This window comes from Urocampus carinirostris, chromosome 11 (genome assembly GCF_059441175.1).
Source record: "Urocampus carinirostris isolate Australia breed hairy pipefish chromosome 11, RoL_Ucar_1.0, whole genome shotgun sequence".
Classification (NCBI taxonomy): Eukaryota; Metazoa; Chordata; class Actinopteri; order Syngnathiformes; family Syngnathidae; genus Urocampus; species Urocampus carinirostris.
This window is the reverse complement of record NC_142359.1, coordinates 17,955,768-18,084,702: the sequence shown is the minus strand read 5'-3', so window position 1 is coordinate 18,084,702 and position 128,935 is coordinate 17,955,768. Positions and strand designations below refer to the sequence as shown.

The 128,935-nt window shown below is 40.1% G+C and overlaps 3 protein-coding genes across 3 annotated transcripts; 1 reads left to right on the top strand and 2 right to left on the bottom strand.

Annotated features, from left to right (window-relative positions):
* Positions 1 to 7,386: 7,386 nt before the first annotated feature.
* Positions 7,387 to 33,081, bottom strand: lrrc17 (leucine rich repeat containing 17). The gene is made up of 5 exons (XM_088347113.1): positions 32,869 to 33,081; positions 22,948 to 23,285; positions 21,670 to 22,141; positions 13,697 to 13,852; positions 7,387 to 8,151 (listed from the first exon to the last, which is right to left on the bottom strand). Exons 2-5 carry the CDS (start codon positions 23,224 to 23,226, stop codon positions 7,730 to 7,732), a joined length of 1,329 nt encoding a protein of 442 aa, XP_088203239.1. The 5' UTR covers positions 23,227 to 23,285; positions 32,869 to 33,081; the 3' UTR covers positions 7,387 to 7,729.
* A 20,931-nt stretch (positions 33,082 to 54,012) lies between these two features.
* On the top strand, positions 54,013 to 128,333 carry ccdc146 (coiled-coil domain containing 146). The gene is made up of 23 exons (XM_088347114.1): positions 54,013 to 54,035; positions 55,346 to 55,449; positions 84,075 to 84,157; positions 85,720 to 85,935; positions 88,928 to 88,985; positions 93,013 to 93,104; positions 94,537 to 94,630; positions 94,729 to 94,802; positions 97,220 to 97,447; positions 99,054 to 99,143; positions 99,347 to 99,443; positions 101,267 to 101,359; positions 101,561 to 101,728; positions 103,429 to 103,517; positions 103,736 to 103,900; positions 103,973 to 104,048; positions 104,352 to 104,500; positions 104,577 to 104,805; positions 119,155 to 119,265; positions 119,331 to 119,468; positions 120,847 to 120,972; positions 122,039 to 122,161; positions 128,049 to 128,333. The coding sequence occupies exons 2-23, from the start codon at positions 55,348 to 55,350 to the stop codon at positions 128,277 to 128,279; spliced, it is 2,832 nt and encodes a 943-aa protein (XP_088203240.1). The 5' UTR covers positions 54,013 to 54,035; positions 55,346 to 55,347; the 3' UTR covers positions 128,280 to 128,333.
* On the bottom strand, positions 58,836 to 75,372 carry fgl2a (fibrinogen-like 2a). Its single transcript, XM_088347857.1, has 5 exons — positions 74,635 to 75,372; positions 71,867 to 72,071; positions 63,636 to 63,855; positions 63,258 to 63,428; positions 58,836 to 63,167 (listed from the first exon to the last, which is right to left on the bottom strand). The coding sequence occupies exons 1-5, from the start codon at positions 75,217 to 75,219 to the stop codon at positions 62,852 to 62,854; spliced, it is 1,497 nt and encodes a 498-aa protein (XP_088203983.1). The 5' UTR covers positions 75,220 to 75,372; the 3' UTR covers positions 58,836 to 62,851.
* Positions 128,334 to 128,935: the final 602 nt, after the last annotated feature.

Below are 128,935 nucleotides of genomic sequence, written 5' to 3'. Positions count from 1 at the left end.
TAGGGTCCTGGTACGGTCGGGCCATATGAGGTTTTCCACAAACACAGCGCTGATAAAAACATGCCACAGTGTTTTATTGTGTAGTGGAACCTAATATGAATCCAAGGAAGACTACAAACTACGGAGCCTGAAAATGAGCAAAAAACATCATTTTTCTCCCCATTTTTACCTACCTCTTTCAAAGAAAGACAAAAAGGAAGGGATAACATATATATTCTTAAGAATAATGCAAATAGAGAAGACAATATAAGACACAGAGGGGAAAAAGGAAAACATCACTTAAAAATAAAGCAAAGGTAAGCCAAAAGAAAAACGAAACTAAAATATGGAGAAAAAGAAAGAAATAATATAGGAAAGAAAGGAAACAAGGAGAAAAAGCACACAAAAAAGAAGTAAACGCAATTTTCTCTCTTTTTCCCAACATTTTTTATTCACCCCCTTTCGTCATTTTTCTTTTCGTTTTTTTCTTGAGTGTACTTTTTGTCTTGTTTATTTTTTTAATTTTTCATCCCTTTTTATTATATTCCTTTTAGTTAAAAAACAAAAGGAATTCTCAAGAACAACAACAACAACAAGAACAACAACAAGAAGAACATCAACACCAACCACAACAACAACAAAAACACTCAAAACAAAAAATAAACCTGGATAAATCCCAACAAAGTTGCATGATGACTTAAAAAAAAGAAATATATAATTTTTATGTATTAACACAGCCAGCCCCTTAGATGGCGCTAAATGATCAGGCAAACCGATTTCCTGAAACTGGGCTTTAAGGAAATAATTTTAGTAGTTCTGACAGGGTTCTTGGGACAATGTTTCCCCATTAAGGAACGATACTTTTTTTGTGGTGTATTTAACGGACTTTTGTTATAACTACTCAGCATCAGAATAACTTTATTATTATTTTTTAACGGGAAAATAGTAGTAGATATACAGCATCTTTAATCAGGTCAGAAAAAAATCTCACCTATTATTGAATTTCTATCGATTTATCTAAGACAATAGATGATAGCACAGAGATATTTACCTGGGCGATATTGTCCCACAAGTCAAGTCAAGTCATGTTTATTTTTGATGCCCTTAATCACAAGGAGTCTCAAATGGCTTCACAGATTATTGCAAATTACAGACTATTATTACACTATCCCCTGATCTAAATCCTACATGAGGGCAAGGAAAAACTCAAAAACCTCAACATGAGGAAAATAAGGAAAGCTTGAGAATGGACCGCACACAAAGTAATCCCAAGTCTCATCTCCCTTACGTCACGTCAAACAACTTAAATTTAGATAGCCATAGCCCATTAGTTAACCATAAACCTATGATAGTTACTCACAACCCTCCAAAGTTTTCACTACTAGCACACCTAACTTTAGCAGGTAAACTCACGTTACTTGTTAGCAAAGTTCACTACCTGGCTTCATTATCATTAAAGGAGGGGTATTATTTAGCTACACTAGCACTTGCTAACTTATTGGTAGTTACATTGAGTGTCTTCGACGTGGCTCATACTTATGTAACAGAGTTGAAATTTGATTGTTTTGAATGTTTTTTTGAATTCTCACAAAATCTGTGTTTTTGTTGTATTACTGTCAATATTCCGGTACCTCATTCAGTTGTTAAGTCATGGGCGTCTGCGACTTTTTTTCGTTTGGCACTTTATGGGCTTCAGCGCTTGCCGTAGCTTAAGTGAGTTTGTAAGCGTTGAAGGTAAGATGTGCCCAATATCAGTTGGATAAAAAAAATTCATATTTTGCTAGACATTTGAGCTGCTTTCGAAATTATTTTTGTATATAAAGATATATAAGTTGTTCTAAATGATGTATATTAAAAAAGCACTAAATAAGAAGTTAAGCAATACAGCTTGAAATGAAGATGCAACGTGTTTTGATGCAAACACGCCACGAGGTGCGGCCTGTTGAGTGATGACCCGTTCTTTTGTATCTTTAATATTTTAGATAATTGCAGTCGTGAACAGAGGCCCCTGACTTTTGTATTGTTTTGTTTATTGAATGCAGGTACTTGTGAAAGTTATGTTCATTGTTATTATCGAAGTTTCATTATTAATGTGCTCGCATGTTGTCTGCTTGCCGTAGCTGAAGTGAGTTTGTAAGCGTTGAAGATAATTGCAGTCGTGAACAGAGGCCCCTGACTTTTGTATTGTTTTGTTTATTGAATGCAGGCAATAAACCCAGAGATTGTGAAACCTTGTGTCGTGCATGAAAGAGGGTCGCTACACTTAACTAACATAAAATTCCTCTGAAATACATACCTTGTAAAAATGCTTGCTGCAAATCCTGGAGTAACTTGAATGCTTCCTCAAAGGGATACGATAAAATGCCAAATTGGGCATAGAACCTTGCCTGTTCGCACAGCCCTGCGCAACAGCACAGCAACAAATCTCTGTCGTTAAAAAGTTGCGGTTATGTTCTTCCTTCGTGGTTATTGATATTTGTTTCAACTCAACTGCTTATTCAACTACAATATTTAATCGCTGTCTGCTCAGGTGCTTTTGACTTCCGTTATGGCGCTCATAAGTCCCGTGGATGCAAAATGACAACACGTGCAAGGGGTCTATTGACCCCTTTTCAGGATACGTCATCACAGGATCACAACAGGATGCATGGACATTATTGACCCAAAACAGCAGGAGTAACACTACCAGTTTGAATGGAGCGAGGAAAGATCTATATGTTGAGTTGGGTTTTTAGGGTCGCTATTTACAACATGAACATAGCGTTGTCCTGTGTGTATGGGTGCACGAATTGCAATTTTAAGGACCCCAATATTTTGGAAGGAGGAAACAGGCTTTTCAAAAGCACCATAGGGGCCGTAGGTGGTTGAAAGCCATTGAAACAACTGACTGGACCAAGGACATAATTAGGAATGTCTCTGTACCCTGTTTGTAGTGGCCATTTCATATCTGGGAAGTAATTGTGGCGATCTGGTGTAGATTAACTTGAAGATAGATGGATAGATAGATAGCTAGGTAGCTAGATAGCTAGCTAGATAGATAGATACTTTACTCATCCCCGTAGGGAAATACACTCTTCCAGCAGTATGCTTTTGTTGTTTATTAACAGATATCCAGGATGGGCTCCAGGTGCTGTGTTGTAGTTTAGCAACAGCGGAGTGGATGACGTCACACGCTAGGCCAAAAGTTCGACGTCCCTGCAGCAGATGGAAATCTTTGTGCCCAGGGTTACACCACCTCGTGTTCACGTAGATAGCGAGTCCACATCCTCTCCGCTTCCCGCAGGCTTTTGTGTCTCTGTCTGCTCCACTTTAGCGTCCGGGAGGGATGCTAGACGTGAGCCACGTTTCCGTAAAACACAGCAAACTGCACTCCCTGTACGCTTTGATGTTTTTCACCAGCACAGCCAGTTTGTCGGTCTTATTAGGTAGAGAGTTCACATTTACCTTGATTACGGACGGTACTGAAGGCTTATAACGCCGCTAGCCTTCACCTTAGCTCTGTCTCTGCATCCACGATAGGGCCCCCTCATCACGCCGGCACGAGAATAAATAAATAGGATAAGTGTTGGGGAAATGCTACCAAGTTTTTGCTACCAATGCCTACTATAGTATTAAAGTTTGCTACGACTGCCACCTGAAAAGACAGCGCAGCTATACCAGGATGCTTTTTGGTAATTATATTTTGGCTTTTAATACTATCATACCGGACACACTCATCACAAAACTGGACACCTTGGGCCTCCCTCACATGCAGCTGGATCAAGGACTTTTTGACCAACAAGCCCTAGACTCTGAGACTCGGCCCCCACTTCTAATCTTCCCACACCCTCAGCACTGGGTCACCACAGGGCTATGTGATAACTCCTCACCTGTACTGCCTCTATACCTACGACTGTAGTCCAGCCCATGGGTTGTCCCCACGGAATTTATTTATTGTCAAGTTCGCTGAAAACACCACAGTGGTCGGGCTGATCTCACAAGCCGACAAGGGAGGCCTACAGAGAGGAGGTCCAGAGGCTGAAACCCCCAAAAAAACAAGGAGATCATCGTGGACTTCAGGAAGAACTGGAGTGACTCGCCTCCCTCTACATCAACGGCGAGTGTCTGGAAATGTATCACCCATGCTGTTTGAGGTAAGATGTTAAGCCCAAACACAAGACCTACTTTAGCCCGAACGGAAATTTGGGTCAGGACTAAAATCTCAATCGTTACTTCGGTTTATGTCGGGCCAGGATTCTCTCGCTGACTTTCTATTTAATTATCTAAGCGTGTTGTGCGTCCGTAAATGTTCTACATTTATTTTCCTTCTTTGAGTGTTCAAAATTATTGTACTTTCTTCATGATTATTTTCCAAAATATAACAAATGTACCCAAATAGTAATTCTTCAGTTTATAATTGTTCAATTTTGTTGGATTTTGATTTTTTTGGTAGCAGAAGTGTAGGTGACAAGGACATGTATGAAGGGCAATAACACTTGGTAGCAGTGGTGTGTGGACTGGGGTGTATAACAACAATACATAGGGGTGGGCTGTAAGGCCTTCTCTGCTCACCTAAAAATTATCTTAATTATTTATTGTTATCATATTTTGTCCAAAAATCTAATCTATCCAATCTAAACTGCTTTATTAAGCCCAAATTATGTGTGTGTGTTTCTATTTGACTCAAAGGCTCCGAAAAGGTTCAAAAATTTTCGTGAAACTTTACATGGTAGTACATAAGGCCTCCACGAGACTCATTATCTAGGTTTTGCGTCAAAGCACCCCTAATAAATACCGACTAAATGTATAAACATCTGCTTTTGTGTGGTCTGCCTTCATGGAGTCCCTAACACCCTCTAGCAGCCAAATTGGATACCTCAGCTCCAAACCAAACACAACTCCAAGCAGCTGAATCCAATTTACCATTGGCACAGCACATCTTGGTTGTACTTATTAAATAATTTCAAATATTCTGTTGGCTTCCTTTCAGTGCTTTCCTCCAGGTTGTGCTGGTTCCAGATGTGTGCTTTCATGTTTAAGTATTTAACCAATCACATTTCAGCCATTACTTGTTGCCAGAGACAGTAATCTGCCCAGAGGCCTTCATAAATACTTCTGAAGGCCCTGAGGCATAACATCAGTGTTTGATAAGGCTATTGGTTTAGCCAAATTCGATTCGGAGTTGTCAAATTAGCCCCCGATAGCCGGCCTTGAAAACGTTGCCAGTTTCACAAACTATTATTGGCTAGGAGGCGGTATCGGAAGTATCACAACAAAAAGGTTAAGAAAAAAGATCTGTCAAATGGACATTTTCAGCCCTAAATGAAATACAAACTAATGCCAGAAATACAACCGGACAGGCTTGACTTTTAGCATTACCTTCAATAGCAATAGAAAAGAAGTTCTTGATGGAACTGAGACCCACGGAATCTCTTCGACTGAGTATTTGAAATCTAAATGAGGAAAGAAGGGGGACGGATTCCTGCACAAATAAAAAAGGATTTCCGGTGAGTAAAATGTGGCTATAATCCTAAATATAATGCAGTTTTATGAGGTAATTTTTGATGCTCTTTATATGTGTCACAGCTGGAGCTGCAATAAATATTTTATAGCCATAAAATAGTTATTAATTGTTGGATTCAGTGTATTAAATGCCTAGATGTGAAATGTACGGCTTGCCTCACAATGATGAACACAAATAAATATCTAAAGCAGGGGTGCCCAAACTTTTCAGAATGGGTGACAGATTAGGTAAGCAGGAAATGCGTGAGGGCCGACAATTCATCCTGGCATTCTTTGTAAATAATTTAATAAATTAACCCTCTGTGAAAGGTTTGCAGTGCTTGGCAATCAGCGTCGTGACCTGTTAGCTCGCTATTGTAGCATTTTCATTTGACTCACAAGATCTCATGAAAAACGTGCTGCTGTACAGTTAAAACAGCTACCAGTTGCTCCACCTTTTCACAGCGTTCATCTCCAGTTAGCTTTTTGAAGTCAGCATGTTTTGTCTGATACTAATTTATTTTATACTGCAGGCAACAATACTGGGGGGGCCACATATTATAAATTTTATGACAAAGGCTGCGGACAAGTAAAATTTTTTATCATTGGCCGTAACTGGTCCCTGAGCCAGACTTTGGACATGCCTGGTCTAAAGGTTGGACATGAGAATATGAGAAAAATAATTGACGGGTTCTGCTATCAAGAAATATGGAACAAGAGACATTATTTAATCTCTGATAGACTTGCCACGTTTAATAAGCTACGACAACAACTTTGATTTTTTCCACATGTAACATCTGTTCTAGGCTAATAAATATATGTTAGAAAAGGCTGTCAGATTATTGTGAAAGGGACTGCCAAGATGGTTTGCAGCACTAAGAATGTAAATATACTTTGAAATGCCTTTGAAGGTGGCTTTTCATTTACATTTTTACTATTTAAAACATGACGGCTAATGGACACCACTCTGGACAGCTTTCTCCACTTTTGACTGTTCTGGGCCAACATTTGGGTTGTGTCAGAGTTGCCAATAGTCCATTCCTTGAAGTTGTCGGCCCAGTTCTTTTTTCGGTCTTTCTCTCCTCATGCCCCCTTGGACTGTGCTCTTGAGAATGATCTTGGCCAGTTCTGATGATCTTGTTATGTGACCATACCACTGCAGTTTTTTTCTGAGCACCGTTGACAGGAGTTCTTCGTAGGGTCCAATCAGGGGACCTCTGATTGTATGCACATTGTTTGGGCTATGTAGTCAATGCCTGGATGTTGAGTCCGATCTTTAATTTCACTGCCATGTTCTTGTCCCTCCAGATGGGTTTAAGTCTGGTACATGCGACCAATGTTTGAGCTATCCTGGCCATGATTTCTTGTTCTGAAATGGCAGCTTCAAAGTATTTAAATTTAGTGACAGGTTCAAGCTCTTCGTGGTTGATGGTGATGTTTGTTGTTATACCTTGGGAGTTGTTAGTCTTTTCTTTAGTTTTTTTTCTGTGCTGATTTCCATCCATACAATCGGTTGATTCTTTGTTCAGACATTTGACCAGGTCTACCAAAATCCAGTTCTTCTCTTGCCAGTTTGACAATATCATCAGCAAAAGGTAGGTCACCCCCCCCCCCCCCCCGGAGGAAAACCAAGCCTACTTACAACAAAGTCAGTTAGTTCTGTGTTCCTTTATGTCTTTGTTTCCTTATCCTCACTGTAAATGTGGAACTGGAGTCGTCCAATTTCGTTGTCACAGCATATCCATGTTGTAACAATGACAATAAAGGCATATTCTATTCTATTCTATTCTATTCATATTGGTACCAAAAACCGTTATTCCAACTCGCCCATCTCGAAAACGTATCCTTCCTATTTATTGGTTGCACTTGATTTATATCTCCTTGAACACAAAAATATATTCCCTTTATTGCCAAACAACAACAAAATCCCAGAAAAAATAGACATTTTTATTTCCAAAGATCTTTTCCGAAGTACCGTTCATTCATTCACTGATACAATAAGAAAATCATCAGAGATAAGCACCTGTAGTTCATAGTTTTGAGCAGCAGAGGACATTGTTTGATCTGGGACTACAAACGAATTGAGGAAAAAATCTGCATAAACGAAAGCTAAACAGCAATGTGAAACAGTGGTCTCTTTCAAGAAGCCCCTTAAAAGACGAACCTTTCCTACTTGCATAAATTCAAAGAAAAAAGCGTACCATTCTCTCCTTTGAAAACTAATCATATCCCCCGTACACATAACAAAAACCACTAACCTGCCTCTGGACTAACTCAACCTGATAATCTCGAATTTTTTCAGCTTCCGCTCTTTCAGGGGTTTGGGCAAGACCCCTTCCTCTGTCTCTGCCACCAACTCCTGTGCCTCATTATCACTCCCTCCTTGTCCCCCGTTGAACCCTGTCTGTACATCCTTGGGGCACTCCCCGTTGTAGGTCTTGACATAGTCACCCACGCGCCAGCCCCGGAACTCCCGCGGTTCGGCGCAGATAAGTCCCGTGTGGGCAACGCCTGGATGCAGCTTGAGCCAATAGATTAGGTAGTGGATGTTGTAGTCACAAATCCACGGGTTGTTGCCCAGATTTAGCTTGCGCAGGAAGTAGAGGTCCTCCAATACGCCGTATTGGAAATAGTGAAGGCTGTTGTTCGTCAGATCCAGCTCACGGAGGTACAGCAGTCCTGAGAAGGCACCTGAGAAAGGAATAAAATTATATCATACAATGAAATTGGTTCTAAAAAGGAAAAAGCTTCAATTCAGCATGCTTTTGGCTGAATTACAGACTTTGGGGGTGCAGTTATCCTTTGTTTACTTATAGTGGTTTCGCTACTTCAGAGACTTTTATCGTGCATTGTGTTCTGCATTCTAATTGGCTAAAAAGTTCCCCCTCCCACTTTCTGCTTATCCACCAGCAGTAGGCCCCTTTTTCAGCCCGGGAGTTTTTTACCCAAAGTCAGCCCACTTAGCCTTAGAGGAGGAATTGGAATTAATGGAACAGCAGCAAACTCTTATGATTCATCTTTGTTGGGAAGAAATGCAGGTATACATTGATAAGATAACACTCAACCATTTTAATTTAAGTAAAGTTATATAAAGATACTGCAATAGCTGAAGACAATTTGACCTATGTACTGTATAAGTCATTTGAAATTAAAGTTGCATCCACCTTCCCAACAGTTTGATAGGCTTTACATTAAACTCTTTTAACGTTTATGAATTAGCTGCACTCTACACATCTTAAATGGGCCACTCAAAACATCAAATTACTCTTAAGCAAATCACTGGTCACAACAACTTTGTTGATGACAATGTCATTGTTTATAGACATGAGAATCCCTTTTGAGTGAATTAAGACAGTGAGCTTCTTAGTCTAGTTTTCACGCATTTTAGAGCAGAGAAGCTCCACTCACATGCAAGCTGAGTACAGGAAATGCTCAACAGGAACTTATATGCCAGCCCAACAACATGGTAGTCATCTGTTATACTGTGAGGGGACCTGCTTTTTTTTTAAATTTTTTCCCAAGCTTTGTTCCTTTCTTTTTTTCCTACAATTTCTCCTCTTTTTCTGATTTTTCTACTGCTTATTCGTCTTTTTTTCTCATTCTAATTGTATTCTTTTGAGTCTTCTAGCCTTTAACTTCATTTTTCTGTATATTATTGTTTCTTCTTTTTTCCCTTTTGCCTTTTTTTTTTTTTTTTCTTCTGTTGTTTCTTTTTGTATTGTTGTCTTTTTCTTTTCTTTTTCAGCTTTATTTGTCCCCCAAAAGTAATTTTGTGCAAAATGTTACATAATAATTTTTGATGTATGGATAGATACAACAAAAACAATGTGAAGAGGCTTTTGGGAGCTGAAAAAGTCGTCTCTTTTTATTGTGCTATTGAGACAAGTTAGTCAACTAAAACCGGCAACCTATAATTACCGTAAATTCCGGACAACACAGTGCACCTATTAAACGTTACGCGCTCAAATTTAAGAGCAGAACTCAATTTTGTCAATTTACAAGCCGAACCAGATTAGAAGCTGCAGACTTAGACACCTTTAAAAATGAACTGATTCACACCCATTTCTCACAATTAAGGGCGGGTCCAGACCAGCCCCATCCGTGTGGGGAATTAGGCATTGACGCCTTTGGCTGCAGAACGCCAACGACGGCCTGCCCCCGCACACTTTTTCAGCTGCGTCGTTTTCTGTTCAGCCCGAGTTGTTTACGTTACGTGTTTTCGGATCATGTGACATTTCAAAACAGCGATTTAAAAAACGAGCACATACTCAATACTGCGCCGAAAGAAAATGCGAATGAGGGCTGTTTGACCTAAAACGTGAGTCCTATATTTCTAGATAACAGCGCCAGGGCCACCATACTGTGGAGAGTAGTGCCAGATTGCAAAACAACTGTGTCTTTTTGTGTTGTTGTCATTGTCATTGAGGACTTCAGAATCAGAATTTTCTTTATTATCTTTGTATTTCAACAACAAGCACTCTAGTTGGCAAAAAAATATACGATATAAAGTCTAACAAAGAGAAAAAATATATATATCATGTGTTCACTTCTAACTGAAATGAATTTTTCAAGTCAATGAAGACTTCCCACATTTCCCAATAGCGGCCTTGTATTGCAGCCATGTAAGACGCTAACCTGCTTATTGGGGGTATTAGGGGTTCAGTGTCTTACCCAAGGACACTTCGACATGTAACACGGACGAGCCGGGAATCAAACTGGGATCCCTTGATCCCAAGACCAGTGTTCTACCTCCTGAGCTACTGCTACTTTTTTTGTGGGTGAAAAAGTAGAAATATTGAGAATACTTTGTAAATTTTGAATAAAAGTCAAAACTCCTGTTTTGCATTATATATATATATATATTAGGGTGGTCCTTAATGGGGGTCGAAATTTTTTTTTTTGAAATATTGGGCTCTGACACCCCGCATATGTTCTTATATCGATAAAAACACACTGTGTGCAATTTTGAACAATTTGGATAATATTTAGAGGTAGCTCAACGACTTTGAAATTTCCCAAAATGGTAAAATTTTGGCAATTTTCGAGAAAAAACGGAAATCTTAACCCTATGTGTACGGCGTTTTAGAACATCCAATTTCAGTCCATTGCTTATAATTGTAACACAAGAAAAGTTACAAGTAACTTTGTACACTAGGTCTGATATAATGTGCGAAAAATCCTTATTTTTCATACCAAAATTTCAGAGGCCTTGAGCGACCTCTAAATATCCTTTGATTTTGATGAAACTTTGCCTAATTACGTTTTGTATATATTGGAACATATTCAAGGGGTCAGAGCATGAAATTTTAAAAGTCGAAAAATAAGGACCACCCTAATATATATATATATATATATACTGTTAGCAACAACATTGTTTCTCTCAAAGAGTGTCATAAATGTTTCCAGACGTCACCGCGTTTTTTTTTTTTAAATATTGTGGAAAAAAGCAGCTTGCCGTTTTCCTCAGTGCCGCCATGAAAAAACAAACAAAAGAAGCGCACCATGTTTAAACCCCTAAGGTTTAAAATGTTAAAAAAGTAGCGGCTTGTCGTACGGAATTTACGGTACCAAAGGAGTTGGGGAAGAGGTAAAGTCAGGCTTCTGCATGGTACAGAAGAAATGGCCCTTGTCTAAATCCACCCTCGGATGTTGATGACAAATTAATTCTGATAAAGGTTAAACGAAAACAATACTTGAGGGAATGGGAGTCGAAATGCATCAAACCTTCTCTCTTTCCAATCAAACTGTCATTGAATGGTCTTTTAACCAAAACAGCCTCTATTCGCCCGTTGTGGAGAGTCACACCCTCCTGACAAACATGGCGAGAATAATCCCCTCGCCTTCATTTTCATCAATACAGTACAACGGTACCTCCTTATAGAAACACTTCTAAACACGGGTGTGATGTTAAAGTTCTGTTGGTATTATAGAAAATCATGCATGGACTTGCTCCTTCATATCTTTCAGATTTAATTTCCCCCTATGTTCCGGTCCAGAGCCTTCGCTCTGAAAATGCTGGTCTACTGGTGATCCCAAGAGCCAAGAAGAGATCCGCAGGTTCGAGAGCGTTCTCCATTCGGGTCCTGGTGCTGTGGAATGCTCTTCCTTCTGAGTTTCGATCTGCAACCTCAGTGGAACTGTTTAAATCTAGGCTTAAAACACACTTCCATTCTATAGTTTATGAATAACCCATATTTCATGTTGACAATATCTGTGTCTTATTTGTTATTGCAACATCCATTGTAGCCTGGTCATCCTGGAAGGGGGATTACTTTATATGCGGCCCCTTCACAAAGTTTCTTCATTTTTCTCATGTTGAGGTATTTGAGTTTTTCCTTGCCCTCATGTAGGTTTTAGAATAGGGGACGCTGTAATAATAGTCTGTGGTTTGCAATAATCTGTGGTCTGTGCAGCCCTTTAAGACTCCTTGTTATTAAGGGCATCACAAATAAACATGACTTGATCTGACAATTCGAGTGACAAGCAAGATCCTGGAACAAATTAAGCTCGTAAAAAGAGGCACCACTGTGTTTGGATTTCGGTGCCACCTTGTGGTAAACTGTGAAGTAACTTTGTTACTTTTACTTCTTCGTGTATCACAGGAAATTGAATTGAGTCAAGTGAGTGTCTCATACATTGACTGGAAGGAAACGAGTCATCAGGATGAAGACAGCGCCAAGTGTTTCCTGCCACGCTTCGCTGCCCCCTAGCTTGGCTATTTTCTCCAACCAACTGGGAGGAAAGCAGGAAAGGGGTGCTAACCATATGTTTAAAACATATCCAGTACATAAGGAAATAATTGAAAAGGAAAAGGGAAACGACGTGTTTTATCTCTGGCTGTGACTCTCCGGAACCTTCTTGGGCGTTTTCCTAAATAGTTCTGAAATAGTCGCGTCAAACCTCACATGTTGGAGATAGTCGGAATTGCCGTTTAATGAACCTACTTAACTCAATAAATGCCAGACTTTTTTCTCTAATTGGGAGAGTCTGTGCCAGGCAATTATTGCAATTTTGACTTATTTTTGAAGGCCTGCAGAAAATTTAGCTAGATAGGCATGGGACATATCAAAAGAAAACTTTGACCCTCATCGTTCACTAGAAAATAAGTATGTTTCTAGCTTAACCATTGTTCAGTAAACAACAGTTTAATGTTGCTCAGTTTTTTGAAAATACTTGTTTTCAAGCAAAATTGTAAGAAAAAAATGTTTTTAGTGACAGGCTGCATTTGAAGCAGAACTTTCATTTCTGTGTTTTTTTTTTTTTTTGATTGTCTGTTTTTTCATTTGTGATACCTCCAATATCTAAACAAATCTTTCCATAATCACTAGGGCACTTTGCTCGTAAAATAGAATTTTATTTGAAGAACACTGAACTGATGCATGAACTATGCACGAACTTTGCAAGAACGTTTTAGTGCCCAATGTTTTCGGTGATAACACTATTTCGGTCACCATGCTGATCGCGTTACCTCAGGGAACCGTATTCCTGCAAATGTGCATGAAATGTCATCCCTCTCTGACCAGACAATGACAATGAGACTTTGTAATCTTTTTGAAAGAATATGCCCTGTTGAGGACTTAACTGCATATTACGATTTGTCCGTATCTCGCAACTCTCACCACACTGCTTCACTAAGCCTTCTCGCCATTTGGGGTCCCCTACACTCACTTGTTCGCCGTAAAAAGGAAGCAACATAAAGTTGGGATTCCTCGATGTGTGGACAAAGTTCTGATCAAAGCCACTCTAGCAGTCTAATGGTGATTTATATAAAATCATTTCCAGAGGCTTGATACTTACCAATGAGTAGCGCCAAACTCCATATACAAATAAAACTACAAAAACACAATTTTTACGTTTTGTCACTCAATGACAATGCTTCTGAAAATGTAATTATAAGTTACTGCATTGATTGAGTTAAAAGATATATTGGGGAAATTTGACTTCTCCCTAAAGAGATCAACTTCTCCTTTAGTTGAAAGGTAATTTTTGTACCCAAAACCACACCGGGAGTGTGTGCAGTGATTATTTACACATACACGCTGCCGATTAAGGAGATTCGTTAAGACTTCCCTTGCTATCTGCGTCGTTAGCTTTGAGCCTTTTGGCGCTCAATTAGCGCAATTAAAGACACATGTTGGATGATCGAATTAATTTGTCACACTTTGGTGTGCTTGATTGTTTGAAATGTTTTGTTTTTTCACAATTCGTGCCCTCGGTTGTGTGTTTTTAATGGTACCTTGGTCTATTTGATTCAGGCTGGTGTTGCTGAGATTGAGCAGCTTGAGGTCTTTGGAATGCAGGAACTGCTTGGGTTTAAGATGTTTGATGTTGTTTCCGGATAGATCCATCTTTACGATGTCAGAAGGCAGGTCAGAGGGGACATTGCTCAAACCTGATGGGAGAAAAAGAGAAGTTGTTGAGTTGCAGTAATTGAGCCAGGGAGAGGGCAAACAATCCGCAAATCCAAAAAATGGACTTTGGAGATACTCCACACTTTATAATAGAAATTGTTTCCGGTTTTGTAAGTGGATTCAGATCTACTGGGGTGCAATTATTGTGATGCGTAGCTTTGAAAAGTATTGTGTGGTACATAATGTTAATAGAGTTTTACAGATGCATAACAGTACTATTATAAGTGACTGGAACTCATGACAAAAAGTTACCGGACACCAGGGCAGACAAGTCTGAGAAGTTGCCTGCCCCATTTTTCACAACTTGAAACGCAATAAGACGACTAATCCCCAAAAAACCCGTTGTTGCAAAGAATTAAGGATTGATAATCAGAATATATAACAAAACAACACTTTAAAATTAAGTTTATTATAAATCTACTTATAACATTCATTGCATGTATATGACATCACTGTTTTCCATCTGCCATCAGTATGCACCTGTATTTAGTCATCTTTATTCATGCAATGATTGCGTTGCGTCGTCTGCTACAAGCCACGTGAACTCCTCTTTCCACGATGCTTTTAATGTACATTTACGTTTTGTAGCGTCATAAATTTTGTTAGTTTCTTTCGAATGTATCTTCTGGGGCTGAGGTTTTGGCTTGATTCCTGACCACTTCTCAATTTTTCTTGTGTTCTCTGTGTGTCTACTTTGGAAAACGATATGCAAATGGACGACCTCATAAGGCTTGGGAAAGTCCAGAAGCACAAAGTATTTCGATGCAGGCTTCTGATTGGCTGCCGAGTATGCAAATTGCCTAACGAACGGAAATTCAGAAATTTCCAAACCGAACAAAGATTTCGAAATCAAAATAAAGCAAACGTTTGATTTGAAAAAAAATAATAATAATAATACAATAAAACGAAAATGTATTTTTTTTTTTTTAGAAAAAGTTGTCGGCCACCCGGGCAGACATCGTTGTGTAAGATGTACGCCAGATGTAAAAGATGCACGCCCCGGGCGTCCGGTTCAAACACTGCTATCATGTAATATTACGGTCACAAGTTGATATTTCAAGCATAGAACACATAATATTTTACAGATTTTGTAGTGTTTGGCCTTTTTCCGTAAAAATCCTGCAATATAATCCCTGTGCCATTCCTACATATTTCTACCCATATGTCCTGGGATGTACTTTCCCTTTTACTGTGTCATTGTACATTCTAGTTGTCTTGCTGCACTTGTGCTCAAATATTCATAGTTCTACAGGTTCTTATCATTGAGATGTGGAGAGTAGTTGTGTTATGAACACTACAGCATGTTTTCCCACAGAACGTCTTAGCATCTGTTTTTTTCATCATGTCTGCCTCCCAAAGAACCTAAAGTTCCCACAGGTAACTTTGGAGTCACCAAGAGACTCCAAAGATCTGATTGGTCTGAGTATAGCTATTTTCAAGATGGTGTGTGGGTTGTGTTTCCCCCATTTTTTTCTACAAACAACACAACTTAATGTTTTTTACACACATACACATTTTGATTTGCCTATAATACACAAAACAGTGATTCCCACACACGACATTCTCCCGCTGTCATGCGACTAAGATTTTTGTTGTAAAAATGACTCAAGCAATAAAGCGTTAAACACCACCAGAAGGCTGACATTTTCAGTTGTCAGCCTTTGAATGTTATGATCGAAAATCATGTTCGAGCGATTTTAATCTGTTATTTCTTTGTGTGTGGGTAGGTGTCGCTATTAAGATACTCACAGGTGAGTAGATCATACTGAGGCTATTTGTATGCCTGAAGGTTCATCTTTGTTAAAACGTGGTATCCCAACCCAACGGCGTAATTAGGTTCTACAATTCTTGGGTTCTTTTCCCAGTTCAGATGTTGCTGGCTTTACAGGCTCATTTAACCGACACAGATGTTGTAAGCAGTTTTCAGGGCAACTCAGTGTTGTAAATCTACATCTGGAGATAAAAATGCACCTCGAAGCATCGTTATTATTGCGGCAGCAGAAATTTCAGGTAACATTTTAGCCGACTGCAGACATGCAATCTAAAGGGAGTCCCGCTTTTTCCACTCAGTGTGTGTCTGTAGCCTTTTTGTAGCCTTTTTCAGATGACAGCTGGAAAGAGTTTGGCACAATTCTGGAATTGGCTGTGTGTCATTCGAACAAATCACACAGAATCTTTGCTGTCCAAGAAAGGAGCTGTGTTTGAGGAAAGATAAAATATCCAATGTTGAAAGGAGATTGATGAAAAGCTCCTGTAATAAAAGTTTGGTTTACAGTAAAATCTATGGAAAACGGTTCGACACAATGAATGTTTATCATATACTGTTTATGTTATTGGTCTTGAGCAGGGATTGGGAAAGTATGGCTCGAGAGCCAGATATGACTTTTTTTCCTGAGTACCTTTGGTTTAGGGATAAAAAAACAAAACAATTAATGGGGGGTGAAGGTGGGAGTTTGTATGAGGTATGATCAACGTTAAGTCCAAAATACATAGGTCAAAGTTTTAACAACCGTTTACAATCACGGTGTTACACCAACAGATCCCGTTTAGGATTTATATCCCTATGTAAACAATGCATGTTCAATGTTAAGCGACTTTATTATAAAAAACCCACAGAACAAACCATGAACAACTGAAAGTGCCAGCCGAGCACGCAAAGCAATTTGATTGGGTGAGCAGCAGTGGAGGTCGGATCTCTGCACACAAGGCAAATTCCCCTTAATACATCCATATTCTTTTAGTTTGGAGTATTTTTACAAACTAACTTTGCTTGCACTTTGTTTTGAAACCATTATTTACAACGAAAATGACGGTCAAAATGAGCTTTAACGATCTTGAGTAATTGCGGGAGACAAACTTTCAGTCGTACATTTATTGAAATCAGGCACAGGCTCTAGCAATATTATTATTTCAATGATTTTTTTCAGACCTTCAAACGTCACGCAGTAAGTTTAAATGTTCTGAAGAATGAGCTTTGCCAGGAGAACATGTTTAGTGTTTAAATGAACTGTTTGTTCCCATCTAGTTACAAATTCTATTTCTGGAGATACCTTCATATATAATACCTAACTGTTAGTTTTGGGTGCATGTCTGTTACACAAAGAAAGTAGGACAAGAATGAAGTGTGTGTGGGGATTGCAACGTGATACCCTGGATGTGGGCCAGATTTTAAGACTACCGTATACTCTCTAGACCATCTCATTGTTGTGGCATGGAATATGGGATCCATTCCAGCCTTGTAAGCAGCCAGCAGATCTGATTTCAGTATGAAAACTTTAAAAAAATGACGAAATGCCATCCATTTTCCAGGTTGTAGCTGTAATGTTATACTGACAGTTATTAGTTCATCAGGTTTAGTTCAGGACAGTGAAAGAAAAGCGATTGAATGGACAAACGCTTAACAGTGAGCACTGTTAGGAAACTAAAATACAGTTTTGATTTATCTTGTCGGAAAGGACATGAATCAGCATAGTTTAATGCAGAAAGAATTAATACCATGATCTCAGAGTTTTTATTCCACATAGTTTAAATAGTTAAGCCTTGGATTAAGGCCCAAGTTTATCTAAATTAGAGGTTATCCTTCCAAGACATGTTTGTTTTATAATTTCCACAAGTAGCTGCGCGCAGCAATTGTTTAATGTCAACAATAATTCTATGGGGAACCCTAAACCCCAACAGCCGCACACCTAAATCATATTCTTGCACAAAGTCCAGGTTGGAACAGACCTTTTGCAGAAAATGCTTTATTATCAGACCAGAACCGCATCCTCAGCAGAATCCTGTTTGAGTGCACTTTGTTGTACTGTTTAATATGTTATGGAATAAAAGCCTTAAGAGGACAGAAGAGTGTGTTTCTGCGCTCTTCTGTCTCAGAGCTGGGCATGACGTGGAGTCTGAAATCTGCTGTGGTTTACCACATAGATGCAGCCCTCGAGTTTCATGGGTGGCGCCATTTGGACAGGGAGGAGGAAAATGAAGATGGAGAAAAATCTATAAAAAGTCTTTGCTCTACGATGGGACGTATGTCTTTTATTAGGCCGATAATTATAAGAAAAATAACAGCCAATTATGGGGACACTGTTAGCAAAAAAAATCAATTAGCCAACAATACTTAAAAAGAATCCAAACATTGGTGTTTTTTGTTTTAATACACTGTTATGTTCTATGAAGTCGTAGTAGCATAACTTCTGTCATGTCACTTCTCTACCTTTCGTCATGAGGCATAGTAGAGCTCGGCCAAGATCTGTTGCAGGGCTCAGGATGAGTACAGACTAACCTTAGTTCTTACAATACTTTTTTGTTGTTACCTGTGGTGTTCCGCAGGGTTCAGTGCTTGGCCCCATTCTTTTCAGCATTTACATGCTTCCATTAGGTGATATTATTCGCAAGTATAATATCAGTTTCCATTGCTACGCAGATGACACTCAACTATATCTCCCGATGGAGGAATCTGCCACACTAAACTGTGCAAATTTGGAGGCCTGCCTTACTGAGATAAAAGAGTGGATGACACTCAATTGCTTGCGTCTTAACTCTGAAAAGACTGAAATGTTAGTTATTAGTCCATCTAAATGCCACAACTTATTCTCTAAAACTGCTGTGAACATTGACAAATGTCACATCACACAGAGTGACTCACTTAAAAATTTAGGTGTCACATTTGAACCCGATCTGTCCTTCAAAACACATGTTAAGAAAATTACTAGAACCGCTTTCTTCCATCTTCGTAACATTGCTAAAATTCGTCCTATACTGTCTCAGTCGGATGCGGAGATTATAATTCACGCGTTTGTTACCTCCCGTCTCGATTACTGTAATGCACTACTCTCCGGTCTTCCAATGACCAAACTCAAGAGTCTTCAGCTGGTACAAAATGCCGCAGCGAGGCTTTTAACCAGGACAAAAAAGTCTGATCACATTACCCCAATTTTGGCTAACCTGCATTGGCTCCCTGTTAGCCTAAGATGTGATTTCAAGGTTCTCTTATTATTATACAAAATCATACATGGACTTTCCCCCTCATATCTTTCAGATCTGATTTCCCCATATGTTCCGGCCTGAAGCCTTCGTTCTGAGAGCTCCGGTCTTCTGGTGATCCCAAGAGCCAAGAAGTGTTCCGCAGGTTCGAGAGCGATCCCCATCCGGGCACCGGTGTTTTGGAATGCTCTTCCCCCTGAGATCTGATCTGCAACCTCAGTGGAAATGTTTAAATCTAAGCTTAAAACTCACTTCTACTCTATAGCATATGAATAACCTAAACTGCTTATGTGTAATAACCTGTGAAGCCCTTTGAGACTCTTTGTGATTAAGGGCTATACAAATAAAAATGACTTGACTTGACTTGTTGCACGCCTGCATGTGTGTTTATACTTAAACTCAAATTTAATTAGTATTGACAGCTCTGGTACCCTTGTTGATTGTGATTGACAGCTCTGAGCGGAGGCCTTCAAACGAATGTCTTAATGGAACAAAACTATGTTACTTTACGAACAACTCTTCAAGGTATTCCCAATTTTTAAACGATGCAAAAGGTAAGAAAATAGTAAAGGGGTTTTGCATCAACTCTTAAGATAAATTTAATCTTTAAATTCTATGAATCTATTGAAATAATACATTTTGAAAAGTCTGTCTTGTCCTTTACTTCCTGAGCGGTGACTTTACCATTATTATTTACATGTTAATTTATCAAACAGGGTTGGGCTCCAGCTACTCTACTGAGGACAAGCGGTGCAGATAATGAATTAATTTATCAATCAGGTTACGTGTGTTTTAAGCCGGGTTTTGATAGTTTTGGTGGAGAATGCCTAGGTGTTGTGTCACAGTAATGGTACAACAAGGGCAAGCATCCAAAAAAGGGTTTACTGGGGCTAACCGGGGCAATCAACGAATGGCTGCCGGCGCCTCGGTTGAAAAATGTGATGCTGACCGACCACAAACACGCTGTGAGCTGCCAGGCTAACAGGGAACCAACAAAACACGGCTACGGTGATAAACACGAACCTGCCCTGAAATAAATCAATGAAAACATCAGGCCACCCGGCTAGCCAGCTGCCAATGGGAGCTAACCTGGATAGATCGACAAAAAGCCTCCACAGTTTTGGCAGAAAACGCGAGGCGAGTCAACCAAAAAACAGGCAGTGAGCTTCCAGGCCAACCGGGAACCAAGAATGAAAAACTGCTAAGGCGAAAAACACAAACCTCTGATAAACCAATGGAAACGGCACATTTCTCAAGTCCCCAGCATATGGAATATTTTGCAACATATTTGCATTATTGTGGCGTGGTATAAATTGGGTCATGAAAATGTAATTGTTATTTCTTTAGCACAGAACAGCTGTTCCTGACCCAAAATCCCATGGGCTAGCTTTTCCTGGATAAGGCCTATTTTAAAGATCAGGTATTGAAATAAATAACAACTGGACACTCTTTTAATTCAACTTGTCAACAAATCGCTAACATCTATCTGGGCCTTTTCCCTCAAACATTTAAACTTTAAATAAACAAACTTTGTTCCAAGATAACCCAGACTTGTCGACACAGCCTTTTGTGACAGACCTCAAAGTTCTTGCCAAAGTAGATAAATATCTATGCATTATCAGTGCCTACATCATTCAGGTCTTAAAATTTTAAACAACTACCTATGTTTATTCTACTCAACCACAAATTTACATGACATGTAGTACCAAAACTCAAGTTGCATCATAAACCAGTAAAGATAGAACTGCTGGTAATATGTGTTAAGATCCAGATCACGGCCCCATTTTACAGTGTTAGAAATGCAGAAAAATGCTAAACATTCTTCCTCAGCCACTTGCAAGACAAAGATCCTGCTTTGTGGGATTTTGACTTGTTGATGGCCTCCCAAAAATGATTCAAAAGATTTTTGGGGGCGGGAGGATAATGCCCACAGACAGAAAGAGTGCATTGTTTGGAAGACGACAGTGGGCAGACATGGAGGAGTGATATGTGAAAAAAGCCATATTGCGGGATGGCTGTATGATTCTGTTTGATGTTACTTACAATTCAGTTTTGATAATATGTTTCTGGATAAATAACACAGAAGCAGTTCTGAGGGATAAACGAAGAAAATAACCAGATGTCAACTGGGCGCTTTATTTATTCTCTTTCATATTTATTTTTTTCTCAGTTTTTTTGAGCTTGGTCTTTACTGCTCTGTTATAGCCAAGTGAAGTGTCCAAACAAAGACAGATTTTAGGATGCAATTTATTACTTCCTCTCAGAGTATTCATGTGTTCTTTTTTTAATGAATGGACGGCTGTTTTTAATAGAGTCTTGAGCAGAAAATACACCAATTTGCCATAGTTAAACTTCATGTATTTTCTTCAGCGGGTTTTATATGTTTACGTTCTCCAATACATGTAATTTATATAACCAGTTCATTATTAAGCGCTACAGAAGTCTGATACCGATCCTGAGCTTTTCAATAAGCAATATTTGAAAACATTACTACCAAAAATTTGTAGGACTGCAGCCTTTCATAGACCAGAGTAGGGAAACCTGTTCTATTATCATCATGTTCAAGCATAGGTATTTGCGTTCATCACTCTTGGAAGTGTTTTTGTTTTTCCTTTGACAATTTAGACTGTAGGTGCTGGTATGAAAAACGAATCTGCCCAGGCCTTCAGAATCAGTAATGCAGGCCCATGTACCATAACCTTAAATAATTTTCGTGTTTAATGGTGTTTAACAAATTGCATTTTATTTTATGTGATATAGTATAGAGGCAAGACTGGTGGATTATGTTTGGCATGTGCCAATTGACAAACATTAAACTCACCTTTGTAGCTGCAGTCCAGCAGAGGTTTGGGGAACATGTAGGTGTGGCACATGGATGTGGCCACTGGCTTTTTGATTGGTGGCTTAAGTTGAGTCTCATCCACCTGGTTGTCACCTGCACACAACGAGTCCACGTTCAGCTTCTTCAGCTTCTGGCCCCTCAGCGAAAGGGGCTCCGCACATTTGGCGTAATTGCCCAGGTTGCGGTTACTAGGCACCTGCAAAGTCCTAAGCAGGCTGTCTAATGGGCAGTAACAGTTCCAGGGGTTGTCGTACAGACGGAGGTAGGTAAGGCGGGGCATTGGGAGAAGAACCTCCTCAGAGGCAGTTTTCAATTTGTTATGTTGCAGCAGCAGTGTCCTGAGTTTCGAAAGGCCATTAAATGCTTTGTCTTCCACCATGGAGATGTCGTTTTGTTGGAGGTCCAGGCTCTTTAGTTGGGTAAACTGGGAGAACATATTGTCCCTTAGAACCTAAACAAGAAGAGACAGGATTTGTTGTCAAAAACTGTTGACAATAAGTCCGGCAACAACAAATCAGATGATCCCATTTTTCCGATAATGTAAACAGGGGAGGGATCGGCTCAGGAGGTAAAGCGCTCGTCTTTTGATCAAGAAGTCGCAGGTTCGATTCCTAGCGCCTCCGTGTTACATGTCGAAGTGTCCTTTGGCAAGACACTGAATCCCTAATCCCCCTGATAGCAGGTACTTGCCTTGCATGGCTGACCCTGCTATCGGTTAGTTAGTGTATAAAATGTAAAAGTTTGAAGCACATTATAAAGCACTTTGGGAGGTCTTAATTGACTGGAAAAGTGCTATCTAAATGCAGACCATTTAACTGAAGCCATCTGTGGCGCATTGTTGCCAATCACGTAACAGGCAACAATTGACTTGATGTGTGTAAGTTTGTTTACATGAAGTTTTTTTGCAATAGTACATAATGATCTGACATCATATTTTTTTCTATTCCAAGATGTGCGCATAGATAAAAAGGAATGGATGCTGATTGAATGATTGCAGTTGTGTTAAGCACATGTGGAAAATAACCAGATTTCTATTTGATTTCTGTCCTCCTTCTTGTCCTGGCGCACAGATGGTTTATGCCGCCAAATAACTAGCTGTCATTTGGATCTCTTTGAGAGGTCAGATCCACCTTCAGAGTGGAAATGAACCAGGCATTCTTAATTAGAGACATAAAAGACCAACAGAGAACCTGTGTCTTGTATCAGGTCTGTACCAGGTGTTACGTGTCTTGTATTCTGAGAGCTGCTGGGACTTGCCTGGATTTTATTTCTGGCCAGCAGCAGGTGTTGGATATCTTTGGGCCATTCTTGCATCACGGTGGTCAACTGTCTGTCCTGGCAGTCTAGGTATTTGTCTCCTGCTTCGATGTACTCTTTGCACTCCTGAGTTTGGCGCTTTACAATGCTGGCCCTTCCCCTACCCCTTGTGCTGTCCCAAAGTGTAGTTCCCTTCTCTGCAGCATCCGACCACGGGCTCATGCGTGGCTCGGAGAACCGGAGGAACAGCAGGACGCATAGAGTGGCGTGGAGACGCATGATTGGGAAGGATGGTGGTCCGCTCAACCTTGGAATATGGCCTTATGAGTTTGTCACAACTAGAAAAAAAAACAGGAATTAGAATTAAGTACAAATGTCTTTTTCAAGTTTTTGGTACACACTAAACCACATTTTTCAAAGTCAAGGCCCGCAAAGGATTTCTGCAGCCCCTGAGATGACCTTGACTCAGTATTGTGTCATTCATCAGTAATTGTTGAGTCATATTTCACTGTACATTACTTCTCCTTGAAGAAAGTGTTGTTTATGGCTAGTAGATATTGCTCCTAATTGTATTTAAATCAGATTATATTTCAAAAGATATTCAGTTGAGGAAATCAGAGAAAGTTGCTATTATTTTTTCTTTGATGTAAATGTATCCTAATTTTGATATAGAAACAATAGTCTACTGTTGTGCCTGGATAATACTGGCTTCTTTAATTTCATGTTTATGTTTTAGTGATTTTTATGTTAAGGAAATCTGTCTTTTTGTGCATGAGCAGACACAAAATGAAAGATTACATACAAGGCCATAAGAAAATATTACTTTATTTATCTGATCATATAGGAAGCCAAGGACACTTTCAATTATTGTAAAAGGTCTTGAGGATAAAATCCTGAAGCAACCAACCTAAACTTGACGTTGTCAAACTTGGGTTGAACAGATTGATTGTAGGATTGTATACAGGATGATCCAAAAGCAAATGTGAGGTCCTCAAGACAGTAAAATAAAAGTTGTGCCGTTCACTCAACCCGAAAAGGCGTTTAGTGTTGCTTCAACTTGCAAAAACGGAATAATGGGCTGTTGAGCCCCAACCGAGGAAGCCTATAGTGAGATGGCATGGTAAACACTTTGTTCATGCCCATTTAAAAGAAATGAACGGCCCTCAACTTCAGAAGATGTATTTGAACAGGTTTGAACTGCACCAGCGGTGCCCCCGTAAATCAATCGGAAGACACTGTAGGGAACTTCTGTGTCCTACAACATTTGTTTGGTGTGTCGCAAGAAGACGACTACACATGACGCCTTACAAGCTACAGTTATTCCAACAGTTGAAGAGCACTGATAAACCAGCTCCCCAGGACTTTTAGATTGGAATGCATCAGAAGATGTAAGATGACTGATTTGAGGTCCAGCTTCTTTTTAACGATGAGGCAACTTTCCACGTAAATGGCAAAGTTAACAAGCATACCATTCGAGAATTCACATAAACTTCTTGAGCATCAGAAAAATTCCCCAAAGGTAATGATATTTTGTGCTCTGTATAAGAAAGCTGTCTACGGATCATTATTCTTTCAAAGAGCAACCGTCAATGGTGAGACGTACCTTGACATGCTGGAAAACTGGTTAATGGATAAATTGAGTGAGAAAGAGTCTGGTAACTTCATTTTCAAACAGGATGGTGCACCACCACACTGGAGCATCAGAGTTAAATAGTTTTTCAAGACAACATTACCAGACAGATGGATTTTTTGATGATCTGGGCAGAATGATCACGCTCTCATGTCCTGGCCACACAGATTTCATGATCTCACACCATGTGATTTTATTTTGTGGGGATTTGTGAAAATATTGGTCTATGTGCCCCCTATTCCAAGATATGTGGATAAGCTGAAGGCACACATAACAGAAGCTGTAGTAGCCATTGACAATGCAATGCTAGGACACGATTGGCAAGAATTTGACTATCGGGTTGATGAGTGTCGTGTGGCCAATGGTGCTCACATTGAACATCTTTGAACATTCCATATAAAATTGAGATTACAAGCCTTCTGAAATTACCAGATGTGTTTTGAAGTGTTATATCCTCAATAGTTTTCACTTTCCAAGATATTCAATGTCAAAATGTTCCCAAGACTTTTGGAACACGTTGTACATTTTTTTCACAATTAGATTCACAGTGTCATTTTAAATCACTTACTTCTTTTCTTACAAACTGTGTAGAAGCAGAAACCTCTTCCAAGCATCACATATAAAATCTCAAGCCCACTCAATGAGTCAGAATTAATGGTACCAACCCGCAACTTTCCCTTTGACAGTCTTTCTGCGTCTTGCACAGTGGAACAAACCCGTCAATGCAGAGGATCCTTTTGTGTGGATAGTTGAATGGCAACAGACAGAAACAGCTGAGAATGCATAATTTCTTCCTCAAGGGCCCCCATAGATATGTGGCAACCTCGCATTAAATCCCCATGAGCTCAAATTTGTCACTTGCAATTTCTTCTACTCAGAGGTCGGTAGAGTAGCCAAAAACTGTACTTAAGTAAAAGTACTGTAACTTGAGAATAATATGACTCAAGTAGAAGTAAAAAGTAGTCATCCAAATAGATACTTGAGTAAAAGAAAAAAAGTACTTGGTGAAAAAAATTACTCAAGTATTGAGTAAATTTAGCACAAGTCTCACACTTAAAGCCCCTTTACTCTGCAGACAGAACAACAAGCTAAGACCCGGAACCGTCAACCCAAAATCTTGATGTAGCCATCCATCAATCCATTATCTACACAGCTTATCCTCAGTAGGAGGTGCTGGAGCCCATCCCAGCTGTCTCCAGGCAGTTGGCAGGGGACTCCCTGAACTGGTTTACAGCCAGTTGTAGGGCACACAGAGACAGAATACTCACTCGCTCAGTCACACCTAGGGACAATATGAATTGGCTAATTCACCTGACATGCATGTTTTTAGAATGTAGGAGGAAACTGGAGGGCCCGGAGGAAACCCAGGCAAGCACGAGGAGAACATGCAAACTCCGCACAGGAAGGATGGTAGCTAGAATCGAACCTAAGACCTCAGAACTGTGCCGTAGACGTGCTAACCCCTCAGCTGCTGTGCCGCATACTGGACCAAAAAACAAACTATTCAGGAGCCGCAAAAAAAGCCTCATATAAGCCTAATAATGACCGCGACACATGCTGTATGTATCTTAAAGGGAAGGTCCTAAAATCCGGCATAAAATGTCAAATCTTAACTTGGTCTGGGCTGGGCTTCTTACTCATGTTTATTTTTTCTTCCCTCATGGAGGATCTTCACAGCATGCCCTTACTTTTACTCAAGTGATTATTTGGACGACTATGTTTTACTTCTGCTTGAGTGATATTTTTCTGAATGAACTGTACTTTTACTTGGGTAACACAATTCAGTGCTGCACCTCATCGCCGCGTGTACTTCGGCGCCAAAGTGCACGCTTGATTTGAGGGACCGAGCTCGGAGTCAACCCGAAGTCGCATGTCGGCGCCGCGCATACTTAAGCCAATGTGCGCACTTCAGCGCCGAATTTGTCATGATTGCTGATCCGAGGCACCTGCGACTGCCCCGTTGGCGCCAACAGCCCTGATCGCTGATTAGTTCCCGGACTCTTTTTAACCCCCCCCGTCTTCCAAGAGCTGTTAGACCGTCAGCGAACCTATGCTTTCAGCAAGGCAAGCTTTGTACTATCCGACATTCTCTTGCCCTGTTTTCTCCTGCCTGATACCTGTTGCCGACCCGTTTCTGCCTTGCTATTCCGTCCCGGCCATTGACTTGTTTTACCCTTTGGGTTTACATCGGGCCCAGTCGCTCAATTCAAGGTAATCCGTTTCGGACTTTAACACATATGGGCCGACAGTTTTAAAGGCCCGATCTTACCTCTAATGTGTCTATATTAGCCTACAATTAAAATGACTAAGTTGGATGCAGCACATTCTGTGGAGAAGGATGTGACTACTCTGTTGTATGATACAGCCTCAAGTTAATTTTCGTTACTATATTAATGAATAACGGAATGTATAGTTGTTTTGATAAAGTCAAATGCAATTAAGGAATCTAATTTTTGAGGATTGGGAAAAAAACAACAATAAATTTGCATAATGTGCTCCTTATCGGGTAGCAAAAAGAGTCCGATAAAAAAACGCATGCAGTTATAAAAATAAAATAGCATTCTTTAAAAAAGTTAATGAAATCACATTAATACAGTTAAAGATAGATTTCTGTGCAGTTATTTTTCTCTTTTTACCTTTGAGGTCCATGGTGGATCACAAACATGCACACTCATACACACGTCAGTTTGCTACCTGCGGGGCTCCTGCAAAAGGGGCGGGGCTTGGGCCGCACAGCCTGGTTCTCAGTGAGAGCCTCTCACTCAGGGGAAACGGGAGAGAAAAAAAACAAGCGAAGGAGGAATGTGTATACCTTTTTAAGTAGCAGGTTAATTGTAGCATGATGTAGGGGAGTAAAAGTACAGTTTCTTCTTCACAAATCAACTCAAGTAAAAGTAAAAAGTATAGTGATTCAAAAATACGCCCAAAAGTACAAAATGTCCCAAATCTTACTCGAGTAAATGTCTATCTATATATCTACCCTGGTCATATCTCTCAAGAGGGGTGACCGACAGTAAGACAAACACATACAAAAAAAACAAAGAAAAGATTTTTTGGACCATGGCCAACCCAAATGCCCAAACACCCACAAGTTAAGCACCTCGGCACCCAAGTCGGTCATGCTTTCGTCCCTCCAGATGAAACGGGACACAAGAAAGCGGCCATGTCACTCGGGTCAGGGTGACACAACACACTCTTCTGATCAACAGCAGGGCCCGACAGCTTTCACTGATTTACCCTTGCCGCATCATACGGTGCCCCGCCCATCCCTTAGAATGCGTCCAACATCCTACTATCCTTTCACAACTTCTCTCCACTCATTCCTATCACCAACAAGAGCTCGAGCTTCCATTATATTTAGACCTCAAAAGTAAAAAGCGTAGTGATTTATAAATACTCCCAAAAGTACAAAATGTCCCAAATCTTACTCGGGTAAATGTAACGGATGTCACTCGTTACTATCACTTCTGCTTCTAGTCATTTTCAAACCTGGATTAGGACATAATGTTATTAGCTCTTTGTGATGTTGTGATGGTTTTACATGCATCATACTTGCCCTGGGAAAATATACACCTGATGAGCCCATGCACTAAATGATAATCCTCTTAATGCTGTTTATTAGTCACGCACTCCATTTGTCTGCCTATCGTCTTTCCCAGCAGTGAAACATAATCACTCTTTTAACTCTAATTCTGTTTATAGCCGGTCAAGCTTTTCCAAGCAAGGCAGGTCACTTTGCAACAGCTGCTAACCAGCTACTCCTTTGTAATAGAATGCAGTCCCCACTCAAACCAATGTGGTCTACCACTTTCCTTATATATCCATGGCAGGCTAGCATTATTGTCCCAACCACGCCGCTTATAAAATGTCCTTGCGTTTTTTTTCCAAATGGGTTTTGGTCACTTCCTTTTCCAAGGACGTGTCTTAAAATATCATCCACATGTATATTCTACTGCTGAAGAAGTTGGTGGGAGGGAACCTTGTGTAATAGTTTTTGATTTTCCTGTCCCGGCTACTCATATCGTGATTCTGTTTCTTGTATTGATCCTTGATCCAAGCTGCCGTTCTCCTGTCCCGGCTACTCGTATCCTGATTCTGTTTCCTGTATCGATCCCCGATCCAAGCTCCGTTCTCATGTCCTGAATACCCGTATCCTGATTCTGTTTCCTGTATCGATCCATGGCTTCCCACTCGTCCCGGCTACCCGACTTGTTCCGATCTTCGACCACGCTTCGCTTGTGAGGGCTTCCCGCTCCCCCTGCCCAGTGAGCACCAGATTGTTGTCTTTTTCCTCTCGCCCTGACTTCCCCCACCCCTTAATAAAGCATTGTGTGATACATTACTCATTTGGGTCCCCTCCTTGTGCCGGTCGTGACAAAACTGGCTTTTTTGGTTAAAAAAATCTGTCTGAGAATGGGCTCTACAGACTCTACTCCTCGAATTTATACCTTGTTTACGATTGTATTTCATCAATTTCCGTGAGCATTCATTGTAGGTACAAAATGTGTCTTAATACATGAGAACGGGCTGTAAGGACTCTACTCCTCAAATTACGTAACATGTTTACGATTCTATTTCAACAATTTCTGCAACCATTCATTGTAGTCTAGTACCAAAGTGTATTACCTTCAGGAAACTTAATCCTTAATCTACTTTTTTTGTTGTTTGCTAACTCCATATTTGGCAGTTAATAGAACATGTCAACATGATTACCTTAAACACCTTAGCATGTTTCTGTTAACTGCTTACATTACGTGGAATTCGTAGAGACATTTTTTTGGAAGTGCAACCATTTCTGAAACTGTAGTCTATTGTTGAAAGCAAGTCAGTTAGTGGAACACTGACAGGATGTACTCCTTAACAACGGGAGGATGCTCATGGGTTTATACTCTGGCTAGCATGATTGATAAACCTGGAACCAGAAAATAGGAGGATTCAATCGGCCATAAATTGTACTCAAGGATTTAGAAACCAAGACAACTTAAAGATGCAACCTTAAAACCAAGTTATAAAGCAGATGTGTGGCCATTTACAAATGCTTATTATTTTGCTTCTACTTGTTTGCCGCTTGGAATCATAGATATTTCAAGTACTGGAATGAAAAGAGGGACACACCTGTGACTTGTAAATTGGCTTCTGATCAATGTTCCCTCTAATTTTCCACGGGTCTGAGCATTCACACAAAGTCGGTGAGCAACACTTGAAACAACAGTGAGCAATCCCAAGTGTGGCAACTAAGTCATTATCAAACATGTCCAAAACTTGACATCACGTTACATTTTGCTGAGTTTCCGTCAATGCAAAATTTTTTTTCACTTTTGAATGAATTGACTCATGTATTATTGCAAAGGTTGTACGGCCAACAAACGTCAGTCGTTTTTACAACAATTCTTTCACAAGATTTCCATTTCTTTTTTTCCTGGCATCTTTTGTCACATAATACTAACATTTTTGGGGGCTTATTTAGTCGGTTGCACGATACACAACTGTATTTAATCACATTTTTTAGTGAAAGTTCAATGTTGGCAACAAGATTGACTTGGTATAATTGGAAATTATTTGAATGCAACACAAACTTTTTCTTCTTTTCCCTGTTTTTTTTTTCCAATTTTTTTTTTAAAATTCCTTTAAAAAATATATGATTGTGTTTATTTTTTCCGGGCTGTTACTTTTTTCTTTTTGTTCTCTATTTACTTTGCTTCCTTTGTTTCTTTCTTTTCTTTTTTTCAGTTTTTTTTCTGAATTTTTCCTTCTTTTTTTGTCCTCCCGCAATCTGGTATTTTTTTCTTTTTTGTTCTATTCCCCTTCCTTTAAGTCATTTTGTGCATAATTTTACATAATATTTGATCCCTATATGATGAAAGAAGCAAAAACAACCTAAAGAGGCGTTTAGGACCCGAAAGAGACGGTTCTTTTTAGTGAGCCGAGCCGAAGAAGCCGGTTCTCGAAAAACTCTACTGACTACTCAACTTAGTTCTACTTCGACTTTGACTTCAAAGTACCGCATTTAGAACACAACGTCAGGGGAACCGTTGTATTTTTACCTTCATGCACTGTAACTTTGACTTAATTCACTTCTTAATTAGAAATTTCGAGCCCTGATTTTTGTGAGCTGGCTAGATTTTCTTGTGCGCGGAAAAGCTCTGGGTAGTGCGCAATTGCGCACACACGCAGCTTAGAGGGAACATTGCTTCTGACGGTCATTATATGTCAGAAAACCAAAGACAGAGATTTAGTATATAGCTCTTAAGGCATGTAAACGATGTGGGAAAAGACTGTCTAAAGATCAAGGAAACAGGTGCTCGGTGCTTATGTTTTGAGGAACTTTTTCTCTCCGAATCAAATTAGGGCTTAACATGAGCACTGTTGAGCCATTGCACAGGACAGAACATTTAGTTTTCTTTTGGTGGTAGTGCCTCTCGATTAAACAGTCCCTCATTCAAAGCTTTAAATTGAATCGCTACTTCCTAAAAAAGTTCACCTTATGCACCACTAACTGCAAACACGACACGGATCTCCACCGGGAATCCTCCTGACACAAGGACCACTTTGTTTGACAAAGAAAGTAGAAAACCGAGGTAAAGCGCTAGCATAACAACCAGGGCACATAAACGGCCTTTTTGCTTTTGTCATAGCAAGCATGTGTATGCTTCAGTTGATTACAAATAATAAAAACATTTTTTGTAATGTGTACCATGAGCTGACAATTGAAATACCAAATGTAAGGGTTGACTTAAGGAAATGAAGAGTCTGATTATGAAACAGAGGGTTGACACAGACATATAGTAGAGTGAGTACGCAGACTCTGTAAGTAATAGAAAGGAGCTCGGAGGGCCTAATTGAAGACACATTTGTTGGTTTCTGCAAAGAGGGACAGACGGTTGTTTGTTTCACAAGGGGGCCAACGGGATGAACCACGATATGAATTTTTTCACAAACTTTTATATAGCCCCTTTACTCCTCAACAGACAAAGTTGTTCCCTGTCTTTTCTCTGTGCTAGGGCTGCCAACATATTGTATTTGAGATAGAGCGTCACCCACTCTGAATCCATTCATTTTAAAGGACAGCATTGTAGACCCAATCTGACAAGTCTGTCAGAGTCACTTAAATGTTGCAGTGAGGAGTTGGAATTGCTTGACTGGCTGCAAGGTTGGGTAGGGTTACTTTAACTGGATTACTTTTAATTACTTTTGGATTACTCCAATACCAAATATGCTAATAAAAGACAAAAGAAACTAAATATGAATAAAATTACTAAATTTTGTGCAGGCTTGGGGAGTAACGGAATACATAGAACGGCAAAAATGATGTTGGCAAGCTGTTTGGATTTATTTTCATTTTGTTTCTGTCGCATTTTATGTTAGTTTCTCCGGAGATCAAAGAGATAAAAGCCAGGAGAGAAAGCTTACCCCGTGTTGTGAGTCATCATTTTATTCATATTTAGTTTCTTTTGTCTTTCATTAGCATATTTGGTATTGGAGTAATCCAAAAGAAATTGAAAGTAATCCAGTTAAAGTAACTACCCAACCCTGGGCTGCATATTAGACTGACTAATCAACACACACTTGAAAGTTAAGCCTTTTTCTTTCCCTTTCCTTAACTTGGTCAGGGCAGAATTCCAGGGTGAAACCACATGTGACTGGAATTTTACTCGAGGGGGGAGCATGTGACCCCAAACCCGAATCTCTTTGTCAATTTCAATTGGGCTGCATGCACATGCCACTGAGGCCCGTTAGGATGATGAACAGTTGAGCCTTATATGCCCTTTATAACATATAGCATATTCTATCAGTCATTAAAGGGAGGAATTGTGCACGTCCATTTAAAATTGGCCACACTTAGGCAAACTATCTGGACGGCCACTTGTCACAAGGGACAGAGACAGACTCTTAAATCATGAATGTTCCACGGGGCCACCATGAAATGTTTCTTCTTGGCATTATAGAAAGGGAATGGGCCGATGGTAAGACATGCTTACATCAGCGGAATTGAACACTGGAAAACTGAAGCAGTTATTTGCACTTCAAAACCATTTTTCTTCTGTAGAGTGGCTTTTTGAAACCCCTATTTAGGCGCATTGACAGTAAATGTGGTTATGAACTTCAATCTTTGTACAAAATTCATTGCATATTAAACAAGGAGCATCAAAGAGCAGCAAATGCATCCATTTGATCATAAATGGAACAATTGCAGAGAAAGATCGAATGACATTGAGGGGTTTTAATCACAAACACGTGGCAGGATGTATATCAGACTGGAGCGGAATTCAGCAGTGTCAAGTCAGTCCTACCTGAGCAGGAAGTGAACGTGGCTCGAATGGGTCAATTAGGACCTGCAGATCACCGGCGTGTCCCGCGTCCTCGGCTCCTATTCCTGACATGAGCGTCCATGGGCGTCCAAGTCGAGAAATGCCTGCTGCAAAACTACATGCAGTGAGACAAGAACAACTGGCTGCTCCTCTAAACTCTCTTTCTCTCCTCTTCCCTCTCTCTCCCTCGCTCTCTCTCTCTCTATCACTCTCACTCGCTGTCACTCTCACTCTCTCACTCTCACTCTCTCAGTCTCTCTCTCTCTCTCTCTCTCTTGCTCTGTCACCCTCACTCTCTCAGACTCTCTCTCTCTCTCTGTCACTCTCACTCTCTGTCACTCTCACTCTCTCACTCTCTCAGTCTCTCTCTCTCTCACTCTCTCTCTTGCTCTGTCACCCCCACTCTCTCAGACTCTCTCTCTCTCTCTCTCTCACTTTCTCTCTCTCTCAGTCACTCTCTCTCGCTCTCTCACTCTCACTCTCTCTCTCTCTTTCTCTCTGACTCTCTTTGCAGATCATTTAATGTCATTGTATTTCTCTATGTGTGTCTTCTTTCTTTCTTTCTTTCTTTCTTTCTTTCTTTATTTCTTTCTTTCTCTCACTGTCTCTCTTTCTCTCTTTTTAATGAAGACTTTTTTTCTCACTCTCTGCCTCTTTTTTCTTCTTTGTTTTTCTATCCATATAAAATTATCTCTCTCTCTTTGTTATTCTTTCTATCTCACACTATTTCTCGCTTTTGTTTTGCTCTTTCTTTCTGTCTTTATGTCTTAACATCACTCCTTTTCTCTCCTCCTTACTTTCTCTTTCTCTCTCTCTCTCTTTCTTTCTGCTTGAAATTCTCTCTCTCTTTCTTCCCATTTTTCCTTCCACAATGCATTTTTTTCTCTCTTTCTTTTTACCCTTTCTTTCCGTGTTTCTCTCTCTCTCTCTCTCTCTCTCTCTCTCTCTCTCTCTCTCTCTCTCTCTCTCTCTCTCTCTCTCTCACTCTCAATGTGATCATTCTCTCTCTGACCTTCTAACTCTCCCAATGTATTTTTCTCATTCTCATTGCTCCTCTAATAAGGGTACTGAATGTGATTTGTTGGGTCTAATGTTTTACCATTGTTGGGCAGAGTAATTAGTTACAGTTACTTGTTACTTCATTTTAAAAGTAAATATGTTACACACCAGATTACCAACACCAAAAATTAGCACATTACTCTGAAAATAGTCACAAATTACCATATATATTTGCCAGGAAGCCAAACTCTTAACACTGTTTTAGAACAGCCACATACTAAAATAAATAGAAGAAAACATGTACACAGGCCTATGGAATCAGTGAAGCCTTCATATTTCTTGGCTTGTACAATCTTGAGAGCTTGCAAAACAACAATTAGTCGAGACATTCCATATCTATTTTGTCTCTGGACTTCAAACCACTTGAATATTTCCTTCTTCATTTCTAGGTACTGCTGAATAAGTTTTATTTTTTTCTCCAGGCATGGTGTATTGCAAAAATAATTTCACAAAGAAAAAGACCCAAATTCAGCACACTTTTACCATCAATTCTTTGATTACGCTTGCCCCGTTGATTTCCTGTTGGTTTGTTGTCCCTGTATAAGGCCCTCCCTCTTCAAGCGCTGATTACTATTTGAAATTAGCGACACACAACCAAATACGCGCATACTGTATATAATGACCTTGAGTTTAGTATTTTATAGTTGTAAATTTGGCTTAGATTCAAATAAAAACGGTAGGGGAAACATCTCCATGAGGAACAATTCAACCACCTCATATTCTGTTTTTGACACAGTGCCACCATGATTTAGTTTTACGTTGTAGTTAATACAAGCATGCCCACCCTGCAGAGATTGCTGTTGGCAGATTGAGAGTTGTATGTGACAACGTGGGAAAATGAGGAATGCGGGGGAATTCAGTCATTTACACTTAAAAAGTAGCAGAATAACACAGTAACATAACTTGTAGTCACAACATTAGAGTTACAGACCCTTCCTGTTTATATGTACACATTCGGTTTAATATTTCACAACAACCTTTAACAAACACAACAGAGGGTCGGGCATTGCTTTGCACACTGCAGAACATCTAGTCTGGCCCCTTTAGGATCTAGCCGTGATGCGTGCCTAGACAGAAAGTTAGAGGGAACATCTTTTGCAGACTTTTACAACAGGATGGCAAAGTTATGAGCATTCGACTCCAAAATAGCCACGTTTCCAAACCGCTGTGAAGGATCTTGCTTTGAGTATCAAGGCCAATAAAATAGCTTGTAGTCTCCATATTGCCCAAGTTTCCAATAGAGTCTTACAAAGAATGATTTAGTCTGCAGGCTATTCAGTAATAATGGACCTTTTGCCCGTGTTACGTTTCTTCTCCCCATTGGATCAACAGTGGGTGAAACAGCACCATATTAGGACCACCATTGAGCTTCCTCTGAAATGGATTGTTTATTGCTAAACCCATTCATTGGCTTGAAGGCACTTACAACCGCTCAGGTTGAAGTAAATCGGAGTGTAGGGGAGGACCTGGATACAGCTCACAATAAAACAAATTTGCAGCAGTTGAAGGACGAACGGTAGCCTGCTCCTCAATGGACAGTTGATGAACTGTCATTCCACAAGATAACACTTAAAGACCACACTTTTTATACAATAAAAGCTTCAATTAAATAAAAATGTTATAAAAAGTCTGCATAAATTTGATTTCATGAAAATTCAATAGTTAGTTTTAACTCAAGTCAACACACTATTGCTTTCTATCCTGACGCCTTAGTATCCTTCCGGACCCGACAACAATCTACCGGCCACCCGCTTTTGATCGGCATTTCTTTGCACTCTTCTGACTTTCCACAAAGTCTGATTTAATTTATGAATTTCTTTTCAATGTAACTAGCTGCTAAAATACTAGCTGTCGCCGTGCTTTGTGGTTTGTTTTGGGTGGACCCATTGATTTGAGTGCCCGCCCTGCGGTTTGACTGACAGCATCCACCAGCCTATCACAGTTGCACATACAAAGAGTCACGTCGACCCAACACACACACACTCACACACACAGCCCTCGGCAAACTGTCTCTGGGATAGCATTTGCTTTGTGTTGTCTGCTGCCGAATGCATGATGGGTTTTGTCATGAAACAAAAGTAGATTTCTGAAAATGTTTTTTGCCAGAAGTGTGCATTTTCCAAGAAACTGTATAGACAAAAATGAAGGGAACTCTAAGTAGAGGAAAAGTAACAGTTTTTAAATCCAAGTAAATGTCAAAATGATTCATTGCAAATGTGCTATTTGAAGCACACTCGACAGCGATGTAAACAACAAAACACAGCAGGCCTCTAATTAGCCCTTAAGCTGTCATCTTCTGTCCTCACTCCTCCTTATGTTTTCATTGATGGTTGCAATACTTTCTTTTATCCTGAATGGGAACCAAAACAAATCCTATTGAAGTTGAGAAACATTTGATCATTTTCACAGGAACTCTTGCTACTCCCTATCCGTGTTTGTACCAGCAACCCCTAGGTCATGTTAGTGAACTGTGTTTCTGGCTTTTGTTATCTCTCGGTCCTTTGTTTCTCGACTGTACCTGGTCACAGTCCATCACAGAGTAGAAACTCACGCACATATATGCGCAGCCATGCAGATGCAACCATTTAAGAGAACCGCATGATCCCATAGCACCATCTGCAACACGTATTGTATGACTTCCTTTTTTTATGGCCAGAGGCTGCATTCCCCCCAGCTGAGGTGCAGAAAAAAGTCATTCTTCGCTCATATAAAAAGACCGTGAGCAAGAACTGCGGTTGAGATCATCCCTCCTACGTTTTCCCAGCTTTTCCAACCCTCCTCAATTGTCCAAAAGCTTATCATGGTGGGTCAGCTTGTGTGTCAAGGTGTCAATGATTCAAAGCCATCTTGCAACTGCACTGCAATGCATCTGTGGACAGACAACAGTGAGACAAAACAAACAAGTAAAGCTTTTAGTATATGTAGTGTGTGCACTATACTTTGACTTGAAATATGAGTTTGTCACTGAGATTACTAATGGTGTTAGTGTCATTCGTTTCTCGGTCAAGCAGATTGAAGCATTCCAATTGACAACCGTCTGGCGAAGCGAAGCAAATCGGGGATGAGCCCAGCTGCTCTTCCCACAGGGAGGATAGCTTGAGGTTGAGTGGGACCGGATATTTCCCTTCCCCAAACAAAGTCTGGTGTAACACAGAAAACAGTGCATTAGATCAGCGGTCGGCAACCACCAGGCTGCGGACAGGTACTGGGTTGTTGGTAGTTTGGAACGGGCCGCACAGAAAGAGAAATATGTTATATACATTTTGTTTTTTACTAACAATGCTACGTTTCAGACTGAACTTAAACTGGGGCTTTGGGGTGTTATGCTGCTTCCTGTAGGGTGGTGGAACTGTCACGCTGGAATCAAGGATTTCCGCCTGCCAGAGATACAGTGAAGGATGAACCAAACCAAAATTTTGAGCTTACAGGAATCAGCGTGGAGAACGTCATTCTGGAACGATTGTAAACAAACTTGTCGCTATGGAATAACTTTTGGCAACATAGTTGGAGGTTCCATAAATCCCTAAGTCAAGTACATGACACTGAGACCACATAACACCAACAAGCTTTTTACGGGGTTTTTCTTTTGGAACATTTGTATTTTTAATTAATTGGCATGAGTATCAACATGACGTTTTATGTTATTTGATACCATATTAACCAGAGTGTGTTGCTAGTAGGACATTGGCCTCACAGTTCAGAGGTCCCGGGTTCAATTCAAACTACTGGCTGTTTGGGTCTGACATACCTCTTTTTTCCAGAGGGCCCCTACCGGCTTTGGAACTAGAAACAGGTTTTTTAAATCTCCACACACCTGTGCCCCAACATCCTCGCCCTTTATATACCATTGTCATTGTCATTTTTTAGTTATTTTGTCACTGTAACTTTATTCCACCACGATGCCACGTTTGTTTGTGGTCTGTTTCTCCTTATTTTACTCCTTGCATTTTTCCGGTTCCAGGTTTGTTTTTTGTATCCGTTTTCTTGTTTGGGCATTTTGTTAATAGCTTTGTACCCACTTGTTTTTTTTAATTTTTCGTATAAAACTGTCTTAGTTTTGTAAATAAATACCGTTCTTCTTCCTACCACCAAAAATTAACACTGACCTCCTTGTGTGGAGTTTGGACATTTTCTTCCCCTGTGCCCTATGGCTAACCAGTTTTCTCCCACATTCCAAAACCCTCAATAAGATAAGGGGTTCAGGAAATTAATTAATGCAACTTTAGTGTGATGACTTCATAGTGGATTTACGCTCATTTTTATTAATAATGTTGTTATTATTACATTACATTATTATAATCATTATCATTCATTATTATTTTTTCGAAAATGTTAAATGCCGTTCTTGAGCCAGGCTCTTAATATTTTGTCAGACAATGAACTGATTCTCAGTCAATGATTTGGTCCGTGGTTCAAAAAAGGCTGTGGACTACCTTGTTGAATGGTGGAAAGTAGAGATGCTTTAATCCTCCTTTCAACCTTGACCCCTCGCTAACATACTTCTCAGTCATAAATTCTTTTTTTTCATACACTCGTACCTCTCGAGGGATATGACCAGAGTAGATAGATGGATAGAATTGAATTGAATATAATTTACAAATAGACTCATCACAGAAACATCAAGATCAGTCCGAAACAAGACACTGGGAAAATATAAAGCCCACCAAAGAAGTCTTGCAGCCATCACATTCAGTAATAATACAAAACCATGGTCCTCTCACATCCGTGAGTGTAGTAAATCCAACCGAGTAAAATATTTCCACACTCCAAAACACGCAATAATGCCGACAAATAAAAGAAAAAAAATCTGCCGAGAGGCATATGCATCGATGGAAGTTGCTTGTTGCTAGCTGTCTGTTTAGCACCATAATTCCTGGTTACAAATACAGACTACAGTCAGCAGACCAACCAAACGTGATTCAGATCTTTTTCGGCCAATTGCAGGCTTTGTTTTGCCCTGCTTTAGCCTATGGAAGCCTCTAAATGCTATGAAGGACCCGCCTCATTTACCTCCAAATAACTTTATCCAATAGTGACCGATTCAAATGATGATTGACTCTTTGTTTAGGAAATGAAACCCCAGTATATCTATCCCAGCATACACCGCGGACTACTTCGTCTACGGGGGAAAATCTAGTCGGCGGCTGCTTGCCTCAGTTGCGAGAAGTTGCGACTCAATATTGATCCATATATAAGGCGCACTGTATCATAAGGCACATGGTCAGCTTTTGAAAAAAATAAAGGCTTTTAGGTGCACCTTATAGTCATGAAAATACTGTAAGTTTTTCAAACGTTTAGTTTTATCCCAATGCTTATTGCAGAGTATTTTTTATCAGACAATGATGGACTGTTACAATCAATTCAACAGGACACGGTGTCATGATTACCTAAGTGGAGCCACCTGGGGTAATCATCTGACGCGCTGGAATGTGCTTCCTGATTGGTTTATGTTCCCTTTTTAAGCACGCTACGCCGAGACCTCTTCGTCTGAGGATTACTTCTGTACCCCGAATGACTCTCCCGATTACCTGTGCCTTCTTGACCTGTTTACCTGATTCTGCCTGCCTGCCTCCGATCCGACCTGCTTCCGTCCCACGCTACGATCTTCTCTCCAGTCCAGGTAAACTCGACCTGCTTCTGTCCCACGCTACGATTGGCTACGTGTTCCGAAGTTGTCTTCACGGCTTTGCTGCTGACGTCCGACGGTCATCGCGTCTCCCGCTAACCCTGTACGCTTCCCCAAATAAAGACTTGTAACGAACGCTCTGGGGTCTCCTGCTCTGTTCTGGTCCTCCTGACACACGGCGCATGATGCCATGATATCAAATAATATTCCTGCATGCTCTGACCTGATGATGACATTCCTTCCTGGTGGTAACTAGTTCATGGAACCCTGTCGCTCCAGGGGGAAGTATGTGTCGAACCAAAATTTTCAGTCAATGTTGAAGGTTAACGTCTGTAGATTGGACGCAAAAATACTTCCAGCTGGATGAAGTAATTATATGCATATGTATCTGCAGAGATCAAAGTAACAAAGGAGTCTTGCATTTCAGTTTTTTTCCAAACAGTTTTTACACAGCAGTATTGAAGGGCACTGTAAGTATGTTACCATAAAATATTTGCAATCTCTGAAGGTGATCTCTGAGACGTGTCAAAAAAGATCTTTTTTTGCAAAAAGTAATGGAAACACTTTTCACAATTCAAGCTGTCAGGTGACTCATTCCATTGAATTATATATGTCGAAATTCACAAAGGGCAATCATATTTTGCTGAATACCTTTTTTGAACAATAAAAGGAAAACAACACCCAAAATGTTGCAGTATTTGAACCAAAATGAATGTATAAAAAAACAAATGGATGCACGGTGATGACCTACGTACGAGCTTCCGACTTTGTGTATAACATGTTTTTCTCTAATTGTTTGGACTTCGGCTAATGTTTACATGTTATCATGACAAAGCTGATCATAAGTTTATACTTATGTAGACACTCAAAATAAGGAGAGAAGACATCATGGATTTTGAACTTGCAATGAAGACATAGAGGTAAAGTCAAGTCATGTTTATTTGATCATCACCTGTGTTGGAGCAGAGAGACCTCCAAAACATGCAGGACATGCGGCTCGCAGGGAAAAACTACCATAAAACCTACATGAGGGCAAGGAAAAACTCAAACCTCAGCTTGAGGAAAATAAAGAAACTTTGAGAAGGGACCACACATAAGGTAAACTCCCTTCCAGGATGACCAGACTGCATTTTAAGGGCATCAATAAACAAAACACAGACATCTTCAACAAAAAATATAGGTGATAGCAGAATGTCTGGTTGACAGCTTCCTGTTCCAAAATCTTTACGATGGTTTTGAGATGCTTTTTTCCAGAACCCCGCCCCACTAATAACAAACAGCAAAGTCATTTTTGTTTGTAGAGATGGGATTATTTTCTCCTGCCCAAAATTCTGTGAACAAAACACCCTAGCTAGCCTGGAGTGCAACTTTTTGCTAATCTAATTTGGAAGCTGCTTTTTCCCTGCAAATAAACACTACACAGACTACTCTAGAAAAAAACCTTAAGAAATGCTGCCGTCCTCCCCTTAAATAAGATAATGCAGTATGCCAATTGACGTAAAATTCCATCAATCCCAGCAAAAAGGGGGCAATGCAAACAAAGTCTTGAGCATGGACGGCTCAAGCAGTTCATATATCTCAACAGATGTCCAGTTAAAAGGGTTTGGCCTGCCCGGAAGTTATAAAAGGATTCAGTTAGCTTTAATGATTCATTTTGTTCTTTTTCAAGGTATACAAAAATAAAAACGCGTTAAAAGAGCTAGCTGTGTTGTTGTTGAATTTCGGCTTAGGGTTATACATTTTCGTTTTTCGCCCCCAAATTTCTGTTTGGGTGCATCCTTAATGTGTCCCTCTTAAAATTCCCCTTCTATCCAATGAAGTATCTTATTCATTTATTTTTTTAAGTCTAATGGTTTGTTTTCTATCAAAAACGTGACTTTGACATAATTAACTTCTCCGTGCTTCTGTTTCCTCAGTTGGACGGGCAAAAAAAAGAAAGAATAAATAGAAAAAATGGTCTGAAACCAGGGCTCTCGCTAGCCTACTGAGGATAAGCGCTGCAGATAATGGATGGATGGGATGGATTGGTCTGAAACCTTTCGCTCTGGTGAGGGCGTTACGTTTATTTTCCTTTATTTCTCTGGGCTTAAGTTGTCTTGAGATATGTATTGATCATCTTGCATGGAACAGTGTTGTACTGTCGAAACTTTCCACCACACCAAGTCATTGCTCAACAGCTTATCTCTGTACGTGTTTGCCCGAGGGATCTTGGGACGCTTGTGTGTTTCAGTGGAGAGGTGATTTAGAGACTGATCATTACTTAACACCGCTGGCTATGGGGGGCGGGGTGTGTGGGGTGGCTGGTGTTTAGCCGTGCTAGGGTGGTTCATGGGTCATCCACGATAAGACCCCCTGAGCTGCATATCGTCACTCACCAAGCACTCATCCTTGATCATCTGTAACTAAATACATGTGTCTGGGCTTGTCGGCGTACTCATTAGTTGACTGTTTTTGTAACCGCCAAGCTCCTGCTGCTTCCAGTCATGCGGTCAAGTTGTGGTTGTGCCCATGTGGTACAGTACCACCATTACTTCTGCTGAAGGTTTAAGGACAGGGCTTATTAGGTGGCAATAAAAAGTCAAGTTAGGTGGTTTACAGAATGTGTTGTCACCAGGGGCGAGGGTTTGACCTTGGCGTTGGTAATGATATAGCGCATTTTTTTTAAGTGATCACATAAAATGGGGGCAGTAGCGAGCTGTGCATTTTACACCTAGGCCTTCAGCTCCAGTCTGAAACAGTGATGTGTCCTCTCCTGAAGTGAAACTTCCTATTATATTTTTGAGCAGAGGTGACTTGGGCCGGCCCCCATGGGCGCCCCGTTGCCTGGGTCTGACGGTGCTGGCCGCTGCCAGGTTTGCTTTGGGAGCCGTCAACACCGACTGCGTGAGAGAGCAGGTGTAGTGCAAAGGGCTGGGCTGAAAGTGGCGGATAAAACCTTTTTTCACTTGCGAAAGGCTTGCTCGCTTATGAGTTGTCCGACATTAAGCTGTTAAGTCGACACAACAATATATCTCTTTTGCAGCTCAGTCACTTTGGTGGCTTGCTGACAACCCCACCAGCACACCCACCCACCCCGACCAATCGTAGTTTGTGAAACTGGTGACGTAACCCAAGATCTGTGCTGGGAGGACAAATTAGAATCTGATTTCCTAACACAACAGCTTTTTCTAAGAATGATGTTATGGTACACTGCTTTCAGGATTTATTGTGAAGGCCTCTGGGTAGATTTCTAAACCTCGCAACAACTGATAGCTAAAATGTGTAAATGCTTAAACATAAAAGCACATGGAAACGCAATGAAAGGAAGCTGACAGAACATTTGGAATTTAGATGGATGGATGAATAAGTATTGAGGGACAACATATAATCAACACCACACGATTCAGTTATTCTTTTAGACCAGCAGAGAAGGTCTTGCAGGTCCTGACAGCTCACCACTGATTGGTGGGAACAAAACCTCGATCGCTCAATATTGGGCACACGTCCCTTCCGTCCATGCTAAAACTATGCCTTTGGTTGACACATTTGCATTAAGCAGTGAAGCACGTTTATTTTGAATGAGAAAGCATGTCGAGGTGGAATGGAGGCCAATTACAGTTCTATTTTTGTTCTTTTTTAATTTTGTATAACCATATATTCCATCCCTCTAATTCTGTTCTCTGTCATTATGTTGTGGCCTCTCAAAATACCGAACTGAAAACCTTCCACGTACTCCTTTAAATTTTTTTCCAGCGTTTTACTTACCGCAGACTAGTTGAAAAAATTCTAAATAAAAAATGTGTGTATAGTCGCAAGGATATGGAAATGTGTGAGCTGCAAAAATGCTAGCGGCATCACGGATAATTATACATATTATCTGCCTCTATCTTTGTATTCTTTTCCTCCAAAACCTTAAAATGACACTTTTTTGCTCTGACACTTTATTCCCATCAGAAACATGTTGCCGCTGGCTCTGTAAATCGTAGCAGGGGATGTTTTCTCTTGTTTTTCTTGAGTTAAGTGGGGCTCGGGTGGCCTTTTACACAATTTTCCCTTAGAAGAACAATGGGAACTTTTTGAAAATACTGGAATTGATTCCATTGTTGTTGTAGACAAGACTCAGAATCAGACAGAATGACTAATATTCACACTCACACTGTTTGCAAAGACGGTCATAAAGTCGTCAGAAAAATAGACTTGCAACACACAAAAACAATACCGGTATGTCAAGTGTGTGGCAATGGGATTTTTGTTAATTGTAAAGGGTTGGACTCTTGGTCTCATGCTTTGGTAAGGTGGACCAAAGCGCAGATACACGGTCTGAATGCCAAGCTTTCCCTGGGAGGGAAGCCACTCTGCACACGAGAGAGGGGAAGGAGTAACAAAAAACACAGTCCGGAAAACACCGATGGCTGACAAACTTCAGATTCCATAATTGATCGACAGCTGGTATCAGGGAGACAAAAAGCATAGGCATGCAGGAACATCAATGGTAAACAATGATTCTACACTTTCTGCTGTTGGCACTGACCTTAAAGGGACAGTTTGTAATATGTTGTGCATCTAAATGGTACAAAAACACCTTTATTCAATTAAAAACAAAACATTTATGTAAATAATTGGCAAAAAAATATTGTTACACGTCCCAACGTGCTGCCTACTATTCGCTACTGGTGACACACAACCAGATATGTGCATGAGCTGACTCTTTTATCTAATTTTATTGGTATGAATACAGTTTAGATGTGAGTATAGAGTATAAGAATATCACTAGGAAGAAATTACGTATCCCCATACCCTGTGCTTGATACGGTTCACCGTGAATAGGTTTGGTTGTACGTTGTTGGTACATATAAACATCCCCACTTGTGGTGGTTACTATATTCTGTGCTGTGTTGTTGGCAGATAGAGGTTTGAATGTTACTTCATGTGCTGAGGAAGAACCGATAAAGACCTGAAGGCTTTCAAAATTTTGGTCTGTTTCTAAAAGGTCACAAAGTAACGCACTATGTTGTAATGACAGTTCAGTTATAAAATGTTATCAATAACACGTTACAGTACTCGTTACCCAGAAAAAGTGATTGCGTTACAGGAACGCGTGACGAAGGAACATGTTTATCCCAACACTGGTTATAGGTTTATGGGTTTCAGAATCAATCATTCAAGAGTAGGAATTTTGTTTTGGTTAGAACAAAATGTGGTATTGACCATCCCTAATTAATAGTATTAACATATTTTCTGCACTATAAGGTGCACCGCCGAAAAATAGTCTTTTGTCATATATTTTCCATACACAAGGCGCACCGGACTATAAGAAACTACAGTAGGAACATCAACAAAACAGTCATATAGGTCAGTCAAACTTTATTAAACCTTTATCATCGAGAAGCAAATATCTGTCTCAGATACATTCGATACAATGGCACCAGTCATGCCACTTAATATTGAAAAGCTTAAACTCTTGGGATTCACGATATTCCGACCATATCAAAATATATCCATCACAGAAACATCACGATCAATCTGAAACAAGCTACCCAAAAAACATAAAGCTGGGTTATACCACCATTGACGTCGTCTTGCAGGCATAACATTCGATGATAATACGCAACCAGTGTCTCCTTACATCTGTGAGTGTAGCGAATCCAACTGTGTAAAATATTGACGTACGCCAAAATAAAAAACACAATAATGGCGACAAACTTTTTTAAAAATTGCGCCAAAAGCATCTCAGCATCGATGTACTTTGCGTGTTGCTAGCTGCCTTTTTAGCCCCATAATTCCCGTATACAAATAAACAAACTAGTAAAATTATTTCCTCTAGGCCATGGACCAACCTCAATTGTGATTCACATGTCGTTTTCAGCCAATTGCAGACTTTGTTTTACCCCTCATTAGCCTATATGAGCCTGTAAATGCTAAAAAGGATCCGCCTCCTTTACCTCCGAATAACTTTAGCCAATAGGGGCCGATTCATATGATGATTAACACATTGGTTAGAAAATCAAACGCCGATTTGTATATATCCCATCATGCACCGTGCACTAGTTTTTCCATGCCAGAAAATCAAGTCGGCAGCTGCTTAAAGTAGTTGCGAGACCTGTTACAACTCAATATTGATCCATATATAAGGCGCACCGTAGTATAAGTCGCATGGTCAGCTTTGCAATACATTGAAAGGTTTTATGTGCGCTTAATAGTGCAGAAAATATGGTATTGTTATTAACTTGTCATACACTAATTTCCCCTCTTGTTGGATAATATTGTGTTATTGTTTTGATTTGGATTTGTTTTCTTGAGCAAAGGGATTCAGCCAAGGGGGTTTACAAGTACAGGATCTGTCTAACAAAGACAGTGAGTCAGCGTGTTCCAGTAAACTTACAGTGAGGCTTATTAACCAGTGCTGAGTTTGTAAGTCTCTCAGACGGTACAGACAGTATTAAAGCCTGTTTGGTTTCCAGGTGTTTTCACTTTAGACGGATATTTGCTGACACCTTTCTCCAATGGCCAGTTTTTCCCGAAACATTTGTCCGATGGCCAGTTTTTCCCGAAACATTTGTCGTTACTAATCGACAAAATAAGTCAGGGAAAAGTTGCCTGCCTGTCGTCATGGTGACCTTAAAAACATAGCTCGTTTCATAGTTTTTATATAACACTAAATCACCACTAAGTTTATTTAAAGGAACACACGAAGAAAATATTTTATTGGGATATCCCAATCCGGTCGACATCTGACACAGAAAATTCTCGACCCTCAATAGGTAATGAGTTGTGTATTTCTCCCTGAAAACTCTCCTGAGCCTTTCCTCTCCTTTGTGAATGAAGTTGGATGTGTCAAGGACGGACTAATTAAGTTTAAACGTGTGCAAATGATTCAGTCAAAGACTCCATAAAAAACGGAGTCAGGCTTTTTAAGGCACTTTAGACATCTGTTTATAAAACGATTCCAGAGCCCATCGCACGGACAAAGTCTTTGACCAGAGAAAATCTAATGACATAAAGGGTATGGAAAAACATTTTCAACTATATGTGTTTTTATTTGCAGTTAGTTCTTTGAATAATATATCTAGACACAAATGTCAATTCAAGGCAAGTCATGTTTATTTGTATAGCCCTTGATCACAAAAAAGGAACAAAGGGCTGCATGGACTCACACCATCCCGTGATCTGATCTACATTAAAGCAAGGAAAAACTCAAAAATCTCAGAATGAAGAACATTGAGAAACCTTGAGGTGGGACAATATATGAGGAAATCTCCCTTCCAGGATGACCAAGCTGCAATGGATGTTGCAAAGACATCAACAGCATGAAATATAGGTAATAACAAAAATGTAGCACATTCAACATTCGGTCAGAATTACATTTTGCAATGTCAGCAAAAATGATGAGGCAATGTTGGATCATGTGAACTGAACTGAATACTATGCTTTAATTCATTTATTCACAGTGACTAAGTTATGTGATAACACAGGGGCTTAAGCTTTGTTATCTGGTATGTGGGGTGGTATGGCATTATCTTGCATGTGCGCATTAAAAGAAGACGTAACAACCTGGCAGACCGGAGCCGGGACCCAGGCCAGCTCACACCTCGCAATTCACTTTGAAAGAGGCCAGTGAGCTCACAAGAAGCAAAAAAGAGTTCTCTGGAGCAAGCTAAGCAAGCAGCACAGGAAGTCAAAAAGGTTGACACACTGCAATTTGTGGTTATATTCCTGACCGGGTATTCAGTCTTTGGGATTTTTCACTGTTCTACCATCAAGGACTTCAAGACTGGCCCATCATCTTCATTGAATGAGAACCTGAATTTCAAGGTGGTGGGTATTGGTGTGATATTAAGGGGGAACTTCACTCATAATTATTGAATGTAAGTGTGTCTTAAGCCTAGATTTAAACACTTCCACTGAGGGCAGAGCATTCCACAGCACAGAGGCCCAAATGGAAAACGCGCTCGAACCTGCAGATTTCTTCTTGGCTCTTGTAATCACAAGTAGACTAGCGTTTTCTGAGCGAACCCTCTGAGTAGGGATATAGGGCGAAATTAGATCAGAAATAAAGGAGAGTTCATGCAAACATTTTCTATCATACTAACAGAACCACATCTTTAAATACTCACATCTCAAACTTTCAGAGATCAGTGGAGGTCAGCTAAAATCGGGGTAATGTGATCAGACTTTCTTGTCCTACTTAAAAGCCTTGCTGCAGCATTTTGTACCAGATTCAAACTTTTAATGGTCTCCCTCCCGCAGTTACTTAAGAGTGTTAAGGCTCATTTTGACTGCCACTTTTGTCCTGGATAATGGTTTTAAAACAAGGTGAAAACAAACTTATTGCGTAAAAATGTCACAAAATACTGCATTCATAGATACCAACGTAAATACCTTCAGTGCATAGGGTAAAATATGATTACCCTTTGTGAATTTCGACATATATTATTCAATGGAATGAGTCACCTGACAGCTTGAATTGTGAAAAGTGTTTCCCTTTCTTTTTGCAAAAAAAGATCTTTTTCGACACATCTCAGAGACCACCTTCGGCGATTGCAAATATTTTATGGTAACATACTTACAGTGCCCTTCAATACTGCTGTATAAAAGGAGAAAGAGTGTGCTCGCGCTGTCTATAGCTGCGCCCATTCCTACCATTCACTCAAACAAATTGCTTTACATTCTTTGCTAGAGATTCTCGGTAAAACGTCTGTTTTGGGTTAAACCTTGTTTTGTGGCTTTTCATCATAAAGTGTCTCAACAATGAACATAGATTGTTTAATAAAATTCCATCAAAACGATTATTTAGCAATTTACAGCCACAAAAGGGTCTGTTAGAGTGACACTTTTTCTCTAAACTGTACTTAAAACTGCCCTACGTGTCCTGGACCGAGCCCTTTGTCCTTCAGTATTGAAATGTCCGTTGCATTTGTTGCTGTTGTTTCTGTTCACGCATGGACCCTTTAAGATCGGACGTATCGCGGGGAGGCGACAGATGCTGAGGTTTCTGTGTATGATGTGAGTTACAACCAACAGTCGATCTTGTGTATTGAATGTTTGACCTATGACTCATAATTTTCTTATTAAAGTGCTACGAGACTTGATCAGCAACTGAATGCATCATCGATCACATTGAGGACCAATACAGTAATGTCTCGGCTTGCCTTGTGCATCAATCAGCTCTGTGTGAAGCGATAAATTGAGAAAATGCACAAGTTTGATTTTATCTCCGACCTAAATGTATTCATAAAAACTCCCATATATGGCTCATGAGCCATAGGTTCCTGACCCCTGTGTTAAACGGATCAACAGTGAATACTATGCTGTCATAGTTTTCTTCGCATGTGCCTTTTTCCCCTGTGAGCTTGTGTTAGGAAACCATAACAACAATAGCAGATATATACCGGGTTGTGTGTGTTTGCTTTGCACTTATCTGACTAATTTAGTTTTTTTCATATGTTTGACAGGCAATTAAATGGAGAGGAAATACTGAGTGGCGCACTTTTTCATTAAAAGGCAGACACTAAATCAGAGCAGGGACGGTGGAGGTCAGACTCACAACACTGAAAGCTCCAGGTTTAGCCTGAATGCAGCCAGGGACCATCATGTATAAATCCAGTTGTTTTGATGTGGTTTTGCATCTATTAAAAAAAGGAACATTGTTGTAGAACGATGGCTTTGGACAGTATTAAAAATGCTTAAGAACCAGCACTGGGCTCTGGTTACTTGAAGAATAAATATTGCTCTTTAGTCTATTGGTAGCAGCCTTTTCCAGTTTCTATGAAGAACACTCTTTTTTTTTTGCTGAGCTGTTAAATGACTTAAGATTTTGGAGTACTGTTACTAGTTACTATTGTTCTAGGTTTATTGTTAAATGCATTGAGTGTTGCTTATTGTATTTCATTTAAGAAAACGGTTACTGATGTTCTATTGTTACAACATTGTTACTCTTAATTTTTACCAGATTTACTATTCAAAGTGCAGGGATTTTTCTAGCTCTAATTTTGAAAATCGTTCGGATTGAAACAAATTATTCTTTACTGCAATCATTCAACGAATTTGCCTCTAAGTGTTGCTGGTGCTTCACCATAAGTATGTTTTTCTCTGCAGGATGCCAGAATTTCCTACACTGATTAAAAAATAAAATTACGTTATTACCTTAAGTTCTTTGAGTTTTAATATAAAATTACTAATCACAAGAAAATAGATTCAATGAACGATTAAAATAGGACACACAATTTATTAACACAGAGAATTCATGATAGGAAAAAAAAAGGGAGGGGAAGGCGCCGGAGATTATGGGAGTTTTCGATGGCTGAAAGTCTGGTAGTTACTAGCACAAAACAAAAGATTCCCGTTATATCAAGGCTAAAGTTGGTTGAAGTTTTCACTTTGTTTTGCGTTGGACTAATTTTGTTTTAGACTGATTAGTATACAAAACTATATGATGTTTATGGTTTACAGCTGAGAACTAGTAGCTAAAAGTGAACACTATTATTTATTTTGGGTGTGATAATTGTGACTAAACATTCAAAGAAATGAAAATTGACAAGATTGTAAAATATGCTGTATTTGTACAATAGATTGTCACTTTATTGCCATCTGGATCCGGTTGTTCAACTACCAGTTTTACATTATAGGCAGATGCTGCAGCTGATGATTCTACATTGAACAAGGAAACAAGTCCATCCTAATTTGAATCAGTAGAAAATGAAAAGGGTCGTATACAGCTTTCCTTATCGGTTAAAAAGACAAAAATATGAATAATACTTTGTAAAAACGAGAGGTTGGTATCAGCTTTCATTTTTTCTGATAACTTTTTATTTTAGTCTTCCCCCAAACTATCTGTTGTAACTCCTAGACTTAACTGCAGGGGTGCTGGAGCCAATCCTTGCTGTCTCCAGGCAGTGGGCAGAGGACACCCTCAACTGGTTGCCAGCCAGTCCCAGGGCACCCGGAGACAGACAACTCACTCGCTCATTCACACCTAGGGACAATTTTGGCCGGCCAATTAACCTGGCATGCATGTTTTTTGGAATGTGGGATGAAATCAGTGTGTCCAGAGAAAACCCAGGGGACACAGGGAGAACATGCAAACTCCGCACAGGAAGGCTTGTATGACCTCAGAACTCAGCCGCCATGCTGCCCTCTTTTATAATGTAAAAACAGGTTGCTTTCTATGAGGTTAGTTACAAAGTTTACAAAAATAAAATATTTAGGAATTTATGTCAATTATAATGAGTTAATTGTTGTTTAGTATATTTAAAAAAAAAAAAAAAAAAAGCTTTACTGCTTGTTTAAAGCCCCCTCTTCAGGATAAATCTATCTATATGCTGCCGGCTATTGATACATAGTTGGCGAGTTGCAATGGGCCCCAGGCACTAGTGTGTACACTACTAGTCTGCAGATAGTCCTTAGCACACACACACTCCATCATTAGTATTTATACCACTGTCACACAGATTGATTTTTTCACATATTAAGAGGGTGTTAGATGGAGAGGAAACCATTGACGCTGCACATTTAGCCTCCAATTCAAACACATTGGAGCTATACTCGGTCATTTGTGCAGCTGTGTTAGCAAGAAGCCATGCAAAATCCCTATAGGGGGAGAAGTAGGAAAATAAAGCTGCCAACATTACTACCGAACACACTCTGTAATCCCGCTCTTCGGTCATGCTTGACAGCCCTTCTTGCATCATTTTCATCTGTTGTACATTATGAAACTTCAGTGATAATCTGAGTTAGGAAGAAGTTTTATGCACGAAAAACTTATTTTTTTTTTTAATCATGTGAAAAATAATAAACAGGCAGAGTCTGCTGTGTACAATGAGGAAGCAGAGATTTATAGATTTGTATGCAGCCACATGTTGGGGAAACCTTGATCATTCCCACATGTGTTTACAACCATAATATTTGTTGGTGCCCCAATCATAGTATTTGTTTCTTGTTGGACAGATGGATTTGGAATTGATATAATGTGTGCAGGTATAATTAACGTTTTCACCTAAAATTCACAATCGTTACATATGCCTATAGTAAATATAACTTTGCAAACAAAAGCCGAGCAGTTATTTATAATTTCCTTCCTTTTTTCCTATTCCAATAATCCTTTAACTGGAGCCTCTCCTGGCTCATTTTGGGTGGTCCAATCGTTTGCCCCATATGCTATATTTGACAAATGTTTTCCTTATTAAACCACACCAATGAGTTGGAAGTGATTCAAATCAAAGGATTTTTGCAATTAACTTAAGATATTCTTTAATTTTGATGAGACACATCAGTCATTTTTATTTGTATAGCCCTTAATTGTCATGGTTGCCATGACGCCCAATCGGCCCACCCTTTGGGCGCCAGCTGCGGCTCGTTGACGGATTGGCTTTCCTTCTAAGTTCAGTGTTCTCACTCTCCGTTTGTCAGTCCGTCAACAAACGTCCGCCTGCAAGACATGGGTTCTGACCCGGTCCTGTTGCCTGTTGGTATTTCCTATCCGGTATCGGTTTTTTGTCCTGTTTAATATCGGTTTCCAGTTTTGTTCCCGTCTATTTTTTTCCTGTTCATTATTCTCTCCAGTTTTCATTCCAGTCTAGTTTGTCCTGTTTAATTTCGATATCCTGTTTCTATATCAATCCTGTCTGTCCCGTCCTGTCCGGGATCGACCCATCTGTCTGGGCAATTGGTGTCAATCTTGTCGGTCTCTGGCTTCCTGTCTTTCCACACCAGACCGCTTCCTAACGTGCATGACTCCCCATTTCCCATAAAATAAAAGCTTGCGTGAGAACGTCATGCATTTGGGTCCTGATCCTGTTCCGGTTCATGACATTAATCACAAAGAGTCTCAAAGGGTAGTACAGACCACAGATTATTGCAAACTACAGACTAACATTACACCATCCTCTGATCTAAAACCTACATGAGGGCAAGGAAAAACTCAAAAACCTCAACAAGAGGAAAATGAAGAAACCTTAACAAGGGACAGCACACGATTTTGTTCAAGAAAAGAGTCATTTCATTATTGACATTTTCATCTGTCACTTTCTATTCACATTTAAACAAATAATCCTGTTGTGTCATTATGTCTGATAATATGGAGGACGAACAAAGAACATTCAAAGGGGGCCAAGACAATCACACAGTCCACACATTTGTACAGACACACTCATTTTCTCTTCATTATTAAATGAGGCTGTCCCAAACTATTATTCCTTTTATCTGCTGGCCCTGTGTGCTTCTCTCCGGTGGTTGGATTACAGCCATTTTTGTCACTTCACATCTTGCCATTACTTCAGTTACGTAGGTTTGTCTAATTTCCTGTCGACGTTTCACGTGCGGAGTCATAAAATTCTTTGTGTGAAGGTGTCCTATTTCATTAGTGATACCTGTGTCGAATTTGGGACACTGTGGCCTGAATCATTCTTAGGGGCATTATCAAATCATCTTGTACCAAACTACCATGGGCCAAAGTGAAGTTACCAACCATCTCATCCACAGTATCTACTCCTCCTTTGGTTTGGTTGTAGAGGAGGATCGCTTCTGTTTTCTCTTTTGGATGTTTTCATCCAACATCTGGTTGTGGTACATTGACCAAAGGAGAGCAAAAGCCTTTCCAATTTATCTGCTTTGATTTAAAGTCTAGTTTGGAAAACTAAAATTCAGAATCTCTCTTATACCCTGCATATTGTAATTCTCCAAGCAGTTATTTATCATTTCCTTCCCATTTTTCTCTTCTAATCCTTTGACTGGAGACACTTTGGGTGGTAAAATGTGCTGCTCATATGCTATATCCGACAATTACAGAAATACAAACGTTTTTCCTCCTAAACCACACTAACGAGTCACTTTAAATCAGCAAGTAAGTTTGGCCAACGGATGCTACTCTGAATCATCAGAAATAATTGTACTCTGTCTCCTGCTGGACGTTTTTGGGACATTTCAAGTTCACGACTATTTATATGCCATTTTACACGATTACTAAAACAAACGTTACAAAAGTTAAGTTGGAAATATAATTAAGTAAACGCAACCTTTTTTTTCCATGAAGTGGCATACGTTCGGGAAACAACTTATTTCGTTGTTTTTAAATAGTTTTTTTTACGTTGTCAGGGGCGTATGGCGTCGTTGTCATGACAACCATAGTCCGCACAGACAAAGTTGATCGGGGCGAAAACTGTGATTCCTTTTAGTTTTGTGAACATAGCAAGTTGTTTTATTTTTTCAATCCTTTTTTTTCGTTTTCTTGTTTATTTCCAACTAGTTGAAGGTTTTTCACAAGGTAGGTCAACTTTTTGGGAAACTTAATGCAGTTTGAATATATGCCACAATGTTGTTATTAAAAAGCATTAGATGTAATCACGCACTCTATTCACGAGAAAAACAAAATGTTTCTCCAGAATATTACAAATACAACAATAAAATGTGCTTGTTTGAAACCGGAAAAATAAAAGTTTGAGGCGTTAATTCAAGCACACACAGTCCCGCTTCAAGATCAAGTAGCCGCAGGGTAAAACACTAGTCTTTTTTTGTTGTTGTTTTGTTATTTAGTGTGGGAAAATGTAGATTTTTTTTAATTGGTAGGAGTTATTAAGGGGAAAAAGCAGCAGCTTAATTTATAAAATGGTGTTGTTTGTGTGTAAGCTATTAGCTTAGTTTTAGCTGATTCTACTTGCTAGCTAAAAGTGGGGTGCACCGTTTAAGTGTTCTTTAAAAGTTGAAAGTGAAATATGTTCACGATTAAGTATGCATTAACAAAAAACGTTCATTCAGTAAAAAAAAACGAAATCATCGTTTTGAATTCTAGATAAAAATAATTGAAATTTCGTACCAATGTTAATTAAAAAGGAAAATATGAAAGTTCGAGAAATTAGAATTTTTGCATAGTGGAATCCATACCCGTGTGGAGTTAGCATGTTCTCCCCGTGCTTGTGTGGGTTCTCTCCGGGCACTCCCGTTTCCTCCCACATTCCAAAAACATGCTTGTCAGGTTAATTGGCCGGTCCAAATTGTCCCTAGGAGTGAATGAGCGAATGAGTTGTCTGTCTCTGTGTCCCCTGCCCACTGCCCGAAGATAGCTGGGATGGGCTCCAGCACCCCCGCGACCCTACTAAGGATAAGCGATGCACATAATGGATGGAATCCATACCTTGTAGTCTGCCATGTTTGTCTGGCGACTTTCTGCTGGCTGTGGCTTTGGTTTTCATTCGCATTAGACAACAGTGCTATCTAGTGGTCAAATATTACACACTGGGGCTTTAAGCTTTGTATTCCACTGCCCCTTTCCGTTTGGATCTTACTTTTAGTACAGCTGTTCAGGGCGGAATTGAGCGCAATACTTTCGCTGATTCCTACAATTGCTGTCTGTTTCTCAATGGAATCGTTTTGCTTCTCGATGTCTTTCGGTGATGTCACAGAACGAGAGGGATATAAGGTCCAAATGTCTACCTTCTCGAGATTCATGACACGTGGACTATTTTGGAACATATTTGCATGATTGTGGGGGGAACACGTTCTTTGCCTAATTGAAAAAGCAAAAAAGCATCTTGTATAATCCCTCTACAAGAAAAAAAATATTCTTATTCCAACTTTTTAAGGACACCTTAAGCAACACCATCCCGCTTTTGAATGATGTCTGTCCAAATTTGCTTTTTTTTGCTTGAATTGCAATTCATGTGTGTATTTATGACGTCTTCTGCCATTTGTCATAGTTTTAATATATATTTTTTTCATTTTAGTCTTGTTGTTTTTTAAGATGAGCAGATTCACTGAATTTTATTCATCCTCGAAGGTGACGTCTATGTTTACGTGTGTTCTCAGACATGGCAAGCAACGATGAAAAGGAAGACTGCCCTCTTGTGGACATTGTATCTAATGCTGCTTCATTTTCAGAGAATTCTGGAATTTTTCATCAGCTGGATGAGGTATGAATTTGAAAAGGATGGTGAGGAGCTGTGTCTCACAGGAGAGTTAGTGTGGAGTACTCCTGCATGTGTTTAAAGGGACAGTGTCTATTATTTAGTTCATATTAGCCATAAAACAATTTTGATTTGCACAATAAGTAAAAACCCATAAACTAGCATATAAACATGCATTTTAGAAAGTACTTGTAGGTTGAGAAATTTGTATTTATTTTATATAGCGTGGGGTTCACCTAAACGGAAAGGACATAATTGCCCGCCATCTTGCTACTACAAGTACCCAAAAACCTCAAATAGGCCAGGCAAATGCATGAGAAGTAAAAATTGTGCATTTTGGTAACTTTTCGTTGTTTGTATTCTACCTATACTTTTCAGAACTCATTTTTGGTTCAATCTCAAAACAGTGACATCAAGTGGTCTAATAATACACACTTTCAGTTTAAGTCTTTCAAAATGAAATGAAATGAAATGATCTGCATTTATATAGAGCTTTTCAAGTCAATGACTTCCCAAAGCGCTTTACAATGTGCTCCACATTTCCCAATAGCGGCCTTGCAGCCATATAAGGCGCTAACCTGCTTATTGGGGGTTTTAGGGGTTCAGTGTCTTACCCAAGGACACTTCGACATGTAACACGGACGAGCCGGGATTCGAACTGGGATCCCTTGACAAGCGCTCTACCTCCTGAGCTACAGCCTTTAATCAATATTATTATTAAAAATTAACTCTGATTTCCGATTTTTTTCCTTTTGAGGTTAATTGGTTTGGTGGTATATTTGTAAGCCAACAGAGAAAAATAGAAGAAAATAAGGAATGAATTTAGTGACTGTCAAACTGCTAAAAAAATAAATAAAATAGATGTAATTGGAAAAAAAGGTCTCTCATTGGCCATTAATTTTGCTCTTATTAATATTAATACTATTTTTATTTTCTAGCATTTTTCTTATCTTGCTGTGGTTCTGTGTTTTTATTTTTATTTATTTCTTTATTTTTTTACGGAAAAAAAATAATGTTCTTTAAAACGTAAACATTTTCAATGCCTCTTTTTGGGACAAATCCAATTTCCAGAAATGCAACCAGAAATGGTAACATGTATCTGTTCCTGAAAAACAACGTTTTAATCCATTATCACCATATATTGTTAAATATTGTGCAATGAAAGGTATTTTATTTTTTTATAAAGTGTTTGCAGTTTTGGTACATGGCTTCATTTTTCGGTTTTGTCTCTTGACTTTGTTTCTGAAACAGTTGCAAGAGAAATATATATATATATATATATTTTTTACGTTTGCACTGTAATTATTAAATAAAGAAAAACTTTTCTAGTTCCTAAAATATATTTGCTGTGCAGATCATGTGTCTCGCATTCTGATTGGCTGAACTTCGCCACGCCCCTTTTCTTTCTGTGTCTCCCTGTGCATTAATGTCGTTGCCATCTACTGTATGTTGTACACCTAAGTAAGACAGCTGCATAAACCTACATAATGTACGTGCAAATTCCTTTCAGTTTCAAGTTTCTCTAAGAGCCAACATGTCAACAAAACGTTTTGGACTAACAAAAGCACCAGTGGCTGGGGCCAAAAAGCAGAGAAAAAATGCTTTCTATCGCCAAAAAAGTTGCACTACACCACTACTAAACTTGCCCTGAAACTACATGCGGCTCTTTAGCGGTCCCAAGACGCTTTAAAAAAAAGTTTGATAATGGAAAAATATATGGTTTCTGGAGAACAAATAGGACAGAAACATTCTTACTGTTTTCAATGAATATAGATGGATACAGTCTCTGTTGAGACTTATGTAAGGCTTTTAATTTTCGTTGCTCCAAATACAGTGGAACCTCGGTTCTCGACCATAATCCGTTCCAGAACCCTGTTCGAAAACCGATTTGGTCGATCACCGAAAATCGTTTTTCCCATTAAAAGTAATGTAAAATCGTTTTAATCTGTTCCAACACCCTGAATGTTTATCTTGAATATTTAACGTAAAGCTAACCCAGGCTAACCGTATGTTCGCGTTAGCGTAATCTTCCGTACGAAAGATTACGCTAACATGAACATGTAAAAATAAAAAAGGATTATGATTAGGATTTCTTACCTTTGTGGTGGACAGTGGGGAGAGAAAAATCATCAAAAGTTTTTCAACCTCTTCCAAAACTTGCGGCAGTTGCTTGCTTATAGCGCTAACTTCCTTAGCCGCATCACTCGATTTCACAGCCTCCTTATTCTTTACTATCATACTGATAGTAGATTTAGCCATGCTGTATTCATTAACAAGATCGGAAATTCGTTCACCTCTTTCATATTTAGCTATTATGTCTTTCTTAAAGGCAATAGTTGGACGAACAACTTTTTTTTTTTTCACCTGTCCTGCTTGCACCGACCTTCTTCGGAGGCATAATTAGGGGCTAAAACACCCGTACGCCGCTCAGCATCGCACCTTAGCGTACCGGCGTTCGAACTCCGATTTTTTGACCAAACTGCGAAGCAAGAATTTCTCGAAATTTTTGGTCGAACACCGATTTGTCAGAGCTGAGAGGCGTTTAAAAACAGAGGTTCCACTGTATATAGATTTTAGTTTTAATATGGCTCTTCCAACATTTTGGGTTGCCGACTCCTGCATAGAGGAAGGTAAAAGCAGTTTTCTATAACGTCCACATGATGGCGACAAAATACAATTTGAAGTAAAAACGTAGAGTCCTGAAATAGTTTCCGCCCCTTAGTGCAATACTATAACAAGATTATTCGTAAAATTCTAATGTGAAAAACCCTTTAAAAAGTACTTATATGTCTCACGACCCGAACGGAATCAGGACCCAAATGCGTAGCGTTGACCACAAGTTTATTGATAAAAAGAGGAAGGGCAGCGCCCGCGATTTGGTGCTCGCTGGACGCGGGAAGCAAGCCGCTAACACAATCGGATCTTGATCCGAACACGGAAGTGGATCTTCCGGAGCGGGAGATGGCGGTGTCAAGGACGAAAAAACAGGTCGTAAGCCGGGACAGGAGAGCAAAAACGTGGTCGGGATCAAAAACAGGTCGTAAGCCGGGACGAGAGAGCAAACGTGGTCGGGGTCAAAAAACACGTCGAAGCCAGAGACAAACGAGAAGATCAGGAACGGATGGGTGGAAAAACGGGTATAAAAAGCGGGATTGACGGGAGTCAAAGTGCTTGCCTTGTAGAAACAGAGGTTCGCTGACGGACTGACAACCGGGGGAAAACGAGGGATTACTGTTCCGTCGAAGTTTATGAACCGTAGCAATACATGAGTCTCTCAGTGAATTTACTTTTTTTGCTCTATGGTCAAATTGGACACCTGTGTACACCTTACACTTATATCAGTCCCACTCAGAAATTGTATTTGCATTAAGTAACAACACACAGTACAACCATTGACTTGAAAGTTGTTTTTTAAATATCAAAAGTGCATATCCTTTGTGATGACAATGACTTTAAATGGATGATAGAAAATATAATTGTACACATATGCCAAGCTCCACACACACACACACTCAATAATACACTACGAATGGCCACGACAACGTCTTCCTTACTTTTATCCGACCTCGTTTTTGTATAACCCCTGGACATATAAATTCTATCAAATTTCACAAAATAAGAATAAATACTGTACATCTCATTAATATGCGAAAAAAACCGTTCCTGCGTTCTGCTCTTTTCAGTGTTAGGAATAAACGGATGCAATACAGTTATCTGGCTGGAGGTGGCAGTATTATACAAATGGTAAAACCTTTAGGGATTTTGCTTTCTAAAGAATGACTTTGAATGTCATCGTTCCTCTTCATTTCTGATTAAAAAAACACATATTTGTTTGTTTCTGCAGAGTACTGCTATTTACATCATTAGATAATATGAAATATGATTGATTGGTTTTGAATGAAGGAACATGGGCTGAGTAGGTTTCATTAACAATAGAGGTGCTATTACAGTGATCCTCGCTATAACGCGGCTCACTTTTCACGTTTTTCCTATTCCATTGATTAGCATCGTGTATTGTGTTTTGGATTTTGATTGGGTAAACAGTCCCAAATTAAGTAGTTATTGCTCATAAATAAAATAAGGTTTTCCTTTTTCAAACGGATGCCTAGGCCTGTAAAAAGGTTTTGTTCTTTGATTTCAATGCATTGTAGAGTATTAGATTGTATATGATTGTATTTCGCTTATCATGGCTTAGTTTTGGAACCTAACCGCCGCGATAAACGAAGGATCACTGTACTTGTGGACCGCTACCTGATACCAATTCGACTTTCTCCAAAAGGGGTCTCTGGAGCACTCATGTATCCCAGTTCAATGGCTGTTAATTATGAAAGCATTTAGTTGAGGAAATGATAGCTCATTAATTCAACTCCTACTGTGCACTGAGCTGAGTCTGAGGCCTTTAATAGAAAATATGTGGCATGCCAGGAAGTGGGTTATAGACTGGGAGCTGGTGAAAAAATCGTGTAACACTTGGTTGAATATGACGACCCCTGCATGAGGCCGGCTTTTACACAGCTTGAGCGATCATTTCTATTAGTCGGTCATTGTTCACAGTCCATTGTCCTTTACTGTCGCATTTAATTCAACAGTTAGAGGACTATATATTCCACTGTGGGGAGATAAAATCAGGGACATTTTCCTATTTTATTTGAGCTAGGAATGCACCAAAACAAAACAATGCATGAAGTGTTTAGTATACAGTAATCCCTGGCTGTATCGTGGTTTACTTTGTGTGGTTTCGATACTTAGCGGATTTTCATAATGCATTGTGTTCTGCAGCAGATAACACACAGCAAAGGCTATCACGGGGGCACTGTATTTGTGTGTGTTAGGTGGGCGTGACTGTCTTTGTGCGCGACTGTGATAAGCTGGTGTTGTATGCTGTCAGTTAAACAGCCGGATAGGCGCACAAGTCAATGTGTCTACCAAAAACAAACTGTAGGCGCGACGACGGCTAGTATTTTGATATCAGTATTTTCATTACATTGAAAATAAATTTATTAATGAAATCGGACTCTGAAGAAAGTCAGAGAAGCGCAACGAAATGCTGATCACCACTGGGTGCTCTGTGGATTGTTATCGAGTAAGGGAAGAGACTTATGTGGCAATGGGAGAAGAGGCAAACGCAGGGCCCTAGGTGTGTATGTTATGCGTAACCGATATCTAATGAACAAACAAATGTTTCTAATTTGTAGGGCTGCAACAACAAATCGATAAAATTGATTAAAATCGACTATCAAAAGCGTTGGCAACAACATCGATTTATGCATCTCTGCACATCTGTTCAATGCAAATAAGAGTGCATTCTTGCAGTACACATTTGGTCCAGCAGTGAGGGGCCCAAGGCCGTATATTATACCAGGTCATTTACAGCCAAATCCAAATTTATTTATATAGCACATTTCAGATCCTGAAATTAAATGTACAATAAGATACAGACATTGCAGTTATAAATAGATGAAGGCATATGTTTGACTATAAGAACCTTAATAAAATATACAGTTAATCAATTTGCCTTACTTAATTTTTTGTATAGAAATTTGGGGAAATACGTATAAGAGCAATATAAAATATTGATCTGATTACAGAAGAAAGCTACAAAGATTGCGCATAATGCTAAGTATGAAAACATATAGTTTATAAAACCCAACATGTTAAAATTTGAAGGTATAGTGTAACTTAAATCCCTATTATTAGTGTAAAAAGCAATATTCAACAGTTGTTTCTTTACCGAGCATGCACTAATAATCTCATGGGAATCCAGAACTTTAGGGTCCAATGTTCTCGCACCACACTAAAAAGCCATTTTGCCACCCCATAAGTTATTTATTTATGGTACAATTTAGATGATGACCTTAAAAATATCCCTTACTGACATACATTAATGACAAAAAAAATGATATACTTTGCGCATTTTGGATAAATATACTAAAGAACATGAATAGATCAAGAGTTTCTTTAGATATTAAATGATATACGTGTCGCTAGCATTGATATTATACGTTTGAAATGTCATTTTTTCCCCCCCCGAATTTTCTCTTGCGGGCTAAAGTTCTTTTTCCTTGTTTTAATTTTAAATTTGTCTTTCCTGTGAAGGAAAACATGGAACAGGGTTAGGCACCTAAATGCTTTGGCTTCATCCTACTGCCTTTGGGCACATGTTTAAGAACTGTATTATTGTAATAAATAGAAAGCCACAAACAAACATCCGACTAAGTATTCGCATTTCCCTCTGATGACTCTTTTTTTTCCACTTTAATAAAATATATCTTACATATTAGCAAGCTTAAGGCATACATTTGTATGTATTTTTCTTTATTGTCAAGTTATTTGACAAACACTGTGTGTGTGTGGATTTTGTATTGTCTTATATTATTGAACATTCTGTTGTTTTTTTTGTGCTATTTATTGTGTGTCGAAAACTTCAATATTTGAATAAAGGTAAAATAAAAAAAATGTTTTAAAAAAATCTGATTCGTCGATTAATTGAAAAAATAATCGCAGATTCATCGATTATTAAAATAATCGTTTGTTGCAGCTCTACTACTTTGCGGGTTAGACGATCACGGAACTTTGGACTTGGATTGTAATCCCTGCGTAAAACAAGGGATTACCATACTTTGCCTTTTTGATGATTCTGGATTTTCTGGACAGCTTGCGACTATATTCTTACCACAGTATTCAGGCAATATTTCTACTAGTGCATCTCTAGCTTGTGCTGCTTCGGAGTGCCCAGCAGCCTTGTTTTTATTCAATTGTGTCAGTGTTTCTAAACCTCTTGGAGAAGAGGCACACTAATTTCATTAAGAAATTCTTAGAGCACACTGTATTTAATGAAAATAATGAAAAAATAAGTTTTCCACTCCAGTTTCAATCTACAGGAGGTAGCACAAATAAATAATTATGGGAAATAATTCTGTAAGGGGTTGATGTCTTGAGCTTACACTGTGCCAACAAAAGTATTGTAAAAGAAACAATCTCCACCGGCAAATAATCGAAGAAAAAGTGTACTTAAAACCAGAAAAATTGTAAATTCATCACTTATTATAATTTTGTATGTGTATTAACCTGGTAATACTTTGGCTGGGTCCTGAATTAATTACAGGTCAGGTTCAAGATTGGCATGTTTCCTTTTCAAAAATTCATTCCTACAAAGCAAAAAATAGTGATTATACTGCCACCTTCTCATAAGACATTACATTTCATCTGCTCTTCACTGGAAGACAGCACAATACTCAAACTGTACGCATTTTGAAAAACAATTGTGTTTTTCACCATTAACATGAAATTAAACAATTTCCTGCGGTATACTGGTTGAGAAACACTGGTGTTAGTATGCAGATGAAAGTTTACAGTCTGTTTGCGGTATTTTGTTTGTCCGTTTTCCCATATACATTCTTCATTCCTCTTACGGAGCATAGTTCTTGGGCCTTATCATCATCTTGACCGTCTTGAAGGCCTGCCTGTAGTTGGTCGGGTAGTACTCTGTCGACATGTTATGCCACGTTCCCCAGAAGATTCCGTTCCTCACCCCCTTGTACCTTTTGTGGTAGTACTTGCCGTTGAGATTGGCCGACATGCAGGCATCAAACCACCAGCCCGAGCTGTAGTAGGCGCCGCAGTTTCCCGAGGGGTACATATCGTTGTCGCGGTCCGGGGTGGAGAAGAATTTTTGATCGTGGTTGAAGTGCTTGTTGAAGCTGATAGCGTTCCCGGCTGTCCCGCTATAACGATACAACTCATCATCATAAATACCTCATCATCATGCACTGGCCTGAATCGACCTGATGTTGCGACAGAAACGGATACAGTACCTGTATCCACTGATGGACAGCCTGTATCGCAAGTAGTCGTTGGCCACATAGAACTGGTCATACTTGGCATACTCTCGCACACCCTCAAAATCCTCCAGCTCAATCCGCAGCATCATGTCTTTGGCCTTTGTCAGTAGATGGATGTGGTCATTGCCCAGCCAGAACTCTCCTCTACGGCCAAGAAGAATAAAAGGGTCATAGATAAAGGGTGAAAGAGATTGAGATAAATTATTTAGAGACCAATATAGTTGTTCACAAGGGGACACGGTTAGTCATACTGAATTTACTTTACGACCCCGGGGAATAGGTTCCATGGGGTGAGTGAGGTGACAGTAAACGAAGGACAAGACGACACATAATTCTTCCTGAGTCTTTTACCTAAGGTTGCCGAAGCCTTTCTTGTATTCAGCCCAGGTACGGTTGAAGCTGACAGACCCATCGAGTCGCTGCTGTATGACTGTCCAGCCGCCACCAAAAGACTCCATGTCGCAATAGGCTTCAAATGTCCCATTGCGGGGGTCAGGGGTTATGCGATACACCCCATTCTTCCTTGTCTCTAGCACATTGTAGTCTGAACAGTCCCGAGGAGCTAAAATGACTGCAGGGAGACACAAAGTGAATTGAAGTGCGGTTATTTGTGAGGGAATGGTACTGGATGATATTCAATTTTCTTTTAGTTTGCTCTTCCTTTTTTTCTGTCAAGTGAACCGTAGCAGAAATGGTCCCCGAGGCTAAGGGAGGCTGAAGAAAGTAATTCAATTTTTAATCATAATGAAAGTTTTCAGTACTGAATGAAATCCTTGGGCACTGTATTCCACCGCAAAACGGTTCGCCAACTTTTCCCTATAACTTTAGAAAGGTGTCCCCTTGTGAAGCGCACTAAAGCGGGTAAGTATGCAATTTTGCATGCGGAAGTTCTGCAGGATTCTTATCATTATATCTGTGATTCTCCTCAGGTGGATTTAATCTTGAGGAGCAGAACTACAACATGAAAAAAAGTACAGTTAAAAATATAAAAGCTATTAACATTTGCCTTCAACCATTTGACCTGCTACTTCCACTACTCAAATCTTTTGACTGTATTTGTTTCTAAAACACTTATTCCACTATGGGAGACTACCCTAGCCTCTTGGGAATGGAACAGAAAATTCTATCTTTCTATTTACCCTGGTCATATCCCTCGGGGGGGTGACCGACAGCAAGACAAACACATACACAAAAACAAAGAAAATAAAAAAGGGAAAAAGTAGCAAAAAACACACACAAATATTTCTGGACCATGGCCAACAAAAATGCCCAAACACCCAGACAAGTTAGGCACCTCGGCACCCAAGTGGGTCATGCTTTCGTCCCTCCAGATGAAACGAGACACAAGAAAGCGACCATGTCACTCGGGACAGGGTGACACAACACACTCTTCTGTTTAACAGCAGGGCCCAACAGCTTTCACTGGTTTACCCCTGCCACATCATACGGGTGCCCTGCCTTCTTCCTGGTCTCCTTCCATTGACTTCTGTAGATCCTCTTCAACATTCACTCCTCATCCATCCTCTCCATGTGTCCAAACCAACTGAGTACTCTCTTATCCACTCTTATCTTTGATATTTTCGGTTCCTTATAGGAACCGAAAATACTATTCCGAAATATGGCAAAGTGTTGCGCTGTTATGAAGAGACTTTGATTTATTAGATTATTTAATTATTTAATTATTTAACTATTACTCAAGAACCAACCCAAGTATTTTTGACAAATACAAGTACTGTGCTTTCTAAACATTTTTTACAAATAACTTCTGTATATAATATATATATATATATATATATATTTTTTATTTTATTTTATTTTATATTTTATATATATTTTTTTAAATTATATATTTATTATTTATTGTATATATATGCATATTTTTTGCTGTCTTATTGCTCGTTTTTATGAATTGAGGACCAAATCTACTTCACCTTACATGATATGTTGCCGCCATCATAGGGCCGTCCTACCGAAAATCAGACATTTTTGTAGAAAAGCCAGGGAGTCACTAGAGAGCGCAAAAGACTTGTGTGGCTCCTGGACAGGTTTAGAGTGTCGAGCGATCCAACTTTGTTGGCGATATAAAGCATCTTTCTCTGTTTACCCAATCACAATGCAGAACACAATACACGATGAAAGTCCGCGAAGCAGTGAACCAGCGATAACCGAAGAGCGAAGCAGCGAGGTGTCTCTGTAATCACTTATAAATTCCCCACCAACGCCAAGACAAAACCTGTGCCTTTTGTTTTGTGTAAAACAAGCAAGAAAATTAGTCAAACTGACCACTGTATTTTGTTGATTATACTTTTGGCTAAAGTACTTTCAGAGTGCATCTTGCTGATACTAAAGCAGACTGCATGTGGGCGCAATTTGATTCATTTTTTATGCTGGCAAGCTTGTTCAGTGAGTTGATTTGGTAGGTGGAGCCCAGAGGTTGAGCTATAGTATGGAATACCCAGTGCAGCTTTTCCAAAGCGGAAAGAAATCGCCCCCACCCTCCTTCTTGGTACAGCCTGGTACCATTACTCCAAGCAGACACTTTTCTTGCCTCAGTATGGAAGAATTTTTCAGCCTGCTGATAAAGTTATGCAGGCCTCTTTGGTCCACTCTGGGATCATGTTAAAAGATTGAGGATGTTTGTGGGTGTAGTAACATTAGTTAATCATCCATCATCCATGAAATTGCTCCGATTATTACTCAGTCCTTAAGAACTCAATAACAGCCCTCACAATCGACTGTCCGGTTAAAATGCCATTCAACTCTGGGGTGGCCAAACTACGGCCCTCAGGCCACATATGGCTTGCCAAATTAAATGGGAATTATATAATGGTCAGTTATTGTGACACGAATAACATTCGTACATAACTTACTTTTTGGTGGCCAAATTTAGATTTTGCACAAGTGCCCAAGTTGGTTCACCAATCATATTGCAGGTAACAAAACAAACAGTATTTCTGCTTGACTTTTTGGGATAGGCATTTTTTCACAAAATTCATAAAATGACTTTGGCATTTATGTCATTAGTGTGACTATAAGGTAAGATAGAAATATTTGTGTTTCTAAAGACACTCTTGTCTCTATTCTCTATTCATGGAGGTCATTAATTTGTGTTCACGCATCAAAAAATTACGAGCTAGTCCTAATTTTAAGTTTTGCAAAACATATTATCAAATGTATTGCTTAAAAAAAGAACAATTGGAAATACAGTATGGTGGTAATACTGCATGCCTTTCTGCCTTCGGAATGCTCTTGTATCCCAAAAACTTAGACCTGACTGGGTAAGCTGGGGACCACTGGTCATTGATGTCTCGCTCCTTTAACCCCAGGACATCTGCCGGTGGTGGAACGATGGCTGGAAAGTCTCCAGTGGCCATTTCTTGTGCATCTGGGATCTCTGAGCCCACAAAACCCATGGACCCCACCTCAACAGGGCATACTGTGGTTTTCGAGCCTGCCTCCCTGTACTCGGCTGTCAGGTCTCTCTACTGCTGCCTCTTTTCCCTCCTCCCAAGGGACAGTGAGCTCCACTAGGAGGATCGCATTGCTGGCTACAGATCATAGCAGCATGTATAGCCCCAGTGATGTTTTGACGATCTCCTTGGGGAACTGCAACTGTCTTGAAAGATTGACTCTCATTTTCCATTCACTGCCAGGTGATAGGACTCTTCCCATGTTTAATGGTGTCTTTGCCAGCCCTTGCAATCTGGATGATGCATCTTGATGGGGTAGCTGAACGACTGTTTGCTGCCTGTCTGCAAGCTTCGACGACCCTTGCCAGCTTCTTCAGGACAGCATTATACCGCCAACCATAGCGGCCTCAGGACAGTGCTGTCTTGCACCCCAAGGAGATCTGCTGAAGACGAGTGTTGATGGTAGTGAGTGGGCAGATCTCCTCAGTGCCAGACCACAGGTGGAGATTTTGGGGGCAGAGCAGCGTGTTGTAAGTGGCCTGGATCAGTAAGCTGAGCCTGGCTTGAGGGATGTTCTACAAGTCAGGCCAAGACATAGCTTGGCCCATGACACCTTCCTATGTTGTCCAGCGATCCTGTCTGCTCTAAAAGGACGCTTTGATGTTATGGCGTTCCTCCTCTGACCATATCAATTCCGTCACCATCATGGATCTCCTCTCCTGCTTGGACGCCTTTGACCAGACGAAGGAGGCCGTTCCCTAACCAAGAGCTGCCTGCCTTACTTGGACCCTCACTACCACCTTACGAGGTTTTAGCCTGCCAATTGCCTGGTTGACCTCTTCCTCCGCCTTCAACCTTCTTTGAATTTTGCGCAAACAAAATATATACATTAGCTTTAAATTTGAGTGTTTTAAAATTGATTTGATTAATGTCTATTCTTAAACAAAATGAAATATGACATGTACAAGTCTGTGAGTACATTATAATCATTGAAAAAAAATTGGTTAGATCCTTTTTTCACGTATTAACGAAGTGCCGGAATCCAGAATCTGTATGAAATATATCAATCCTTTCTTTCACTCGCAGTACTAAATCTTTTAAATTATTTTTGAATTTCTTAATGAGTTTCTTGATGAGTCATGTGAGTGACAGATACAGCTTTAAATTTTTCCGAGTTGACTGCGGTGAGATAAGTGACTAACGACAAAATGCAACATGACAGCCTGTCTTTGTGTAAGATCAGCCTCTGTTGGGAATACAAATGTGTTTCCTTACAGATAATCTTGCAGTCCTTCCCTTTGGATGGAACAATGTTCTTTTTCTCAACTGAGTAAAAGCAAATTTGTTTGTTTTTTTGTAGAGGTTAGATGTTCCATTCACAAGGAGAACTCCGAGTCAATTCTCACAGTTCAAGAAAGTTAATGTTGCGTTACATGAAGATTAATTCCCGACAGTTTACTTCAAGGCTCTAATTCATCCCTTCCGGTAGTGAAATCCAGGATAAGCAAAGGTGGCAGAGATGTGGACTAGCAGAATAAATTGGGATAAATATACTGAGCTGTGAATTATGAAATAGCATCTTTGCTTTTTGCTTCATGCAGCATGACTGATGCTCTGAGAGGACATTTTAAAAGCCCATTCAGAAAGCGGTGGCAATATGTTTGCTTGCTAAGTCCTGGTGCCCGTGATTTATTTAAAATTTGTTTGTGCACTTTCTTTCTGAGCTTCACTGCTTAACATTTTAAATAGCCCAAAAAACAACATTTGTCATTGCTGTGTAGCAGCTGGTAGCAAGTTAAGGGAGCACATTCCTCTTCTAAACACTGACTGGAAATATTCGAAAACATTCAAGTTCATCGAGGAATGTTTATCTCCAACAGTGTTTATTTAACATTAGGAAAGAATTGAGTGATGAAGAACAAGTGCACAAAAGAGGATGGATTGGTGTGACAAGGCAAACCCTTGAAGAGCCGAAAGATTCCATGGTTGGATTGTCTCTTAGCCAACAGCTGTTTTTTTTAATGTTTTCATTTGGATTCACTTCAGACAGTCCTGGTGTTAAAACCATTAACCGCTTCTCATGCTGAACATGGCCGACTGATGTGCAAAGAAGAACGTTGGTGACCCCCATCAACCACCCATGTCTAATGTCAGAAAAGCCGCCTACATTGCTCCTTGTGTTGTTGGCAAGAGATAATGAGAATTACTTGTTTCATGCAGGACTGAGCACACAACATCATGACCTCCAAAACGGGCAAAGCAGACAGGAAGGGGATTTGATAGTGAATGAGGAAATAGGAAAAGAGGCTAAAAGGGAATAGAAGTATCGTATTTTCCCGACTAAAATACGCACCTAAAAACCCCAAATTGGCCAGAATTGTGAACGTGCACCTTACAAACCAGTGTGTCTCTTATGGGGGTGAAATTGGAAATGCATTACTATGTTTGTGCAATTATTGATCAGTTAATTTTAATGTGGACCGTCATTGCAAAGCAATGGTGGGAGCACAGATTGACCTGGATAGCAATGGTAATCTAGGGATTTTACCTGATATCATTCACTAGTCACATAAGGATGCAGATGACACCTGAAAAGACAGTGAGTCTTATCTCATTGTCACACTATTTTCAGTCACGGTACCACATATGTTTAAGTAGGGAGAATGTTTTCTCACTTTTTCTCAGCTCACACGAAGCATTGTAAGAGACAAACGTCTTGATTATGTGCGGCCATGCGTTTTATTTTTAGGGATAACCCAATGACTTTCCACAACGGCGTTCTCTTCATTTTGGTCCAGAATGACCATATTACTTCCCACAATGCCCTTACTGTAATTTAGTTCACGATAACGTGCGCTTCCGAAGGACTTTGCAAGTTGGCTATACCACTGGTTTAACGTCTGGAAATATTCTTGCAATCCAGCCAAATAATAACAATTTGGCACGTGAGTAAAATTAGTGTGATGATGAGATAATACCAAATGCCTTTTCATATGATATCTGTTTCCCTAGAGTTGTAGTGGATGTGGCCTGGAACGCCCAATAAGAGCTTGCTCTGTCCACTCCACGCATCGGCCCGGTATTTCAGTACCTCCGGGAACGGTGCATTCGCAATGATCGCAGCAAGGCTATAGGGCTAGGACCTTAGCTTGGCCTTTTGGCTGAGAGTAAGTGTCCCGGCTCCTAGGCTTTGTAGCGTATTATGAACTGACCGATATGGGATAATGGATAATGAATAACGAAGATAGAACAATAACCCTTAAAAACCCAAAAACCCCCGCCCGACTTTACTCAATGCCATCTGGGTTCGATTGCATTTTAAGCCATGCAATTGATTGCAATTGTGATCAGTGATTTATTCTGATTTATCAATCAAGAGGCAACTAAGGCAAATTTTTGTTTTTTTGTGCAACCTTAGTCCTTACAGTAGTTTTAATTCCATGCGCCTTATATTTGCGGTGCACTTAACAGTGCAGAAAATACCTTATCTTAAAGACAAGAAATTGAAAAATAGAAACTTAGGGAACATGCGTTATGGATAACCATTGGAGAATGGTGTTGAAGTGGAGTTTCGAAGGGGTAAACATGCATACTTGATGCTGGGATTTTCTTCACCGCGTTTGCACGACTAATCTTCTTAGAAATAAGCGTTATGCATCATCCCACAAAAATGAAACTGAAAAAAATAGCATCACACTCTCCTTCACCCTTGTTAAAATAAGAGCCACGTTTAAAGAGGTTTGTGTTACTTTGTGGATGGACCCAAATTCAGGGAAGCAAAAATGCGTGCTGGGTTATTCGAAAATAGGATAATGTTTAAAAACAAATGACAGGAACAAAGTTACTAACAAATCGTCTGAAAGACTGAAAAACTGCCCTAATTCGAAAACCAAACCTCACGTAGTCGTGGTATAAACATAGTGGAAATGGCAACCGGAATAGAACTGGAAAACAGGGTGATATGGATGATGACAAAGTCTGTCTTCCAACCAGTCTTTATAAAGGGTCAGGGTAATCACAACCAGGTGTGGAGAGATTAGACACAGGCGTGTCTCGTTTAATCCACGGTTGGCGCCTTCGAAGGAAAGGTGGCGTGCCAGATCCTGGCATTACCACTGGCTCACCATTACACTGTTTTTTAGCTTCATCCTGGTTTAAGTCAAGTCACATTTATTTATATAGCCATTAATCACAAAAATGTCTCAAAGGATTGCACAGGATTACAATTACACCATTACCTGATCTTAAACCAACATGCGGGCAAGGAACAACTCAAAACCTCAGCGTGAGGAAAAAAGAAACCTTGAGGTGGAGCCTCACAATTGGTATTCCCCCTTCCAGGATGACCAAGGTGGAATAGATTTAGAATTGAGTTGCAGTACACAAACAATAGTAAACATCAATAAAAGAGAACAATAGCTAACATGTTGAAAGTTGTCAGTACCTCTGCAACCATCCATGTCCCTAGCGTTACCATTGGTATCCAGTCCGAACCCTGTTGCCAACATTGCTATGCAATTGTGGTCAGCGCAAAAATTGACCAACTGTTGAGGTTTTCTTTTGTTTCTTGTTCAGACTGTTTTGTTGTCTTTTTGACCATTTATTTGTGTGTTACTTTGTTCCTGTGTTTTGTCATTAAACATCATCCTATCCCCTGACCATTCTTCCCAAGCGAAGACACGGCAGATTGTGCTATAATTCATTGCATGTTTTTTTTTCATATTTTGTCTTATTTTCCAATGATTAAGTGCAAAGTATGTGCCCTTGTTTCTTCCACCCCCCTTTTTGGAGCACGTAAGAATAGTGATGTCATGTCAGGGCACCTAAACGCCGCAATCCTGTGTTTAAGGTCGATTTCTTCCTTCAAGTGCAATAATGACCACAACCTAAAACTATTAACTGTGGTACACAGAATCGCTTCCTCTAAACAAGCTGAAATTGCACTGATAAGAGTGAACTGTGAAAACAATGTATAGAATGAAACTACTGGGTTTCAAAGGTAAGCACCAACACATTGTTATTGATTCTCAGCTACATAGGTATTACTGAAGAAAGTAATCTACCATGAATCCAGCCCAGGAAATCCCTATAAATAAAACTCATTTTGAAGATGAAAGCTTAAAGGATTGGCATGATCACATTTTAATCAAACTATGGTACAGGAATACTTACACTGTGGTGCGTTCTGTACTGCACATTGCGTGGTGCAGGTGGAACTCAGCCTGTTGACCACGCCAGTGATATTCTCCACTCGTCTGTCAACCATGGACTGCACATTGTCCATGTTGAGCAGGTTGAGACCCTCCATGCGTCCTTGCAGGTTGGAGATTTGATTCCTGGCATTGCGTAGGCTCACTGACATCCTGTTCAGCTTCATCTGGAAGAACATGGAATTGTGTTTCACTCAAAACTAGGTGACCTTTCAAAGCTATTAAGCCGGTCCGCTTCGTTGACCAGACATTTGGAATTTTAAGAAGCGGGAAAGCCTGTGTGATTGTTGGAATGGTTCCAAAGTCAACACACTTACCAGGCAAACCTAAATTTTACTGTCATCCTGACAGCGGGGGTAAGTATTCTCAAGTTTGTTTATAGGAGATGGGAGTTTTGGGGCCGAGTGAAACCTCTATGCAAACTTATTTTCGGCCATTTTAGTGTATTTGGTAGGAATGTGGGCGGCACGGCAGATGAGTGGTTAGCACGTTCGCGGCACAGTTTTGAGGTTGTGGGATCAAATCCAGCTACCAGCCTTCCTGTGCGGAGTCTGCATGTTCTCCCCGTGCTTGCGTGGGTTTCCTCCGGGCACTTCGGTTTCCCCTCCCATTCCAAAAACATGTATGTCAGGTTATTTAACCGGTCCAAATTGTCTCTAGGTTTGAATGAGCAAGCGAGCTGCATGTCTCTGTTCAGGGTGCCCACTGCCTGAGGACAGCTGGGATGGGCTCCAGCATCCCTGCAACCTTAGTGAGGATAAACAGTGCACACAATCGATGGATGGATGGATGGATAGTAGGTATGTTTGATACCACATGTTTCAGATAAAACCAGATACAAATGCCGTTTCCCCCAATTACACAATTCATACAGATTCCCTTTTTAAAATGCATTTTAGATATTAAGTCACGAATGGGAGGCAACTTTATCAGAAGAATATAGCCAGAGTCCTCCCGTTTTTCTCTCAGGCAAACACAGAGGTGCTCATGCATGCTTTTATGTCATCTTGTTTAGAATATTATAATGTATTGCTCTCTGGTCTTCCCAAAAAGAACATAACTAGCTTACAACTACTACAAAATTCCGCAGTACAAGTACTTATGGGGGTCAGATCACGTTAAACCAGTTTTTATAATGCTGCAAGGGCTTCCCGTGCGTTTCAGGATCGATTTTAAGGTGATTTTACTATGTTTTTAATGTCTTGGAGCATCAGCCTGATTTGCTTTTTGGTTTCATCCCTTTCGTTCCCTAAATTCCTCTGACAGCAGTTTGTTAACTGTCCCTAGGGTGAGGACCAAAACTAACGGTGAAGCAGCATTCAGCTACATTAGTCCTTGCCAATGGAGCAGTCTGACATTAGGTCCGCTGGGACTATTTTTAAGAGAAGGCTCAAGACCCATTTACTTAATATAGCTTTTAGCTGATTATTTTTTAACTTAGTTTAATTTGTTTCACTTCTAACTTTTAACTGTAACATGTTTTACTTTTTATTTCACATTTTTTATGTGTTTGTTCTGGAGTGGGGGCCATCAGCCGCCATCCCTTTCAGTGTGGATAAGCCTCCCTCTATTCCCTTTCCTCACATGGTGAGTCTGTACCTTACCATAAATATTTATTTTATAATTGGTTTCTTGTTGTCGGGTGGGGAAAAGTAGGGTATTTTTATTGTTTTATTGCGCACTAAATGTTTTTATACGGAAGTGGAAATTCGTTGGCTGAAAAGTAGAAATAAAATTCCATTGGATTTTCAAATACATTTGTTTTACTATTTTGAGTGGTAGTCAATACCAATTTTATTTACCTACTGTATACTGTTTACTACATAAATTTCCTTTTCCTCTGTTGTGACACAAAAAACAAATGCTAAAAACACAAAAAAATGCAAATTTCGGAAACTGAAAGTAATCAAACCACAGCATTATTTTCCATCATTTTTTTATCCAGCTTTTTTTCGAGATTTTGTTGTTGAGGCACCTTTCAGGGAAATCTGGACACATTTCAGTTAGGTGAGGCTCATGTTATGTACATCCATCCATCCATTATCTGCACCACTTATCCTCAGTAGGGTCGCGGGGGTGCTGGGACCCATCGCAGCTATCTTCGGGCAGTAGGCAGGGGACACCCTGAACTGGTTGCCAGCCAGTCACAGGGCACACAGAGACAGACAACTCACTCGCTCATTCACATCTAGGGACAATTTGGACCGGCCAATTAACCTGACATGTATGTTTTTGGAATGTGAGAGGAAACCGGAGTGCCCAGAGGAAACCCACGCAAACACGGGGAAAACATGCAAACTCCACACAGGAAGGTTCGATTTCACCTCAGATCTCTGCAGCACATGCACTAACCACTGCGCTATCGTGGTGCCCATGTTATGTACAATGAATGCAAATTTCTTTTTAAAAACTGCGCATTTATAGGGATAGTTCATGTATTCTTATCATTTGAATCAATATTGTCTTTTTTACTTTTATTTTTACCACCAGGTGGTATTAAATAATACAGATTGTCCGTTTAAAAGCATTTATCATTCCCTTAACTACAGCTGATTGTTTGATGGCTTCTAGAAGGCAGTGTACCTTCAATGGTCTGGTACTGGAACCAATTGCTGATATCTGTACTTGCCCATCCCTAATATTATATTTCTCCAAACATGCTGGACTGAAGGATATCCATAATATTAATTGGACTGTGCAATTAAAAAAAATGCTAAGATTGGTTTTTACCTGCATTTCTTGCATAGGGACTGGCCCAGGTGTGATTTTCCCCATATTATGTCCTTGACCCAGTCCAGTGCTTTCAGCAGAAGTTCTGGACACCATTCCATTGTCTCTTTCTTCTTGGCTAGCCCCAACTTCTACGTCCTGTGCACTTGGGTCCATTCCTACTATGTCTCCTCTCTGGCCCTGGTCTGCCTGCTGATGCCCGAAGACGCCACTTCCCCGTGTTCCGCCACACTCTTGGCACCTGCTCTGCAGTTTGTTCACCACCTCCTTCAGGCTCTGCAGCTCCTTTATTGTCTTTTCCAGGAGCCTGAACTGCTTGGGTAGTTTGATAGTGAGAGGAGGCAGTGTCAACTGATAAGGACACTCGTCGCCCTCCTCGGTTCCAGCGCCAGAGCCCCCGCATTGGCCGGAGGGTCTCATTTTGATAGCACAGGAGCCTAAAGTGCCAGAGTCTGCCGTTGAGATGAAGGCTCCGCTTGCGTCCCACTTTTGTTGAGAACTACCAGAAAAGTCCACTCCATGGCAGGTGCGTGGCACCAAGGTGATTGTGAGCAGGAGAGCGCCACAAACCAGAAGAGCCCTCATTTTTGTTGAACGGTAAAGAAGTACCCCTAAAAGTGCTCTGAAAAAAAGAAAAGTGCGGGCAGTCCAGTGTAGCTCAGTAGTCTGTGCTCCCCGTGTTTGTGGGAGTGAATAAGCGCAACCTGCAGGGATGAGAGAGTGCAGGGGAACTGGTGCTGCTTGCAATGCTGTGTCATTAATATGAGGACAAGCGAGGGAGGGAGAAGAAAGAAAGAGAGGGTGTTGACTTCGAGAGGAGGGGAGGGGGCAGCGCTATTACGTAATGGCCTTAGACATATTGGTGATGGTGTAAACTTTTGAGCAATACCGCTAGTGCTTATGTTCTTTCATTATCATTTTTTTATCTTTAGAGGTTGGTGTAAGCTAGGAAAAGAGGTCACCCACATAATGTTGTGGATTCCATGAAAAAATCACAGTTTTGTTCATCAAATGAGTTGTTTATTGTCTGCTATTTTGCCTATATGGATCCCTTCCCTTTGTTGGCCAGTGTGACATGACTTTTTCTTTGTCACTCTGTCCTGAAAGCCAGTATCTCGGACGCTGCTCTTCACTGTAGATTTTGAGACTGGTGTTTTTCTGGGTACTGTTTAATCAAGCTGCTAGATGAGGACCTTTAGGGCATCTATGTATCAAACTAAAGATTTAAATGTATTTGCCATCTTGCCACTTCTCTTTCTATTCTGGATAGAGCCTGTTTGTGCAGTTCTCTGAAGAATGTTGAAACTATACACACCATCGTTGGTGGTGTTCCGTTTAAAGAAAATTTCTTAGAACAAGAATTGACTGTCGAGTCTCACACAAAAGTTCATAAACTCATAAAGTTTAATCACACCCACAAATGTGGTGCTCCAGATACTCGACTAGTTCAATGAAAGGTTAGTTTTATAGCTTCTATAACCAGTGAAACGGTTTCCAGTTGTGCTAACATCAATGTAAATTGGTTTTCATTACTTTTCTAACACAATTAGCAAACAGACTGCTCTATTAGAACGCTGGAGTGCTAGTTGCTCTGCAGATCTGCAGCTAAAATAGTCATTTGCCATGTTAACCAATGTATGGGGTGTATTTCTGAATAGTTTGATTTTATCTTCATTAAAAAAACTGTGCATTTCCTTAAATAAAATGACTTTTCCAAGCGACCCCAACCTTTTCAATGGTAGTGTATGTCCTTTGGCATCCGCCATTGCCCTGTGACAACCTGCCTCACACGGAAGACAGCCCATTTCCCCTAGGATGGAAACGGGTCAGCACACAGTAACTCCCCACTTGACTGACTTAGGAGGGATATTTTTGTTTCCGTTGACTTTACCCTTCTGGTGAACTAAACGCAAGTCAAGGCAAAGCAATCTCTTCTCAGATCAGTCAGTCTCCATCTCCAAGGATGAACTTTTTACTGTAAAACCTATCCAACATAAAAAGGGTTCAGTACTAACAAGCTTTTCCAAATCTGTGGCTGGCTCGCTTGAGATTCTGCAAATTAATTTGGGTGTAGCAGTCATTAGAGACTTGCAAATGAGTGTTATTGCTTCTATGTCGTGTATTAATTTTTAATGCTTCACAAGGGAATGAGGGGGAAAGTATAAAAACAAAATTGTACTAATCTGGTGGCGTTTTATGCAGTACTGTATCAGGGATTAATGCCATTCTGGACCAGTGGTTGCCTCCAGTTGCACTGGCTGAATAGAAATGAAAAATCCAACCTAAGTGGCTCCCGCGGCTTTGCCAGTGGATGTCATTAAGGCTTCTGTAGCTTCTCCCCATTCATTTGCCCTGCTTAAGGATTCTCTGTGTGCTTTTCCATCGGATGTTCTTATGGTCAGTCCAAAGCTACAGTATAAAACAACCACCTCATTTAAACCGCGGCTAATTGCAAATCCTCAATGAGCATTTGGATGTGTCTCCTTTAGAGATTATTTTAGATCAAATTGGATTGAGGTCAATTTGTAAATTGTATTTTTAAACAGTTGTTCTTTTAGTCTTGCTTTCACAATTTTCAATTTGGGTTTATCATCTTGCTACTGGCATCCATTTCTGGTAGAGGTGGGCGATACTGGGAATTTTTGTACCGATCCAATCCAAGTAAATAGATGATACAGACGCTCCCCTACTCACGACCATACAACTTAAGATAAACGGTAGATACAAACTTTTTTTTCGGGATGTAGAAAAATAGATTTTTCGGAATGTAGATTTTGTATTGTGTGCACCTTTTTCAGAGTACAGGACATTACTGTAGTGCTCCTTTCTGCTGCTACACAGCATCCACCCAGAAGAAAACTATTCCGCTTCCTCTTCCTATTTTGTGTGTAAACATTCTATCCTGTTTATTCTATGTCTATACTATCTCCAGCGCGCTAAGAAACGTGACATATTTATTGTTTAATATCTTGTGCATCCATTCAATATGGTTGGTGTAAAGTGTAAAGAAGCGGCGAGCTATTTATTTTGAAACTATAGTGGAATAAGAAAGCTTGATGCGGTTGAGAAAATGGTTTTTATCGCTTTTTTTCAGCCATTCTCTAACACAGAGGACGGCCTCTTGAAGCTAACTTCAAAGTAAGTTACACTTAACTTTATTTATCTTTATAGAGCATATTATTCTATTAAATGTTTGTTCTTTGGTACCAAACAATACAGGTTACTTATACAAGCATTTAACATACTTATATAAACCTTAAACATACACATAGCACTGAAGCAACTTACGAACAAATTCAACTTACGAACGATCGTCCGGCACCTATCTCGTTCGTAAGTAGGGTAGCGTCTGCAGTATCAATCGATAGCAATCCGATACTGATACTTTTTGCTTAAAAATGTCATGATCATTGAATAACTGTACCCTCGTTTGTGTTTACTTTATACTACTGTAAAAAGGTAGTATAAAGGTTTTCAGGCACTAAAAATGTTTTAACCTTCAAACTTAGCAGTATAAAAATGAAAATGCTTATGATACAACAATTGGTACAGAGCAAAGTTCAAAACAGTCCAACCAAAAAAATCAGCAATGTAGCGGTCAAGTTTTGGCTCTGTTGCCATAGTGACAACGGAATTACATGTTTTTGTTCAGGAACAGTAACATGTTGTCATTTTTGGTGGCATTGCTCTCTGTAGCGTGAACTTTTTTCATGTGTCGATGTAAATTTCTACAGTCGGGGACCACATTACCCACCTAACATTGTCCTTTTCTGTAGTTAAAAAAAATCCAAACCGCGCTGTGCTTCCAGTCTGTAATATTCAGTTTCTGACAAAGGATTTGGTGCTAAAAGTGTGCCTGCCAGTTACTCAAACATGCATAAACTTTAAACTTGAGATAAAGACTTGCGCGTGCTACACATGGAACCAACGCTTTGAGGTAATTAGTAGAGGAGTTGATGTATCGATCCCAGGACAATAGTATTTAGCAGATTCAAGTATTTGCTTAGTATTGATAATATCGATATTTGGATTGATGCGCCTACCCCTAATTTCTGGGTCTGTTGTTATTTTTCGAAACTCATAACATCCAATCCACTCGGATACGGGTGGGACCAAGCATGGATGCAGACGCTGATGAGAAAAATCTGACAAGAGGACCCTTACCCCTTTGTTGTGATTCAGTCTGCCTCCGGGCTTCAATCCAAATCAAAAAGTCAATATCAGAACATGATGGGAAAGATGGCAAGAGTGATGATGAATCCCTCTGCAATGATGAGCATTGTGTTTTCCTCATACAGTTATCCGTTGGTTATTGCAGTTTTTGGGGACCAGAACTCCCCGCATAAAGTGAAAATATGCAAAGTATGGTTAAACATGTCTAGAGATTACGTCCTTGAGAGTATACAACTGTAACAAAATAACAACTATAGATCTACAAATAAAAACTGAACACAGAATTGCAGTTAAATTAATGGTCTTTATGCAAAAGTACAACAAAATTGGAGGGCTTCTCTTTTCATTGTAAAGAGGGGATTTAGAGAGCGGCTGGCTTGCTGCACTAAAGCATCTGGTATCCTCGAAATAAGCCAGGTCCCCGCGATGATTAAAATACATCCCCGAATTTAAGTTTCCCATGAGTTATAGATCCAGGTCATCTGTTGCATGGGTAACTGATCTAGTCCCTTAATAAACAGTTCAGATAACAATCTAGGGAGCACACACTGGTGATCACCATTTTTTTAAATTTCCTCAATGTTCGATTTAATTGAAGAATTTATTTTCAATGTCACAAGCTGCTAAAAGCTAGCGGTTTTGGTGGCCACATTGACCTGCTCTCCCGCCCCGCTGTTTGACTGACAGCATACACCAGGCTATCACGGTCGCGCACACAGTCACTCTTACCCAACACAAACACTTAAAACTTGCCCACTTGATTGCATTTGCTGTGTGCTGTCTGCTGTAGAACACAATGCACAATACGTTGATATTAATGACAATCATGTGTGGCAACCCAGGGAATCAGGCAGGTTTTACACTCGGGAAAACACACAACCAAGAGACAGCGTTGAAGGATTTAACAAAGACGTGTTAGCGCGTGTGCGGCAACTTCTGAGGTCGTGGGAACCTCCTGCGTGGGTTCAAATCCAGCTACCGGCCTTACTGTGCGGAGTTTGTATGTTCTCCCCGTGCTTGCGTAGGTTTCCTCCGGGCACTCTGGTTTCCTCCCACATTCCAAAGAAATGCATTTCAGGTGAATTGGCCGGTCCAAATTGTCCCTAGGTGTGACTGAGCGAGTGAGTTGTCTGTCCCCGTGTGCCCTGCGATTGACTGGCAACCGGTTCAGGGCGTCCCCTGCCCACTGCCCGGAGATGGCTGGGATGGGCTCCAGACCCCCCCCCCCGCGACCCTAATAAGGATAAGCGGTACAGCTAATGAGATGAGATGAGGTGTCACAACACCTAGGGTCCAATTGCTTGCAGCGCATGCAATGGGAGGTAGCAGTGGTTCACGACTTCACCCAGTTAAAAAGTTTGTGGGCAGCCTGCCATTTTGGATGGCTCCTTGGGTTGACACAGCTTTTACAAAGATAGTTCTGGTGTGTTTAGTTTGAGACTGTCACACAAAAAAATGTTATTATCGTAGTTAGAGTTTGCAGAAATCGGCATTAGCAATGCACCTGATTGAGTGCTTGAGCTAGAGCAAGAGTGTCAGACATACGGCCCGTGGGCCAGGTCACGCCCATGTCAACCGATTGAATCCAGACCAAGAGAGAATGCTGAGAGAAGTTCAAATGAAAAAAAGAACCAAACAAGGACCGTCAGTTTTAAATATTTTTCCAAAGCCAAGCGCCACTCCTAAAACAACTGTAGGTATATTTCTTTCTATCCCTTATTCTTTCTCTATTCCTTTTTTTCACTTTCTTTCTGTCTTTTTCTCTCTCTCTTTACATCTCTCACTCTCCCCTCTCTCTCTTACTTTTGTTTTTTCTTTTTATTTAACATTATCTCTCTCTTTCTCTTTCTTTCTGTTTTCTCTGTTTACATATCTCTTCCTTTCTTTATTCAACCTCTATATTTCTTTCTTATCTTTCTCTCTCTCTCTCTCTCTCTCTCTCTCTCTCTCTCTCTCTCTCTCTCTCTCTCTCACTCTTTCTCTTTCTTTCACTTTATTATTCTCTTTCTTTCTTCATTTCTTTTCTCTCTATTTCTTTCTCTTTCTGTCTCTCTTTCTTTCATTCTCTTCTTTTTGCCACCCTTTTTTTCTTTCTTTTTCTGTCAAATGATCTTCCTTTTTTCTTTTTCTGTCTTCCTTGTGCTTTCTATAGCTTTCTCTCTTTCTGTCTCCTTTCTTTCTCTCCCCTTCTCTTTGTATCTCTCTGTTTCTCCCTCTCTCTCCCTTTAATCTAATTTTCTGGCTGCAAGAGTGCCTTTTCTACCACATGGTTCCTGAGTTCAAAAGATTTTGACACCCCTGAGCAATAGTGCATATCAGATGTTTTGTATATTGGATACCGTTTGACATGTTGAAATTCATTTTTGATAGTTTTTTATGCTATTCCCTGCATGCTCTTTTCACCTATTTGCACGTGATGTTGAGGGACTGGCGGCCTGCTGTAAGCTCACATAAATATAATTTAGCGATTGTCTCACTTCAAAGATGCTTGGCCACATGTTACGCTTTACGCACTCACCCCATAAAATCTTCCAATTCTCTTTAACGGCTGCAGATAAGTCTCATCACCAGAAGGGGCGAGGCTCGCCTCCAAATGCTTTGGGCTGTTTCAGATAAACCTTTCAGCATGCCGCCAAAATGTCTGTTGTAAAAATCACGGCATCGATTTTATTTGATGACTCATCTCAAGCTTCCAAATCGATCTAAGTTGTTTTCAGTTCCGTAAAATTAGCTCCACAATATAAAGTTTTTCCGAGCCTCGGATCAATTATGTGCCCAGATGACCTACTTAATATTTGAAGATGAAAGCTTCCGGTACATTTCAAGGGAATGCAGAGCACCAGGTAAATCTGTGCTTTTCCTGACCTGACAATATGCAACTGCTAAGATGCGCAAGCTGTGAAGTTTCAGAATAAATCAGTTTGTTTGGTGGACCCAAATGCGGGGAAACAGGAAGTGAGGCTGGAGTGCTAAAAAAGAAAGATGGTATTTGAGAACAAAAGGAGGTAGAACGTGACAAACAAGGGTTCACAAAACAATGAAATGTCCGAACAAAACTAAAGCTGACATGTTCCATGCCAGAAACAAAGACCAAACCAGAAATGGAGATGCAAGGAACAAAGTAATAATCAAACAAGTGGGTACCAAAATACTACAAAAAAGTCCAAACGAGATACAGGAAACAAAAAATCTAACCAGAGGTAGCAATGACAGTGGAAATCAAAATGACCATACGACATGTGCTGTCCAAAATGTCTTAATAAAGAGGATAATTAGGGGCAGGTTTCTGGCGATTGGACAAACCTGTACCCAGTTCCCAACCCAGTCGGCGCGCTCTGGCGGATGGTGGCGTACCAGATCCTAACACAATTTTGGTACCGACAGACATTTTATTTTATATTATGACGCCCAATTTCCTAAAAAAAAAAGCGTGCTTGGAACTTGCAAACATGCGAGCTGGATATTGTAAAATAGAATGAATTGTAAACAATGAATATTTAAAAATCATCTTGCACAAAATACATGTGCATCACTTTGTTTGGATTGTTGCTAAAAATTCAAGGTTATTCCCTCATTATCCCCTCATCCTGACCAGCCTGGCTTCTAAGATAAGGGCCAGGCACCTGTTTGCCTTTTTTATCATTGTGACATAGAAGGTACAACCCCACAGAGGGGAATTTACCCTCCACAACTCTTTCAGCAGATCCACAGATAATCAGGCCACAGGCGAAGGCACTAAATGGGGAATCATCAGCATGTTCTGTTTCTTTATTGCTTTCTCCTACCTTTTTCAAAATTGGTAGTTGCTTTTGACACCTTTTGGCAGTGGTGGGCTGTCAGTGCCTGGAAGGTCCTCTCTCCTGGCCTAAAAAATATCTGAATCATGTAATGTTTCATTTCACATCATGTCCATGAATACTTGTAAAATATATCAAGACTGTCTGTCAGCTTCCTTTCATTGCTTCTTCCTGGTTGTGTTGCATCCAGATGTGTGCTTTCATATTTAAGCATTTAGCCAAACACATTTCAGCCGTTACTTCTTGCGATCGTCGGTAATCTGCTCGAAGGCCTTCACAAAGACTTCTGCAGGTCTTGAGGCAAAACATCAGTGTTTGATAAAGCCGTTGGTTTAGCCAATCAGAGTTGGTGAAAGAAGGTCTGCTAGAAGGTGTAAGGAAACATCAGCTTTCGGATGGTAATGCAGCAAAGGGATCGTGCTAACCTCAGTTAAACTTAAGGATGAACTGCACAAGAAAATATATTGTGTTTATTTGATAAGAGCTCTTGTTACAAAATAGCTGGAGGAATTGACGAAATGGATTTGGATTGCATTTACTGTGAAAGAAATATTCGAGAATGAGTTTTCCCTAAAAAACTGGACATAATTCACTAAGGTTGGACAACTCCTAAGCTGGACCAATTAACTTGATTTGCAAACTCGAAATTTCATACTTTAAATGTAAGGATTTGGGAGGAGAGGAGATTTGAGCCGACCACGGCCCCTGACGCACGACCGATTCTCTGGGTCCGACGAGCACAATCTGGGCGGAAAGTTGGCAAGGTATACTGAGCAAAGGGAGGATGCAAAGACACCTGAAGCCTGTCTTTTGTAACAAGACTGCACACACATTTACATCTTCTAAATGTCTGTTACATTCATTGACAATTTTCTATTATTGACTTTTTAAGAGTTGATGGGAAAATTTTTAAGCCGTGCATTGTTTTGGAGGGTTAAAATTTGGACTACAGACCACAGCAGCAGTCCATACTTAAGACGCACAGCACTTTGTAAGTTAGGCTAAGAGACAAAGAAGAACAATGACAAGTGGATTAAAAAAAAAAAGGCAGCTAGTAATAAGCCCTGCTGTACCCGAATGTAATCATTGATATTTTAGGCTCGGCGAGCTCAGGCTTAAGATTTTACCTCTGCTTTCTAGGCACATCAACATATGTTACTCAAGACGGACCACAAGTATAAGTGCCCTAGTGGTTAAGAGATCCAACCAAACAACCACTTGAGATTAGCCAAAATTCCATTTTTTTTCAGGACAATCAATCAATGTTTTTTGCAATGAAGGTTTGTTAAACTGAGAGTTTTTGTCGTTTATCAGACTGGGCCATTTCAAACCCCTATTAACACAAATTATTGCGCATTTGTTTGTGTGCATCCGTTTTAGATAGATAGATGATAGATAGATACTTTATTCATCCCCGAAGGGAAATTCACATTTTTAGTGACGCTCTGCATTTTTTTTGTTTCCTTTTAGATGATGTCAACAGGAAAAATGAGTAAAACTAAAGTGGACAAGTTGAAGGCAATCTACAGGCAACTTAGGGATGAAGTGAGGAGGTATGCAACATTCCGTGTTGGGTGCAGAAAAACACTAGGTGGTTCCTGACCTCCCGCCATTATACCCTCTCGAAAAGGTCATTTTTTTTGTAGAGACGTTTTTTTTACATATGTTTGTATTAATTATGAAACAGTTTAATAAATTCAACAAATACATTATTTTAAAAAGAGAACACTATAGAGTTTAACATTTCTACAGTTGTATAGAGAATACTGATGACTAAAACAGCAACACCTCATCCTTTCTAAACTAGTGCAGCAGTTTTTTACAGACACAAAACAGAATCATGCCTGTTGTAATTTTGTATTTTTAATGAAAAAAAAAAACCTTTTCTATAAACAACTCTTTTGGAACATATAAATGTTAAATTACTTTCAAAATGTCTGCATTCTTCTGGCTTGTTGTTTTTAGTGTAAATAGTGTAACATTTTTTATTGGTAGGTAGAAGCCAAATACTGCAAAGCTAAGGTACAGTTGATCAGTGAAGCCATCCATCAATTATCTGCACCGCTTATCCTCAGTAGGGTCCTGGGGGTGCTGGAGCCCATCCCAGCTATCTTCAGGCAGTGGGCAGGTGGCACCCTGAACTGGTTGCCAGCCAGTCGCAGAGCACGCACTCGTTCATTCACACCTATGGACAATTTGGACCGGCAAATTAACCTGGCATCCATGGAATGTGGGAGGAAACCGAAGTGCCAAAAGGAAAACCCTCGCAGGCACGGGTAGAACATGCAAACTCCACACGTGGAGGCTGCTGTAGCTGGACTTGAACCCTGAACCTCTACACCGTGGGGTTGCGAGCTAACCAACTGGCCACAAACAAATTCGCCTAATTTAATCCTCTTTGCAATTAAACTAAACTTTGTAAAGCACGCATCTCAAACACAATTTAACTTGCCAGAGCGAGGTTCTGAGGAGTGTTGAGCTAAATCGGGTTTTCCACAAAAGAGCTCTGATAAAAATATTAGCCTTTTTTTTTCTTATTCGAATTCCCTACACAAAATAAGATTTAAAAATAAACCCAAAACATAAAGAGTTTGTATGAAAATTAATTAATCAATCAGTAACAAATTAATCCATAATAAGCAAGGGCTGCACTTAAAGGGACACAGGTAGCTTGAAAAAAAATTAGATATTTCTTTACATAATATAAGCCTCACCTAGAGGGATATGATATAATTGTCCACCCCCCTGTCCCCCCAAAATGAATAAAATAAAGAAAACTTGGCTAAAGACTAGGAAACAAAATAAAAGAAAAATCTTACTTTATGGTCACTTGGGGTTTCCGAAATTTTCATTCTTACTTGTGATTTTTTTGTACTCATTTTTGTTTGCACACAGAATCATACAACATCTAGTGGTGAATTAGTAGACACTGTCAGTTTAATTTCCATTTAAGGCTGCCTCAAACTATCATCCTGAGGGCTGGGAATGGCCCATGGGCTGTCAGTTTGGGACCACTTGGGACTGATTAAAACAGGATATTATTTTTAATTCCGGGAAAAATACTTCTTAAAATTCAATGAGTACACCTAGGAATTAATCTTTTCTCATCCAACAGCGCCCAGGATTCAGAGGCAAGGCTTTTGGAAGAGGCGAAGAGGCTCAGCGCTGAGCTGAGAAGGCTGCAGGCCGACCTGGGGGAGAGCCAAGAGCTGAGCTTTTCTGAGGAGCCCACAAGCAAGGCGGGCCAGCTAAGGCAACAGCTCTTGCGGGCTTTCAGTGAGCTGAGAGACGCCGAGGACCGAGACTACATGACACAGCATCAGCTTAAGTGGTAAACACGTGCATTATGATATCTCCTGATCTGAAACCTACATGAGGGCAAGGGAAAACTCAAAAACCTCAGCAGGAAGGAAATTAAGGAGCCTCACATAAGGTAATCCTTCCAGGATGACCCGGCTGTAATGGGTGTTGCAAGAGCGTCAACAGACAATACACAGACAGCGTCAATATGAAATATGGGCAAGGACAGAATGTCCAGTTGACAGCTTCCTGCCCCAGAATCTTGACTGATGCAGCATATTCTAGATGATGCCATACATCAGGTCCAAGTGCTGGTATGATGGCTCAAAATGCATGCACCGTGCAACAACCAGGCTCATTCTCCTTTAAGGTGAACAAAACAAGAGCACAGGGTAAAAATCACTTGAGCCATAGAATATGAATGTGTCTTAAGCCTAGGTTTAAACAGTTCCACTGAGGTTGCAGATCGTATCTCAGAGGGTGGAGAATTTCACAGTGAGCCTGAATGGAGAGAGCTCTAATCGCCAATTTTGCCCCAAATAAATTTTAGGTGTTATTTCGGCTTAGTCAAGTATTCAAGTGCAGAAAACTATGGGGACTGCGAATGCAACGAGGAAAGCGTCAGAGGTCTAGCTCATCGACTAGCTGAACCCCTAGCCAACTATGGTAAAGCAGCTGCCCTAGTTGAGGGGAAAACTGAGTCGGTTCGTTCACTTCTACAATGAAGAAAAGAAGATGGTCAAGGAGGCAGCGAGCCTAGTGGTGGAGGAGGTGTTCTTGTTTTGGGTGAGGGCCAATATCTCCATAAAGCCCGAAGAGCCAGACCTGCGGCGTTTTCCTCGTTGCATTCGCAGTTGCCATACTTTTCGCTCAAAAACTCGGCTCGGCCCAAATAACGATGCTGACGAAAAATATAAATTAATATATACAGTACCTTGCAAAAGTATTGTCCCCCCCAAGAACTTTTTGACATATTTCAGCCTTGAAACTTATAGATTTAAAAAACTCAAAATATTTTACACGAATCAACAACATACGGGACACAATTGTCAACATTTGACATTGTGCTAAAAAAATAACAAAAAATAAAATGTCAGCATCGCTAAATTATTGACCCCCTTTGAGTAAATAGTTTGTATAACCTCTTTTTTCTGTGATCATAGCCACAAGTCTTTTTGGGTAAGTCTCTCTAAGCTTTGCACGTCTTGAAACAGAAATATTTTTTTCATTGTTCCTCACAAAACACTTCAGTTCCTTAAGTGTTAATGTTTGCGTACCACATTTTACAGATCTTTTAACAAAAGCTCTACAGGATTGGGGTCTGAACTTTGGCTTGGTCATTCCAATACCTTTATATTGATAGTTTTAATTCCATTGTAGATTTTTTTAATGTCTAGGGTTGTTGTTCTGTTGAAAGTAAACCTGTGCCTCAATCTCGGGACTCTTACAGACTCCAACAAATTTTCTGCAAGGATTGCCCTGTATTTGGCCCCACCAATCTTCCCATCAGCTCTAACAATCTTCCCTATTCCATACTGAAGAAAATAAACCCAAGATCATGATGTTTCCCCCACCATGCTTGACAGTGGGGACAGTGCTTTCAGAGTGATGTGCAGTGCTACGCCAAACATAACGCTTTGCGTTCAGCCTAAAAAGTTACATTTTGGTCTTTTCTGCCCAGAGCACCTTGTTCCACATGTTATTTGTCACTTCTTGCAAACCCCAAACAGGCCTTTGTACGATATTATCTCAGAAAGGACTTTCCTCCTGCTGCTCTCCCGTAGAGGCCAGATTTATGCAGAGCACGACGATTAGTTGTCTTATGCACATATTGTCCCACTTTAGCTGTGTATGCCTGCAGGTCATCCAATGATATCATGGGCCTCTTGGCTACTTTTCTGATTAGTTTTTCCTTGTTTAGGCAAAAAGTTTAGCCAGGTCTTGGTAGGTTCAAAGTAGTTTTACGCTCTCTCCCTTTTGATGGTAATGCTTGCACAGTGCTTCAGGGGATGTGTAAATGTTGCAAATTCTTCTTGCATCCCTTTCATGCCTAGAACTTTTCCACAACTTTAACCCGGACCTACCTGGTCTGTTCTTTGGTCTTCATTATGCGGTTTGTTCTCCAGTGGCTCTTTTTACAGAGCTCTGAGCCCATCACAGAGCAGGCGCTTTTAAGATGAAACATAATGACAATGTTTTGCATTGTTATTTATTTAGGTTGACACTGGATCATTCAGGAGTCATCAGGGAACTTTTAGAGTCAGTTGGCAGAGCTGAAAGAACAGGGGGGCAATATTTTGCAAAACCTACTTCTCTTTCTTTTTTCGTAGTGATTGTAAAATAAAATGTTAAAATTGTTTGTTCCCCTGACATGATTGTATATATATATATATATATATATATATTTTTTTTTTTTTTTTTTTTTTTTTTTGACGGCATTAACAAAATTTTTGATGCAATGGTATTTGAAGAGGGAAAGTACAACAAACGGTTTCCTGTGAGCTTGAAAGAAATACGCTCGATCACAATGAGTGTCAGGGAAGCCAAACACCAATTGAGAGCGGAATTTAATGTTTCCATGTTTACAAGTCAGAGCGAAAGTTTTCTGCACAGCTTAGTGTCGTGACGTCAATTCTGTAGTTATTTCTGCCTGCCTGGCTCTTTCTCTCACTTTTGCCCATCTATAGCAGAGCTGTTTCCCTCTTCATCCGCAGGCCTCCCTTTTTCCTTCCTCTAAATCCCTCAACACCACTATTGCTACGTCCAAAAGGGTCAGATGCACCCAGAAAAATGGAAAAGAACACTCCAGTGCTTCCTTGGAAGTCAGCGAGAGGTCACTGGAACATTACTAGGCGGCGTGATATCATGCACCAGTGCTTCCTGAACATTCAGTCCTGTGAACCCTTTAAAAATGATTTCTAAAAAAAAAAAAAAAAAAAAAAAGAATAACTCCAGTCCCTCCTTGTCGCAGATGTTTTATTTTTCTCTTGTTTTTCTATCACCTTACTTTACCCTTGGTGCAGGCTTCGTGAAGAGAAGCGGTGTCTGCTGAAGGAGAACAACATTCGGCCGAAACTTGATGTAAGTTCATTGCAGTGCCTGTCACCGGGACGTGGATTTCATTTGAGGGAAGATGAATTTAAGCTTAACCTTGAGCTTTCATCCAGACATGACTATCAACAGTCCGCATTGTACTTTTTGGAATATATGGGCATTGAGAAACTGTCTAGTCTCAATAATAAGGGTATAAGATAAGCATGAAGGCTGATCAATCAATGCTTGTCTTTTAGCAGTATTAAGAACAATCAGGAACTAGACGAGGAAAAAGAAAACATATATATATCTTATCCCATCTCATCTCATTAGCTGCACCGCTTATCCTCAGCAGGGTCGCGGGGGTGCTGGAGCCCATCCCAGCAATCATCGGGCAGTGGGCAGGGGACACCCTGAACTGGTTGAACTGTACAGTATATATATAATCCTAGAGTACCGTATTTTCCGCACTATAAGGCGCACCTAAAAGTCTTAATTTTTTTCAAAAGCTGACCATGCACCTTATAATACAGTGCGCCTTATATATGGCTCAATATTAAATTCGCAAGGTCTCGCAACTTACGCAACAGCCGCCGACTCGATTTTCCCCCGTACGTGGAGTAGTCCGCGGTGTATGCTGGGATTTATATACCAGCGTTTCATTGGCTAACCAATGTGTCAATCATCATTTGAATCGATCGCTATTGGCTAAAGTTATTCGGAGCCTCGGAATGCCTCGAGGGCCAAAACAAACCCTGCAATTGGCCGAAAAAGATGTGTCAATCATCCGTTAAATCGATTGCTATTGGCTGAAGTTATTCGGAGCCTTGGATACACTAGAGGGCCAAAACAAACCCTGCAATTGGCCGAAAAAGATGTGTCCATCATCCGTTAAATCGATCGCTATTGGCTGAAGTTATTCGGAGCCTCGGATACGCTAGAGGGCCAAAACAAACCCTGCAATTGGCCGAAAAAGATGACTGAATAGCAAGCTTGCTAAACTACGCCATAAAGAAACATGTTTCATTAGTCTGTATTTGTAAATATTTTACTCTCCTGGATTTACTACACTCACGGTTCTAAGAAGACCATGATTGCGTATCATTATTGAACGTGAGAACTTAGGTTAGTTATGCGGCTTTATATTTTCCCGGTATCTTGTTTTAGAACGATCTTATGTTGCTGTGATGAGTTGAGTAAATTAAACTCAATTCCAAGTGTTTATTGTCATATGCACAGTAAAGTTGCGAGCGAAAAAGAAAATAGAAACTAAGGAACGGTTGGCATTTCTTGAATTCCAAGACTTTAACCTTCCGAATGATATTTGAAATGATGCATTTGAGTGACATCGTACGGACGCCGCATCCGCACGTGTCTACGACACGTATTTGCTTCTTTGCAAGCTTTTGGAATGTTAAGGGGGTAATCAGTTTGACTGAATCATCTGACTGTTTTGTCGACGTTCCCATTGTAGCGCCTTATAATCCGGTGCGCCTTATCTATGGAAGATACAGGACCAAAAACTATTTTTTGGGGGTGCGCCCTATAACCCGGTGCGCCCTATAGTGCGGAAAATACGGTATGTCGAACAAATGGCCCCAAAAGATGCTAAGTTAATATATTAGGCAGCAGAGCCCTGATGAGAGTGTAGAGGAGGAGGAGACATTCTGGAAGTACAAGCCCCTACATGAAATATACCAACGTCAGATAGAGGAGGTGGCTTGGATTCAGAAATCGTACTAGTGGTCCCAGCTAACGGCAACATCAGGATGAAGGAACGCAAGAAACTGAAGACGTGCTAAAGGTTGAAAGAGCAGCTGGAACAGAAGTGGAAGGTCAAGGCCAGCGTGGTCCCTGTGGTAGTGCTCCCTCAAACTGGTAGAGTGGGTCCAACAGACCCCAGGAACAACATCTGAAAAATCAGTCCACATAATTTCAAAGGACAATCTGTCATATTTGGTGTCTCTCTGTGGTACAAAAAACTTTCATCCAATAAACAACAACAATTTGAATACTGGGCAAAAATTGATAAAATATCATACAAATGTTGATTTTATAAAATAATCCTTTCTTGGATCAGTGCAATGTTTCACTGGCGCTCGCTCGTACCAAACAACACAGTGCCAGCTCGTAATTAAATATTACACATTCGACCTTTAAAGAAACACTTTCCATTTTTCGGCAAAATGTCATTGTAGCTATTCAATAAGATAAGCCATAATTTCTGTAGCTCCAAATGTTTGTACGCATGTCAACGTCGGTGCATGCTCATAATTAGATGACTGATAGTGTCCCAGGAGATCTCCTCTTAAACAGGGTACCACTTAATAGGACAGTCTGAGAACCAACCTAATAGAGGAATGCAGTCTCAGATAGCTTTTTTTTCCCCTCAATATTTGTTTCCTTCTCCAAGATTTAATAACAACAATTACATTTATTTCCACAACAGTTTATTTAACTCATAAAAACTGGAAAATAAGAAAATAGCATACAAACACCAATTGAAATAATTGACTTAATTATTTGAAAGTCTTTCTGCCTCTTATTTTTTCATGAAAATGTTTACCTGAGGGCAGCACGTCGGGGCAGTGTGCGGCACAGTTCTGAGGTCATGGGTTCAAATACAGCTACCGGACTTCCTGTGCGCAGTTTGTATGTTCGCCCCGTGCTTGCGTGGGTTTCCTCCGGGCACTCCAGTTTCCTCCCACATTCCCAAAAAATGCATTTCAGGTGAATTGGCCGGTCCAAATTGTCCTTAGGTGTGGATGAGCGAGCGAGTTGTCTGTCCCTGTGTGCCCTGCGATTGGCTGGCAACCAGTTTAGGGTGTCCCCTGCCCACTGCTCAGTGATGGCTGGGATGGGCTCCAGCACCCCCGCGACCCTACTGAGGATAAGCGGTGCAGATAATGGATGGATGGATGGATGTTTACCTGAATTTTTTAGAACTTTTCGATTTCATGTCTATTCTAACAAGGGTGTCAGGACCATAACGGACGGAGACAGGACCCACTTGCGTTGCGTTTCTCACAAGTTTTATTGGAAGAAAGAGAAAGGGTTGCGCCCACGATCCGGTAGTTGCTGGACGCGGGAAGCAGGTCGCTCTGAGCGCGGATGTGGATCCTCCGAGACGAACGATGGGGGTGTTGGGAACGGGAAAACGGGTCAGTAGCTGGGACAGGAGAGGAAAAACATGGTCGGGGTCGGAAGCGAGTCGTAAGCCAGGAAAGGAGAGTAGACGTGGTCAGGGACAAAAAGAGTCGAGGGCCGGGACGGGAGAGTGGACGTGGTTAGGATCAAAAATGGGTCGAAGCCAGCGGACAGACAGGAGCAGAAAACAGGTGGGAGTCAGGGTCGAAAAAGGCTTGCCTAGTGTTAAATAAGGTTCGCAGACGGACTGACAAAAGGGGACAGATAGGAGTGGGTTTGAATAGGGACAGAGAGCCAATCAGAGTCCAAGGCAGTTGGCGCAAAAGGAGCGGGCACAGGTGAGGCATATCGGTAATCATTGAGAAAGGGAGCTAAAGCTTCTTTCAACTTCTGCAAAGATACCCTGCTGCTCCTTTTCTATTTTTGTATTTTTCGGATTGCCTCAAACAGTGCGTTCGTGAATTTTATTTTGAGTAAAAGTTTGGATGGGTTTCCTTAATGTTCTCTGGTTGATTAATAGTAGTCAGCAAATACAGCTTTGGGAGTGGCGCCTGGTTTTGGCGATATCCAGTGAACATATTTAAAACTGCGAGTTTCTTTTGTCCTCTCAGTTTTGACTTGTGGGCCACATGAAATTCTTTGGATCCGTGTAGTGGATAAGTCACTTCTTGACTCAAAATTGGTTCTTTTTTTTAAAAAAAAAAAAAGTATTTTACAGTGTACCCTAGTATAAGTTTACTTTAGTTTTAAATCATTTTAATATGGGTGTTTTTTGTGCATGGTGACTCAAACTAGCATAATATATTGCTTCAGACAAAACCAAATAGACGTCACTTGGTCGTGGTCATAAAAAGAGGGGAGCTGTTTTTCTAATTAAATTAGCATCAGTGACCGCATCATCCAGAGCTGACAATTACTCTCCTGTTAGATCCCACAGGGTCTGGAGAGCTCCACAGTGATCCTGCAGGACAAATGTGAGAAACTGAAAAATGAAGTGACCCAACGACACATGGAAGTCAGGTATTTGTTTACTCTCTGGGCCGTTTTCCTTGTTGTTTCTCCAGAATATTATCATATAGGGGCCTGGGGAGGACGAATTATTAATGTATAAAACAACAATGTGTACCTTCGCAATCTTGTAGGGGTCCAAATATCGATGTTATCAATACTAAGCAGGTACTTGGATCGGATCGATATTATTGTCCTGGAATCGATACCTTACCCCTCCACCATTTACCTCAAAGCACCGCTACTTTATTTACAGTAGATAGAGCAGTCTTAATCTCTCACCCAGCGCTCTCGGCCACTTTCTAAATTTATGGGTGTTTGTGTGACTAACAGGCACAATTTTAGCACCTCTACCTACCTGGCCTGATGCTGCATCTTGCCTGTTAGGTATGAACGGGGCACAGGTGTGTCTCATTATCACACACCTGTGCCCAATTATCTTGGTTTCTTTGAAAGGACAATTTGAGTTTCACTGGTTGTTGGGTCACCATTATTTTCGATTTCTTCTGTCATCTTCCTGTGTCATTTTTATATGCCTATTCATATCAAGTTAGTTTCTTTTCTGCTTTCTCTGTTACTTTGATCCGCATCTTTCATATCCAGTTTAGGTCATTGTTTGTAGTTCAAAGCTTGTCAACTTTGGTTTTTGTTTCTAGTTTATTGTTTTGACAGTTTGTTAGTTGCTCTGTGCACGCTTGTTTGTTTGTACTTTGGTCCAGATTTTGTAAATAAATACCAACCTTGTTTTGAGAACATCAGTCACATGGGTTCATCCACAACCAAAACTTAACATAAATATGATTTATTATAAAAAAGGACATTCGTGTGCTAAAGCGGTCTGCTCCTGTGGCATATTTACATGAAAAAAGTTTAACCTACACTATAGAAAGCAACGAGCTGCAAGCGAAAATGTAAACCTGTTCCTGAACAAAAACCTGGAAATCAGTTTTCACTATGGCAACAGAACCAAAAGGGCTTTTTTGTTACATTGCAAATTCTTTGGGGTTTGACTCTTGACTTTTGCTCTGCAACAGTTGTTGGAGTAGTAGTGGTACTATTTTTTTATACTGTTAAATGTTTTTAGATTGCATTGTTTACAATTTTGGAACCTTCTAACTTCAGTTATACTTGTTTTTTTGTATGTATCGGTTTTGTTATGAACCCGGTGTAATTGAAATATTTCTATTAATTTTGTTATACAGTCTAAGTTTGAATTGCAGTTATTTCATGAATAAGTTAAATACTTTTAGTGCATAAAATCTTGGTACTGTGTTTATCGTAATTATAAACTAACACAAGGGGGAGGGTTCAATTATTCAGTTGTCATGACATTTTCAAGCAAAATGTAACAGATTGGTATAGATCAATAATACCATGTCTTTTCTTGGATCGGATCAATACTAAAACTCCTAGTATCACCCACCCCTACTGTTGTTTTGCGCAGAGGTCTGAAGGAAGACCTGGAAATATACCAAATGCTGGCACTCAAGGAAGAAGAAGAGCTGGAAGAAGTGAAGAAAATCATACAAAACAAAGAGGTGAGTTAGAGACAGGGAGGGAGCTGGCATTGACTCAATGGCACCGTCAATAACAAAACTGATTTCTCCTTCCCTTTTGTGTATTTGTTTGCTCCAAGGCCGAGAAAGCGCGACTCCTCACCGCACCTGAGCAGATTTTAAAAGAGATTGGAGAGCAACGCTCCAAGAGGGAGTGAGTGGCTGAGATACGTTTAACAATCTGTGTCCAATAAATGCAGGAAATGTTCCAAGCGCTCAGGATATAAACCCCAAATGAGCTGCTTAGACACCTTCGGTCAGGGCTGCACAAGAAAGCCGAAATTGGTCAATTCGCCACCTGATCCTTGCCCACTTTCAAGTGCACACAAACCACAACATTATTACCGTAAATTCCGGACTATAAGCCGTTACTTTTTTCCCAAATGTTCAGCCCTGCGGCTTATTTAGTGAAGCGGCTTATTTAAGTAATTTTTCTAACGAACACCAGCAGCACTCGAGTACAAAAGGTAAAATTTAGACCGAGGTTATCTGCATCCTCTTGGATTGTGATCGAATTGTCCGTATGACAGAGGATAGAAATTCATTTGAAATGTGAGGAAGACGCCCTTGAAGGCGTCAACAATAACGAGTGAAGACGAGGACAGCTCACCGTTAATTTCATATTTGTGGCACAGCTTTTTTTGACAGCTACGCTTGGGCCTTGCGAGCGTGTTAGGAGTAGCGTGGTGGTACCTTTCACAGGCACGGTATGGGATGAAAGTTATATTATTATTATTAAAGCTTTGAAAACTCTCTCGGTGTACCGTCTTTCTTTGTTATTATGTGTAACCATGTATAATATGTATTTGCAACTGTATATTTTTGTCATGTATTTATTTGTATTTATTTTGGACACTTGTTCTGATAAGTCTTGCACTGACCAATTAAAAAGAAGGGGCATAACAGACGCGGGAGATTATGGGAAGTAGAAACCAGTAAAGGTGAGTGTTTGTGGACACCACAGACAAAAATGCATATATATTTTTCCCACCCTTACCTTTGGAAATATACACTTTTTTTTCCTTGGATTACTTTCAACGGGCACCTGGACTTTGCAGGTCTACATCAAATGATAACCACCGGTATCATTTTCCGTTTAATCAGCCGACCATAAAATTATAGGCATATCGGCATATGCTGATCAGGTCAGAACCTTAATTCAGCCCTTTCTCCGGAAACAACCAATTGAACCCAATGGCTAGAGGTATAATATGATACGTCTGATAATTAGCAAGCAACAGAGAAACAACAAATTTATACAGGTTCTCCCCATTAAAATTGTTCAGCTAAAAAGGACTTCTTTTCTCAATGTGGATGCGTGCGCCTAATATACCGGTGCGGCTTGTGTATGTAATAAATCCGTTTTCCTCTGGAAATGTGGGGGGTGCGGCTTATAATCAGGTGCGCCTTGTAGTCCGGAATTTACGGTAATCGCCTTTGCTGCCTGGGGAACTTCTCAAAACAATAATCCATAATTTTAAAAAATATATAATATTATATGATATATACAGCTGTAACAAAATAGGACTAAGAATTGCTGATTAATGAATGCATCTATTTATTGTCATTCTATTATGGTACCAGGAAATTGGAGAGCTTCTCTTTTCAGTGTAAGAAAGCGATGTAGAGAGTGCCCTGCTAGCTGCACGCTAGCATCAGGGATACGTGGGTTAAGCAAGATCTCTGTGATTAAAATACAAACCTCACAAATGTAGCGGTTTCCCACACATCGTAGCTCTAGTTCCCCTTTTTTGTGGGTAATGGATCTAGCTCGGCAAGGGTGGTTTGTGAGAGTTGTTACGTAGCTGTAGCAGTAAACCATACCTGCGATGCCGCTATTGTCTTCTCTCCCACCGCCATCTCAGTGTCTTCCGTACCCACTGCTGATCAGCATTTCTTTGCGCTTTTCTGACTTTCTTCAGAGTATAATTAGTCACAATTAAATAAGTAACTGAGTTAACTTCCAGATTACTGACACTAAACAGTAGTGTGTTGCTCCGAAAGTAACTATCTAATTACAAATCACTGCCCACTGCCCGAAGACAGATGGGATGGGGTCCAGCACCTCATGACCCTACTGAGGATAAGCGGTGCAGATAAATGTATTTTACAGTTATAAATTTGGCTTATATGCAAATATCTACAATAGAGAAAATATCTCCATGAGGATAAATTCAGCCTTCTCATACTGTGATTGAGGCGCTACCGTTCACTTTTTATATATAACCATGCCCACCCTACAGGGAATTATGTTGGTGCACTAAAGGCTACATGCAAAGAGGTGATTAATGCGCAATTAACAATAATTTTACTTTAAAAAGTTGCGGAACAATGCAGTAATGCACCATGTAGTTTTATTAAAAATGCATTACAAAATCATTACTGAGAAAAGTAATTGCGTTCCAGGAACACGTTCGTTTGTACGCTTTAGCCCACACACTAGTCCTAAATAAAGAGCTAAACATCTGTCTTTCGCCTCTTTAGAATTAAAGTTATCTACTTTTAACAAAGCCTGTTATTGCTTTAAGTGTGAACTGCTAACCTATTCTGTTTCTGCAATTTGGGCTTTAGAGCTGCGGTAAAGTCGTTGCAAGCAATGGATGCCCAGTTTGCTGTCATGAAGCAGCAAGCCAAGGAAGTGGAGGAGGAAAACATGGTCCTCAGGGCACAAAAGGAGAAGCTGGCCAAGCAGCAGGACACTCTCCAGACACAAGTGGAAGCCAGCCAGAGGAGGTGCAGTGAGATTCTAAAAGAACACGAGGTCATCAAAGAGGAGCAAGCTGAGCTTTTGGGTAACAGGTACACTTTACATTTTTAAATGTCAGGATTTAAATTTGGGGCAGCCACTTGCACACTCCAGCCTCTAAAAACCCTTAGGTTGAAAATACCACAAATTGGGTCAAAATTGTCCTACTTGGAACAGTTAAAATAAAACATAGTCTGCTGTTTTAGGTTTTTGGATCATTTGATCATTTTTATAATGCTAATTGCTCGCTAAAAACACAGTTAACATGGTGTTTTGCGCCAATCATTTGTCGGTAAGAATTCCAGCGTGTAAAACTTGATGCAATGTTGGGACTCTTCTCTGTAAATTATTTTTGCCTGACATGCTTGAAATAGTGATGCAGAGAGCTCACCTGAAAAAAATAATTATAAGGAAATAAAAGACTTAGAATTTCAGACACCAGAGCTTTTACTTTGAATATTCGAAAATGTCTCCTACGAATGCACAGCAAACTACAACTGCATACTCTGCAGACTTGAACAGACTACAACTGCATACTCTACCTGAGAGAGGTGTGTTTTTTGTCAACGTCTTACTTCCGGGTGCAAATCTATTTACAACGATTACTTATGTTGTAAAAATAAAAGGTGTCCCCACAGATCAGTGTCCTTTAAACCAAATTTTCGGATTGTTTTTACCCAAAGACACAATATTTTATGTTGGTTGTTTGAGAAAATTCCCAGTTTGGTATAATTACGATGAACAATATGACAGGATTTGTAACATGTTTTGGAATATTTTGTAAATTGTACTGGCTCTCAACAATAGATGGAAAAAAATTGTGGTTCTCACATCATATTTCTTGTATAACCCTTAATCGCAAAAAGTCTCAAAAGGCTGCACAGATCACCATTAAAACATGCCCTGATCTGAAAACAATATGAGGGCAAGGAATAACTCAAATAACCTTAGCTTGCGGAAAATTAAGATGACCAGGCTTCACCGGATACTGCAAGGGCAACAACAGAAAATACACAATCAACATCATCCATAAATATAAGTAATTACTGAAATTGTGCAAAAATCACAGCCAATGCTGCAGGTTCTAGACCAGGGGTCTTGAACGCTCGATCAATGTGATTTTTCTCGTAAAATTAGTTTTTTTGGTTCGTTGACTGAGTGGATATGAACCTATTTCAAATAAGTACTGAGGAATAAGTACTGCGCCCTGAGGAATGCCACAGGTAACACGAAAAGGTTCAGAGGTCATCTTGCCATAATTAACCCAATATATCCTGTCTGAGAGGTTGAACCTAAACCATGCGAGTACAGTTCCTAAGATACCAGTCGGTCTTTCCAACCGATCTAGGAACATGTTAGGATGATGTTGCACAATGCATGCGTTTGTGCTAAACAACACAGAAAACTAGGCGGTCCCAAGAACTCAAGCAAGGGATCTGATAACTCTTGACCCATACTGTATTGGGTTATTTTTGACCCAGCTGTGTTATTGCATTATGTCTTAGAATACTGTTCCATTTTACATATTACATTCCGTTTCAAATTTACCCCTTAAACAAACAATGAGCAATACAATTATATTTGAAATTAAACTTGAGAGTAAAACTGACTCAATTTTGTGTGTTTGCATAACTGTCGATGTTTTTTATTTTAAACCAGAGGAATCCTGGAAATGAAGATGCAAAAGATCATGTGTGAGCGAAAGCTGCTTTGTGAGAGTCAGTCGACCCAGCTCACGGAGAAAAAAAGGTAGACCAAAGAATGCATGTATGCAGGTAAATTGATCAACACGTTGTCTAGTCTGAGAATTTACTCGCACGCCGGAGGAATTTAGCCATGTCAATTTGCGCTTTTACCCCCGATTCACAAGCTAATTTATGCTAACAACTGATGCTCTCGGACGATTGAGCGCTTCCTGATGATTTTAATGAATATTTCAAACACATCTGTAGGCAGATTCAGGCAATGAAGAGAATGGATTATTCGCTGGCTATGGCTACTGAGCAGCTGAACCACACACGATCTAACTACACTGACTTGCAAGCACAGGTAATTTTACTTCACGAGTAAAAGCGGTCATGTTTAGGTTGTCCGTTGTTCCGAAATTCCTTTCTACCCCTCGCTGCGTCCTACCAATGCCTAGTGCGCGTTTCCCCGGAAATGTGCAAGTTTTCGTCCTACCTATTATAATGTATCTGCCTTTGAAAGTGGTGATATATTTAGTTGAAAGCTGTGAGTACTTTTAAGGTTTTTTAAGTCTTATTTGTCTCTTTTACTGCTTCAAAATACGTTTTGGCAGATACACCTGTCAGATCAGCTTATGGTAGGACATATCAAGAGCTTAGGACAATTCGGCAGAACACCGTTTCTATAATTCTGCTGTCACTATTTTGAAAACAGTTAACAGGACAGGTGCTTGGAACATTTTCACTAAAATTGACACCGTTCCTGGTATAAGGTGCACTCATATATTCCATGACACCAGGACCCTGTTTTGAAAATATTTTAGCTTCCTTTAATTTCACTGTTTAGGACAGTAGGTTAAGTTAATGATAGAAGAGAAGATGACTCAAGGGAATGGTGTCAGCGTAACTCGCACGTACATAGAAGGAAATGTTTATGACGCATATTTAGGAAATTTCGCAAACGTTTCTGGAAATCGATGCTTTGAGTGCCAAGGTCTGTGGTGCTTTTATTTTTGAGAGGATGATTTTTTTAGCTTTCCTAACCACATTTCACATTAGCACAATATGGAAAAGTAGTCTATAGTTGCCTTCACTTTATTTGAGTTGTTATGTATTATTGGTTTTAAAAATGACTGGATTGATGTTTTTTTCAATTTTTAGAAAATCAATTTAATAAATGAGTTTCAAGTATATATATTTGAGTGGATTATACAGTATACCTTTAATTCCAGACTACAACGTGCATTGGATTTTCAGTTGCATGCTTACATTTAAAAATTGAACTATTGTCTTTTTTTGGATAAGCAATACTCGATTCTAAGCTGCAGACTTTAACAGCCATTAAAATTAACTAATCCACGTCCATTTCTTATATTTTAACTTTGGCGCCAACTGCATGGGAAATTTAGTGTTGACACCTTTGTTTGCCGAACGCCCACGGCACCGTGCCCCCGCACACCTGAGTCATGGGTTTTCGGATCATGGGACCATTCAAGATGGTCACTACAAAGCTGAGCACATGTTGACTACTGCACAAAAGAGAATGCAAAAAAGGGCTGCGTCGCATAAAATGTGAGCTCTACATTTGTAGGTGAGAGCGCCAGTGCAACCATACTGTCGACAACAGTGCCAGATTGCAACACAGACCTGTCTTTTTGTGTTGTTGTCATTGTTGGTTGCATTCACTTGTTATCATTTTTCAAGGACTAAAGGTAACCTTAGCAACCTGACATTGACGCCAGTAATACGGAAAGAAAATGTGGTGTTTTTGATACATAACTTCCACTGTTGTTCAATTCTGATGTATAAATTGAGGACTTGATTTGAGGGTGGTAAAGTTTCAAATAGTTTATTGTATTTATTTTAAATATAAAGTACTGTCAAACCACCTGTTTTCTCCTGTTTTCAATTATTTGAATCATGCTGGAAAAACATGGACTCATTTTTTATTTTGTGGCATTATAAACATTTCCAAAAGTCACCGCTGTGTTTTGTATTTAGAGCGCATGTGTTGTAGAAAAGAGCAGCTCGCCATTTTCCTCTGTGCCGCCGTGAAAAAAATAAGATAAGTCACACCACAGTGTTTAAAGTGTAGCTAAAAATAGTGGTTTGTAGTCTGGAATTTACGGAATATGTTTCAAAAGTCCCCACAACTTTTTGGGATGGCATTCTCACTTCTATTTCCAGTTAGACGATCTTCTTAAAAGAGGGCCGAGTATTGCGCAGAGGACGGCTCTTCAGAAGGAAGTGGAAGCTCTCAAAGTGAGCGTTGAAAAACAGGTGAGGACGTGGGTGCAGTATGTGGGCGAGTGTAAAGCTATTAGTTCGCAAAAGCAACTTGTGCCGCCTCATTACTGCAAGTTGTGGACAAAAGCAGCATTCATTAGTCATTTTTCTTAAACGCCCACTTACTTACCGAATATCAACTCCCTCCAAAAATATTTGTTTTCAGCTACAAACAGTCTCCCCCTCCCGTATTAGTTATCAAGAGCCGGAAAGTCGAGCCGGAAGCAGCAGCAGTCTGAGATCATTCAAGTGCTGCTGAGAGAATCGGACAGCCTTAGAGAAGAACTTCATCACCTCAAGTGTTTGACGTACATCAAAGCAGAGGAGAGAGGCCAGAAGCACCGTGAGATGCTCAGAACCAAGGTGGAACTTGCACACATGTAATCACTTGAATGAAATTCTATGTGCTTGAAGCAAACACTGCAATTTTAAATTATTAAAACATACTTTCATTTAATAAACCACCAATATGTCTTGTGAAAAAAAGAGCAATTTAAAAGGGGGGAAATTATGTGGAATACATAATTTTCATGACCCCATACTCTTATGAACTTTCGGGTGAAAAATAGGGATTACCCAAAACTTCAATTTGAACCATTTTTAAATTTTGGGGGAAACGACCAGATTCTTTGGCTTGTTCTAAACATGATTACCCAAATTGTATTCTTTAAAAAAAAACGGGGCGGTTATTTTAAACCAAATATCTGGTATCTATCCCGTCTGTCCCATCTAGTCCGGAATCTTGCTCTTGTATCCTGATCGATCCCGTCGGTCCTGTCCTGTCCGGTAACTTGCTCGTGTATCCTGCATCTGGTATTAATCCCGTCTGTCCCGTCCTATCCGTTATCCATCCCGTCTGTCCCATCCAGTCCGGTATCTTGCTCGTGTATCCTGTATCGATCTCGACTGTCCTGTCCGGTATCCTGCTCGTCTGCCCCCGGCTTCCTGTTTTTCCGCCCCACTTCTTCTGCCCAGCGATTGCCGAATCACTGGCGTTTGTGTTCCCACGCATGACTGCCCCGCTTCTGTGAAATAAAGCTTGGTGTGAAAACATTACGCGTTTGGGTCCACCATCTGTTCGGGTTCTGACAGTATGGATGGATACTATGTTGGCATTTTTGCCATGGGGGCAGGAAATAAAATGGAAATGTAGTGAGGCTTTTTTACCAAGAAAGCCAGAGTTTGCGTGTATTATCCATATTTGTACTACGAGTCCAGAGTGCTCTGTGGCATATCATATGGTGAGGGAAACTGAAACTTCAAATATATATACAGCAATCCCTTGTTTTTTGTGCTGGGTTTGTTCCAAAAAAGACCCACAATGGTGAAACCCCCAAAGTAGAAACATGTAATTATTTATTAGATATAAGTACTGTATAATATCCAACTGTAACAAAGTAACAACTATAAATTTATAAATAAAAACACAAAACGCAGAATCACATTTGAATAAATGTTTTTTTTTATTGTTAGCATACAAAAGTACAACAATATTAAGGGTCTTCTTTTTTTAGTGTAAGAGAGCGATGTAAAGAGCAGCCAGCTAACTGCACGCTTTTATCAGGGATCCTTGGAATGAGCCATGTCTCCGTGATGATTAAAACACAACAGTCACAAATGCAGCGGTTTCCCACAAGTTGTAGCTCCCGGTCATCCGCCTAATGGATAATGGATCTGGCGTTGTTGAGATACAGGTTCAACAGGGGTGGATTTTGGGAGCTGTTACATAGCTGCAACTGTAGCAACAGCTGCATCCTCCGCTTTTGCTTTCCTCTCTTGTCTATTCCCAGGCCCAATAACAATCCACAGAGCACCTGGTTGTGAAAAGTATTGCTTTTCCCTTTTCTGACTTTCCTCACAGTTGGATTTAATTGATGATACATTTTCTTTCATATATGTACCATCGATACTTTAACTAATACGAAATGTTGTTATTTTTTTCCAGATCAGTAGCATGATAAATTAAAAGAAATATTCAGTCACACTAGCCATACCCGTGTCTTTCTATCGTCGCTACCACTGACTTTGAAATTGTCCACCTATGTGTTTGAATCCGTCCGCAGCAAATTAAGCAGCACATCCAACAAGAACTGCGAGAAAAGGAACTCATCATAATGCATCACAAGAAGCTGAGTGCCATGCTGCAGCGCAGGTGCTGCTCTTCTTTCTCTGTCATTCTCCTTTGCCATCTTTTATTCCAATTCAAAATTGTTTTGGGGGCTGAGGACATGATCTATTGCCAGCCAACTCATGTGACTGGTTCGCGTTAACAAAAAGTAATCTTTGCATTTGACTTTAAAAAGCATCTGTTGTCCGCACACACTGATTTGCTCCACAGAGCCGCTAATTGCATGTTTCCGTATTCCGCAGAGTGCTACAGTGTGGCGAACTTTACGACGTGATTGCCGAAGAGAAAAATAAGTACATCAAGCTGAAGGAGATAGCCGCAAACACCATCGCAGAATTGGTGGAGCAGGCGCAGGTGCTGGGAAATGAGCTGGAGATCCAAAAGAGTATTATCACCAGGAAGAACAGGTTAATACCTGACTGAAATAATATTTTGATAGATTTTATATACAGAACAGAAAAACATGTGTTTTCCTACAGCCTGCTGATGAAATCGCAAAAGAAGGTCTCCAATTATTGCAAAATAAGGGATGAGCTTCTCAACGATATCAACAAGGTTTACCTGTTTACATTTGTTTTCATTCTACAAAGTCTGTCTTAGTGTGAGTAAATAGGTGCTGTGGTGTATTATTGTATTGTTCTCAGCTCAGGGATGCTGCTGGAAATGTGAATTTCCCTTAGGGGATGAATAAAGTATCTATCTATCTATCTATCTATCTATTTGTAAGGTTTATTATCACTAAATAAGGGGAATTGCAATCATTAATAAGGGAAGCAATTCGCTTATGTTGAGAGGTATGATATTGTCAATGAAAAAAGGGTGACTTGGCCTAAAACAGCTTGCCAAATGCTTCTTTAGGTTGCTTGTAAAAGACGCTTGGTAAGCCAGGAGCACAAGGACTATGAAGTGGAGTTGCAGCGACTCAGGCGAGGGATTGGCCTACAAGAACAAGCGTTAAGTGACGTGAAAAAGAACCAGGAAAGGGTGAAACAGCGTCTGAATTTTCTGTGAGTTCTCATTAAAAACCACCTGCACTATTTTGATTCAAATAACAAGAGACATATCTTGCTGGTTTTCCGGCAGCGGCATTCAGCTACTGGAGCACGAGGAGGTGTTGTTTGACTACCAGGAGAAGGTCACTTCGCAGGAGGCGGCCATTGCCACAGGCAATGCAGCGGTGGAAAACCTGGAAAAGGAAATGAGAGACCTGACTATTGCCATTAGTGAGGTGAAGAGACAGATCTGCTTTAAAAAGAAGGACGTTCTGGTCCAGAAGAAGTTGGAGGAGGAGCTGGTCACGCTGCAGGTCGAGGTACTCATAATGGCATGTAATGAAATCGCATCCTGGCAGGAAATGTTAGTTACAATCTGTGTCTCCTTGCCGACCAGAATATGATTGAGTCCATCAATAAGTACGCCTGTTGCCTTAAGCTTTGTGTCATCATATGTGGCCTCCAAGCAGGTTGTGAGTTACTCAGGCTAAGGAATTGTGTTCCTCAACCTGACATGTATGTTCATGTTTTAGTAGTGCCTTTTGGCACACATACGAACAATCTGGGTATCAGTTGGAGCCCATCTTGGAAAACCTTTTAATGAGACTTAGGCAGACAAAATTATACACCAGTTAATTGATAAGGAAGTGTTTTGTTTGATACTTATACTTGTCCCAAATCATTTATACTCATTTTAGCAGCTAATAACTCATTTTTTTATTCTTTCCCTATAATCTTAACCCATTGAGCCATATAACGGCAACCAGATTTGACTTTAAACAAATGGAATATATTCTTATATGGTACTGGGAGTATGAAAACACAATAATTCCTGGTAAAAATAACATGGTGGTCAATAGGGCTGACCCGGCTTGAAATTTATATAGGATTGGGTCAGGCTTGGGCTCAGGCTTTTGATCTTACTTCTAGGTTGAAAGTGGCGGACAAAACCTGTTCACACTTGTGAAAGGCTTGCTAGCTTTGGAAGTTGGCCTAGCTTAAGCTAGTAAATCAACACAATATATTTCCTTGTACAGCGTGTACAGTCTCTCCAATTGTAATAGCAGTTGGCGCTAGTGTTGGTGGTTCTTTGTTAAACTCTATCCTAAATTGTCTTTAGACTTTTACTGTATTTTCATTCTTTTAATAGCATTTTAGAATATGTTTCCTTCCTTCAAAGTCAAGTCAGAGTGCCATGACTCGGTTCAGTGGGTTCAGTCTAAAAAGAAAGACTAAATAACCGAGTTATCAGGTGCTAAAATGTGTATACATTTTTGGGACATCCTGTATGTTATTATACTGGTACAGTATGCTCTACAACAGGGTTTGGAAACCTTTTTCGTTTGATTTTTTATTTTTATTTTAAGACCAAGTTGAACAAGACCATCAAACTCGCTCTCAAGAAACAAAGTTTATTCTTCAGCTCTTTTTATTTATCTGTGTGACGTTTGAGGATTTGATCAAATCTATGAAATAATGCCAGAGACTGTGTCCCATATCAACAAAAATACAACTTAAAGTTTGTCTCTCTTCTGCAGTTACTTAAGATTGGTGGGGCTAATTTTGTCCATCATTATTGTCGTAAATAATAGTTACAAAACAAGGATTGAGCAGAGTTCTTGTGTAAAAATGTCTCAAAATACTGCAAATGAGAAGAATATGGGAGTATTTTGGGGAGCTCTCTATATGTGCAGAGATCTGCCAACCCCTACCGCTTAATCGAGTAGATGCATTTTGGTGTGTTTACAGTTTGTGTGGTTTTTCGGCATAAAGTGTCTCAACCTTAAACATACTGTATTTTGTTTAATTAGCTTCAATATAAAGGATTCCTTAGAAACATTCAGCCAAGACGGGGTCTATTGCTGTAACACCCTGAGTTTAAACTGTCGTTGAAACTTAACCTTATATTTTTTGGACTGAACAACTAGTTTACGATGTTGCTTTGGCTTCACATACACCATAGTTATTAAATTGCAGAGAAAATTACTATAGCCTTTGTTTTATCCCCACGCCAGATGTACTCATGAAAGAGCCATTTCTGGCTTGCGAGCCATTCCCTGCTCCAAAATAAGAGTGTCTAAGCAGGGGTTAAGGGGCCATTTGTGCCCTGCTGTGCATTTTAAACTATACGTTTCGTAAAAAGTGTGAATTGCATCTTATACAACCCGTTTGTAAACTGCTGAAGATAACACTTATGACCAGCTTTTTGCTCTTTGTTAAAACCAAAACTGAAAAAACACTTTTCAATTATGGTAACAACTTGATAAGAACTTTAATAAATAGATATCTAAGCGCCCCCATCTATGATTTAATTTTTTCAGTATGTGACCATGAAAGGAATATGTTTGAACACGTACTCTAAAACAGTGTCTCTCTGACCCTATTTTAGTGGGTTACGGGTCTTTGCCTTGGGACAGTACTGCTGAAGAAAAATATAACTGAGAGTCAATTACACTACTTAACAGTAGCTGGCAAATTAATTTAAGAATTGAAGGGAGTATTATTAATTTAAGTCATTCTGGTTTTGTTGTTCATATTGTTTGATATTAAATAACGTGACTATACTCGACTATCTTTGGTACAAACTGCATAAACCTTTCATTTTATACATTTTAGAAATGTTTTTGTTTTTTCTTGATTTTGGACGCGGCTCATAATTGGGGTGGGATGCTGGGTCCCCATGTCAGACTCGTTATGAACCACTTTTCGAAAATATGTCATGATAATTGATGCGAGGCACCTGAGTATGCTCCGTTGGCGCCAACTGTTTTCTACTCTTTCCCTTCTTCCTAATAAAACCCAGAGAAACGCACGCAAGTGGGTCCTGTCTTCGTTCTGGTCCTGACAAAATCTCCATCTTTTTTCTTAATACTCCATCATCGCTTTCATGAATGCTGATAGCTATTCGAAAGAAACAGGTAGTTTAGTGTGGAACTCAGATGAGCATCCATAATTGGTGAACTGGTACTTTCCACAGACACTGAGAATGGAGGGAAATGCACAAATGGATCAAAAAGAATGTTTATAATGCTAAGAGTGACAGAGCTCTCAGCTTTTCAAGAGTTATGTTTTCGTGGTATGAAAAATTAAGATGTAATATTTTTAAATCAGGGGGAAAAAATGTGGATTTCCATATGTATTTACTTTGCGATGGCATGTTTGAGAAGATGTGTCTGTTTCTAGAATAACTGGCAGGTTTGACTTGCAAAGATATGAAGAATCTGACATCGTGTCATCTCAGTCTTGTTTTTGTCGTGGCCAATTGTATTTTTGGATGAGACTTGTCCAGGTGCCTCCAAAAGACAGATGATTCCATCCACTTTTCCCCTCCCATCTGTCTCTTCTTTCTCTGATCAAATATTTTCTCACATCTTCAGTATTGCAGACTTTTCTTACTGTCTCCCACAAGCTTTTGAAAGCGAATCTATAATCTATGTAGACGCCTGTTCTTCTGTAATACCCCTGTATTATGACTCAACACTACTGGAAGGATTTCCTTAACACTGAGGAGAAATATTTGGACTCTTTTCACCCAGCGCTGTTGCTAGGAGTGACTATCAATGTTCAAAAGCTCAACACCGACTATTGCTCATGATTCCATACGCTGTTTCATCTGGCTATCCATCTCGTGAGTGCCAAATATTCTCCCCACGCCCACTGTGTAAAATGGATCATCTTCCAAACTGCTCGTCTCGCTGCACGGGGGAGCAAAATGTAATCTATTGGAAGAGGCTCGCCAGTTGCATTTATTTTCGCTACGAATTCAATTCCCTTGCAGGTTGTTCAGTCATCCATTTCTCACATATTTGTATTCATGTGTGACTGCTTTATCTCCTCGTTGCAACCTGCGTACTCCCCTCCCCTCTGCTCACTTTTGATGGCAAATTTAGACAAAGATAGATTAGGCCATCTGTGAGACCATTGTGGTTCAATGCACGGAGTCTGTTATTTGCTTAGAATTTTAATCGTAGCAAAATAAACACAAGAGGGTGTTGGATTCAGTGAGTTCATGAGCTCCTGGCATCTCTGTGGATTTTTAATGGCTGCCAAATAGTTCAAAGCGGTCCTCCAAGCAGTTATGTGATTCATGTTGCAGCCATTTGGACACAGTACCCGACTCGATCACTTCATTCTTTCAGGAAGGGACTGTGTAACATGTTGCACACGCCCTGTTGTGGTGAGTCACATTGTGCCTGTATCTAAATTTCCATGCAACCTGTCTGGAAAAGGAGCATGGGGAAATCCACATTCAAGACACGTGAGGCATGAAGATACTGCATATTGCAAAGGAACAGGATTTGTTGAAGCTTAGTGTTAGTTGTACTATTTCTAAGATATCACTTATGTTACTCCCTGCAGTTAGAAGTGTGCAACCTTTGGTTTAACTTAAGTATACGACATGTGATTTGTTTTTTTTTCTTTTATTGAGCATATAGAATACTATTTATTGAAAAAAATACAACATTTAGAAAGAGGGGAACATGCTTATTAAGTAAATTAAGTATGTTTTAAGGTATAGGAAAAGTTGACACGGATGAAAAGCAGTATACCAAGTAACAAATAAAAGTCATCAAACAATATAAAAGTCAAAAAGAAGGACTGAAGTATCAAAATGACAAACCTGGTGTTGGGGTCTGGTGCGCCTCCTTCCACCAGGGGGTACCAACCAGGTTTAAAACTGGGCACAGGCGTGTCCAATATCCAGGCACCTGTCCTCAATTAGCCTCACCTTTTTCAAAGATCTTTTGAACAGCACGTTTGGTCATTTTACTGCCATGCCAGGTTTCTTTTTCTTTTGTATAGGGTTCTTTTTTGGGCATTTTGTTAGTGGTTTAGTGCCCATTTGTGAGTTTGTTACTTTGTTCCCAGCATTTTCCATTTCCGGTTTTTATCTTTGTTTCTGCTATGGACTTTGCAAAGTTACCTATTCTCCAGACATTTTATTGTTTTTTGAACCCTTAATTGTCACTTTGTCCCTTCTTTCGTTATTAAATACCATCCCTCATTTTTAGCCGCACTGCTTCGAATTCCTTGCTTCCCCCACATGGGTGGGTCATCAATAAAACGTAACCTGGTGCAAACGTGATTCAAACACCACAGAAACTATAGGCAAGTGAACAGACACAGGCAGGCATGACACCGCAATGACCCAACAAGAACTGAATGAAAATCAACAGCTAACACAAAGCAATCGAGAAAAGCATGGACAATCCACACAATTACACAGGAGACAGGGGAAAAAGAAAACACATGTGGACGAAATATAACTTAATGAGACAAAAAGACACACGAAATAAAAACCCAGAAACACAAACACTTACCAAAACCAACTCAGAACAGAACTAAATAGTGTGTAATCATGTCTTTGCGGCGGCCCTATTCACCAGTTAACAGTTCGGTTGACAGATCCCTTAACTGCCTGGGTTGTCGGAGCACCACTGAGGATACAACTCAGTCTTGCGTTTGGGTCGTGGCAAAGTTGCCACCATACCAGTTTTTTTTTCTGTCTTCCTTTTCTTCTGCCACCTTGGACTGTGCCCTGGAAAATGATCTTGGCCAGTCGAGATGATCTTGTGACGTGACTATACAGTAGCTTTTCTCCCCTGGTGTTGTTGCTTATTCCTTGTACTGCTATGAAATGAAATGATCTGCATTTATATAGCTTTTCAAGTCAATGAAGACTTCCCAAAGCGCTTTACAATGTGCTTCACCTTTACCCATTGACACACACTCACACACCCCTGCAGCCATGCAAGGCGCCAACCTGCTTATTGGGGGCATTAGGGGATTCAGTGTCTTACCCAAGGACACTTCGACATGTAACACGGAGTAGCCGGGATTCGAACCTGCGATCTCTTGATCCCAAGACGAGCGCTCTACCTCCTGAGCTCATTTATTTTCTTCACATGCCTGTTCATTGTAAACCTCCAAGACATTGGATAGGAGCTTCCATGTTGTATTGAGGCAAGTTATGGCACGCTAGTTAGATCACATTGTTCCCTTCTGGAGGTCCGTCAGTATGAAGAGTGTCCACATATTGTGATTTGTTTATATTAGCAGTAAGTTCGTCTGTACTGCTGGGCATTTATGAGTAAGTCAGCTTCTTAAGCAGCTGTGACTTTTATCAAACCCTAATGCTTCCCAGCTCTTCATTTTGATCACTCTTATTTGGATGTCTGCCAGGATGATGACCACTATAACCTGCCCTTGAAGTTGGTTGTGATCTGCTGTAAGTCTGTTTACTAGTACAGTGGAACCTCGGTTCTCGACCATAATCCGTTCCAGAACCCTGTTCGAAAACCGATTTGTTCGATCACCAAAATCGTTTTTCCTATTAAAAGTAATGTAAAATCGTTTTAATCCGTCCCAACACCCTGAATGTTTACCATGAACATAAACATGAAGCTAACCCAGGCTAATCGTACGTTCGCGTTAGCGTAATCTTCTAACATGAACGTGTAAAAATAAAAAAATCAGGTCGTTTACACGTCATTTAGCACCCGGGTCTCCACAAAAAGTGGTGAGCGGTTAAAGGATAAAGAAAAGAATTATGATTAGGATTTCTTACCTTTGTGGTGGTCCGCAGAAGCCATGCTCTACTTCCTCGAAAGAAAGGAAACTTGCACACCTTCTTCATATTTTGCTATTATTTATTTCTTAAATGCAATAGTTGTACGCTTTACTCTTCTTTTTTCACCTGTAGCAACTTTGCTGCTTGCACCGACCTTCTTCGGAGGCATAATTAGGGGCTAAAACACTCCGTTCACCGATTTTAAAAGCGAAAAGAAGTGCGCGCGCACGTGATAACAGTTCTTCACGAGGGGTGGGGGCGATCTACACGATTTACACCCGTACGCCGCTCAGCATCGCACCCTAGCGTACCGGGGTTTGAACTCCGATTTTTTGAACGAAAAGCGAAGCAAGATTTCTCAAAATTTTTGGTCGAGAACCGATTTGTTCGGACTGAGAGGCGTTCGAAAACCGAGGTTCCACTGTATAAATTAGCATTCCCCTCATCGGATTTCAAATCGCGCTTTTCATGAGTACATATGACTTATAGTTAAAATAGAACTTATGCAATTTTTCAATATGTTGCATCACACAGAGTCGATTTTTGCACATGCGAAGCCGAGACAGCGATGATGACCATAGGGGTCGGCCTGGTAGACATAGCACATAATCTTAATGACAGTTGAGAGGTAAAGGTGTCACACCAACAGACCCTGTTGTGGATGTAGCCCGCTAAATAATCCTTTATATGGAAGCTCATTAAACTAACTATGTTCAGTGTTGAGAAACTTTATGATGAAAACAACAGAAAACTTTTTTGCCCAGCTTCGTCTGCACTGAAGGTAAATACGCTGGTATCCTTGATTTAGTATTTTGTGACATTTTGTGACCAATTTTAAGTGGTATATTTATAATGATATAGGGCAGAGGCTCTGGCATAATTATCATTTCATAGATTTTATCACATCATCTAACGTCCCACTGTGAAATAAAAAACAGTAAAGAATTAGCACTTGTCTGCAGAGCGGGTACGGCAGTGGTGTTGTATTATGTCATCAAATATGTTATGGCTCTCTCAAAAACAGAAAGAAAGGTTGTAGCACAGCTAGGTTTTTTTAAAACAGCGCTCGAACAAACTTTGCGCACAAGCACACGGACGATGCTAGCTTAATTCATGTCCCATCAGTGTCTTAAAAGTTTGTTTCACCCCGTGTTGTGTCGATCTGTGAATTATGAAGCAGGCTCCACAACCTTACGCGAGCCGTGGGGGCGTTTTAACTTCTTTTGTTTGAGACGGAAGCTAATTGGTGTAGAGAAAGGTAAATCATCACCCCCCTACCCTATGGAAAAGACACTGGAGGTGGATGCAATGCATGATCATGTATATAAACGTGTGGCAATGGAGGACTATAGATTGACTATTACAGACCGTGGAGCATCGCTCTGTGCACTTGGACAGAATCGATTACTGTTTATCTGGAGAGTATGTTTATTGAGGTGGGAAACAAGTTAGTACTGTAAAACAATAGACCATCAACACTGCATCAAATCACTTCCCAAGAGGAGAGAGATATATGGCTAGTTGGTTTCAGATTTGTTTATTTGGTGGGGAGTAGGAACCCCTCCTCTTTGTCAAATGCTGCGAGTGAAAAAGCGTTCGAGCACTCCACTAACAAACTCTCGCGGTGGACGGTAGATTTTAACACTACTTTATTTTCTACGTCCTACAATATAAAGACTTTAATTTCATGCATGGCCTGGACCTTAGTTATTATTCTGGTTATGTGTTCGGAGACTTGCTGAAGCTTGAAGTCCTGTGCTGTTCTCTCTGTTCCTATCTTCTCCTTTCAGTAAAAGAGGCTGGTGGCTATGGAGAAAAGTGGCCTGTAGTTGGTGGCTTAATCATCAAGTCATTTGCTGCAGATAACTCTGCTTCAGTGTTTAAACGTTTATTATATATTTTTAATCCAATTTGTCTTATCTGACATCGTTTTAAAAAAGCAACACTTTGTGTTCCCTTTGCTTTCAAAGCGGGGCTAGCAATTACAAGTTCAGCCTGTCTGTTGTTACCATGGAAACCCCTTCATCAATTACTTGAGTGGACGATATTTTGTGCATTAAAGAAGCCCAGTGTTATTGTTAAAAGTGTATTGAAAAGTGAATGGGTGGAAAAGATGAAAATTAAATTTCGACATTTTTTGTCTCCATTCTCCTTCCTCTGAGATGGCAAGTGCATTTCTAATTAATGTCGTGTGCAAGCTAGCCTCGCCTTCTTCCGCTTGGCTCAGAGTGCGAGCAGAAATTGAATATTTCTTCCAAATGCTTTTAGTTCTGAAGAGACATATGGCTCAAATTGGCACATGGCTGACCTGCTGGGTGTTTTCAAGATGTGGGAGATGATTTGTGTCAAGGTTTGTAGGTTACACATGTGGGGAAAGGTGACGCAGATGGCAGCACACACTAAGGCTCACGTTTTCTTTATCCTCCTCTCAGTAAGGCAAAATGTTGCACCAGCGATATCGAGATCAATGGTCTTTTCAAACGTGGGTATTACAGTTGTGGGCCGTCCGGGCCTGTAAGGCCTTCTCTGCTGGCCTAAGAAAATATCTGAATCAATTTATGTTAATTCTCTTTTGTCCATCAATATGTATTTAATAATTCCAAGTTGTCAGCTTCCTTTCATTGCTTCTCCCTGGTTGCGCTGCTCCCAGGTGTGTACTTTTATATCGAGGCATTTAATCACATTTCAGCCATTAGTTGTTACGCATGACACGGTTGCCATGGCGCCCGTGTGGCGCCAGCTGAGGCTCATTGACAGATTGGCTTTCCGTCTATTTAAGCTCAGTGCTCTCATCCTTCCTTTGTCAGTCTGTCAACGAACCTCTGCCCCGCAAGGCGTGGGTTTTGACTTGGTCCTGTTTCCTGTTGGTATTCCCTGTCTGGTATTGTTCCCCGTTATTTTTGTCTTGTTTATTATTCTCTCCAGTTATCGTTCCCGTCTAGTTAGTCCTGTTTATTTTCGTTTTTTTGTTTCATTATCAATCCTGTCCGTCCCGTCCTGTCCGTTATCGACCCCACCTGTCCGATATCTATTCGGGCAATTGGTATCGATCTCGTCGGCCTCTGGTTTCGTATCATTTCACACCAGATTGCTCCCCATTTCTCATAAAATAAAAGGCTTGTGTGAGAAACGTCACGTGTGTGGTTCCAGATCCTGTTCTGGTTCCTCACAACGCAGCTCAGAAATTTACCCGAAGGCCTTCACAAAAAGTCCTGAAGGCCATGTACTGTAACCTCAACATTCGATAAATCTGTCTGTATAGCCAATCTGATTCCGAGTCGGTGAAAATTGAGTTTCTGAAAGTTGTAAGGAAAGGTCAGCAATTGGACAAACTCTGATTGGCTAGGGGTAGGATAATCTCTCAAATCAAGAATGACCTGCACAAGGAAATATATTGTTGTGTTGCTTTAAGAACGAAAGGTATGATAACTCAGAAGTGAGCAAGCCTTTCACAAACGTCTGCCACTTTAAGCCTAGAAGTAAAATCTTATGTCCTAGCCCGACCCGACCCGAATTTCGGGCTGGGTTTGGCCTCAAATCCAATCAGTATGTTGCTTCTCTTTCGCTGACTTTTTAAAAAATTGTGATTCACCCACTATTGTCCTTCTTTGTCTGTTTATACAGACCTATCTGACCTTTTTTTTCACAAAAGGTTTTAAGTGCGGCACATCAACACGGGGCCCTTCACCTGCCCATCTCGCGCATTCCATGTTTCTGCCCAAGCGGACTATGCTCAGCAGCGGTTGTGTCCCGTGTCGTTTGGCCCAGATAACCGGGCACGCAATGACAAGCGTTGTCGGCCCAAATCACCTCTCCTCCACCTGAGTCCTCACAAATAAAATAGGAAAGTTCACTTTGTTTGCGAACCACACGTCACTTTTTCAGACAGGAGCTGAAGGCCTAGGTGTGAAATAGGGTGTCGTCTTTGCAAATGTAATTTATGAAAACCGGAGATAACGCAGAGCTTTGTCCGTGTGCCACAATTTTTATCTCACCCCGTCTTTCATTTCTTACGATTTCACATCCTTTTTGATATGTTATGCTGCCTTACTTTATCTCCTTCCTCTATCATTCCCGGATTATCTGCATTCCACTCCCCTTTTTTTTCATCTGAAACTCTTAAGCACCCTGTTTTGCTTTTCACCTGATGCCCATATGAAACACAGGCAGAGGCAGCTGCATTTAAAGGGCTGAGACGTCACTTCGAATCAGACCAACCGCCCATTCACACTCGAGAGCCTTCATTAATCTTGAGAAGTCAGAGGAAATGGGAATCATCACTTTGTCCCACGCTGGCTTTCTTTCTCTTTCCCCTTCACCTCCTCTTTTTATCTGCTACTTCACACACGTTGCGATGCAGGCGTGCAAACATGAATAATCCGCATGGTTGAACTGCTGTTTCATAAGATGGGTCACGCCGGATCTCGACCACCTGCCTCTCGCTTTTTGTTTTCACACCCTGTTTTTCTCTCCTCTGCTTGACCCCCTATTTGTCTTTCCAGTTACTTCTTCAAGGTTTGTACTTGAACCTCAATGTTAGTGGTTCTCACATGGGTGCTTGCGTACCACTGTGAGAACGGGAAATTTTCAAATCCGAAAAATCCCTTGTTTTTCGCTGTGGTTGCGTCCCTAAAAGGTCAGTTATAGTCAAAATCAATGAAGTAGAAACATGTATAAGATATCAGTCACATATAATATATACTAACTGTCCTATACACACTGGCATTGAGGACAATTGGGTTGAGCCAGGTCTCTGGGATGATTAAAATACAATGGTCAACAATGTTTCCCACAAGTTGTAGCTCCAGGTAATCCATTTCATGGGTAATGGTTATGGCGTTGGTGAGATACAAGCTCTGCAAGGGTAGCTTGTGGTGTAGCTGCAGCAGTAGGTAATGCTTTGCTTTCATCTCTTGACACCGCCTCAGTCTCTTCCCAGTAACAATTCACAGATCACCTGTTGGTGATCAGCATTTCTTTGCGATCTTCTGACTTTCCTCGGAGTCTGATTTACAGATGATCCATCGGTTAATGCAGCCAATGGGGACCAGAACCACCCACAAAAGGAAAAATAAGCAAATTAGCATCGCACCTTCATAAATGCGAAATGTAAGGCAAATAACTTCCTGCAACTGAAAATGTAAGCTAAATATTGCTGTCATTTTTACACAACACCTTTATGGGAGAGATTTGTTTCAAAGACAAATATATTCGCGATTTACTCACCATCTAAAAATCATACATTTCACAAGCAAGGTACATCCTGAAAAAAAGCTAAAAATCTCTGCTGTACATAATCTATAAATATTATGTTGTGGTGCTTTTGCCTGGCTTTACAATTTCATGCATTCATTTTTTTATGACTTATGGATCATCCCTGCTTAATCCGTTTTTATGCATAGCCAGAATTTCAAGTTAATGGCATAAGGTTGCGCCCAGAATATTTGCTAAGGCTTTCAAGGATGGGATCAAGTGGGTGGGCATATGCTGAATCCAATTAGTTAGTCGGTGCGATGGCTTATATTTCTCCATTTTTGGTTTGGTTAGGCACCAGGTGTAAAAATCCTGCACTCAGTTTCTATCTCTTATCACTCTCTCTCTTGACCGTATGTTATTTTGTCCTTTATGTCTTGATATCTCTCATATCATGACCCACCATCGTCACTGTTTAAGCACCATGTCTCCTTGGCTCTGTGCTATTTCGTTCCCTCTCCTGTCCTTGGGGATCACTAGTAATGCCTTACGAACTATTGGTCCGTTGCCCTTGTGGTTGAGACTTACTGGAACAGCAGCCCCTCAGTTGCATCTTGGACCAAGTTTTTTTCATTACTACCCGACTTGCTGTGTACTGAACACTGCCCGGATAAAAGACTGCCATTTGCGGTACTAATCAGTGTTTCTGTACTTTGCTTCCGCACCACCCTGAGTGAGTTCTTGACACCAGCCTCGGGGGAAACTCTGTGAACTCATAATCTGTAAAGTGGATATTCAGTAATCCAGAATAGCTAATATAAACCTCTGATATTTATGATCTATGTCCTTTGTTTCATTTGAGCTTTTGAAAAAATCAATTAGATCCTGAATTATATTAGAAATGAGACCTGATTTTAAACACATTTCTTGAAATTAAAATCAAAGTTTCACATTTTGATATTTTATTTTCTGATATTCATAATTATTCAGTTCAACATCTTGTAGGATGGAGTTCAATCTAAAGTATATGTATCCACTGAATTGAATTGAAGTCTGAAGTACACGATTTTGCCCTGTACTCTCATGCTATACTGCAGTGTTTCTCAACCTGTGGGTCGGGACCCAAAAGTGGGTCGGGGACCCATTTTCTCATAAAAGAGAAGATGGCGATAATAACAAAAAACATGCAGTTTTCTTATGAATTCCTCCAATCTTGCAGTTTATGTGAAAATAAATACTGCTTGACTTTCTTCAAATAACATAGTTTTTCAGTATGTACCTATTGATAAGCTAATTAGAAGAACAGTTCGTTGTGTGAACTTAAATAATTTTGTGTTGGGTTCTTTATTGTTTATTTGGAGTTTGTGTATAATAACTGCTACAGAAGAAATTGATTTTCCTCAATAGTGCAGTGGTGATTGTTTGGGGTCAGTGGGTGACATTTGTCCTTCTTTGTCCCCCTGTCTGTCTCCCACAAATTTTTAGTCATCTCGATCTATATAATGCAGTATCTGCACATTCCTTAACGTTCAGACGGCAGCCCGTCAATCTGTTGAGAAGCAAAGACGTGTTTTCACGATGTCACCAGTAACTGAAATATGTCACGCCACATATCATTGGAAAGCTTAAACTCTTGGAATTCAAGATATAATGAGCATTTCAAATTGTACTCATTACAAAAACATCACGGAGACAGTCAGACAGGATACCTAAAAACTATAAAACTGGTATAAATCACCAAAAAGTGCCCTACTGTAGAATTCCACTGATGAAATGATTAATCACAAACATGGTCTAGTTACATTCATGACCGTCCAGTAAATCCAACCATGTAAAATGTTTACTCCAAAACACACAATAATGCTGAGAGTCTGAGAGCATTTCTGCTTCCTTGTTGTAATCTGTCTGTTTCGCCCCATAATTCCCTTTTAAAAGTAAGCGAACTCATAAAATGATTTCCAATGTAGTCGTTAGCCTCTGACCTTTTGATAGACTTCACTCTCGACCAATTGCAGGCTTTTTTTGCGTTTTTTTTGGGGGGGGTGGCATTACATCAGGAGGTAGAGCGCTCGTTTTGGGAGCAAGAGGTCCCAGGTTCGATTCCCGGCTCCTCCGTGTTATATGTTGAAGTGTCCTTGGGCAAGACACTGAATCCCTAATGCCCCCACTAGCAGGTAGTTGCCTTGCATGGCTGAAGCTGCTATCGGTTAGTTAGTGTGTAAAAGGGAAATTGTAAAGCACTTTGGGAGGTCTTCATTGACTTGAAAAGTGCTATATAAATGCAGAACTTTTGCATTTGAATTTACATTCACAGCCTGCAATAGCCAATGAGGGGCTTTGTCGGAAAAAAAATACGGACATGACATCTTTAGTTAGCAATGACTGATTCAAATGATGATTAGCCAATAAAAATCCCAAAATAAATATATGCATATTTACGATTTGTATCAAATCAGAGCCGAAAACAAACGTGCGTAGTGTAACTCGGGATCTATTTTTACACGCTATTAACTTCTACAAGTGTGCACAATCAGTAATTGACTTCTGGAAAGAGAAGTCAAACCTTTACAACTCTTTCACAATCTCTACAATTTGGCCAAAGTAAAGTACAACGTTTATTTTTTCATATTGGATTCAAATTTGACGTGGGACCAGGTAAGTCTTCATGCTATTGTCCCAGCTGTGAATACATTCTACTGCATCTGGTTTAAACTGCACAATTCTTTCATTCAATAAATTTCAGAATTACAACTTTTTACTTGATTTGGGTTCCGGCTTGTAATTAGGGGTAGGACGTTGGTTCCTTAAGTCATACCAGTTGAGAACCACTGCTTTAAGGTGTTCATCTGCCTTCATCTGCTATTCGTTCGTACGTCAACCTCCACCTGCTTCCCTATTCATACAGATGCTTGAAGTCCGAGACAAGACCCTGGAGAATCTAACAAAAACGGCAGATTTCAGACAGCTCAAAGGGATCGATCCTTCATCCCCAGAACTGGTCCAAAAAATCGAGAAGGTATCCTGCAACTTACAAGTTTCCCAGGGTGGACATGGGGTTTTTATGTCTCTTTTCTTTTGTAGTTGGAGGCAGGCCTCGCAGCCAGGGAGAAGCAACTTTTAGACAAAGAGTTCTTATTGGACCAAGTGACGCGACTCTCAAAGAATCTCCAAGAACAGAATGACAACTGCAAACAAGACAAACTGTCGCTGGCCAAGAAGGTGATACTCACAATTGCAGCATGTCTTCGGCGCGTTAATGAAAAACAGAGCGTTACCATTACCAGTTACTTCATTTTAAAAGTAATTTTGTTACCCCACCCAGATTACTGACACTGAAAGTAACTATCTAGTTACAAATTAAAGTATGTACTCGTATCCAGGCCGACCCCCTGAAAATGCTTTGAAATAGCCGCAGTATAAACTAAGTAGGAAATAACATGTACACCAACGTGAGGAAGATGTAAATCTTGCATATATCTTGGCTTAAACAATCTCGAGATCAAACAAACACTTGGCTGAAATGCTCCATATCCATTTTGTCTCCGGGCTTCAAACAACTTGAAGTTCTTGACCATTTCTGGGTACCGTCCATGTTTATATACCCTGATGGGCAATTTCTAGTCATGTATCCTTGATCCATCGTCTGACATTTTAATCTAAACCAAACGTTCTTGCTGTTTCCAGGTTGCTTGTTTGCTCTGTCGCCTTTACCACTTTTAGCTCCAAATCAGCAGTATAGGTCAGATGTTTTCTTTTTCATCTGGACATGGTGTATTGCAAAAATAATTTTGAAAGAATGAATGAAAACTTTATTTCGAACATTGTAAAATAAAAACAGGACAAAAACAATGACTCAACAACAAAAATAATGTTAACATAACATGTTCGAAAAGGGGTAGTAAGAAGCCGATGCTTTTTTTCCCTACCCCTTTATCTTCCCTAGTAATTACATTTGACAAATCCTCTTTTGTGTCTAAATATAACAAAATGTTACGAAAAAAAAGACCAAGATTCAGGAACAAATAATAATAATTCAGCAAACTTTTACCGTAAATCTAAATATTGCTGTAAATCTTTCCTCATATTTGCCTGGTTGGTTTTCGTTGGTTTGTTGTTTCTGTATAAGCCACGCCCCTTTTCCCATGTCCTGCCTCTCATTCGCTATTGGTGTCGGTATTTTATAGTTCTAAATTCATCTTATAGTCATGTTTACACGGTATGGAGAATATCCCCATGAGGAGAATCTCAGCAACCTCGTACTATGTGCGTGAAATGGTACTGCCATGACTACATCTAGTTGTACTTCATGTGTAACTATAAAAATGCCCATCCCTGGTCGATTGAGGTCTGTATGTGACAACGTAATGGTGCAGACACATTCAGTGATCAGGTGACACTGCACTTGGTAATTTGCAGAAAATAAGTAGCCGAAGTAATGCTGCAATCTAGCAATGACAGTAGAATTAAAATCTTTTCTAATAACGTTATTATATTAGTTACCGTGAAAAGTAACCGTGTTCCTTTGTATTGTACTAGTCTCAACACTGGTCTCCGGTAAGCGGCACATAACTCAATTTCATGCCTGACTGTTTTCCAGTTGAATGAGCTGCGGAGTAAGATCATCGACACCAGCCGCCACTTGATGGCCACTTCTGCCGAACTCTCCATGAAGCAAGCGGCCGTCTTGTTCCTCCAGCAGGAAGTCAAAGAAAAAGAGCTTCAGGTCACAGCAGAATCATGATTTCATAGTGTCCAGATTCACGCTACCAAAACAGTGCCGTGTAGTCGTGCTCATTAGTTACCATAAATTTCTGACTACCTCATTTAAAGGTCAAGCTTAATTTCGCAAACAAAACTCCAATTTTGTCCTTGTACAACCCTCACCGGAGTTTAATGACTTTGGGTGTAGAACGCTAATAAGCGCTGTTAACCCGCACATCTAATGCTGGTTTCAGCTGCGACGTTTTCAGTTCTGCTCCGATTTGCTTACGTGATATGTTTTTGGACCATGTGACCATTCAAGACAGCAATTACAAAGACGAGCACATATTTACTACTGCGTCGAAAGTATTCTTCCTTGTGTTTTGTAGTGCTCGTTTTCGGTTGCAATACATCCGCATCTAGTGATAAAATATTACACACAGTCTCTTTAAAGATTCAGCTAATTGGGTTTCTTTTTGTTTTTTAAATGTGAATATATTATACTATCTCTGGTTTAAACTACACAATCCTATTCAATCAATAAATTGAGAGGATCAAATATTTTCCTTTATTTGGATTGCAGCAAGGGAGCGCAGTAGTTAGCGTGTGCGTGGCACAGTTCTAAGGTCATGAGAACGAACCTTCCTTTGTGGAGTTTGCATGTTCTCCCCGTGCTTGCGTGGGTTTCCTCCGGGCACTCCAGTTTCCTCCAACATTCCAAAGACTTGCATGTCAGGTTAATTGGCCGGTCCAAATTGTCCCTAAGTGTGAGTGAGCGAGTGAATGGTTGTCTATCACTGTGTGCCCTGCGAGTGGCTGGCAACCAGTTCAGGATGTCCCCTGCCCACTGCCCGAAGATAGCTGGATGAGCTCCAGCACCCCCGCGACCCAACTGAGGATAAGCGGTGCAGATAATGGATGGATGGATGGATGGATGGATTGCGGTTTGCATTTAGTGTGGGACGGTGGGTCCTCAAGTTACACCAATTGAAAAGAACTGTTTAGACTGTGAACACTTTTGTCATTCTTGAGCGATGGTAACAAAAAGCCAGTTTACTACATTTTGTTTTATTGGTGTGTGGCCCCAGATGGACAGATGCCAGAAGCGTTTGGAGCAAGGCTTGCCACCCTGCCCCGAGATGGAAGAAGAGTGGAGGAGGATGCTCCAGGACAAGAAGAGGAGACGGAGAGACAAAGAGGAGCGAGGACGGGTAAAGAAATATACTTTCGAAAATCATTGGTCAAGACTTGATTCATGTGCTTGACGGAGAAGAGGAGGGCAAATAGAAGGAGGAAAAGAGACAAGACACAAGGTAGGAATTGATTAAAGCTGTAAAGCACCCAAGTGTTGCTTTATACCTGTGTCTGTGATGAGTCTAAGGAGAGATTTAACACACACCACGAAAAGTCAAACTTAAAGGGTGGGCGATACTGCGATCTCTGGTATTGATCCGATCCAACTGAATACAGGGTGGTATCGATCAATCCACTACATTTTGGAGTCTCGTGATCATTGAATACTTGAACCCCTTCCCCTTGAGTAAGTTAATTATTAAGAAAATAATAGCCTTAAATGTCTATATTTGATTAAATAACCAAAATCTTAACTTTAACAGTGGAAAATAAAAAACACAATTATTTCTATTACAATTGTTTCAGTACAAAAGTCATGAGAGTCCAACCAAACAAGCAGCAATGTATTGAAAATACAAATACAACAAAGTCAACATGACAAATATAATACCTATAGGTTCGAGAGCATTCTCCAATCGGGCCCCAATGTTGTGGAATGCTATGCCTTCGAAGATTCGAGCTGCAACCTCAGTGGAACTGTTTAAATCTAGGCTTAAACACACTTCTATTCTATAGCTTATGAATGACCTATAGTTTATGTTGACAATAGCTGTGTATTATTTGTTATTGCAACATCCATTGCAGCCTGGTTATCCTTGGAAGGGGGATTACCTCATGTGCGTCCCCTTCTCAAGGTTTTTACATTTTCCTCATGTTGAGGTTTTTGAGTTTTTCCTTGCTTTACCTTGTGTTTTAATATCATCCGCCTCATAGTTTGATGCGCCTTATATATTAAAAAAATATCGTTCAAAAGGGGATATTTTCGAAGCTGCGTCTTATAATCAAATGTGCCTTATAGTCTGGAAAATAGATACCATTCATTGCGGAATATTTTGTGAATAAAATCAGGAGTGCAAATTAAGTGTGACTACAGTTGGATCAAATTTGAAAGTTTATATATGTATGTATCTTATAACACACCAACGACACTATCCTAGTGATTGTTAAAATCTTAAGTCAAGTACTTGCTCAGTGTTGATAATATCGATATTTGGATTGATCTGCCTACCATTCTTTTGGTTTTGTCGTCATGTTGTACGAAAAGGGACAACTTGCATACCAGGCGTCATCTCTTGTGCTTGAAAGCAGTCCAGATGGTCTCATCAACATATTTTTGTGCAATTTTTATTTTTTTTCCCGTTTAAAGCTGCCGGCTCTAAAAAGACACTACAAGCATTCACATGCACATGAGATAAAGGAGATTGTGGACCATAAATCACAGAATACAAACCTTTTTGCTAAATTTTAACACGGCTTAAAATTTGTAGCGGCTTTTTTTTTCCTGCGGCGGCAATGAGGAAAAAGGCGAGCTTTTCCACAACGAATGCTCTCTAAATACAAAACACTGCTGCAGAGGTGAGATCTGAGAAATGTCAATCATTACATTCGTGTCAGGCCGGACTTCTCCCTCGCTGACTTTTTAAAAAAATATTATTTTCCACCCGTCATTGTCCTTCTTTGTTCGCCTGTCTGTCTCTCAAAGTGCCGCACTGTCTCAAGGATGTACTGCTGCTGTGGTTTATTGTCCAACTTGCAAGCCATTAAAATGACAAACAGCCATAATATTTGCCCGTGAACTTAAAAAAAAAATCCCCCAATGATGAAGACACAACTCAAGTCCTGTTTATTTGCATAGCCCTTAAAGACAAGGAGTCTCAAAGGTCTGCAGAGACTATTGCAAACCACAAACTATTATCACACCATCCCCTGTTCTAAAACCTAAATGAGGGCAAGGAAAAACTAAAAAACCTCAGCATGAGGAAAATGAAGAAACCTTGAGAAGGGACCGCACATGAGGTAATCCCCCTACCAGGATGACCAGGCTGCAACGGATGTTGCTATAACAAAAAATACACAGATATTGTCTACATGAAAAATAGGTCATTCATAAGCAATAGAATATAAGTGTATTTAGGCCTAGATTTAAAGAGTTCCACTGAGGTTGCATATCAAATTTCGGGCAAAATCGTATGGAGGACTGATCCTGCCATAAGAATTAATTTTTAAATAATTAAAGACCTACGATATATGCCATATAAATAATTGAACTCATCGATAAATCACGTAATACCAGAAGTAGAAAATATGTAAATGTTTATAGAATCATGTTTAACTTGGATATGATTATAAAAGACAGGCTTTAAGTGTCGCACAATGGATTCCGTCCCTTTCTCGTGCAGTTGGACCCAGAGAACTAGGCGAGTTTGATGAAGTTGAGTTGACTGTGTTTGCTTTCTATCTGTAGCCTACACAGTTAAAAGCTTATATTTCTCATGTCAGGTAATAATCCATTTTTATACTTTGAGGTCTCTGGGATATCAGCATACCTGATTTCCATGCTGCATGGCTTTGAGGTTATGGGGCCGTGTTTGCTTTTTCCTCCATGAGCTTGAAATTTGACCCACTCAGAATACGCCGTACTGGATGTTTGGAATGCACAACTTTACATGGCCTTAATCATTCTTGGGCTTTGTCCACACATTCTCTGATTTCATCATGTGTTCCGATGGCATTAGCGCCTTATTTAGTTATTTTTAATTATAAAAATTTGTAAACACTTAAAATAAGGAGAGAAGAAATTCCCACCTACTATAAAAGCCCTATCCTGAGCTCTTTTTTTAATAAAAAAAAATGAAATCTCTTCGGTGACAAAAGCAGATCTGCCCTAAAGCGTGTGGAATCAATCAACAGCCTCATGATTGGCAGATAATGACTAAAGAAAAAAAGTTCGTAATAAGAGGAAATAGGTTCCGGACGATATTTTGTAAGTTTTAATTTGTTCGTAAGTTGCTTCAGTGCGATATTTTGTATGTTTAAGTATCTTTAAGGCTTGTATAAGTAACCTGTATTGTTTTGTACTAAAAAATAAACATCTAATAAAATAACATGCTCTATAAAGATAAATAAAGTTGAGTTTAACTTACTTTTGGCAGGTGAGCTTCAAGAGTCAGGCAACTTCCTCCTCCATGGTAGAAAGTGGCAGAAAGAAACTGATCCAACCATTCTCTCAACCGCATCAAGCTTTCTTATTCCACTTTTATTTCAAAAGAAACATCTCGCCTCTTCTTCACACTTTACACCAACCATATTGAATGGATGGACGAGATAATAAACAATGGATAAGTAAAAGTTCTCAGCGCACTGGAGATAGTACGGACATAGACAGTATAGAATGTTTACACACGAACTAGGAAGAGGAGTTTTTTTCTTCCGGGTGGATGCTGGGTGACCTCTCACGTGCCACACGCCAGTAGCGGCGGAATGAAGAACTTCAGTACTGCCCACTACTCAGAAAAAGGTGCACAATACCGTACAGGAAATACCAACAGGGAACAGGACTGAGTCAGAATCCACGTCTTGCGGGGCAAAGGTTCGTTGATGGACTGCCAAACGGAGAGTGAGAACACTGAACTTAAATAGAAGGAAAGCCAATCTGTCAACGATCCGCAGCTGGCGCCACATGGGCGGGGCCAATTTGGCACCATGGCAACCGTGACAGATTGTATCTCCATTCACTTAGTTTTTGTTTAGTTTATTTAGTTTTCACCATCATCACCAACCTTTTGGTTTGTTTGATTGTAATGAATTTGTTTAATTTCATGGTGACAGCTATATAAAAACAATGGCGATAAGAATATTCATATAATTAGTGAGAGTAATAATATCATTAACAACAACAAAAATAATAGTCTCGATAATAGTTATAATAATAACAAGCTTAATAATGACAAGCTTTAGACACATGTTCCTCGAAATGATCGTGGTTAAGTGCATATGGGGTCAGAGCTCGGCCAAATGATTTTAATGAGCCAGAAAATTGAAACAGTGACACTTTAATTACAGCACGGCTGAGGTGTACTTTCGCATTCAACTGAAAATGTCTTCGGGGAATAATAATGTCGTGACGTATTTTTCACTCTGTTATTCTGAGCACTTGCATTTGTTTTGACATATTACAAATATCAAATTTATCATTCCATTTTGTGATTAAACTCAGCAGAATTGAATTTCAGCTCGGCGCTCAGAAGGTCAGACATTAATATTAAAGGATTGCTTCATCCGTGTGTGGATGTGTCTCGGTGATGGACACGTTACTAAAAAGTAGTAATTAGTTAGATACTTCATTTAAAAAGTAATTGCATTACCACCCAGAGCACTGACGCCCAAAACTAGCGCGGTACTCTGAAAGTATCTACCTTGTTACAAATTAGTGGATATACTCACATTGAAGCTGACCCCCTAAAACCGCTTTAAAAAAGCCACATAATAAAAGATCAAGAAGAAAACATGTACACAAACCTGTGGATGCAGTGGAGCCTTTATACAGTATTTCTTGGCTTGTGCTATCTTGAACACTTGGCTGAGACACACAATATCAATTTTGTCTGTAGGCGTCAGACGACTCGAAGATCTCTTTCTTCATTTCTGCATACTATCCAAGATGTCCCCCACCCCAGTCATGGTGTTTTGCAGAAATAACTTTCAAATACAATGAAATTGTCAGGACCAGAGAGGAAACAGGACCCACTCGCGTAACGTTTCTCACAGTTTTATTAGGAAGAAGGGAAAGGATTGCACACACGATCAGGTGATCGCTGGTCGCGGGGAGAAGGTCGCTCTGAACGCGGAAGTGGGACTTCCGTGGCGAGCGATGGCGGTGTCAGGAACGGAAAAAAATGGTCAGTAGCCGGGATAGAAGAGCAAAAAACGTGATTGGGATCGGAAAAAGTTGAAAGCCAGCAGAGGACAGTAGACCTGGTCTAGATCAAAACAGACCGCAACAAGAGCAAAAAAACAGGACAGGCGAAAAAGGGCTTGCCGTGTAAGAACAGAGACTCGCAGATGGACCGACAAAAGGGGACTGACAGGACCGAGTTTAAATCCAGACAGGGAGCCAATCAGTCAAAACGCTGCAGCTGGCGCCACACGGGCGGGGCCAATTGGGCGCCATGGCAACCATGACAGAAATACAATTCAGCACATGTGAACTGTACATCATGTGCTCAATTGATTTCCGGTTGGATTGTTGATCCCGTTTAAGCCACGCCCCCTTCCTTCAAAGCTGCCTACCATTTGCTATTAGTGACACTCAACCAAATATGTGCATTTTATTTTATACTTGTAAATTCGGCTTGGATGCAAGTGTACACGGTAGGAAGAAATTCAGCGTCCTCACGCTTTGTGCTTAAGATGGCACCACAATAATTATATTTATCTGTACTGTGTATTTTAATATAAACAGGCTCAACATTTGAAGGATGTTGCTGGTGGATTGAGGGTTGTATGTGACATCGTAAGAGATACCGGAGTTTTCAGCCGTTAAGGTGGAATAAATACATTTAATAAGTAGTGTAGTAACGCAGTAACAACAGTAGAGTTACAAAATTGTAATACCAACATGTTACAGAATAATGTCTGACTATCTTCTTGTAGCCTGGCCGAATGTTAAAATTGCTTACACTAACAGTAATAATAACAACACAAATAATGATAAGCCAAAATTCACTAGACCACTAGGGATGTAGATGACATAGGAAAAGGGATTCAAGTTCATCTCATCATCACACTATTTTTACTCACTGTACCAATTTGGACAACATTGTTTTGGCAAACTATTTCCCATAATGCTCCAATACAGTTGCCTACCACTGCGTTACAGTACTCGTTACAGGGAAACGTAACGGTGTTTCAAGAACGGGTTTGTATGTAATGTTTTAGTCCCAATACTTGTGTTTTTGTGTGCAGCTGGCAGACAGCGAGGACTGGAAGCTGCTGCCAAACGGCCTGTACACCACCGCAGAGAGCCGGCCCGATGCCTATATCTCACACACGGACCCTCTCCCCCTACCCAAACCCTACGGAGCGCAGGCCCCTTTCAAGCCCTCCCAGCCGGGTGCCAACATGAGACATGTTCGCAAACCGACGCTTCTCAAACCTTTAGAAGACATAAAAACAACGGACATGACAGATAATTGACATTCCACTGTCTCAGCACTGTTCCTCCTTAATTGCTTCATGGCTGTATCTGCTAGTAATCGAGGTATATTTTTTTCCTTATTTGCAAAAAAAAAAATGTTAAGAGCACATTTGTATCGAAATTAGAATGTGAAGGTTATAAGGACAATATACTTCATTTGGAGGGTAGTCCCATTTGAAGAGAAGCAGGAACTGAGGCATGGGTGTGCAAAATAAAGACAGTATTTAATAACAAAAGTAGTTACAAAGTAACAAACAAAGAAAGGTTCACAAAACAAATGACATGTCCCAAGAAAATCAAATATGTCCACACCAGAAACACAGACCAAAACCGAGAACTGAAAATTTAAGGAACAAAGTAACAAACAAACTAGCGGGCACTAAACTACTAAATGTCGAACCATGTCACCAGAAACAAAAGAAACAGACCTGGCGTGGCAGTGGACATGCAAGGAGCAAAGTAACAAAAAAGTAGCGCAAAACTAATAAAGGAATTTCCAAACCATAAACAGGAAACAAGAACCATATCACATATAGCAATGACAGTGGAAATGAACTTGATCCAATACCAGTTTGCTGTTCGAGGAGTCAATATGAAGGCTTTGGATAATTAGTCACAGGTGTGAAGAGACTGGGCTCAGGTGTGTCTTGCTCCT

Excerpts from the sequence above, each read along its gene's own strand:
- ccdc146 (XM_088347114.1), top strand. The coding sequence starts at position 55,348 with ATGGCAAGCAACGATGAAAAGGAAGACTGCCCTCTTGTGGACATTGTA. Across the intron at positions 94,631-94,728 it reads AAATCATACAAAACAAAGAG|GCCGAGAAAGCGCGACTCCT; the intron begins GTGAGTTAGAGA and ends GTTTGCTCCAAG. Across the intron at positions 101,360-101,560 it reads AAGTGAGCGTTGAAAAACAG|TTATCAAGAGCCGGAAAGTC; the intron begins GTGAGGACGTGG and ends CTCCCGTATTAG.
- lrrc17 (XM_088347113.1), bottom strand. The coding sequence starts at position 23,226 with ATGCGTCTCCACGCCACTCTATGCGTCCTGCTGTTCCTCCGGTTCTCC. Across the intron at positions 22,142-22,947 it reads TGGCCAGAAATAAAATCCAG|GTTCTAAGGGACAATATGTT; the intron begins GCAAGTCCCAGC and ends CTTCTTGTTTAG. Across the intron at positions 13,853-21,669 it reads GCTGGACTGCAGCTACAAAG|GTTTGAGCAATGTCCCCTCT; the intron begins GTGAGTTTAATG and ends TTCTCCCATCAG.
- fgl2a (XM_088347857.1), bottom strand. The coding sequence starts at position 75,219 with ATGAGGGCTCTTCTGGTTTGTGGCGCTCTCCTGCTCACAATCACCTTG. Across the intron at positions 63,429-63,635 it reads AAAGGCTTCGGCAACCTTAG|AGGAGAGTTCTGGCTGGGCA; the intron begins GTAAAAGACTCA and ends TCTTGGCCGTAG. Across the intron at positions 63,168-63,257 it reads CTGTCCATCAGTGGATACAG|CGGGACAGCCGGGAACGCTA; the intron begins GTACTGTATCCG and ends GTATCGTTATAG.